Source organism: Polypterus senegalus, chromosome 12 (genome assembly GCF_016835505.1).
Source record: "Polypterus senegalus isolate Bchr_013 chromosome 12, ASM1683550v1, whole genome shotgun sequence".
Lineage (NCBI taxonomy): Eukaryota > Metazoa > Chordata > Cladistia > Polypteriformes > Polypteridae > Polypterus > Polypterus senegalus.
Genome location: NC_053165.1, coordinates 62,685,002 through 62,829,180, shown reverse-complemented (window position 1 = coordinate 62,829,180; position 144,179 = coordinate 62,685,002). Strand labels below are relative to the sequence as shown.

The 144,179-nt window shown below is 39.6% G+C and overlaps 1 protein-coding gene and 2 long non-coding RNA genes across 3 annotated transcripts; all 3 read left to right on the top strand.

The window, feature by feature from the left end:
• Positions 1-3,634: 3,634 nt before the first annotated feature.
• On the top strand, positions 3,635-9,735 carry LOC120540640. Its single transcript, XR_005635833.1, has 4 exons — positions 3,635-3,710; positions 5,922-6,022; positions 9,030-9,130; positions 9,542-9,735. It is a non-coding gene; the product is annotated as an uncharacterized LOC120540640 (long non-coding RNA).
• A 37,425-nt stretch (positions 9,736-47,160) lies between these two features.
• On the top strand, positions 47,161-99,640 carry LOC120541063. The gene is made up of 3 exons (XR_005635940.1): positions 47,161-47,901; positions 66,491-66,557; positions 99,250-99,640. It is a non-coding gene; the product is annotated as an uncharacterized LOC120541063 (long non-coding RNA).
• Positions 99,641-99,713: 73 nt separating this feature from the next.
• wscd2 (WSC domain containing 2) lies at positions 99,714-142,358 on the top strand. Its single transcript, XM_039772336.1, has 8 exons — positions 99,714-100,077; positions 110,800-110,914; positions 119,673-119,857; positions 127,157-127,278; positions 131,529-131,703; positions 134,132-134,296; positions 138,644-138,844; positions 140,808-142,358. Exons 1-8 carry the CDS (start codon positions 99,714-99,716, stop codon positions 141,158-141,160), a joined length of 1,680 nt encoding a protein of 559 aa, XP_039628270.1. The 3' UTR covers positions 141,161-142,358.
• The last annotated feature ends 1,821 nt before the right edge of the window (positions 142,359-144,179 follow it).

Below are 144,179 nucleotides of genomic sequence, written 5' to 3'. Positions count from 1 at the left end.
GCCCTGGTGACACAATCTCACATAAGTGACCTATAAGACACCTGCTCTTAATTTGCCCTACCCAGTTGTATTTTTATTTAAAAGCTTTTTATTTAGGTTTGATTAGATAGTTTATAATCATAAAGGTAGCAGTGGGGTATGGATGAGTGTTGGATAGTCAGTTGCTGTGAGTGCATCTTGGAGAAAACTTTTTCCTGTTATTAGACATTTTTTTCTCTCTTGCAAGCAGGACCCCAGGAGGCATACCTATGTCATCCTGATGATTGGTCCAACCTCGCAACCATCAATATCAAATCCCACTAATACCATTAAAACACTAAATTATAACAGCATTTTTAGGTAAAATCTTAAATGGCTAAAAGTGAGTGTGCAAACCTCAAGCAGAATTAGTCTTACGTTGTATTCTGTAAATCGGTGATCTGCATCACTTTAAAATCAATAACAGCATGCATTCGACTGGGTATATTAAGCACTTTGTTACACTGATGCCCGTTTAAATGGTTATACTTGTTATAAACTTGTTATAAACATGGATTTCAGTATCTATCTTCCTTGCCAGCATTGTGTCAACTCTTTTGATTGTCCAGTGCGGTTTCATTGTAGTCTTAACCTCTAATGGGAGCAGTGTAAGGACGGCAACAACCCACTCTGGATGGAGCACCTGTGAGTCGCAGGTTGTCTACCAAAATATATTTGAACAAACCACACTTGTGACCCGATTTGGCTTAAGCAAGTTTGAAAATTATTCTAGTAAGTTTGCACTTTTGCACTCATGCAAATTACACCAGACCATGCAATTTGAGAAAACCCAATACAAACATAATTTTGTTGTTTACAGTAATTCATATAAAAAATGAATTATAACAAAATGGCATGGGCTCTTTTTATATTTTGTCAACAGTAATCCAGTAAATTTACCAAGAATACAGTATTGTGCCTTAGAAATCCATTCACTGTAAAGAAGATCTGCAGCTGCAGGAGATTTTAATAAGAAAGTTTGAGTATTCTGGGGTTAACCTGATGTCAGTGATATGAAAACAAACAAAACACAGAAAAGACACAAAAACTGGCAAAAATGGAGCCAAAATATGCTACAAACCTGACATTAGAAGCCTATTATTTTGAATTTGAGCTAGTGTAAATATAGCTATGGCAGAATCATGTGTGCTTCAAAGTCTTGGTGCTGACAATACCATGAATATTACATGTATTACACCAGTTACATTCTAATGTTTAAATTTCATTTCTTTACATTATCAGTCAGATATTTTGAATCCATTTTTAGCTGTATTATGAAATATTCAACAGTCCAGCACTATATCTCCTGCTGGATGTTCCATAGCAAATTTTATAGAGCCTTGAGCAGTTAAATTTAATTGGTCTTAAAATAAGTTAAGGTGAAGACTTGTCATAACTTTTAATGGCCAGAGAAGCATTTTCTCGCCTAGCTGCATCACCTGAACTGAGAACTTGCAATGCCTTAGGGGGATGGCAAACATGCCAGAAAACAGCTAATGATTTGTCTGCATTAACTGCTGCTGGCCTATAGGGCCTCAGACACAGTATGTGATAAACATTAACCAACTTGCTTCTAGAGCAAACACTAACATATACAGCAATGCAGTGGGGGGCTTTGCTGACAGGAAAAAAAGCCATTTGACTCAGCATTGAACATGTCAATGTGAATATGTCCTGGGGAAGGATTCCAGTATATATTGCTTTGACACTGGCCATTTCCTAAACTCACAATCACACTGATGCATTGATTGCTTTACATCTGCCTTAGTCCTGGCAGCGTGTAGCAGCATTCCCTTCTCCCATGAAATTTCCTAATGTTGTATTTAATTGATTGAACAATAGTTCTCTCAATTCCACAGCCCAGGAAAGAAGACAAGAAGCAATTGAAAAAAAATAAGATACAGTAAGAAACAAAGCTAATATCCCAGGGAAATTAAAGATCAAAACAGTAAACTGTCACAAGCATGCTTAATTAAAATACAAGTTCCATAGTTATAATATAAATCTGATTTTTTGAAGACTTCATGTCAAAGATGCAATCTTCTTCTATGCCCATTTCTGCAGCTGATGTCTCTATAATGCCTGATGAGCATTAACACAGTGTTTAATACATTAATGAGAATTGATTGATTTATTGAACCAGAATTTTCAATTGCATATTAAAAATATAAAGCTAATGGCCAAGCAGGTAAGTCATGAGATGGCTAGCAGTAGGGAATCTCAGCCACACCAGAGCAGCACAAATTGTTCTTGACTATGCCTCCCACACCTAGAGTCGTATGATATGTCAATTGTTATTATATTTAAGTGGCCTGCACTGTTTCAGCAAAGTTTGTGAATGACTGAAATGAATCATACCCTCTTATACTTTTCTGTCAACAAGAAGGCAAGAGTGAGTGTTTAAGAGTAGGAGAAGGCGAAGATCCACAACATAATGATGCCATTAGGACAAGTATTTTGAGAAATACACTTCTTTAAATACCCCTCAGATGAATAGGAAATGCAAGTTCTTGAGTGAAGGTGAAATCTTGACATTGAGAGATGCCATTGTTTCCGGTTAGCATGACACAATGACTTACACCAGTTCCATTGTTCCCTACTATATAATATGTGCTCACCTCTTATTTTGATTCTCCATCAATGTTGAGCAAGCATTTGGACTTCTGACCTCTGAGTGTTGCAGATTATTCAAGCCTTGACCCTTATCCTTTGATCTTGTTTTACGCTCCTCTGCTGAGCTAGCATTTCTTTTGTCTGTTTGTCTGATTCTTTCTTTTCAGTGTGTTACTTGGGCCTGTGCCCATGATGTATCTCTTCAGTCTCACTAGACTGATTCACTTGTCCTTCTGCACTAAGAGCCTCTAGAGCAGGATTAAAAGCACACTCAAATGTTACAGCACTACAAGGCTGAAACTATATGATGAGAGTCAAACATGCAGTGCATACAAACCCATAATAATTATGTTGTGGCAGTTCATGGAGTACTCATTCCTCTGGGAAGATTCTAAAGATGGGTGAGAGGGAAAAAAAGACTGCAGTATGATGTTTGAATAGGAAAAAGGCAAACCTCTGAGAGTTGGAGATAAAAAAAAGCCAGTGCATACATTATGGATATATTTGCTAAAATAAAAACCGGCAATGCTATTGTGAGACAAAAATAGAGTGCATAATATCTAGTTGTTATTCAATGACCGAAGCCTAAAGCGATTCAGCACCGTAAGTGCTGATTGAGTCTGTGTGAGAAACAAAGCAACTCATGTCAATTGCTCTTGGAACAAATCTGAAAACTAGAATCACAGAGTATGTCACAGTGATTGCTTTTAAAGTTTAAGGATAGGAAGCAGATGTGGCATGGTATTGCAGATTATGCAGGAGTTATCTTGGCTCTTATCTTTATCAGTGATGAAGTTGTATACTTTTCTACTGATGACTGCTTGTTTGTTTATTATCTGGATGTTACCTAGGACTGTGCCCACAATCTGTCTCTTCATTCTTACTATATTGGTGGCTTTATGGCATTGCTGGCTCACACATCCAGCATCATGAGTTTGAAACCTGTGTCCAGTCACTGTCTATGTGAAGTAAGCATATTCCTCTTGTGTGTCTTTTTTCTAGGTACTCTAGATTTTCTCCAAAATGCCAAGAGATGACCAATAAGGTGAATGGGAAACTCTAAACCATCCCCAGTGATGGTGAGTGTTTGTTTGTGTGTGGGTGAGATGAACTGGCACCCTGTCTAAGGTTGTTTCTTGCTTTGCGCCCCATGTTGCTGGGATATGCTCCAGTCCTTTTGAGAATGTAAATGTAATGGAGAGTACATTCACAGTAGTTTAGGTCTAATTCTAACTGGTGATGTGTGGCAATTTTACATTTTTGTAACATTTTTAGATTCACATTGGGGAATTGATACTGCTCTTTGGAAATGCAGCGTGTTTCATGACTCCTTTTAGCTCAGATTAGAGAGAGAATAGTGATTTACATAGTAGAAGTAAAGGTGTCAGGGATGGATGTCTATGTGAATATGAGTAGCTCAATAATTTCTTACAGCTAACCTGTAAATACTGCAGCCAAACAGGAGGATTAAATCATTCTGTAATGTTTTGGGACTGATTTTGTTTTTTAATTCTCATATGAATGACACATGTAAATTATGAACGTAACGGTTGACACCAACCTTTGAAACTGAATAGCTCAAAGTGTAAGGCATATTCACTAGAGTTTGTTGTGGATTTTGTTTCTCAGGATGCTGCACTGAAGACACCTGTTTTTGCCACCAGGACCATTCTCATTTGGGACAAACTGTCATGTTCCAGCTTCTTGGCTGAATTGGTTGTTGGGTAATAGTCTTCCAGTACCAATATGTGACAGATTCTGTTATCAGAGCACTGCATCTGTTTTAATTAGAGATGGCAGCAGGTAAAGTTGAACAGCAGCCTCCTGTCTGTGGTTTATTCAGTCTCAGGTCATAACATAATGGTTGTAAAAGAAGGTCAGTAGTTACAAATGAAAAGAACTGGACGTGATCAAAGCAGAAAGGCCCAGCAGCACAAGACTAAAACCAAAGTGGAACTTCTAGGAGTTAAAGTACTCTGGGGAAGAGCATTAGCTAAAGCTCAGCCATGGCCAAGGGCAGATCACATGTTTAAGTTCATCTTAAAATAGAAAAATGTGGCTGCTAAAGTGCTAATTGATAGAACAACTATTATTTCTTTCATTATTGTTGGCAATCGTCACTGAATTCAATCCAATATTCCCAAAATTGTTTCACGGCCACAGTTTTCTCATGTTTAACTGTACTTATTGGTGTTTCACATTGGTGAAGATCTTATGTCAACTACGCAAAGGACAATAACAATTGGGAAACATATTGTCGAAGTCTGTTTTATGTAGAGGCCTCCCAAAATGCCAGTTTATAATATCTGGTTTAAGAGCTGCAGGGCTAGCCAAGGTAACATTCAGTGACTCACTAATAGTCAAATTCTAACTTAAAAGCAATCATTCAGTCTTAAAACTGTAATGAGCTCTGTGTTGAGGCCAAGTTCCCCGATATAAGAGAAAGACAGCAAAGAACTAGGACATGAAAGGAACAAAAACAGCAGGCTAAACATGAAGTCAATGAAAAAAAAAATCAGGAAAGGCAAGAAATAACCATTTTTTTTTATATATATTTTATTAATTTTATTGCAATCCATACAAATCAATCAAGTTTTTACAAATAGAAAAATTGAGTTAAGGACAAAGAAAGAACAATTGTGAAAACGAGGAATGTGTAGCCAAAATCAAGGCAGAAGAATACATAGCAGAAAATTCTTGCTGAAGATGTTTTATTGGTCTCTAACTACTGCTAACTAATTTTTGTGTTGGGATCCAAAGATAGGATGCTAGAAGCTGCATCATTATCAGAAAACATGGCCATTCAAGGTCTTACACAAAATGGTTTTGACTATACCAAAGCAAAGAAAAAACAAAATAAACCCCGCAGAATAACATAAAAGAAAGTAACATTCAATAAACTGAAAAAAGACAGTAAAGGTCATGACACAAATATCCTCTTGGTCACATTCCAGAAGAAACATTCACTCATTACCTGACTCAATCACTCCACCAATAATATTCTACAAAGAACATCTTGCAAAATACTTTAGCAAAATGTTAAAATCATCCATCCATCCATCATCCAACCCGCTATATCCCAACCACAGGGTCACGGGGGTCCGCCGGAAACAATCCCAGCCAACACAGGGCACAAGGCAGGAAACAAACCCTGGGCAGTGCGGGCGTCAGCCCACCGCAGGTTAAAATCATGTCATTGAGAAATAAAGATATAAAACTATCTGCAATTGACTGAAGAAAATATCTACAAACAATAACTAATGTTTATTATACTTCTTTATTTTTTATAGAAACCAAAATACCCTTTACAATCAAATATCTGCAAAAAATACACACTTGACATTTTTGCAGCTGCTCATATCCCAGTGGTATCTCAAGGTCACAAGTGAAGGTAAATATTCTGCTGAAAACTTCACAAGGTACATTCTTTAGACCTATGACTGTTATTTAATGGCATTAGGAGGGTCATCTGATTTGATAAATCAATTAACCAGTTCAGTTAAATGCTTTAGGAAAAAGTCTAAATGGAAAAAGTTCATGCTCGTCATGGAAAATGTTGAAAGGTCACTAACAGCAATTTAAAACAGAAGCTTAATTTAACCAAAAAAGCCAGAAGCAAAAATAAAAAAAGTAATTGGCTGCAGCGCCAGTAGCTCTGTGTCACTCTTAATTTCCATCAGATTCAGGTCCAGAGTGCCAGAATAAAAATATGGCAAAGTGTTTGTGCTGGTAAATGTGGGAGGGCATTCTTGGATTTTATCTGTGAGGCCCCTTCAGATCTTGTAATCCGTCTCTCATCTTAAAAGTTGATTTTTAGCTAATTTTGTCACTGGTTTGGGTGAAAATTTTGAGGGTTAAACAAAAATTTAAATCATGGGCAAAAGGAGCTGTCAAAAGGTTCTACAAAACACATCTATTCCAAATAGACAGGTAATTTTTTTCCGAACTGTACAGATTTAGGAAACTGCTAATGGACATGCTTGTTTGCCTGTATTAATCAGTACATTTGTTTACTTTAATTTATGGGTTTCAGGTCACTGTGAATTATCCAGCCACATTGAAAATAGGCTTTTGGATTGAATAAGAGAAATGCTAAGTAATTTGATGTTATTAAAAGTCAATTAAACAAAGGGAATTAAACAATATGTGGTCTTGGAACAATAGCACTGTATCAGAGCCTGCATATTTTGGCTTTTTTTTGTATTCAAACCAAAAATACGAAATGGGCTAAACTTGAGTTCCTACACCTTGCATTATCTATGTGAATGTGAGTGTGAGTTTGTATCCGAGATGTTTATGACGGACTTGCTCTGTATCCTTGGTGTTATTGTGCCATCTTTATGCCTACATTAAATATCGGGTGTATTCTTGACATGTTGGGATATATACATTTCAAAAATGAATATTAACAGTATCAAACAATTAAATGTGAAGATTTTGCCATCCTTGTCTTTTCTGTCACTGTCTCTAATGTGTTCAGGTCAGTTCTGCAAAAACTGACCTCTGTGATCAGTTGATTCAGGTGCCTGGCATCCCCTGAGCTGTTGTTACTTCTTCATTAAACCACTGTACACAACAGTACGACAACAACACAAAAAAAATCTACCAGTGCAACAAATGTGCAATCAGGAATGAGCAATAAAACAAATATTAATCATGGTAATGCTGGAATATGTAGGGTAAAGTGGTGATTAGTTACTTTCAGAACAACACTACTTTTAGTTAGTAGAATGTACATAAACATTCATAAAATAGAACTGGATGGGGATCAGAGCAAAGGGAGAAGCCAGTGGCAAGAGTGGCATGAAAAAAAACATGGAATGTTGATGGTGACTCAGTGTCAGACGGGGAGATCTACATTACAAATCAGCGAAAGAGAAATATATATAGTACATTCATGAGATACAGAAGAGAAAATAATGGGACCTCAAGGAAACTGACAGGGAGAAATAGGCCTGGAGAACTACTGATGACTGAAAGCATGAGAGAATAATTTAGAGGTAACAACAGTTAATTACAAGAATTGGTTTTAGAAAACTACTGAGATGGTCAAGTAAACAAGGGATGTACAAGAAGAAAGTTGACATAATACACAAAATTTACCAGGAAATGACTAAGAGGTCCTGTAAGCAAGATTGGACAGTTGTCACATACATAGAAATTTCAAGGATAATAGCTAAACCAAAAAATATAGGAAGAATAAGAATATGATAAAACAGACTTTTACAGTATTTTATGCAAGTCATTTGGACGTAAACCAATGAACCAATCAAAGAAAAATGTATGAAGCATTGGACTTTCATAAGAGCAATGGAAAGTTATTATTTGAAAGTACGCTACAGAGAAATTGATCCTTACAAGCAGCATTTAGATGGAACTTTATAGACAATTAAGAATAGAGATGCAGTCATAATGGAACCTCTTTTTCCTCATCTCTTCTCTACAGTATTTATTTGACAATGCTAGGAAACTAAATTAGAGAAGAGATGGGTGGAATCTCAAGAATAAATGATGTAGAGATTGTCTTCATGGGCAAAATTGTGAGCCATCATCTGCTGCATGTTCAGCAGTGCTAACTGCAAACTTCTTAACCAATTTGTACTTTTGCCTGAACCTTCCTAACAAATCACTCACAGGCGTGCAATTCTTGCCCCTTACTGAGGTCATTTGCAAGAATTATTGAGAGACTAGATATTGATTAGCCAAGGCTGGAATAAACAGAGCATGTTAGAAAAGGAAAGCAAAAAGTTAGGGGTCAGAAGTATGGTTTTCCTGACAAAAACAAATGGAAACCCTGGAGGCCTCCAGATGACATGCTATTAATCAACTGTTGATCAATAGATGCTCTATGTAATTTTCAGCTGAAAGCTATGAGTGTTGTTTGAAGGCAAACTACCCTGTGGACTGTGGTAATTTGCCTTTGCTTAGATATAGGCTACTGCAGGAGGAATACTGCACTGCCTGAGCTATAATTGGGCCAAAGCATCTTACTTGTTACAGAGTTGCTACATACATCTCAATGTCAAACAAGTGCTTTACATCTTTAAACTAAAAACTGTGAGTTCTCTCATCAGCCACATCGTTTACTATTTTTGTTGACATACAGCCTTGAAAAAGTAATGGAAACAGAATGAAGAAATCTCTCTTTCCAGATTGCCATACTTCCAAATTTATGTTCAGTAAGACTACAGATGACAAAAAATACAACCCTGTAACTATGCTTCAAGTTCTTGTCTATGCATGCCATTTGCAGTATAAATGTTCCGTGAAGTTTTGGTATGGGGATCTCTCTGAACGATTTTGTCTCTTGTCCCTGACAAGTCTCATATACTGCCTCAGTTGTTTTGTCAAGGTTATAAGTTGCAAAAAAAAAAAACAATTCCTTCATTTCTCCTTAGACACATGGAGCTGATGCAATCACTTTTATCTTTTAAAGTGAAAGAAGTTTTCATTGGTCAATTTAATTCTTGCATTTATCAAAGTTCCTGATGAGCAGATGGTACGTTCCTAAGATTCTGAATTTCCTGCATGTCATTTAAATCTTATCTCTCTCTGTCTCACACATTATTTTTTGTCTCTTATCTTGGCATCTCTTTCTCCCTGCTAACAACACTTTACATAATGACTTTTAATAATGCCAAATCTCTAGAGATATTATCAGAATGTAAGTCACAATAGCCTGTGAAGGTAGTATATTAGAAAATATTAATAATATTATGACGTTTGATTTTATCATATATTAATGATAAATTACAGCCATCTTATGATGGCATCCTACCGACTATACAATTAGTGACCAGTGATAGCCTAAGAAAAACAATTGATTTCATAGAGTAAAAGTTTTTCATAATTTTGTGGTCTCTTTCTTTTATTAAAAAATAAACAATGTTGGCCTTATATTCACTTGCAGGATGTGGCCATGCCCTTTTGTTTTCAGAAGACATCTGGTGAAGCTCAACAACTCTTATTTTTGTGTTTTACTCTCTGACTGAGCGGTTTCCTTTTCACACTTGCTTTGTGATATAAGGCCAATATGGGCTGTGGTGGACGGCTGGGGATCCTGCCCAGCCGGGACGCCTGCAAGGACCAGGAGAGGGACAATACCTCTCCTGGACCACAAGAGGGCAGCCGCCCTGGTCTGCATCGGGGCCACTGCCAGGGGGTGCCCAGAGGATTATGGAGCCCTGGACTGCAGCAGATCATTGCGAAGCACCTGGAGCACATTTGTGGTGTTATAAAAGGGGCCGCCTCACTTCGTTAATCGAGCCGGAGCCGAGAGGAAGAAGACAGAGCTTGTGAGAGGAGGAGTGAGGGCAACAGAAAAGAAGAAGAAAGAGAAAGAAAGGGACTGAGTGTTTGTCTAGAAGGGCATTGCTAGGTGCTATATACACTTCAAAAATATTAAATGTGTGTGTTTCTTGGACATCTGGTGTTTGTCTGTCTGTGTTTGGGGCCAGGAGGAAAACCAAAGTATCCGGAGAAATACTGAAGAGATAAATGACAAATTGTAGACTCAGGACAAAGAGGGAGTGAGTTGCGATGTGAGTTCTTTTTAATGTAGATGTAAAACAGCAGTGCAAACCACTGAGCCACTAGTGCAAATTAATTAACACATTATTTAGTACAAGTAAACGGACAGAGTATATTTACTCTGATGGTGTTGTTATTCCTTGCATCCAAAATTTGGTATTTTAGGTTTAGACACTGTTTTGTAAATTAAAATAAATACAGTCCAGTTTAAATATTAATGATTTCCCCTATTTTTGGACAATTTTCATGCAAGCAATATTAGATAAAGGGCACTTATGTAAATACATAGTTTGTGTTTTGTTTCCCTATTTAATTTATTTACTACAAGATTCATGGCATTTCACTGTCTAATGATTAAAACCTTAAAAATGTATAATATCAGCTAATTCTTAGCAGTTTTAAATCATGATTGACTTTCGGCTTGGAGTTTTGGGTATTTATGCAAAAATGTTGCCCAAGAAAATCAGCCATGGCATTGAATTTAAATGAGTAACAATGTGAATGCACAGTCCTTGTAATTTTCTCACCACTGGATGAAAACAATGGTGCCAAATTAGTCCCCACCCCGGAATATTATTTTAGATAAGCCACATTTGCACTTTGTAAACACAGGTGCAGCACAGGCCTAATAAAAGCTGAAATGGAACAAATTGGAAGCACTTGCCTTGTGTTCTCATGTGCACTTCTCATTAACTCTGCTTAAACCAGCCGGTGAACCTGATGAGCATACAAAGTTTTCTTAATTAGGCTGATTGATTTCTATTTTTTTTTTACTTTACCTGAAGTTAATGTTGGACACTTGCAGCAGAGCAAGAGAGAGAGAGCTGTGCAGATTGACTTCCCATCACATTAAGGCTTCAATAGGGAGCTGCAAGTTGACTACCAAACACTTGAATGCTCTTACTGCTTCATAGGCATTAGTCTTTTTTTCCAAATTCAATTTAAGTACAGGCACAAGCAAGAACATGCAGCATGAGGCTCGGTGCATTTATGACAGCAGGGAACCTTAAGTCATGTTGGAGACCCTCCTGGACATTGTGGAGAGACTTTGGGGTATTAAGGACATCCCCTACTGTTTATAATAGACACTGGAAATAATTTCTATTTGGATTGATTCTGAAAATGGAAAGAGAAGCAGTGCTTCTCTGCTGCTAATTTGAGATACCAAGGATCAGCAATTCTGCCACTTTATTTAACATGCATACTGTGACTCCTCAGCCAGGTGACTCATTTATTATAATCAGTGGATGAAAATGGATAACCTTCATCCATGTAGTACTGTTCTTAAAGTGGTTACTAACAACAGCAACAACATGTATTTCTGTAGCACATTTCCATACATGGGATGTAGCTTGAAGTGCTTTAGAAAATGTCAAAGAAATCATTAAAAACCAAGAAAAGCAGATGAAAATAATGATGAAAATAATGATGAAAATAATAATGAATAAATAAAATACAAGGGTATCTCTCTATTATAAAAAAATCCTGGGAGGGGGAGTAGGGAGACATGACGTGACCTTTTCGGAAGACAATTTGATGTCTCGCAAGAGACAGTTTAACGTCAAGCAAGACAAAGCAGTGAGACAACATTTAAAACAAGTTCACGGACAGCCCTTCTGTTACTTATTTGATAAAGGCCTATCAATCCAAGCAATCAGTCCACTACTCCATCACCTAATAAACCCACCTGTGAGTCCATCACGCCGCTGGTGAAGAAAACCATCACCCATTCCACTGTTCCCTGATTCAGTCTATGAGCTCACCAGAGAATTTCTGTAGTAGCTTTCATGCAAATAAAAAGTAATTTAAATTACTGTGCAAAAATTTCAGGCTAACTGAATGTGGCTGTTTAAATATATCATCATATAAAAAAGGAAAAATCTCATACTGAAGGTCTGATAACACGCTAGCTAATATCTCCATAGCATAGCCCAGTGTCTAAAAGGAATAGTGTGCAAAGGACTCATTATATAATATCACCAGTTAAAAAATCTTGATTGGTTGTATAGATTCAAATTAAATATAACAGTTTAAGTTTGGGTGTTAGCACTACTACTACTACTACTACTACTACCTTGAGGCTAATCTCTGTAGTAAACTCTGTAAAGTATATTTCAATGGGGTTATTAATTTTAAGTGGCATAGTTGATTGCATTGTTTTATCCTGGCCCATTTAACAGCTGACCCATGAGATGAACACCCCTGCCTAAGGCTGGTGGTGAAGAGGCACCCTTCCCATACTTTAAAAATGTCTAGTATGTAAGTAGTAAGATCTAGTAGTCTAGTAAGATCCCCAGTAATTAAAATGTTGCACTGTAACACTCATGGGTGTTGGTTCAAGCTCTGCCACTGGCCCGGTTTGTGAGCCTGAGTGAATCACATTATCTTTAAAGCACCTCAAGATGGTACTAACTATGGAAAAGTGCTATATACAGTGAAACGTTCTTTCTTTCTATGTCTTTCTATTTCTTTCTATGGTCAATTAAGATTACTGGTTCAATCCATACCACCAGCACCTGATGTCGGACCTTGAGCAAGGCATTTAAGCCATCGCTTAGTTCTTTTTACTTGTTATTTTCACCTCGTCACCTTGGATGAAAGAGTCATCTAAATAAGTAAGTGTAATAAGATTAGGTAAAGATGGGATATGTGAGTGTGTAATAGGTATTAGCTAATGTGGAAGGAAAAAACATAGAAAATGATATCTACTGATCCATCTGCTGGGAAAAAAAACCTAAATAATGCCATCATATTGCCCTTTGGATTTTATTTGTCATTTTCTTCTTAGTAGTTTATCTCTGAACTGATTGTGCCTGCCTGAAAGCAGGGGGTGCATTAAGCGATGATGACTTTGGAATTACAATATCTGTTTTTCATTTCATTCTTATAAATGAGAATGTGCCTCTCCCATCAAACCTTTTGCCTTTTAGAATCCATTAGGAAATTGTACCTTGAATATCCCTGGCACCAGAGAGCAGCATTGTAAATAATCCCTGTCACTTTAATACCGCTGATAGCCAAGAGTGTGCGGATAGAAATCTCTTGCAGAGGAATGATGGAACGTTTTCATTAGAGGGAAACAGCTCGTATTAAATGAAAACATAACCTAAAAGCTAAAATGCCCAGACTGCTTGTTTTTTTTCATCTTTTCTTTCTTTGTTTCTTTATTTTTGCACTATGCTCACCTTTTTATTATTAAATTATTTGTTCATGTAAATTGACAAGGCGATGCAAAACAGAGGTCAGAATCTCAAACTATCAATGTTTAATTTATGAGAGGTCTGGGGAATTCACAATGGAGGCAAAAATAGGCTGTGTTCCAGAAGAAGGAAGTGAAGATGCAAGGATGCGACAGAAAGGCAGCAGTAACACAGGGTTTTAAGCAGCAGGATGTGCGGCTGAACTTACCAAAACATATCACTGCAGTTATTTTATTTTACAATCTTTTATATTTCCATTCCTGTTGGTGTTGGTACATGTGCTATTAATGTGCTTTTCTTCTTGCTTCATCAATTCAGGGTCTGAGGAATCCAGGACCTATCTTGACTGTCAGGATACCTCTTAAAATGTAACGGTGGTCCATCAGGGAGTTTGAGAATAAATAAGGAGGGAACCCCTGTGCAGTATCTGAATTGCCCCTTGGACTGATATCCCACTCAATCATGCACCCGGTGCCTTGCACTGACAGGGAAAGGCTCCTAGGCAAAACATACATTAAAGCTTGTTTTTATGAACAGTTTACATTTTTTGTTTTATATTCGAAATATCCAATTTTGCCTCATTTTAAATATAACAAATTACACACTTAATCCAAGTAAGGAATGTGTGAACCTAACCCAGCAGCACTGAATACATACCTGGAGAGAGTGCTAGTCCACCTCAGAACCCCCTGATGCACACCCTCATACTTACACTGGAGCCAATTGACCTAATCAACATGAACGTAAAACCAGAGTACCCAACTCTACATGGTCAGCAATAGATACCTGCAAAATGGTAAGCTTTGAAATTTTCTTTTTTTATCATTGTATATCGTACAACAGTTCATGCTGTAGCTCTCTTCGCAATTAGTCACTCACCCCACAAAAGACTGCTAGGTCCTCTGTAGGTTTGGAGGTTGGCTATTTCTTAACTATTTTTTCATCATCATCATTTTTGTTCTGCTATTCCTAGTTAGTGTCATGGTATCAGCACACCAAGGCAGAGGTGGACTGACCAGCCCTCCCTGTCCATAGGAACTTCTTTCAGCCCTGCTTGAAGAACACCTCAACTCCTTGTACACCTGAGTTAGGCATCCCGAGAGGATCCCGAGCACAAGCCAGAAAACACCTTGACTATCTCACCTTGATCCACAGCAGCAGCAGTTTGATGCAGAGGTCCTCCAATACTAACAATTTGCACATGCACTTATGAAGCCTATGAACTTGGCAAATTTTATTCACAATCACATTTCTTCAGACATTACCCAGAACACAGATGAGGACAGGGAAGTGGGCTTAGCTTTGACTGCATTAACCACGGTCTGTTCCAAAATTCATAAAATTGCTCCTGCTGCACTGATTCATTGGTCAGTCTCACGGTCACCTCTACCCTGACTCCTGAATAAGACCCTGAGTTACTTCAACTCCTTCACTTGGGTCAACTGCTCACTCCTGCAAGGAACAAGTTACTCTGTTCTGGGACAGCACCAAGGCCTCAGTTTCAGAGATTCTAATTCTGAACACAGCTGCATCACATTTCCATTCCAGTGTACACCCATGATCACAGTTCAATAAGATGAGGCAAACAGGATGACATCATTTCAAAATAGCAGAGATGCAGTCCTTGGGCTCTTAAAATTGATACCATTCAAGCATTGACTGAGCCTTTCTATTTAATACATAACAATCATGAACAGGATAGGAGACAAGGCATACTCTTATGGAGAACAGTATAATCATTGAATGCTCTCAACGTAACACCAAATAAGTGAACTCTTACGCCACAAATTGGGTTATAGGGGGTGCACTGTCCTGTCTATGGAGTACAGTGAAATTCTTACTTGCATGTACCAATCCATACACAATGCGTAGCCACTCTCTGGCATCATGATCAGTGTGTGAAGCTAACTTACCTCAAAACTTCTGTCTTCATTACCTGAAAAATCTCAGATTGCTTGGAAGGTTTGTCAGCTGTTTATTAGGAGGAATTAAGGACAGTAAAGTTAATTTCCCAAAGTGTCACCTTAGGTCAACAGGACGCTGACTTTAAGTTAAAATATTGGGAAATGTACAGCTAAAACAGGAAGTATTTACAACATCTATCATTTGGAGCATCCAGCTTTGTCGTTATCAGAAATAGATATTCCTCAGTATTCCCTGAATTAAATGCATACTTCCTTATGCAGGCCACAGTGTTGCCACCTCATAGGCTTTGGGCTCTAGATTAGGTTACTGGCTGGCAGTGACCTTCCTGAATTCATGTGTGTTGATGTATAAGTGAGCCATGTTTATTATAGGGTCATTATTGTTAGTTTTACAGAGTACAGTGACATTTTTACTTGCATGAGTTAATCAACATGCAACAAGCTGCCACTCTCCAGCACCCTAAAAAGCATGATTATTACCTCACCTCAACGCTTACTGCATGAGTTCCTGGTCCATCCCTCAAGAGAAGTTGCAATCCATGTCACAGCGCCACTTTCCATTTCTTTGGTCTAGTAAGTCTGGTTCTGTCTCACTCTTTTATTACGCTTAATTTTCACCCTTCAGCTTATGAATTGTAAGCCCACATCACCTGCTCCATACAGTTTTTAGGGGCTGAACCTAACTGGGCTATGTGGACCACCTGGCCAACAGATGCTTGTTTGGTAAACACATCTCCCAAACCTGGCTCCAGGAGACAGCCCCACCACCCCTGCTCCAATGAGGGTCTTTTTGATTCTAATGGATTGTTCTTTTGTCTTCCCTCTCCCCTTAGACCTTTTGCCATGGATAACTATAAGATGCTCACATAAGACTAAGGATCTTCAAGGCACACATCCACCACGCCAATGTCTTTGGCACCTGATATAGTTGGTTACTGTTCTGTGCCCAGTGGTACAGGAACAGATCCCAGCCTTCCCTAGACCTAAAATGGATTGTGTGTTAAGAATATTGATGATGTTGTAAACGAGTAATACAAAATAACAGCAAGTTGCCTAACCTGTAAAAATATATGTAAAGAGATGTACTGTGGATCTATACTTATAAAAGGTCCCATGGGGTAGTGTTTGTTATGTAAAGGTGCTCTATAAAACAAACAAACACTAGTTAATTAGAAACCTACTTAAAATTATGTCAGAATAATAGAATATTCTCAATTAAATAACAATAGAAAATGAACGGCAGCATAAATAATACTGTAAAATAAAACTAGTTAAATAAATAAGTGTCACAAAATAAAATCCCTCCACTGAACCTGCTTTTCAGGTGCTAAATCAAGTTGCAGAGGCCATATAATAATTATTAATTAATTAACATATTAATTATAATAACTATTCATGGTGGCTGTAAAATCTGTACTAACCTCTACTCTCTCTTCTGTTTCCTTTTCCGGTGTCCTTTTGGTGGTGGCTTGTGCCACCACCATCTACTCAAAGCACTGTGATGTTCCAACAATGATGGATACATTAAAAGCCAGAAGTCTGTATAACCATCAACATCAAGTGAGTCAGTGAGAACCCTAACTACAAAGAGGACTATTTTATCTATGTTAGGTAGAATACCCAGAGGGGACTGGGGAGTCTCGTGGCCTGGAATCCCTGCAGATTTTATTTTTTTCTCCAGCCGTCAGGAGTTTTTTTTTTTCTGTTTTTTCTGTCCACCCTGGCCATCGGACCTTACTCCTTTTCTATGTTAACTAATGTTGTCTTATTTTAATTTCTTATTTTGTATTTTATTTTTCTTTTCTTCATTATGTAAAGCACTTTGAGCTACTTTTTGTATGAAAATGTGCTATATAAATAAATGTTGTTGTTGTTGATATCTGGATGGGGTGTCAGTGACACATCTACTATCTCTGGGCTGATTTGGGTCAGCCATCAACCTCCCCTGCAAGTCTTTGGGTTGAACATGTAAATAACACACAGGCGATGACCAGTCAGGATCTGACCCAATGCAGCCCCATAACCTCATAATAAATAAATGAACTAATAAATATTGTGGCCATCAGAGGGTGTTCCAGCTTCCCAAACCCACCACAGACAGACACATGCACAAGTCCAGCACAATACACGGCTTTTATTTGAGAAACTCCAGTCTGTAAGAGTTTCCCACAGTACAAACACAATTACAAATAATCACAGTTAGGACAATAAAGCAATCTGCCACTCTCTGTCTTCTTCTCTCTAAGCCCCTCCCTCCCTCTCTCTCTGCCTTCTATACTCCTTCCAGCAAGCTTTGTACTCCTCCTCCCGACTAGCTGAGGCAGCTAGTCCCTTTTATACAGCACCTGGGAGTACTTCTAGTATCCCGTAAGCATGGCTCGGAAGCACTTCCAGGTGAGATTAGAGCCTGATGAAGTGGGGCTCAGCCTTCCCTGCAGTACCCCCTGGCGACACCCACGGAACCCAGCAGGGCTGAGTTGGCAAACTCCAAGTTCCATGATGCCCTGTGCGAATCGGGGCCACTGCTGCAAACCCAGGGGAGATACTGCCCTGTGCATGCTCTCTCCCCCGGACTTTCCAGTATGAAGGCAACTCATCTGAGTAAAGGTCCTGGCAGTCCACCACAATATGTTAATTCTTATAACCTTTTTATTCTAATTTAGGGTCATGGGGACTGATAAGGAAACATGTGAATGCAAGAATAAATGTGGAAAATACTCAAAAGTACATTGTAAAAAAAGCTAACACATGCACAACAATTTAAAACTATAGGGATAAATATAGGCATGCATATGCAAATTTCTGAGTTATGAGTAAAGGAGAAATTGAAGAAAATATAACTGAATAGTTCAATAAATTTATGCAAAAATATGTAAATAAACTTATATAAATGCAAGTGGAAATACATAAATTAGTGAATGCCAAAGCAAAGTTGTTTTGTCATAAAACAGTAATTGTGGGTCTGTAAAAAATGGAACTGTATAAAGTATGCAGAAATGAACAAAGGCAGAACTCAAATAAATAGTGGCATAAATCCATAAATAAATGCTTGTGGACTAAATGCATAAATGACGGCAGACATAAAACAGTAGTTATGCAAATATATGCTATAGAAGCTCCCCGAATGACAGCAAAGACGGCAGTGTAAGTGGAAAGGAGGGAATCCCTGTCTCCCACCACTGGGACACGGGAGCATTTATTGTTGGAAGACAAGAAACATATTCTCTGTGCCGAGCTGCCATCCATCATGCCGACAGAATGGGCTGTTTGTCGAGACTCAGTGCGCCTGTGTTTTCTTCATTATAAAGTGATGGATTGAAAAGTCGAGGGGGTGGCCCAGCTAAATAACCTGCTACCTTTAGAACTGACCTTAATAAAGCAACTTGAGCAACAAAAAGGGGTTGTCTTGCTGCTTAATATAGTAAAAAAATCTATTGCCAACCATTCCAAAGTCATTTGGCACAAAAAATATAAGGCAAACATGTCTGAAGTAATGTAACATACAGTACATTAGCTTGTTATTTTTTACTTGGAATTATAAACCTTTTGGAGTGACCCATTGGTTATTATCATATTATCATTATAATCATCTATCTATCATCTATGAAGAGTCTTTATGTTCTAGATGTGCCTGCATTGCTTGCCCTCCAGGTACTCCAGTTTTCCTCCCACATGCCTAGAGATCTGTAAGTTGTTAATTGACACTTGCCGATTGCCTTGTGTGAGTTTATATACTGATTGAAAAATGAAAAGCAACATTTTCTGGAATGGAAAAACTATAGTTACAGCTGGGAAGCTTTTACAAAATAGTGTCAATTTGTTTTAGTCCTGTGACCAGAAATGTAACTTGTGCAGTGATGCATTTTAACCACTGTACTCTTATACATGATAACACAATTACTACAACCAGCCAAGAAGTACCAGGTGGAACAATGACTGATCAGGTCACCTTTAAAGAGACCTTCATTCTAAGCTCCGACCAAGCAGCACAAAAGACACCTACCTGTGATTTCCATAATGGCTCAAATGTCACCAGAAGCATTGGTATTCTGTAGGCAGGCTTGTCAAGTGCCAATATTGCCAGACACATATGGATTCAGCCAGTCCACTGGATCCCAACTGCAGGTTGCTTCCAGCAGAGTGGCAGGACTTATCACTGTCCAAGATCTGATTGCTGTTGTTTGATTGCACCATAGCAGGTCCAACACATCATATCTGGTCTGTCTGTGAGATCTGCCACCTATACAGTTGCTGACACAGCATGCAGACATAATACCCACATCAGTGAGATCTTATTGTTATTGTTATTATATGGTAGAAGCATTATAGGGATGAGGTTGGGCAGCAAATCTTCATTTTGTACATTAGGCAACATGCCCTAACCTTACAGCAGGACAATGCAGGCCATACACAGCTGCTGTGGTCACAACTGTCCTTAAGAATACTGGTGTGCATGTGCAGCCTTATCTCCTGACCTTCACACATAAAGCACTCTTGGTATGCCCAATGAAGATGAAACCCTTTGCCTGCCAGTGACCAGCACTAGTCAAGTAAATCTAAAGGCATATTTAACTTTGGTTGCCAGGTGATACAAGACCTAAAGGTTGTTGCCATTGATAATTTGACTGAATTTTGACTTGTTAAACATATTATTTGTTGTTATAAATGTAAATTTTTTTATATTTTCATTGGTGACATTATTGCAGTGGCATTTTGAGTTCACTTTTGGGAGATGTATATTTTGTTATTCACAATGGCATTTGTTACAGGTCAGCTGCTAGATGGCAATGTGTTGTCTTGACTTGCAGAGACTATTAAAGATGGCATCACAGTATCGCAGGTACTCACATTTTAAGATTCATTGTAAAACCTTACATATATCTAGCAAAGTTGGGATATTTTCATGTTTTTTTTCTGGACTTGATTTTTGGTTTGTATTTCAGAACTTTGGTGCTGTCCTGGACCCTTTTGAAAACTCTTTGTGTCCAATTCCATGGCCCTGTGCCTTTTGATGTTTACACTTTTCAGTCCACTTTGAACTTTGTACTTGTCAGACAGCAGACTGCTATAGGAACCTGAATAAAGTGGCCAGTAGAGGGTGCCATGCAGTGCAGCTCAGAGCTGACTGAGATATCACACAAAGCAGTGCCTTGCTTCAAATGAGTGGAGGGCTAGGTCTGTTTTCTTACTTATACTTAAAATCAAGGACATAAACAACAGCAGGAAGAGCTGATGATAGGGAATGATGTGAGTGCTTGCCTGGGAATGGTACTGTGGAGAGCGGGCCTACTCGAGCTTAAACGTGACGTCAGGGTGACTGGAATATGCCCGTGGGCATAAATGTAGCCATGAATAAGCACTGCTCCTATTTAGAAGAGGTTAATGATCAATTTATTGTTTGTGTCATTTGGAGTTTAATTACATAATTTACATATCTCTAGTAGTTCTATCTACCACAGTTGGCTGCAATATTATGAATTTATGGAGGAATTGTTAATGATATTGGTAATTAAATTAGCATAGCACCAACATGTTAAAAATAAGCGCTGACAAATGCAAAGGAAACAATGAAAGTAATCCTGGTAATATAACAAATGAGCAAACAGATAGCATACCATAAATAAAATATTATATTGTAGACTGCCCGAATTTAATCAATTCTGGCTTTGCAAATTACAAGTCCATTATTCCAGGGCAGATTAAATCTTTATTAATGTGCTGACTCTTTGACAGGCAATCTGAGTGATTCCTAGATTAACATTTCTGACTTATTTGCATAGGTTGGGGAGGGCAGGGCCTTTAGGGAAAGTGCCAATCATAAATCTTTGGACCCCAGAGCATTGCATTTATTCATTAATTTGTAATTAATTACTTAAACCAACAAATAGGAAGAATGACAAACATCAGGCAAGCAACGCTCCAGACTGCAGCTACCCCAGACAACAATGTCAAAAACGTTCAGCGTTTATTTCAGTAGCAAGAGCGATTAGGAGAACAGATGATGGATCATTTGGAAGTTTTGTCAGCCTGTCATTAAGAGGAATGAGAGACCGTAAAGTTAATTACCCAAAGTGTCAGCTTGGTTCAAAAGGAAACTGTCTTTAAGTTCATTCGTTGGACAATTTACAGCTAAAACATGGCTATAGTTTCAAAATCCATCATTGTGAGCAGCCAGCTTTCTAGATATCACAAATATTTTTTCCTCAATACTTAATGAATGAAATGCATGTTACCTTTATGCTGAATGTGGTGTTGCCACCACCCAGGATTTGGGCTCTGGTTTAATTCATTGGCATGGAGTTTAGCTGGTCTATCCAATATTCATGTGTTTTGTGCCCAGAGACTCCAGTTCAGTCCCACTATCTGAATACAGTCCTTGGTGAAATGAAAGTCACTGTGATGTACTGGTGTTCTGCCCGGGGCCTGCTGACACCCGCTCCCCAAAATCACTTACTGGAGGAAGCATTCTCAGAAAATGCAATGATGGCTTGAATTATGAAGTTATATGTTTGCTAGATGTTTTTATTTTATATAACTTAACAAATCACAGATGCCTGAATCATGTTTATTGGGTCATTATTGCTACATGTACAGAGTACAGTGAAATTTCTACTTGTATGTGTTAGTCAGCATGCTGCCTTTTTGTATTACGGAAGAGTATAATTACTATAAGATCAATATCGTAGCACAAGTATTCAATCAGTTACCATAGCTTCACTTTAATAAAACCAGGGGTAAAGTATATAGTCCTCTAAATCCTCCTGTCTACCTAATTTCTGACCGACCTTTGCTCATTATACAGCTTGATGATGGGCGCTGCCTATCTGAGCAGGGACCAATGTGGACAGGAGACGAGCCAATTATGGAGCATATACAGTATAGTCATTACAGTTCATACAGAGTGGCCAAGTCTTAGATGAGAGTGGAAAGTGAAGCCTCCTGAAACAGGGACTCAGCATTTTTAGCCAATAATACCAAGGTGCCTCCTGCATGTTAGGGAAGCTATTGTCACTGCCACTCAGATCGGTGGGTATTCACTTGCCATTTTTCACTATATTTGAAAGAGTGGTTAACAAGAAGAGAAAGATCAGAAGAAAAAGTAACAATATAAGGAAAGCTATGTGAATCAAAAAATACAGAAGCATAGTGCTGTTGTGTGGGCACAATGAAAAAATGTCAATCTCTTAAAATGCATTTACAGCACTAGATACTGTGTGAATTTTTTTTGAGTTTTTTTTGAGTTATCATACCTAATGACTTACATGCTGATGCACAGACTCTGACGTGTAATCAATGGAAAAGTAAGTTGAAATTATTGTCCTCACACTTTACTTTTCATGTATTTATACATTAGTGTGCAGTGTCTCCAGCATACTCTGTAGAGCAAAATCTACTGCTCTGAAGAAGCCAGGTTCTAGCATTTTATAATGCTAACATCCTTATAAATTTTCATTTAGATTGAGCTTTTCAAGTACACTGATTCTTGTCCTTACTTGCACACACATCCAGATATCATTCTGAAAGTTAAATCTTCTTCAGGGATTCCTAAAATGTGTAAATCTACTGTAAATGTAAAGTTGATATTTGACTCTTTCATATATATACGATTGAACACTACTGCACTGTATGTAGGAAAAGTAAAAAAAAAATAAACCATTGAAGATGGATTCGGAGAAGAAATCTGAGCTAAGTTTGAATCTGGATTTCGATTTGGAAGTGAAATTTAAATGGGTGTTGCTGCTAAATTTGTTGTGGAGCTTAATTTAAATTCGTACATGGTAATTAAGTTGTCATTGATTCACTGTTTTATGCAATTGTAGATGCATATGGATTTGGAAATGGTTATGGAGATTAAGTTGCAGTTGACATTAATTTCCTTGGCTAAATTTGATTTAAATGTTTTGCCTGTGCCTACAACACAAGGGTAAAATTGCATTTTGAAAGCAGAAATGAAATTGAGGTTGGATGGCAACAGAATTTGTATGAAACATTTATCAGGCAGTGAGGATGAAAGCAGAGAGTGTTTATTTCCAGGGCAGCTTCAGTCTAGTAGTGGAGTGTGTAATGATATACAAAAAGGAAGAAGAGGAAATATATACTGTCTTGGGGACCAAATCCAGCACCTATCCTGAGTAACAAACATAAAGCCGCCATGCATGCCAAATTATTATAGAGAAAACTTGTGGTGTCCCGCTCCACTGAAACCACTCACAGATAAGATATCCCCAAAAAACCGATTTTTAACACCCAATCATTTCTCAAACTGCTTATTAGAATTTTACAGGGTACAGACACTATCCCAGTAGCATAGAGTACAAGTTGGGAAATATATCAACCTAATCTACATGACTTTGGGATGTAGGAAGAATCCTGATTGCCCAGAAAAAAAGCCACACAGATATAGGGAGAACATGTAAACTGCAATTAGGTAGTGATTGGGCAGTGAAGCTATTGTTCTGGAGTATCCTGGAGCTGACATAGTGTTTCTTACCATGATGCCATCTATCTGTTCCATCAGCTTTATTCAAATTAATGTCAACATGATGTTACAATAATAGGTGGCACAGTAGGTAGCATTCCCAGATCCAGCATCCAAGATTTGAATTTATGTGTTCTTCTTGTGTCAGTCAAGAGACATAATGTCACCATAAATAAATATAATCATAACATACAGTTGCAAATTTGTGTGAAGTGTTTGTGTACTTTGACTTATGGTATGTGACATGTTGTGGAATATAAATATTGGTTGAGACCAATGTATAATGTGCTTATATGATGTGTAAATTAGGAATTAATTACCAGTTATATAAATAAGGCAGTGAATATGTTGAAAATTTAAAAAAATATATTGACCATCCATTAGCCATCAGTCATACTCTCTGGTGTTCTTAATGAAATGATAAAAAAACGTATTTGTACAAGCTGACTTCAGTGACTGATGTCTATCCGTCTGTGCAGAATCTGTGCTCTACTGCAGGTTTTCAGGCAGGTGCCTTTTGAATGAATAACCCCCTTTTTCTTTTCCATTTTTATTAAGTTTTGGCAAATAAAAAATGGTTATTGCTTTCAGACAAAAATATCTTCTGATGTATGGAACATATTGTCAACAAATTCTGCAGTTACTCAGTGTGACGGTCTACGGTGCTATCATTCCATCTTTGCCTTGTGTACTTGCCTTGTCCAATTTGTCTTACAGTCTTGTCCACATAAGTCTGCATGAGCTGAAAAATGCAACATAGAGACCATAGGCGGTAAGGGGGAAAATATGTCAAGGAGTGCTCACAGTCTAAACTGAAAAAATGCCAGCTATGCTGCTAAATGTCTCCTGTCATCTCTACGGTCTGACGGCTTTGATAAAGATGCCCTGGTGTCAGTAAAAGAAAGCAAACTTCTTTAGACTCCTTCTTCTGTGAACTGCTACTACTTGATTGAGAGTAACATATCTTCTGGAAATCATGACAGAACTGAAGGCAAATCGTTGGTTCCAAATAACCTTTATACTGTATAAAAGTGTGCATGTGTATGTATATGTACTTGTAGTATTTGTGTATATAACTAACATATATACTGTATGTGTGTTGATAAATATATATTGATAAATATATATTTAAATGGGCAAATTACCAAACTAGGCAGACAGAATTTCAATACCTATAAACTCAGGGCCGGACTGTGTTATCCTGTTATGACCCACTCGTGCCATGATGAACAAGAACAGATGAAAATACATGACTTCATGGTATTTAGTGTTAGTTTCTGTTCTGGTTACTTCTTTTTTATTTTGTGTTCTGCCTGTGTTAAACCCTCTCTTTCCATATTACCTATTGCAAGTGTCATTTATGCTCAGCATTTTTGGCATTGTTTTGAGTATGGAGTGTTGTCATGAGAGCTCGTTCTTATTCCAAAACATGGTATGAAAGTGCATATACAAATATAAAAAAAATTTTTCACAAAACGAAACATAATTAAAAAGTTTATGTATATTATCTCCTCATACTTGCACATTTATACTGATTTGAAATCTGTACTGTAGCTTTATTGGGAACACTGCAATGCAGCATAAGTAGCTTTTTCTTGTGCATGGAGGGAGTATTCTTACAGATTCCCACACGAGGCATTGTCACAGATCTTTTAGTAGGTGGGTTCATGCACGTGTACTCTGCAGAATAAGTCACACATTCCATCTGCCTTGGCTTTTACCAGTGCTACTTAATATCTGGTGTGAACAGTACAATTTTGCACAGTACAAAACTAAATTAGTCTTGACTCTCCTAGCTTCTTGATTGTTATTGCATCTTGATTAAAAAAAAGAAACTCTCCAGAAAAATCCTTGCTTGTTTCCTCCTTACTCAGAGCCAACTCATCTTTTGCTGGTATAATCTTTTTAAGTTTAAGTACAGGAGCTACCTGACAGCACAGCAAGGATCAGTCATCTTTTACTTCACTCTTAATCAAATGATCACATTTAAAGGAAGAAGTTGTTTCAGTTCAGGTAGTTCCCCATTAAATGAATACTAGACAAGAATGTTTTTTGTAAACGAATGATAAGAGGTAGATTGCCTTTTCAGAAAGCTCTTAATTCATTCTGTATGAACACTTCATAATGCCACATAAATATGAAAATGATTAGAAGTTTAATTACAACTATATCAGCAACAGGAGTTGAATTTTCCTGCTTTCTAGATTTGCTGTGAAAAAGTGCTTAAATGGAGAGACAAGTGATCACATTTAGTTAATCTGCACAGTATTCACAGTAAGAAATGTCACTGCTTTATGAGGTCACAGTGGACAGATCATAACTTCTACCCTGACTGTACAAACGCAGCTATGCTAAGTTGTACCACTTGGCTATCAAATCTATTAGACGGAAGCCTATAATTGCTGCCTGAAGGAGTAACTAAGCTTATGATATGATTACAGTAATTATAAGGTGTACCTGTATATGGAAAACATCTGCCTGAGAATCGCAGGGGACATATCACTGATTTGAATCGCCCTTCACTGGTTACTGTACCGTCCTTTCAAACACCAGGTAGACGACTGCATTCTCACTTTCTACAGCAAAATGCTGGCATAGCCTTCATCAATAGATATGTCACTTGGAATTGACATATTTCCCATGTCACATTTAAGAAGTCACACTAGGAATTTCAGATATATCTAATTTTTTTTTTGTATTGCTTTATAAAGTTATATGCCTTCGTTCTGTGCAATTTTGTATTTTTTTTCCTGTTAACTGCAGGCATTACAGTCAAGCAGTTAAGTAGTTTGGCTGCAGAACCCTAATTGCCAGTGCCTATTAAAATATAATATAAAAGAGTCAATTTTTAACTTGTCATTTGAAACACACTTTCAGTAAATATCTCTGTAATGCAGTGGTTCTCAACCTGTGGGGCGGGCCCCGCTAGGGGGGTGCGAAGTAACAAAAAGGGGGGCGCGAAGATGTGAAAAAAAGAAAACAAGAATCAAAAATATGAAAAAAAAACATCTGTTGAAACCAAAACAAATGAACTTAAACTACATCCATCCATCCATCCATCCATCCATTTTCTAACCCGCTGAATCCGAATAGGGTCACGGGGGTCTGCTGGAGCCAATCCCAGCCAACACAGGGCACAAGGCAGGAACCAATCCTGGGCAGGGTGCCAACCCACCGCAGGACACACACAAACACACCCACACACCAAGCACACACTAGGGCCAATTTAGAATCGCCAATCCACCTAACCTGCATGTCTTTGGATTGTGGGAGGAAACCGGAGTGCCCGGAGGAAACCCACGCAGACACGGGAGAACATGCAAACTCCACGCAGGGAGGACCCGGGAAGCGAACCCGGGTCTCCTAACTGCGAGGCAGCAGCGCTACCACTGCGCCACCGTGCCGCCCCCTTAAACTACATTCTGATACTAAAACAATAAATACAGAGTTAGATAAATATCGATAAAAGTTAAGTAGGTATAATAAAATATGCATCTACATTTCAAAAAAAATGTTAGGGGGGTGCGATTAAAACTGTTATGGAAACTCGGGTTGCAAATACTTAAAGGTTGAGAAACGCTGGTGTAATGTTTTAGATGTTGATGAGAATTCAAAAGCCAAACTACTGAACGAGATGGCAGTTTGTTCAAGGTGGTACAAGAGCAAGAGCTCCATTAAAAACATATAAGGGTATGCATTACCATGTTTATTTCACATGAAACTGTATTCTACCTGACCTTCACAGGGACGAGGAGATGATACTTCAACACACAGCCGTGAAAAGATCTATCTTTCAAATGTCAGCTTGATGATCCTGATTTATTTCCTCAGAGTGGAATTTAGTTTTGTTCACAATTCAAAATACTCATTACTGAATTACATTGGCTCCAGCAGACCCCTGTGACCCTGTGGTTAGGATATAGTGGGTTGGATAATGGATGGATGGATGAATTACATAAAAACATAATCTACCATATTAAACATATACATTAGAGTAAGAATAAAATGCAGAGAAATGTGGTGGTAAAAGAGATTTTACCAAATCAGCTTATAATTTACCAGTTGTAGAATTATGGAAGCCATAGTTCTATACCTCTCATTTTTTGTTTTGTTTTGCTTTACTTAACATTAAAAAATATTAGTACAGATGATCAAAATAATCAAGCTTTGATGTGCTACAAATAATATCAGCTGGTATAAATTGCCCCAGGACAAGAGAAAGTGTACCTTGCCATAGATTGGAGTCCTGATTGGTTTCTAATGTGCTCCCAAGATAGCACTCTGTTACCCTGAAATGGATAAGCAGGTTAAAAATTGACATAGAATTATCAGGATGTCAACCCCTTCAAACATGTACTTGAGGGTGACATATGTTATGAAAAATCCCTCGTACAAATATATATTATTCACCAATAGACCAGTACATTTTGAATATTGTGTTACTAGAAAAAACATTCAGAGTGACTCTTATCTCATTAACTCTAAGAGTGTTTCCGCAATAAAATAATATACTAGGTGTTCCACAAATTTACATGCCAGCTGCAAGAAAGATTCATTTATATGATAACCATTGTCTAGTAGCTTTATCTTTCCATATTTTGTGATGAAGCACTCCACAAAGTTCAATTTAAATAAAACCAAGAATACATTTTATGTGCAGATGCTAATTCCCATTACTATTTACGCCCCATGCCAGCATCCCTGCATCCTACAAAAGGCTGACAACTCACAGCTTTAAGGGCCGCTTTAGGATTCCAACATCCTCGAATCAATAAGAAGATGGTTAGACCTTGTCCGGTGCTTTATCTGTGGATTATTCATTAACTCCTCTATAGAGTTGTGACAGGCAATGGGACATTTCCATTTTCCTTAAATATCCTGTTTCCTTTTTATTAAGACATTGGAAAGCAGCTGGGAGAACAAGAGAAAAGTTATCACTTGCTAAAATGCCTATGGAAATGGATTCATTTAGAGCCGAGCGATTAATGGAGACATCTAATTGTATTCCTATGATTAAAAATATTGTCAAGTGGGTGATTGAAACCGAGAAAGACAAAACCCTGCATTAGGGAAAGACTGCATATTAGTTCATTAAAGAAGCAATTAAACATACAGCTGGCACATTTTCAGGGAAAAAAAAATCTCTAAACAAAAGGAAGAGATTATTCATTTTGCCAAAGACACTCATTTCAATAAGTTTCTCTTTATCACTAGTGAGCTGAACGCAGTCAAGCTTTGTGTATGTGTGTTTTTTTTAGTAAAAGGCCACCTCTTTTAATGGCACCTGCCAAATCATCTCATATCTCAAACCCTAAAGACATAGTACTGTCCACGTCAATCAGAATTGTAAGAAGAATAGAATGTATCAGCTAAAGGTTAAAAAGGTCATAGTTACACAAACAAAATTACACAATGGCTTCCCTCAGTACACATGTCCAAAATACATGGAGCTTTATCAGCCTGATATAACCACACACATCTTCTGGGCATAATCAATAACTGATTGCTACAGACCTTTACACAATAAAGATCAGCATTTTAAACAGTTTTACACAGCTGCCCTAATAGACAGAATCACTTTAACATCTGCAAATGTACTATTGTAGACAAAACTAAAAAAGTGTTACAACAGGAGGATGTCAGCACCATCTATGCTCAGATTTAACCTGCATAGTACAGCAAAAGAATGATTTATCGGAATTACCAAATACATGTATACACCAGGAATGTATTCTGACATATTGATCTAAAGGTCTTGGTACTTGCATTTCTCAAGAGCATGGATAGGTTATAAATACAATGCAAGACAAGCCCAGACATTGTTTAGCATTTAGTGTAAAAATGCTAAACATATAATGCACAGAAGAGGTGTTTCTAATCAAAGGACAATGTTGGGATCACACTAGATTGCACTAGTGTTTTTGTCCTATTTTCATTATGCATTACAGGAGGCAGCTGTAAGGGGCACACAGGTTCTAAGAAAAAGCTGAGGAAGTGCCACGTGGTTTTGGTTTTGAAGGGCTGTAGTTATTCCTACATGAAAGTTTAAAAAGACATTGACCAGGGCAGGTGGGATCAACAATTTTTTTTTTATTCGCTTCTTTGATCTGGAGATGTGAGGACTTCCAAAGTACGTAAGATGACAGCTGGCCACATTCTCTGATGACAAATTAAAGCTGAGCGAGTGATTGCTAGGCCAAACCAGATAGATTGTCAACTACTGTATGTCTGGAAAGATGTAAGGTCCAAATGTACAAGAGTACATAACAAAGTGAGATAAATGTCTTATTAATTTAGGGAAATCCCAAAAGGGTGCTTAAGAACAAGCTAAAGGTCAAAACATGGAGATCAAGAGTGCCAAGTCCTTTGTTTATGAAATCTGCAATAAGAATCCAGCTCATTAAGGAGGCATAGGTCAGCAGTTTCATGAGGGGATTTCTTTTGTAGTGCATGATTATTTTCAAGTGTCTCCCAACAACAGATGATCCATTGTTTGTCAAAGCCTTCCCCCTGTTTTGAAAGCCTACTTGTAGTAGAACACTCAGCACTTAGGTGAACCACAGTTTGACATTGTATTTGAAAATAGTTTTCCTGAAAATGCAAACCTCTTTACAGAACTTGATGAAAGATGCCAGTGTTGTTACAAAGAGTCACAAACATGGGGAGAAGGTGTGTATGAAGCCTCCAAAAGACCCATCAAGAAGTCCAGGACCTTCACTGGTCTGCTCAGAAGAGTCTCACCACAAGTCAGGCAACCCTCCAACTGCTACTTGCAGGCCTTGGCCTACACAGACTCAAAATGGAGAATTGCTTTTAAAAGTTCATAAATACACTTGAAGTCAAAATGTCTTAGAAGAGAGACAGAGAAACTTCGGCTTGAAAAGACAATCCAACATGAGGAATCTTTATAAAAGAAAGATTTACAGTATTAGCAAAAATAGAAAAACAGGGGAGAGGGGCAAAAAACAAGGGAAAAAGGATTTCCATTAAAGGAAATTCAAAAAGAACAAATCCCAATACACAGTCCACATAGCAGAATTTAAGAACACACGCAAAAATCCAAAAAAACATAAAATATATAAAAAAACAAAAAAAATATTCAGTGCTCCACTTCTGAAGAAGATATAAAGCCAGAAGGAGAATTCAACAGCAGTGAGATCTGGAGGACACCATCTCCTAGGGCTCCATCCTCAAAGTATAGAAAATGGCCATACATTTAGAGACAAAATATAAACAAATCTAACAGAAATAACACAAAAACATTACACAGTAAAAGTTCAAAATTAGCAAAAACAAAATATACACAAGCCACGAAAAAAAAAAACCCTGGGTTTAGCAAACCAGTGTGTGTTGCCAGTGCTCCCAGCAATGGCATCAATGCACACAATGGACCAATGCATGGTTGACAAGGTCCAAGTCCAATTTTTTATTTGAAAAGGTTTATGTTTTTTTTGTATTGAGTTACTAAATGTATCATTGTGCGATCCAATTTGCCCAGCGCTGCCTTGGGATATTATGACAGGCATCTCTGTACTCCTGGGGTCTTTGTTTTCCTAGTTGGGCAGTTTGCCTACTACATGTAAATGGGGAGCTCTGCTCTTCCCATTAATCTCTCCCATTGATAACTGGGATGCTGAAGACCTGGTCAGCCAAGAGTTTGTGTGGATTCAACTATGGAGCCAGAATGATGAATGAGAATTCTCTGGATGAGTGAAAGGGTTTATTTAAAGTTTGTAGACAGAGTTGCCAGTACCAGAGAACAGTTTTTTGAGAGGACTGTAACACCATTACACCAAGTATTACTGTATTTAGAAAAAAAATGCTTTATCTGAAGTGTCCATCCATCCATTTTCTGAACTTCCTTTTCTTCTGTACAAGGTTGTAAAGAAACTACAGCCATTTGAAAATTAGTTGCCATTTGTTATCAATAAATCCTATCTAGGATGTCAGATTACTGGAGTGCACTCACAGCCATAGTAGCTAAAACCTGAACTTTGAAGCCCCCCACAGTTCAAAGACATGCAGTTCTGCCAGTTAGCATTTGACTTTGTGAGGAATAATGTGCCGGTCAATGACATTTGAACTGTACATGCAGTTTAAAACAAGTACTGAACATTACGAGTCAATCAAGCATACAGACAAATCACTGCCAAATAAAGGTAAGCAATCATAATTCATATATGCAGCAAGCAATGAGGCTTAGAAGGATGTGATTTTAAAAAGGTGTAGGCTTCAATCCGCGTACTGACACAGAGAATCACTTAATCAAGGGTTTTCAAATTATAGCCACATCTGGTCCACAGCCTGGTCACAAAACTATTCACCTAATTACAAGGTGAAGATCCAGTGGTACAGCAGATTTTCAGAAACCATGGCAGCATAAACCTGCCCACAATGTGCCCTGCAATAGTCAAAGATGTTACCTTATTTACTCTCTCAAAAATTTCAAATGGCTCCCCATCTCTGACCTATTATTTACAGAAATTGCATACGAATCAGAAGAGTAATTTTAAGAGATTTGGATATGGACTTCTTTAAAGTGTTTGTTAGCTGCTGTCTTAACATATTTTTAGCCCTACAGAAATTCTCTTTAAAATGTCCTTTGCTTTTGGAATGTTTAACTGTAAAATTTACTAAATAAATTTACATATGATAGCTGTAACACTAATAGCCACCCCCCACATCCTGCATTCTTTTAATCTTTTGCTGCCAGGCAACCTTTATAAACCACTGTGACAAATTATGACAGACAATGAAGTGTAAGGCCATTTAAAACAACAGATACAGTACATGTAATATTATATTTTCTGCAGGAGAATGTCTTTGGCACAGCAGTGCTTCTACAAATCATTGATTTTTAGTTTTTTTTTTGCCACCATTTTTTTCTCCATGTAAATGCTCATCTTCCAAGACAACAGGAAATTGGGAAACCATTTCAGGGGTACACATGCAGTCTAACTCTGTAAGCTGCCTGGGTCTTTATAGTGTGTTTGGTGTTCAGGAACAATATAGCCCATCAAAGGGTGTGTCCATCTGGAACAAATCTAATGTACTGATTCCAGAACGTTTCTGGAAGTGATTCCAAGGAAGATGTTAATAGCAGGATTGTGCCCAGGCAACAGTTGAGTTTAGATCTGGAATGAGATTTGTGGACAAGGGCCCAAATTATAGAAGGAAGGAAGGCTACCCATTCATCTGCCATAACCACCCTCTTTATAGTAATTGCCTTTCCTACCAATTAGCATTAACACCTCTATAACCCTTTCCCCAGCTTCTCTCCCAGAATCCTGGTGATCCTAGTGAAATCAATTAAACTTATAAAAAAGACTTGTCCATTTATATTTCTTTCTGTTGTGTCATGTTGTTCCATTCTCATTAATAATATTAGCATCTTGCCTAGAAACTGTGCCCACAAAAATGAATTCATGCAGTTTTGGTCATTAGATGGCAATACAGAGAGCCTTTTGAAAGAACAGAAGGAGTATACAGTAAAAACCCCTGACCTCTCATTTCACCTAAATGGGGCACTTTCCTCAGTGGACAATGCTGTTTCATTATCACAGAAAATAAAATTTTCAGATTTTTGCATGCTTATTCTAAAAACTCAAGCTGAACATTTTAAAGAGTAAGTTAGTGTATGAATGGAGTGCTTATTGACCCCACAGCAGTGAGCCAGAATCTACCCCAATAGGCTGGTGAATACAAATGAAGACTTGTTATCCAATGGAGAACTCCTCTTGGCTCTTTTACAAGGCCTAAAATGTGGAATTCATCACCACACAATAATGAATAAACTTTCTTGAATTGTGGATTAACGATGTGATGAGGAAAGGCACAGTAACACAGTTAAAGATTAAAGGAGCAGACTTTGTGTGATGTGATCTAAACAACCTTGATCTCAAAGTCAGTTGCTCCATGTTATTGAAGTCTTCATCATGTTCTTCACTGCTAAATATGACAGCTTTAATAGACCTGCCATTGATGTTTGCCATTTCTAAATACTGTGACCAAAATGCATGCAATGTATACTTTAATCACGTCTGAATTGTTTGATTTGTAATTTTAAACTGTGGAGCAGAGGGGAGAAATGAAGGAAAAATGTGTCTTTGTCCCAGATATTACAGAGGGCACTGTAACATAGGAGAATGTGCTCAAAAGAGATCGATATAAGAGGCACTCTATGAGACATACAGATCATTGCTTGTTCTTAAAATGCACTGCATTTTAAGGCATAAATATTATAATGAAGTAGTTGAATTCTCACATGTACAGTACATAGGACAATGAAATGCTTGCATGTCCAAACGACGTGTAACACGTCACGAATCTGATAAAGTATTAATATACATTATTTCATTTTATTTGATAGAAGACACAAATCTGACTAACTGATGCTATCCTTTGTTCAGTTTCTATGCTTCTCATTGCCTGCAATCCTGTGGAGGAAAGTCAGAGAAGAAATCCAGTATATGAATGTCATTTGAAGAAACCAGCAAATTTTGCAAATAATTAATAATGTAGTAGAAACACTGCAAGCTGGAGATGCTGGGAATTTGGAGTCAGGTATGAAGCTTGACAGATTTCTTCATGGCTTTGTGAGATAAGGTTATCAGACCCTCTCCCACCTCAGTGCCCATTAGGAGTTGGACGGGGAAAATACAGATGACAGATGAAGGCACACTAGTTTAAACTGAGGCTGAGTGATTAGCAAATTGTCCTTCTTAATGAAACACTCGTGAATATTTAAAGGGGCATTAAAATTCATTTTTAAAGCTATTTAACTGGTTATTGCTATAAATGAGAGCATAGTGGCATAGTGTTTAGGCCTGTTGCCTCACGACACATGGAACCAAGTCTGACTGCCAGTCTGGACATTGGCCTCTAAACAACAGAGTGCTGCTTTCCCCTTCATTTGTCACTAGTTTGCACATTCTCTTCGTGTGTTGGGTAAACTTGAAATGCTATATTAGCCTGTTGTGAAAAAAATAAATTATTAATTAATATAATTTTTTTCATTGAAGAAATATAAAATATTTCTGTCATTGAATTTTGACTGGAGACCTGTCTGTATAAGCCTCCCTGAGCTTATACTTAGTGTTTGACCAAAATAAACTGAATTGTGTTCAGTGTGGGTGTGTGTGAGGACACACCAAAATAAGCTGTCACTTCCACAGGATTTCTTCGGCCCTGTTTCTGATGATGCTGCAGTAGATGGCATATCTGCAAAGCTTTGCAGTTGGAATCATTGAGTCCAGAAATATCATGGGTAATGCAGATAAAAGGGAAATTAGTTTATAGTCTAGAAATGAAAAATAAAGCGGCAAGACCAGTAATATGTGGTAGTATCAGATCCACCCCCAAACAAATTCATTGGCTACTGCCTATGCCATTATCAGCCCCTGTCCCTTTCAATACACACAAGCTCCACCCTCTTTTACCTCTACAATCGGCTTACAGATGTCTAAAGTAACACCGGCCAGAGAGCCGCACTCATTGTCTGTTTTTGAGGTGGACTGGGTGAGATCTAAGTCATGACATGAACTGTAAATGCAAGAATGTCTCCAAGTTCTCTTTTGACATACAGTAGATAAATAAGGTCAAGGATATCCACCAGTTGATCTTCTTCTGTTTATTGATCATGCTGATTTTTCACTGATATTACAATCTCTGTAGGGAAGTCTCAGTGACTTTGGGTATCTTCTTGTTCTTAATGCGTTAAGAGTGTGACTTGAATTGGCCTTGTTGGACATAACTTCACCATTAGAAGACATGGTTTTAGCTATTTTTTGGTATCTTGTTTTCTTGTTGTTTCCAAACATAGATTCACATTCTTTCTTTTACAGGAAAACACTCCTGCAGACCGGCTACACACCCCAAAATAACATCAATGGGGACAAAAGTTACAAGAAGAGTGTCCTTTATGAATGGATGGGTCCAACAACTGTCTGTATGTATGTCTGTCTAATTTTCACGAGAAAATTAAAGGATTTAGATCAGGTTTTTTTATCTATAACTTGCTTGAACTTTCCAGTTGATTTTGTGACCTCTCTTATCACACTAAGTAACATAGTTCACTACTGATTTATTTGTGCTAATCCGAGAGAGAGAGAGCGAGAGAGATGCAGCGGGCAATAGGAGGGGGCTGGGGCCCTCTTCACTCACACACCAGCCTCAGGGCGTATCTTATATCCGCTTAGCTAGTGAATGAGAGAACAACTTAACGGATTTAAATCGAGTTTTTTTCTATAATTTACTTGAACATTCTGGTTGATTTTGTGACTTCTCTCATTGCGCTAAGAATCATAGTTCGCTTGCAGGAGCAATATATTTGTGCTAATCCAAGACAGAGGCTACGGGCCAAGTGGAAGGGGAAGCGTGACGTCAGGAGTGGGAGGCTGGGCAGGGCCTCTTACTTACCACCACTCAATTGCCTGTTTCACAGTTCTACAAATCTTTACTCCTTTCAACTTGTGTCTTTCTTTCACTGTTTTAGTTCTGGTCTCTCTACTTCCCACCAGTGTCTTTTCCCAACTCGTCTTCCTTTCTCACTTCCAGCCAAGCCCACTACTCACTTCTCAAGTCAAAGATGGCCCTCCTTCTGCTAAAGAGGCACCAGACTAGAATCCTCTCCTTGTGTACCTGCGCCACTGAGCTTTCAGCAGCATAACAGAACCACACTTACATAGCAGATCATCTGCCTTCTGTTGTGACTAACACTCATGTCTCTTTATGAAGAAATGTGTGCCTTTAGGTTTCTTTTTTAGTGTTGAATAGCAGAGACTTGAGACACTTGCAGAAACCAGAACCAATAAAACAAGCAAAGGTCAACTGATCACACAAACTTTGTTAAGAGGGAAGATGAGAAGTTGTAAACGAGCTAAATAAAAATTCATAGGAAAAAAAAACCATTTGTTTCATGAGCAAATTCAAGTAACCTCCTTTAAATAAATCCAGAGTTCAGTCAGGAATGCATTCACAACCCTTCACACTTAAATAAGATGGCTGCTGCACATTGCCAGTTAGCACGCGTTTTGCACTATAACCACAGCAATTTGTTTATGTGTGTTCACCCTGCAATGACCTGGCATCCCATCCAGGGATTATTCCTGCTTTGAACCTGATGCTTGTTGAGACAGGCTCTAGTTTCCCCATGACTCTGCTCTAGATAAGCAAGTTTAGAAATTGGCTGGATGTGTAAATGGAAAGGATCCATGGAAATCAGCATGATGCAAACACAGATGACACTGTGAAGGATACCACAAAAATGACATAAAGCTTTAGCAAAAAATATTCAGACTTAAGGGTCAGTAGGCTTCTATAACATTTCAGGAATTATTGACTGCTCTTATTCTAATCTTTCTGATCATAAAATAGGTCATTACAGCAGCAATTGATGAGAAGAGTTCATAATTAATTGCAGAATTACGGTATTTGAGGGTTTCTCTAGAGTGCCTCTTTCTCTTACACAATTTGGCTCAAAAACTAATCAACACATCTTCATCTCATAACAGGCTTAAGTTCTGAGTTTGGTATTTTTCCGTGGAGTCGTTTTAGCTCCAGATTGTCCTCAAGAAACTGGGACACATAGACACACATTGAGACATCGATGTTTTCAGGATCAGGGGACCCTAAAACTTTGAGATCCATTGAAAACCAGAGATTGAAATTTTTTATGAATCCACAGTAAAGCTTTCTCTCCTCCCACACAGATGACAGGTTATGGTGGGTGAGGGGGCGCAAAGCAATAAATTATGGGGAATATAAACATGAAAATAAATCCCAGTCTGCAAGGATGTCCTTGACACATGACCTCTTACATGGTTGTCTCCATGCCATCTCTAAGCTATGACATGTTTCCAGTTCTCCATGGCCCCATTCTCTTTATACACGGCAGGTCAGGCCACACTGGCACCTGCTAGGTTGGCTGGTCAATATTTGCAGGCTGCTTCAATGGTGATCCGGTCTAAAAGTCTTCAGCAGCATGGCATTTGTCATGCCATTCCAAAACGGTCCTACACAGTTCTGACAAAACATGTATGTGGTTCTGGAGTGGACAGTGGATATTTATGCTCATTGAAACTTAAGATAACTTGTGCTGCATTATTTTTTATTTTAAATAATTTCTCTGAAACATAAAAGATTGTTAAGTGTTTGTAAAAATGGCAGACGCCAGGGGAGTTCACAAAGAAAATGGACTTGTTATAATGTCTGACAAATCCAGAAAAGTGTGAAGATAAGAGATTTTTTTAAGTTGAATATTTTGGCATCTAAATAGTGAAAATTTCACAGTGTAGTCCTACTAGAAAATAAGGAATATTGTGTTCAGCTCAGGAAGAACAGCATGACACACATGACTGACAGAAAACACTGTAAACTCCAAATTGCCCTTTAAAGCAGGTCACAAAGTCCATTCTTCACTAAAAGCTGAGCATCGGCACTCTCTGCCATTATACTTCCTAGAAAACAGCAACATAGGATGCCGGCTCCTGTCATGGACACATCTGGACAGGGAACACTTCAACCAAACTAGTCAACAGTCAAAAGATTGCACTGAGACAGACATTCGGCCCTTTTTTAGAAACATAAACCTGAAGGATTGTCTAATAACTTCTAGATTCCAGGCCCTCGAGAGCTCATGGCTTTGCATGAGTCATGAATAGTAGATTACAACAATCTCATCTTTGTTTTATGGAAAAATCAAGTCTTTCTGCAAACAAGGGGGCCCATTCTGTTCTAGCAGAAATATATATTACTGAATTACAGAGCGTGGAAATAAGAGATAATAGAAATAGTAACATGTGGATCGCAGAGGACGCCAAAGTACGTGCCATCATTAAAGTGGATGAAAATTCAGAACAGCAATAAGTGGGGGGTGTGGTAAGAAAAACATCCAAAGGAAGAAATAAACCACAGGCTGGAAGAATGGCTGAAAACAGAATAGTAGAAGACAGAAAGAATAATGTGAAAGAATGATACATAGCACTCTTTGGGCTGAACGAGAAGAAATGGCAACAAGAGGAAGTCATTAGCGCAAAAGCTGTAACATTAAGTTTAATTTTTCTTTTCTATAAATATTTTAATTTTAAGTATTTTGATTTAATTAATATTTCTTATCAGAATTAAATAAAGAAATTTCTAAACGTAAGAACAATATTACAAATTGAAAATAGAGGTAAAATAATGGGGTAGGTAATAGAAACCTGCTCTGTACCTCTGCTGTGTACATAACTGTACTGAGTAGATGAAATACAATACTGCATAGAACAACACCAAACAGACAACCTATCAAATGTCTGCACTCCAGTATGGAGCCTCGACTGGGCCGCTCCATCACACACAACTAATGCTGTTCATGCCAATCTACTTATTAGTGCAACTGACTGCTGCTGCTAGCAGTTTACTGTTAATCCCTAGTTAAAAGAAATCCCATGAGAAATCCAATATGAATATCCTATAGGGATTTGGAATGATTATAACAAGAATCACTTGATCCTTAGTGCCAAATCTTTAGTATTTTAGTGGTTCCAGATGTACCAGTAAAGCCTCTCCTAATGAGATAACCAATCATTAGTCACTTCTTATCTGACTAGCTACATCATTTAATACAGTGCCCTCCATGTCTCTCACACTATTAGTAAATCTATCTATCTCTCTGTCTATCTACCCATCAGTTGGACTGTCTGTCCTGTTTTACTCTTCACAGGAAGCAAACGCTTATGGCGAGGTCAGAATTAGGTTTTGTTAAAAGCGGTGTTCCTCAGGTATCAGTGCTGGGGCCACAACACTTCTTAATATACACAAATGATCTTGACAAGAATATGATCACTAAACTGGTTACATTTTCAGATGATGCCCAACTAGGTGGAAGGGCAAATCATGTAGTTTATAATCAGCAGAATTGTCACAGAGGAACTTGAACAGAAGACAGGCTTGGGCAGATTTGTGGCAGATGGAATTTAATGTCAATAAATGTAAAGTGTTAAATGTAGGAAGTAAAAATGTTACATTTGAACACACAATAGGAGGTCTGAAAATCAAAAGTACACCTTATGAGAAGGACCTACTTTAGTGGACTGGCCACTGTTTACATCCAGACACTGTACAGTTGTGGTTATGAAAGCTCATAGGGTGCTGCATTATGTAGCAGGATGTGTCGGGTACAAGTCAATACAGCTTAAGTTATATAACACACTAGTGAGGCCTCTTCTGGAGTACTGTGTTCAGGAGGTAGCAGCACTAGAGGACGTCCAGAGCAGAGTAACTAGGCTGATTCTGGGACTGACAGGGATGAGCTGTGAGGAGAGATTGAAGAAGCTGAAGCTTTTTAGTTTAAGCAAATAGAGATCAAGAGGCGATCGATGGGTTTAATTTGATGAAGAAAACTAATACACTATATTCCAGTTGTTACTCTAAAATAAATTCTGCAATAAGAACACAGGCACACGGCTGGAAACTTGATAAAGGCAGATTCTGCACAAATGTCAGAAAGTTTTTCTTCATGCAAAGAACCACAGAAACACGGGATTAATTACCAAGTAGTGTGGTGAAGAGTAAGACTTCAGGGACCTTCAAATCTTGACTTGATATTTACTGGACAATCTAGGTGAATAGGATAGATGAGCTTGTTGGGCTGAATGGCTGTTCTTGGCTCGATTTTCTACTGTTCTAATGTTCCATTCTTAGACTTTAAGACTCAGAAGAAGAAATGTAAACTTGTTCCAAACTGCAAATCTAACGCCATGTTACCTAGTCTCAGGGCTTAAGGATTACACCCCAAAACATCACAGTGTCATTTGTGGACAAATTGAAAAGTCAGGCACATCAGTTTGAACAGAAACAGAATTTGACGATTCCAAGGCAAACTAAAAAAGATTTCTCCTTGGCAGCCCTTGTCTTTATTTCTAGTATACACTATCCATCAATCATAAAATGCCTTTCACGTCCATCTATCTATGATATAGTGACTTATCCATCTGTCTGTCTGTCTGTCTGTCTTCCTGGTTATTTACCTGACATTGAGAAGAAACTACACATAAGCAGACTATTGCATGAACTTAAAAACAAAACATTTACATACAAACCAGATGGCAGCATGTCCATTTGCTTGCTGAACAGACATGCTCCCTAGTAACAATGGTTGACAAATAAGTCCTAGATGTGTCTCAGCAATGTCAACATTCCACAGTTCTGTTGGGTCGCAAACGGCTAAAAGATCATGTGGGTAAAGATGAAGTACGCTGAACATCTTTTAAGTCACAGGCACAACAGCGCTAGAACAAGTACTTAGTGGCAGTCACATTCAAAACTAAATACTTTCTGTGCCATGTCCTGGTTTGCTCATTGTGAAGCGGTACTTTATAGTGTCTTTTTGTGTTCTGTGATTAGTTTTCTGTGTCTTGTGTTGATGGGATAGGCTCCAGTCACCCAAGATTATTAGGAGAGCTCAGGGACTTAATGGATAGACCAAGCTGAATACTGTACTACTAAGCCAAAATCCTCCACCTGTTAACATTTCAAAGCCCAGTAAATCAACTCAGAGGGCCCATCAGTGTCACCTAGCATTCCACTGATGAAATTAATGACTTGGTGAAGGGTTTGTGATAAATGACACTGTTCCTTTTGCATGTTTGCTGGTGGTGCACATGGATGTCCTTTCAGTTCTCAGCTGGGTGGCTGTCCTCATACTCAGTTTTATCCCTATCAGCCTGTGCTTAGATTAGTTTGTGAGAGCCGCTGATTTTGTGATCAGATTACACTTCAGTTCCCTATGATGCTGAATTGGCGCCAACAGTTAAAATAGTAAGATCACATTTTTAAATTTTACATTTTACTTTCCAGGAAATCATTTAATTCCTTATTGAGATATATTTGAAAAGATGAACCTTTCAAGTGAAGCACTAATAATACTTTAAAGCTGATAAATTAAAAAGCAGATAATGAACAATAGTAAATTTACCCTCAAGGATGCAAGGCTTGTGATCCCATATTTTCCAGCACATTTGACATTCACAATTCCAGCTTTTTCTTGTAATTCTCTGAGGATGTTCATGAACAAAGTATCCCTGTGTTTTGCATCTAAAAATCAGATAATAATCTACTGAGAAAGAGTGTCCCCAAGAGCAAAAAAATGTACTTGGACATGAGTACCAAGTGTATTGAATTGTGAGCTATGAAAAATAAATGTTTTTTAATTTTATCGAATTTTATGGAGCTCATTAAAGCCAATGGGATAGCTGTAGTCATTGTTTAGTGAACATTGGCTTTGAACACAATCATGAGCAATCACTCTTTGACTGAGGCAATTACTAATAAAGTGCTATGATATTTTTATTAAACTACATGATGCTTTTCTGGTCTTAACTGCAACTGGTGCCACAGCTCTGGGCAAACACGGCATCTTAGCTGCTCATTCTTTCCGAGACAGCAGGTACACCAGGACTCAAATTTGGGTCCTTAGACATGAAGAGCAGCTTGGAGGCTCCAAGCAGAGCAGAACAGCTGAGCCATGTGTGCTTTGGATGCGTCATTCTCCTTAATGGACGTTATCATCACTTCCAATCGATTGGCTGCTCCTGAGTCTACCAGATGTTTATCAGGGTTTTAATGAGTGAAAAGAATGATAAACCAATTGATGTGATATCCACCATGTGCAACTTCATTTAATACACAAGTGTAATAGATGCTTTAGTAAAAAAATCAAAAGCTAAAATGCACTATTCCCTAGGAATACATTGCTTCTTAAATATACTGCCTTTTCAAGGGTAGGTACGGTTACTGCACTTACTTTTCAAACTCCAAGAGGAATAATGGAATTGCAGAGAATGGGTAAAAAGGCTCATCCAGGTGATGACGAGGACAGACAGCTTTAGGTGCGGCTCATTTTTAAGGCCCACATCTTTGCCAGCCTAGTCAGCTGGCAACACCACTAGGGGTCTTACAACCAGCCTAGATGAAGACATTTGTGGCTGCCAGTCAGTGGGTAATCCAAGATGCCAGTGTCTTTCCTACACAGGTGATGAGGAGGCCTCCTGAAATCACAATGAAAAAGCCACAGTCAAGCAGAATGAAGTCTAATAGGTCTGGAAAAATGAAAACTGTCTTAATTATTTTAACCAAACTTTCATTATGTGTCTTTGAAAAGATGAATCTTGGCTTTTCTCCAAGATTAATAGCATATTTTTTTAATCACAGAGAGGACAATAAGCCTCCAGTAACTAAATCACTAGAGTCCAGGACTTAATCTGACAGGCTACAATCCTTCTTAAAAACAGAAGATCCGGAAAAATGGAGATGAAAGCAAAAACTCTGGGCCTGTAGGTTCTGATCTCTCAAAGGAGCATAAACAGGACCTTACAACACGGACTAGTTCATTCTGGTGATCCAGAAAATGTGCTATATACTATGGGAAATGCCTGCAAAGATAAAGTGGCCTCACAGCTGTGGGAGCCTGGGTTCTACTCCCCGCCTGGACACATTTTACATGCAGTTTACATTTTCTGCCTATGGCCACTTGTACTTCCTCTAGGTTTCTTTCCACAATCTGAAGATATGCAGGTCAGTTTAACTCTACCTTGGCACCGTGTCAGTGTGCTCCATAGTGGAGGGGTACCCCATCCAAAGTTGGTTGCCAAATTGTGCTAATGCTGTGGCTTCTGAGGGTCTTCTAATGCAAATAGAAGCTTGGAAAATAATCAGCTAGTCACGTGCAATAAACGTTAATACCTGGCACCATGTCCAGGGTTGTTTCCTGCCTTGCACACAATGCTATTGGCATGGGCTCAAGCTCCTTGAGATTCTGAATTAGATTAAACAGGTTTGGTGATATCATTGTTTGTCACATTAAAAATTACTAGTACTGTCACATGTACCAAGTACAGCGAAATTGTAATTTGCACTTCTTAACAGCATGTGACTGCACTCTCCAGTGCCATGATAAACAAGACTGCATTACAATAAAAAACTACATTTTATTTATATTAGCTGAAACTTCTAGAGAGATCACTGCACAGCCTCAGTAGAAGTAGCATTGTAATCAACACAGTGTTTTACTGAGCTGCTGAAGAACCCTTTCAACAAGTAGAAGGGAGGCTTGTAGCATTCACATGTTTGTAGCATCCTTACTGTGCAATTTTCATGTGCTAATCACCATGCAGCACATTGCCACTCTCCAGGGTGACATATTCATATGAAAAACCAAGTTGGCATCTTATCAAAGACTGGATCCTAGCTTGCACTTTGATGCTACCTGGAGAGGCTCCAGCTGCTTGGGACACTCCAATGGTATAAACAGTTTAAGAAAATTGCTGGATGGGTAAAGCTGGAGTACAAATTGTTTAATCAAACTTACATAAACCTGAAATCCTAACCTGTGAAAGTCGGGTGAGACAACAAAGTAGGGGAAGCATGGATTGGATGGTACTGGCATTCTACTGACATTAAATTTCTGCCCTAAAAGATGAGGTCACATCTATTTGACTTTTCAGCAAGGTTTGTCCATTTCCAAAAAAGGCTAATAAATCTATGAGATTTACTAAATAAGCGGCAAACGTGTCATATAATGGGATGGTACGCCAACTCATCTAGGGCCAGTTCTTTCTTATACCTCCTTAAACCTTCAATAAGAACACAGGGACATGGTAAAAGGCTTGTTAAAGGCAGATTTTACACAAATATTAGACTTTTTTTCGTTCAAAAAATAATAGACACTTTGAATAAATTACCAAGTAATGTTGTAGACATTATGACTTTAGAGACCATCATATCTCGACTAAGTCATTTTGGAGAATTGGGGAGAATAGACTGGATGAGCTTGTTGGGCTGAATGGCCTGTTCTCATCACAAATGTTTGAATAGTTTAGCATTCTAATAAGGAAGAGGTAAAGTGGCTGGGGTAAACCAGAAGAACACATCAGAACTTCCTACTTTGCACACACTGAGGCCTCCTAGTGGCCAACAGGCATGCCTGTTACAACAAGCTACATGAATGAGAAGGCAGGTATAGTCAAAAGAACCCAAATGATGAGCCCTCTGTTTGTTTGCTCACTTAACTTGACCTTTTATGGTACAAAGTATTCTCCTGGGCACAATGTCCTCTATGTAGACCATATACTGTACAGAAAATAGAATAAGGATCTATATTTTCAACACAGTTCTTCAAGAAATCCCAGGGCTTCACATGGAATTTTGTTAAGAGGAGATCTGGCAAAAAAAAAAAAAAAACAAGTTTTTTTTCTTGAAATGAAGAACCACAGACATATAGAAAAAATTATCAGTGTATAAGAAAGTAGTATTCTGATATGTGATTTCTTCTTAGGTTCACATCTCTCTGCTCACAAATGCCAAATGTTATATGTACTGGACTGACTGTTCTCATCTAATTGATAAAATCATCCAGAAAACATTTGGCAGTTTATTCAAATGTAAAAAATTATTTAAGACATTTCTCAAAGTAGTATTTATAAGTCTTTGATAGTTACAACGGCAAACATCAGAACCCAATTTGATAACAAATACAACGGTGAGATGGGCTGCAAGTACAGGAAAATCAAAACTTTAGCTGACAAGATGAAGGGACAAAAAATCTCAAGGGGTTAAAGGTCAAGAAAACAAAACAGCCAGCCCCCTCCCTATAATAAATCGAAGATTTGATTGAGCCTGTCTCATCAGCTGTTGTAGCACACACAGGCACACTTCATTTCAAGACATGATGAATGGTGTGGCCAGTGCAGTTTATATCCATAGGTGTAGTTCTGTGTCCACATAGACACTTAGCTTGAGCACATGTTGAGATTGAGATCATAGTCTTCTGCCCTGGTCACAAGATAAGAAGTCCATATCCACAGCTTTCCTCACAATGGCCTCTGGGCCAAATGGACTCAAGGTTCCTGCCAAACCACTTAAAACAGTTGCCAAAAACTTTTTTTAGATGGCTTTACATTAGTTGTATTTACTTAAAAGAAAACATCCAGATACTAATTTCTCTCATGGCCAATACATCCTCAAACATGGACTGAAAACTATTGTTGGAGCCACCATAATAACTTTACCTTTGAACCAATGTGCCTGTCTGGGCAAAATGAAACTAAATTAGTGACATGTCAATCCACCCGAGGATAAGCATGTCTGGTCTAAACCAGTACTTGTGTTGGAGACCAACCAGGAAAGCTTGGGTGCTGCTGAAAGAGGTGTTGGCAAGGCCAGCTGGGGGAACTTACTCTGGGGTCTGTGTGTGAATCCCAATGCCACAGTGCAGTGATGGGGACAGGGCGCTTTAAGAATTGGTGTAAATCCTTCATGTCAGACATAAAACCGAGGTCCTAACTCTCTATGGTTATAAAAGAGCCCTGGGCATCTTTCTTAAACATTAGGGTATCCCCCTAGTGTCCTGGCTAAATTGCCTTCTACAGCCTAGTCATTCTGGCACCCAGTCATCTTCAGTCCCTTATTGGTTAACTACATCTCTCACCCCTTCACCACAAAGCAAATAATGTGTGGTGAAGTTACTGGCGCAAAATGACTGCTTTTGCATCACCCAATTGGATGCCACACATTGCTGGTGGTTGAAGTTGCTCCCCAATGCTATATACATACAATTAATTATTTATTCTTATGTTAAAATTCTATTGAACATGAATGATGTACTCTGAAAATGTCTGAACACCCAGACACATACAGTCTAGTCATGGGGTGACCCCAGGCACTCACAGATAGGTTGAACACATGATGACCTACCATATTACAGTATACGCCTACACACGCACACAATAAGATAGTATGGGCACTGTGCTCAGAACCTATAAGTAAAGTGCAGTATCTACACACACACTTCGGTTTAGATATCCATTGCAAAACTAGTCTATAACCATTTTATTAAAAATGATATTAATATTTATAAATTATCATTTAAATATTAAGACTGTTGAATATGTTACTGTCACTTTGCATTGTTTGATATCATCCCTATAATGTGTTTTATAATTTGCAGATTGTTACACGGCATGTTTTCGCTTTAGGTAGACTTAGACTGAGCGTTCTGCCCTGAAAGCAATTAAGCCTCAGAACTGTCATCTACTTCAACTTCAGATGGACACATGACGGCCAGTGTGAACAGACTAACACGTCTCAATCCAAACACGCACACACACACGTAGACTGCGCACGTGATGAGCCGTGTGGCCAGTGCTGTATCCATGGATAACGGAGGATGCGCGTGCCCGCACTTCCACTTCTGCGACAGGCGCTTTCAGCACAGCTGTGTACCCAAGCTTGAGTACACGCCATGCTCCTTTAAAAGCTGTAGGCAGCTTGTTCTTCATATAGACATGCCCGCCCCCCACCCTCCCCAGCACACCCTCGGCTGAGCGCATGCTGTGTCCCTTTAAATACTGTAGGCAGTGCTGTAGGCTCGTGTGCGACGAGTCCCGATCCGCCGCCGTACGGAGAGCTCGCTGCGGGTCCATCAGTCAGCCGCGCTGAGACGGAGCAAGCGAGTGAGCCGCAGCTTTTTTTGGGCTCAGACACCGCACATCAGCGGGCTGCACGAGCTGCCACATCTGACCACTGGGTGATTTTTTTTCGTACACTCAGCACCTGCTGGGACAGATGAGAGAATAAAAAGGACATTTTGTACTCCACGGATTTTCCCACATATTCTGTTCTTTTCCCTTTGCTTCTTCTTATTGATTGGGAGCCTCTCTGCAATCCCCTGCAGCTTAAATCTTCAAATACAGTGGATCGTGTCATAAAGAAGACATGGTCATCTTTGTAGTTTTTTTTTCCTCTTCCTTCTTTTCTGTCTCATTTTAAAAACTGAAGAAGACGAATGGAAGAGGAGCAACATTTAACGTGGAAAGGATGGGAATGGGGAACCGAGGAAGGAATAACCACTCCAACTGGCGAATCTTCGTTTCGTGAAGGAGACTTCCAGATTGGACCCAAATAAAGCAAGTCGATCACTAGACAGAAGAGAAGAATGCCGGCTGCCAAAGAAAAGATCTCTGCGTTGCCCTCCTTCTCCCGCAGCTTAGCACGCGACGAAATGCACACCGGCGCGTGAGGTGGGAGGCAGCCCCTCGGCATCTGTCTGGGGGCTCCAAGCTGGGGAGCACCTGCGCTTGTCACCACCCCCACCTCTCAGGTGAGCACAATGGAACTTGAGGCTGAGTGTAAGTGTGTCGCGATGAGTCGGGCGAGTGACCAATGTGTCTCCATACTTCTGTCCCCCCAGCCTGCGGGGCGTGTGGTGCAAGTGCTGGTCCATGCAAGTGCACACAAAAAAAGCATTGGGGGAGTCATCACTATACCGCAGTGGTTAAACCCGCCTAAGTGTGGCCAGATCGACTGGCGGGTCCGTGCAGGGACACCGCCGTCGTCACTTGGGCTAGCAGCGCCAGTGTAGCAGACACGTGGACACCGGGATCGCGAAACAGCAGCAGTGGAAATGTCACGGGCATCATCCTTACCATCTTCATTTCATTCATATCAGAAACCTCGGTACTGAGATGTAGTTGAAGTCAAAGTACTGTACTATATCTAGATATGGAGTAACTAACATCTCTGTCGACCTATTATATAGTGCCACTCTAACTATATAACTAATATATTTTTCCAAGCTATCTTTCTCTCCATTAGAGACATCAACAGGGATTTATAGGTGCAAACCAAAAATAGAAAAATTCAGCTTATTTTTACTGTTGGCGGCAGTGCTTCTGTATGACGAGGATAGTGAATGTCGGTATCTTTAGTATGAAGTCTGGCAAAATAGAATTATAAAACATTCGTGACATTATTGCTTTCTTATCCGACCGACAAGAGGCGGCTTTCTGACAGATGGACCGCGACACGTGCACGCCGTTGCCTCGCTTCCCCTGGATCAATATTATTATAATCATTAAAAGCGCTGGAGACTTCATTGCGCTCTGCAGTGTAAAGGGCACAGAAGCACTTGGCGTGTCATCATCATCATCATTATCATCATCAGAAGCAGCACCAGTCATTTAGAATCGAGGAAATATTTGGCTTCTCCATGGCGGCCGCGTTCCTGCCCACCCAATCCTGTGTGATTCGTAGGTGTCGGTGGAGGTCCTTCTTCTGAGGCCCCATCTAATGAGTGCATGTGTTCCACCGAGTGAGAGAGACGCAATGGCTGTTGAAGACGAGCTTGTTAATTTCCACCGACTGTCTGTTCACACTCTGTCTGCCCGACACTTTAGGTGATAAAAGGATATTTCATCAGGCTCTGACAAATTAAAAACCCTGGCACATAAATAAAGCACCTCTCTGATTTAATTAACCTGTACTCACGGTGACACGCTAATTGTCAAAGGAACGAACGCAGTCCCCACTTTTTACCGAAATGCTACTCTTTTCTGCTGATTCAGTTATTCCCTTTCCTCCCACATTTTAAAGACTTCTGCCTTCCATAAAGTGGCTGCTTTAAATTGCCCCGGTACAACTGTGAGAAGTACAAGTCTTGTGATGAAGGAATTATTGAGGGATTATGCATGAATGATTGACCAGAGGCACACAAATGAGCAATTTTTAAACTAGTTAAGTTGTGCGCTGTATAACAAAGATTTGGCAGAAGCTGTGAACCCAAGGTGGTCGAGTCTTAATGTCCTGCCAACAGTAAAGTGCATATTTTGTTTCCGTTTCCCCCGTATTCTCCCAAATATTACTTTATTTAACCCTGAACAAAATAAAAAATGTACAGTAAACTGACGCCATTTATAAATTAAAAATAAGAAAATGGCACAAGTGTAATTATGTAAGAGCTGTATATTATAGACTGCATACTAATAAGTATGTTAATGGTATAATAAAATTGACAACCGATGAACACCAGCCCACGCCCCGACACACCCCGTCAGAATCCCCATTTGGACTGACGCAGACACGGGAACACTGTGCAAACCCACTTCGGCAACAGCCGGCCGCTGGATGGCGGATCCAAAAGTCAGCAGCACTAACCACTGTGCCTCCGTGCGCTTAAATCGACCATCAGACGGACCTGAATTTCAACGGCGCCTCCTGCAGGACCGCGTCCAGACATTTCCCCCAAAACTTACACAATGCATAAATGAATGGACGGAAAGAATGTTGTGTTGCTGTTTTCAGCAAAATCGGAGAATTCTTGATTTTAACCATCATTGCGTGTTCATATATTTCAGTAACATCTATAAATCTAATAAATAATTGTGTACTGAAGACAGAAATTAATTCTTATTGTCTTCTTTAAACGGCATCTTTCAATATTTTGAACTCTATCACAAAGAGACTTCCAGCACTGCCCCGAAATGCGATGGTATGAACCTTCTGCACTGAATTTGACTATAGGTTGAGAGTTAGATAGCTGGAATAAGTTAATCAATTCAGTGTATATATCGCCTTTTACAGTCAGCGCTATCATTCCAAGTAAACAAATAGGAAAGGAGCGCAGAGGAACTTGAAATTAGTGGCAATCATCTTTAAAACTCAAACGTAATTAGTCTTAACATTATATAATGTATGTTATGGTGCGTCATTAAACCTAAAACTTTGAATCTGAACCTGTGATATATGATTTGAGAAGTAATCGAGAAAAATAAAGTAATTAAAGTTTCACCTGCATTCCGTTTTCTGCGACTAGCCGTATTCATAGCAGGCACTACGTGGCCAAGCACTACAGAACGGAAAGTCCAGACGAAAATTAATTTAGAAAATGGATCTCCGGTCATTTTTTTCCCACTTGGCTTTGTACTTAATGTTTGCTTTTTATAATCAGAATCAACGGAATGAATTCGAAATAACGAGATACATCAAAAATTGAGCAGCTGGAACTGACAAAACGTCGACGCTGTTATTTCCAGTTGTTTTAGAAGTCGGTTAGCCGTTGAAATTAACCCCGCACACTGGGCTTCCAGGCTCTGTGCTGAGGAGAAAAATCATTGATTTGAAACAAGAAAACTGCTTCACTGACCCGCGCCTGATCCATGTGCGTGTACTCTACATGTTCTCCCCGGCATCAGCGGTCTTTCCTTCCACGTCACCAGTGACGTGTTGTTAAGGTTGACTGGCAATTCTAAACTGTTCGTGTTGCTAGTGTGGTCACTATAATGGACCTGCGGCCTCTTCAGGGCGGCACACATTTAAGCCCCCATGCGAAGCTAAACTCAGTTTAAGCCGGTTTGAATAGATATGTATTAAATAACAAAGTTTAATGAATTAACGAAATGTAAGGTCTTTTGGGTATGCGAAGGACAACTCTACCTTATAAATACTTCATGGAATATTAGTGTTTCTTAATAGAATCTGATTTCGATTTTCAAGCGGCAACGAGACAACTACTTAGATTTCGGGGTCTGATGCGATCGCGTGTACAGTTTGAGAGCGCGTGAGTGCGAAGTTAGCCTCTACGTGAAGATGGAGATGCCTGGGGAGATGGAGCCCATCCAAGAGGACGATGGCGTACCTTGTGACCACAAGCGGATCACACTAACAGGACACGTCTGTCCCTGAACATGTTTTGAACAAACGCCTCGTATGTTTGGCGCTAACCCATGCACGTTAGCTCCGTGCAGTAGCTATGTTCTCGCACTTCAATTACTTTACTTACGGCATCATACTTGTTTGACTTGCATGCTGTAAGGTTATTATTGTCAACGAATTACTGTTATGTATTTAGAAAAAAAATGTTGCTGGGCAACACAGAATGTAAATTGAGATTGCTACCAGCAGGCCAGAAGTGTACTGTTCAAGGACGTGTGGCCTCATTTTCTAAACACTCGGTCCTTCATATACCTTTGGAGTCTTTTCTTCAGTATAGCATTTTGACTGCAGAATAAAAACAACACTAATGTAGTAGTTATTTCAATAATCGGGGTCAGCGGAGGATTTAGGTTTGTATTAATTAAAGTTGTAATCCTTCATCCATTACCTAACTGGTTTAAATCACTTTGGGTTCAGGGTGACTGGACCTGCGGACACAGAATAGCTTCATCTTCCACGACTGCCATACATGCTGAATTACGATTTAAAGACATTCAGTCGTAGACCCACCAATGACTGAAAGGCTATCAGTTTGTCAGTAATACTGGCCATGCAGACTATTGGTCCATTAAGGGATGAACTCATCAGCGCATCTCTGATCAGAGCAGGTTGGTACTCTGTGGGCAGAGCTGTATAGTTGGCTTGGGGTCTTCCTTTCACGAATGCATTGCTCATCAATTGTTCTTGTGGTGTATAGAAATAAAGCGTCAATCAATCTGATTTTTGACTGGAGTTACTAGTTGTACCCGTGAAGAAATTACTTTGGACCTTTCTGTAAGAACTGTGTCCTGTTTGTGAAAGTCTAGTCTGATCAATTACTCCATGAGCCTGAGTGCGCTTAACGTCTCTCAGGTCGTTCATATTTCGTTTATTAAGGGGGTCCAGGAAGCAGTTGACCAGTTTTACGGAGCCGGGATGTGGGGGTGTCAGCAAGGCCAACTGACAGATCTCAACACAGGAAAAGCCGACTGGTGTCGTTGACAGCTACTTCACACAGTGACGACGATTGCATGACTTGGACGAGCAAGTTAGCTTGGTGGCAGCGGGAGCTAGTGTATTGTGACAGTAAAGTGCACATTAATGATCAAACTGGTCGTGATCCACAGGATGCTAACATGGATGGTGATTGGTCAAATGACTGTAAATTCTCTAGTGACGGGATTTCCAGTCTACAAATCTACAAAATAATTGAGATATGAAATAATAAAGTTCGTTGGATCAAAAAATGGGCTGTGCTTTTGAGTCTCGTTTAGTTCAATTCAGCGGGTTTGAGAAAGATATTTTAAAACGCAACTGTGTCAAATTCGAAAGGCTTACCAACTTCTTTAATTCAGTTACATCGAATGTTTGCGTGTTTAATTAACCAGCCAAATCGTCAATGTAACAATTCATTGTGGTCCAGCATTACAAAATAAATATTTGTGTTTTAGACTGCAGCTGGCTGTGAGGCACTGTTCAGAACTTAGGGCTTACACGATTTACATGAGGTCTTTTCAAAGTTTCATGCAGCAGTTGGAAAGTAAGTGCATTTAAATGCAGAGTTTGTTGCTGCTTAACAAAGAACAAGACCAGGACGTACCTTGAGATCAAAACAATTTTGCATTTTTTTTTTTTACAGCTGTAGACATTTCTAGCAGCCAAAGTTCTAAAAACCAAACAAGCGCACTGAATTTTTTGGTCTCCTTGGATTATTCAGCAGCACATCTTGTTCACTAAAGGCTGACACATTCAATCGATTAGCGCTTTCATCCTTTCCTTTTGTATCTCTGTTCACAGTCTTGTCATTGTGTAACTGCACTTGTGGTACTCAGTGGATTGTAGTATATGCCCAGTGCAGCACTGGCATCTTTTTCTGTGTACGTGCCATCTCCCCAGTGATACTGCCTGTATTTTTATATTTTACTAGGCATTTTACCAAACACATTGCTGGACATCACTGCATGGTCACCATGTCACACCATTCAAGCAGCATAGTCGTATTTTAAAATCTGGGATCACCCATAGCTCTGGAGTCTCTTTGACACAAAGTGATCATTCTTTAAGTCTATTAGCTTACCCAAAATACCAAGCCTTAATTCAAAATTTGCACTTTGGCCAATAAGCAATTCACTGTTGGCTGATTGTCAGGGTCTATAGTCTCTGAACATGAGTAAGTGTTTCCTTAGCAACTGAAAAATGTTGACCAGCATATTCGAAATGTGCTCCTATGACCTCAACAAAAAAAAATGAAATGAAATTATTGATTAAAGAGGAGCCATAGACATGGACAGCTAATCAAATATGGTTTAATCATTCCCTCTGATGTACTCAGAATGAAACATTGCACTCTGCAAGGCCCCGATGAATTGTCCTAAGGTGAACTCTGGAGTAGCTGGGTTGGCGAGTTGGGCCTCCTCAGCTTGATGGGACATTTTATGCTAAGAGATCAATGGCAGTAATTTGATCTAGCAGCTTTTTCATCCCACATCACAAGGAGACCAATCTGCTGCAGTGTGTTTTGGAAGACAGAGCTGAGAAGCAATAGAGTTGAAAAGCCAAGACAAGAGAAAATGTAGACGTTTCCATTGCTGGCTAATGAGAGTTTGGGTGGCTGATTTTTTTAAATGTGCAGTGCTCACTAGAGGCTAGCCCCACTGTAGGATTATCTTTGGTGACAAAATCTCCTGGCCTTGACACCTCTGGGCAACGGGTTACTGAAAAACAGGTTTAGAAGCATTTGGGCCACACTGAATTTTAATCAACAGAAATGTGGAAATGCCTTACTCTACAAAAATTTGGGGAAACCAGAACCTGTTCGCAGCCGAGCGCATTGTATAATAAGGAGTTCATAGGTTTCATAAATGTTTTTTTAAAAGCTTTTTAAAGGAGTAGACAGGTATATTCTGCTTGTACCCAATAATTGTTTTAATTGCTAGAATCATTCCAAGCATTTGTTCACTGGTATCTCATGCTTGCACCTGTTGCTTCTGGTTCTAATAGGCTCTGATTGGCCAGAAGCCCACATTGGAATACATGTTTTCAGATAAGGAATGAATAACTGAACCGACTTACTGTATGTCATAAGCTAACATATCGTGAGTGTGCGGTGGCAGCTTCTGCCTAGCAACAACTTAGGACAATTGCTGAACAGGGTCTGGGCCTTCTTGGTTGAGGGCAGAAATCTGTTCAGTCGAGCTGTAAGTTAGGTAGTTGAGGCCACCAAGTGGAAACCAAGGAAAAGTGCAGGAAAAAACAAATAAGCCAACAGAGTTCTGCTCTGAACAAGGAGAGAATTAAAACTGCACAAATGCAATGACATTTAGTGGGCTTTGTATTGTGCATCATTTGTATGCCAAGTCATTTGCATCCTTCTCAACGCGCCCATTTCAAGGTTCACCTTGCACTTCATTCTTATAAAAGACACTTGCACTGCTGTTAAGATCAGGGTTACTGATTCAAACCTCTGATGTTTAAATCATGTGACATAAACATGAAACTGGATTTGCTTTCCAGCGGAGCTCCTGAATTGCAGAGCTCCAGAGGTCTACAGTTAGACCCTTCTTGAGAAAGCCCTTCTTTATTCAAAAGATCCTGAGAATCTTCAGCTGCCAGGACATGGAGTTGAGCCTGAAAGCTTGGCTACTTTTAAACACCCCTGGAGGAGGTATTTGAACAACTGGCTGTCAAATAAAGAGAGGAGCTTCAAGGACTGATTTGGAGGGGTTCACATGAACCATTTTTATTTTCCTGTCACATCATTTTGACTGTTTAGGACATTATTTACAATTTTCACAACACCATTTTGGATTAGTCCCGGCACATTCATTTTGTGATATTTTTACAAAGATGATACTATATAGTTTATCTTTGTAACATGAGGATGCCAGCAACATGATTCTCTTCATTGTGGCATCTGAAGCCACAGCAACATCAGTTTGAAAAATCATGGCATGCTATAATTAGTGTCTACGTTTCTGTATGTAAATAAAATAACAAATGCCAAAGTACACAATTAGAATATTTAGGGAAGTAGCTTGTAGCTAGGGTTAAGGTTAGCAGTTTAGTATTTTTGACCTAGATTACAAATATACATAAATTTTTTGAGCATGCTTTCTTCTGAATGCCTTAACTCTTTCCTTCTCCTGGTCCTTTTACTCCTTTGTCCTTTTATGCATGAGCCTATGTCCTCCTTGGCCACAACACAAGTGGATATGTTAAGATGGCTCTTAAAAGTTCTTGAAGTGTACATTTCAACCACTGCCATGAATTGCCGCAATGTTTTAAATGAAGACTGCTGCCCAATGTCTGTCTAAGATGCACTTCCACTCTGTCCTAACTAGGAGTCCCCACCTTTAGTTCTACTGGATGGTCGGCTTCACTGAGATGGGTCTAGCTGCAGACCTCTGGAGCTTTGTGATTTAGGAGTTCAGCTGAACAGCAATTGGAGTTCAGGTTTATGTTACATGGTTTACTCAACAGTCATCATTACTTGAGTCCCTTCCCCCAACCTTAACCATAGCATAACTGGGCATATCCTATAACATCAATGGTGTATAAAGAAAAGTGACAACTCCCTCAAAAAAGTGGAGCTCTGGAGCTACGCACTGAGACTCTATTGGATTCACCTCTCTTTACAGTTGTGTGGCAAAGTCAGGCAGTGGCTGAAGTCTTGAACTGCATAGTAGGAGGATTTACAGCTGAAGGCTAAGCAGAGGTGTATGAATAAGTCATGTTATTACTTGTAAAGGTTCTATATGCAATTAAAAGTTACATGTGCCGATACACTTATCTTGGCACTTAGAGACATGATAGTGTCAGTGGCGTACTGCATTAATCTGTCTGAGCAGCTCCAGCTGTATAAACTTCTGCAATGCATCACTGACGGATAAGCAGCAAACTCCGCCAAGTTTCCACCACCCAGCTCTCTGGGGCCACAGGAACAGCTTGAAAAATTAAACAAACCCAAGTGAATGACAAATGTTCTTCATGAGCATTTAATGGTCTCCTCTCAGGCTTGATGGCTCGAGTTATTCCTGAGCTCTGTAATTAAAAGCATTACATATTCAGGTCGGGTTTACTATTAATTTCAAGTCTTCAATGGAAAAATGTAGTTTAAGAGGTGGACAGAAGCAGAGGGCAATGCTGAGCAGACTACACAGCCACATGGTTAATCACTTGTTGGCATGGTGGACAGAAAAGCCTCAAAAAATACAAATAAATGGCTAACTGATCAACATGGTGAGTATCTGACTGGGAATTTGGACAACAATGAAAGTATGGCGAACAGTGTAAAGAAAAAATGGTTGAGGGCAACCGACAACAACTATTACTAATTTGATGAAGAGCAGTCACCTCCCAGAAAGAAACTGTGCACAAACTTCAACATCAACCAACCTAAGCCAACATTTTCTGTGTATTTACTGAACTTACTGAATTTTTACTAACTTATTTAATATATTTTAATTACACAATTACACTTGATTCCTCTAGAGAGTAGCACAATGCCTCCTTCATGCACCCACTCACTTGTATTTTTCATTTTAATGAAATAATTACACTTTATTCTTCTAGAACAGGGGTGTCGAACTCTGGGCCTGGAGGGCCACAGTGGCTGCAGGTTTCCATTCTAACCCTTTTCCTAATCAGTGACCAGTTTTTACTGCTAATTAACTCCTTTCCCCTTCATTGTAATAATCCTGTTTTTAAGGATTCAGTCCTCTGAATTTATTCCTATCTTCGTTTAATGGCAGCCAAACAGAAATGAGATGTGAAATGAGCCAACAGATGACCAGCTAAACTAGGATTTTAAACTCTAACCAATTTCACTTCAACAAATCTCTTAATGAGAGGCCAATTCTTGCTGTTAATTTAACCCATTATTTAATTCCATGGCTTGTTGCTGCTCTCATTCTGCCACAGCAAACATTTCCAAAACTGTTGATATTTCTGTTTATTTCTAAGAAGACTGTCAAAATGTTTTAGTGACCTGAGAGACCCTTACCCTTACCAAGACCCTCACCTTTCTTTATTTTCAGATACTGTGTGATGGACACAAGTGAGCTGGTCATGTGGTGGCTTGATTTGTCTCTCATTATTGTTGGGCTGCTAATTAAGGAAAAAGAGACAACTAAGGGGCCTGAGTCAAGTTCATTAAAACTAAGGCAAAAGTTAATTAGTAGCAAAAACTTGTCACTAATGAAGAAGATGGTTAGAATGAAAACCTGCAGCCACTGTGGTCCTTCAGAACTGGAGTTTGACACCCGTGTTTTAGACAGTAAGGTAGTCCAACCTTCATTCATTAATTCATTCATGATGCATGAATCCATTTATTCTTTTACTCACTGATTTCATTACAACTTTAACTACACGGATTTCTCTACAGAAAAGTGATGTGCTGCCTTCACTCACTCACTCACTCACTCACTCTAATCATATTTTATTCATCTAGAGAGTATTGAAATGCCACATTCATTAATTCATTCACACTTTCACCCACTTATTCTATTTAATTGTTATTTTTATATGGTTTGTTTATTTACAGATGACACAGTGGCACATTAGGTAGTGTTGCCCTCTCATGGCTCCACCATTTTGCCCAGCTCATGTATATAATGTCTCTATAGGTTTTCGTTTGGGTACTGTACTCACCCAAAACCTCACAGACATGTAGGTTAGGGGTTTAACTAGCTTGTGTCAGTGTGCCCAGTGATGGACTTGCACCCTTTTCAGGGCTTCTTCCTGCTTTGCCATCAGTACTGTCAGGTGGGCTCTAACAAAACCATACATTAAAATAAGTAGGTTGGATGGATTCATGTCATTACATTTATATATTTTTTTCAGGTTTGCAGATTAGGTTCCAATGTTGCACGCAGTACTACAAGAATAATCTCCAACAAGTTGCAAGTTTGAAAAATGGATGAACAGGTGATTTGCATGCTGCTTCAGATGACACGTAACTGCAGAGATGTCCTTTAAAATGACCAACCACCAGACTCTCATTTTTGCTTTAAGACATTTAGCAAGCAGCTACTGTAATAAGAAAATATGTTTTACCAAAGTCAGCCCATCTGTTTCCACTTGAATTTCTCTTTAAATTTAAGTTTTCATAAAGCCTTAATGGAAACCCAGAAGATGGACACTAATATGACTGCCTAGTTGTTCATTTCCATTTGGTAACACAAGTAAAACAAATGGCACACTCCTCCTCCTTGAGACATTCAGTGGACAGGTGGGCACCTTGCCCATTCCCGCTAGGGGCGATTGCCTCTTTCTAGTCTTCAGACAGATAAGCAGATCTGGTGGATTATGTGTAATGAATCGGTCACATTCAGGTGGCCTCTTTTAAGATACTTGAGAGGCTTAACGTTGCGTCAGTCACTAGTTAGCCAAGAGCATTACAGGGCAGTTGGGAGGCACTTAGAATTTCAGTCTGGACAAGGTTATAATGTTCTTCAGATTCTCAGTTCTGCAAGAAGTATGTCAGTGAATGATGTGGGTGGGCACATCTGGCTTAGAACAATCAAATTGAGAAATTACTGATGCTAACAAAGGTTTGAGGCAGACTTCTGAAGATGGCCTGAGGCTAACACCTTTAATGAAGATTAAGCTATCAGAGGAAAAAGATTAGCAGGGACCTGCTTAGAATAGCAAGTTGACCGAGGAAAGACCTCAGCTCGTGCCAATCTGATGAAGGGCAGGGAAAAAGATGAGTGTTGGCAGTCAAAAAACAAAAGTAGTGTGACATTTGTGAACCGGGACTGTCCACTAAGCTAATTTCCTCATCCTGAGGATTAGTAAGGGTGGACTGTCCAGCAGATTTTTTTTAAACACCATTTATGGCAGAAGATGCAGTCCAACACCACAAGGATCTCCCCATTTCACAGCAATAGAATGACCTAGGAATATAATTGATTGTCTTGACCATAGTTTCCCACCCATCCTTCTTTCAACTGTCTAAACCCAATTCATGTTTGTGAGAGCTGGAACTTTTCTGGCCACTAGAAATACAAGGCAGGAACCACAGACTCCTTGGTGAGGCAACCTTCTTCTAGTTGTTTCAAATATAACATGCCAGCTAAACAATTAGGCTTAAAACCAAAGCAGATGCAGCTATAAATCCTTTGATCTGGTGAAGAAATCAGTAAAATGTATTGGCCCCCCCCCCACCTTAGTAATGTATCCCATAAAAGGCATCCTGTTCATTATCACTATTGCAGCAGCACCCTTCACTGTTCTTGTTTTATCTTGTTTCTCTTCAGTGAAGTTTTTTGCCATCCTACTGCACTCTCGTTATATCCTTCTAGAAGGTTCAATCCTTTTCATTCCTTATTTCTCTTGTCTTGAGGGTCTGTTGATTTTTTTCCTCATCAATACTGATACACTGACTTTGATTTGCTTGTCCCTTCTACTTTTGTCCTCTACTGTTTTTTTTTTTTTTGTCAAACGTAGCTGCTGGCCATGGCTTTACATCACTAGAGGTGAAATTTTGTAAGGTTTTTTAGTTTCATTGTGTTCATATTATAAAGGAGATTTGGCTCAACATTAGTCCCTAGTCTAGGACCTAACACCAGACTGAAGTTTCCTAAATAGACTATTCTGATCGAGGGCGAGAAAAGGACCAGGAGGTGAAACGTGGTCAGTGCCTTGAGCATGACAAAGGCACTATATCAATAAAATGTATTATTATTATTAAAGCCAGAAATGAGAGGAGAGAAGTCAGAGAGAAACAGTAAGATTGGAAGACAGAAATTGGATAAGGAAATACACTCTAACTTTGACAGCAGTTTTATCCATTATCACAGATAAGGAGTGAATGTTTGTGCCAAATTTCAAGTGACATGTTGATAACGCAAGGTGCGTTGACGTCCGAAACAGTGTTCTATGGAAACCAGAAGCAGTGTGTCAGTAATGGGAATTATTTGGTAACATCCAAAAGCAAAACAATATCAACATTACAGCACCATAAATGAATAAATTATTATATTCAGGAAATATTATAAGGCAAGGAAAACACACAGAAAAGTTTTAGAGAAAAAGTAACCCATATTCCCATGTATAGTTTTGTTCTAAAAATATATCTTAAGAGGAAAAAAAACCTCAAAGTGAACAAATAATAACACAGAAGAGGGGAGTCTACTGGGCCGGTTCTAGACAGGCATATATGAGGGGGCAGACAGAAATGTGAAGGGGGCACATGGTGGTGACGGAGGCAGGAAAGGGGTGGGGTGGTTGTGGTGTTGGTGCTCTGGATAACTGTTTTTGTCATGTAATTGGATTGCTCTTTGTCAGACCTCTACCCTAAGACCTGTCCAACTTGAGTGTCCCACCTGAAGGCTAAGCTTCTGCTAGTGTAGCTCTTAGGGTCACTGAGGCACGCAAGCCCCCCGACCATGATAAGGTGGCAGTCCCTCAGGGGGCAAACTGAAAAATAAAACTACAAAAAATAAAATAAAATATTCCTCATCAAATTATAACAACTAAAAACATGATATTTATCTTAACTGGATGGCCTACAGTATATCAAATATATTCGAATCCAACAATAACACTTCTCACTATTGCCAATTATAACAAAACTAAAAAGGGTAGGCCAAGTTATTAAAAAAAATCAATTCACCAAGTCTTGATAAATAAAACTGAAAAATAGAATAAAAAAATAAAATAAAATAAAGAATAAAATAAAATATCCCTCCAGACCTTTAAACCAACAACATAAAATTTATTGTAATTGGATTGCCTAATTCTCTAAATAAATTTGCAAAATAAAGTAAGAATAAAATAAGACCTCTCAATATACCCAATATTTACAAAACTAAAAAGGGTTGGCATAGTAATTAAAAAAAAACAAAACAATTCACCACATATTTTCCAACAATTCTCAAACTAATTTGTAGAACACAACAGATTTAGAACAGAACATTTGAACTTTTTTCTTCTTTTTTTGTCTTGTTTTAAGCTTGTTTGTTTTGTAAGCAACTGAACAACTCCACTCTCCTTTCTCCTCAATCCACTCTACAACAACAGTCTCATGTCTTCCAAATTCATCCATATCCAAGTTATTTGTTATGGACTTCTCAGGGGCCAAGATCACCAAATTCCTCTTACTTTTATGTAACATGGTGCGACAATAGGGGGTTAGGACCCGTGACAAAGTGACAAAGTGGAGAAGGAACTCTCACACGATGCTGAAGACACACCAATGACCAGGGCTGTTACACACAATTTATGCAACTCAGGAAAGGCTTCTTTGTACTCCTGCAGGAGTTTACACACAGTGGACAGGTCTGTTTCCTTTGAACATTTTTTGAGCAGCATCTGTTTTGCCACAAGAACTTCATTTTTCAGACTTACAATATCTGCTACAGTGCCAGACATCACAGCCAGACAACAGGGTGGAATCCAGAAATGCGCTAGATTTGGATGCAAGACTAGATTTGGCTCTCATCAGGTCAATATTCTTGTGTGAAAATCTAGTTTCCATTTCTGAAATGGCCCTGTCAAGGATGTTGAGCAGGGATCTTTTCAGAGACTGATGGGGGGAAATGGTAGGGTCATCAGAGTCTGTATGGCCCAACACTGAGAGCACAACACTTTGAACCAGGTGTTTGGTCATTGTTCTCCTTCTCTTTGTTGGATGTGACTCATCCTCAGCAGGAGATGACACTCCCCAACAGTCATCCTCACGGATATTTTTTAAGGAGTCCAGGGCTGCACTAACAACCTCAGAAGCACTGCACAGATCAACTGACTGAGACTGTAGAATAGCATTTGCTGGTTTCAAGACACCAAGCACCCACACTAGGAACTTTCCAATCTCAAAGAAGTGATGCCTCTTAATTTGGCATAGCAGGCCTGATGCCTCGGTGCACAGGTCAACTGCAGCATCATCATCCTCTGTCATCTCAGATAGGATACTAAGGATTTGTTCTTGATTGTCCACAGTGCACCTTGTCACCTCATAGTGGCTTGTCCATCTGATCTCAAGCAGCCTTTTTAGACAAGGTGCATCATGTTTATTGAGCACATAGTGGTGGTGAAAAAAGTTGTGGAGTGAACTAGGTAGGATAAAAAATCTTTTTGCACACGGCTCACTCTGCATGGCATGCACAACCACTAAGTGCAGTTGGTGGTTGTAGGATGTATGGGACATATCTGTCAAGCTTCTTTTGGAGCAGAGCTTGTACCCCACCTCTAACCCCACTCATCACAGAAGCCCCTGGCTAAGTATATACTGTCAGCACTGTAGCCAGCATCACAAAGGTGTAACAGGATCTCAGAGGTGATGTACTCTGCATCAAGTTGTTGCAAGTCAAGCAACCCAATAAGAAGCTCCTCTGGCATGGAATTTCTGGCAAACCGTATTATCACAGACAAATTTTCCACATTGCACCTATCCTGGTCCCATCACTTTTGAGGCAAAACCCTGCAGAATCAGCACTTTCATATTTTTTCCTGACCTCTCCAAGCACCATAATTTCATTTTGGAGATCCTTAGATGTGTATTTTGCATTTTTTGGAATACCCTTAGCAATGCTTGCTAGCTTCTCATCCTTCTCTAAGGTATATTCCATCAGTTTTAGAAAAATACCTGAAGCAATGTCATCATCATTACCCGCTGCATCATGTCTCAAGGTTTCTGCAGTCCCACGAAGCACCAACTCATTTACACAGAGAAACCTTATAGCACTACCGACACTCTTGACATTGTAATGTTTTTTTCAAGTTGTGTTTTACCAACCAACATTGAATCCACAGTCCCCCCGTGGCCTCTCTGCTTTTATGCTCAGTCCAGATGGTTGAAGCATGCACATGGTTGTGGCTGGACACATGGCTCTGTAGCCCCTTGTATCGATCAAGTGCTGCTTTCCAGTTGTTAAAACCAGTTAAGGTAAAAACTACATCCCTCTCATTAACAGTGCTGCCATATTTCCGCAGGGAAACAGAAGCATGCATCCCACAACAGAGTACTCCAGCCATGGTCGGTATGCGGTACCAGGCAGGATTGAATGACTTTAATGTTGTACCACCAAATACACATTTGGGAAAGCTACCCAGTATTCGCTGGGATGGTACATTGCTATTTAAGTCACTGGGTAGCTGAGCGGGTTGTTTTGGTGCAGCAATTGTTGGCAGAGGTACAGGAGAAGCAGTGCCTGTTGATGCCAGAGGAGTAGACATGCCAGCTGCTGTCTCTGATGTACCAGCAGCAGCATTATTGCTACTGCTATTGTTACAGGCAGGAGCAGCGCCACACTTTTTAAAAGCTTGGTAAAAAGGATGCATCTCACAGCATTAACTTTCCCTTTGTGAGCTGCTGGAAGCTGGGGTGGGAAGTGAATAAGCTTTACTAAAATCGCTGTGATTACATCAGTATATGAAACGAGAAAACTGTTGAGTGCAGAGTTGAAAGCTGGAGCGGGGCTTTGTGTCGTGATCTGACAGACAGACAGACACAGGTCCTCTAGTTGGCTCTATGCAGTAGACAGGCTCACAGTGGTGCTTGTGGGATTGAGAAAGAAACACTTCTCTACCAGACTGAAACTGTGAGAAGAGCAATGGACTAGACCCCCATTGACTGTACAAATATAGATGTATTTTTTAGTTGTTGTTAATTATCTCACGAGTCGCTATGATTTTGACGACAGAGATTTGCTGCTTTCTCAAAGCCTCCCGCTGTTGCGCAGCCCTGCCTACTGAGAAACCTGACACCGGGTCATTTGCATACTGACAGTGATTGGGTGTTTAGCTGGGGGGCAGGTGAGTGGGGGATCTCTGCGGTGCTGTGTGTGCTGCGCACAAACAGATCATGGAGGTAAAGAGCGAACAAGAGGTGAAACCTATCATCTCATTTGTGCCTTTTCCAGTGGATTTTTCAGCTACTGTAGTAAATCTTGTCCATATTCAGTTTGTGGGTAATCTATTATTTTCTTTCTCAACTTCTAAAAGTTTGATTTAAGGGGGCATTGCCCCCTCTTGCCCCAGCTTAGAGCCGGCCCCGGGAGTCTATATCTTTGGTGTTACTGTCATCTTCATCACAACATAAAAGACTTGCACATTTAACAATGTTACATTCTTTGCCACTTACTCTTGTGAGAAGCATCCCATTTCTTGTACCATGTTTTAGAAGCTACTAGTCACTGTTTTGTGCCACACTCCTAGAATTAAATCATAACCCTCAGAACTGTAGCCCTGCCATAAATTATCTAAGCAGTCAAGCCTGAGTATCCTTTGCAGGAGCCACACCATTACTGCAGCTAATACTTTCCACTTCTAACACCACAGTGCTTCTACAATTCAATCATAGGCCTTACAGGATTTGTAGAGCAAACTTAGCAATTTGAGCAGAAGGGAACGTTCAGTAACCCAAGAGTATGATTATCATCAGCATGCTTTGAATCTTAATTTCACATCTTTTGGGTTGGGTTTTGCAGGTTATATATTATCTAGAACAAATAACTGACATGGTTTTTATTTTTTTTTGTATTTAATTTGTGATGTAATCCTAGTGTCATTGTCAGTTCTGTCTTACATTCACGGTTGCATTCTTGATGGTAATGATGCTCATTGCCAATCATGTGTTTGCTGATGGCATCCATATTTTCTGGATATTTTCAAAACAAGTAATCCAATCATTTCTAGTTGTTTAGTTAACAAATCTTTAGGCAGACAGAGTTGGACTTTGTCTTTCTAAGCTGTCATTTCTGCTCTCCCACTTTTACGCTCTGACAATTGGTTTTCAACTCCCTCCCTAAGCCTACTTCTTAAAAAAAAAATTCTCTCCTTTTTGGCACCTTCAGTTCCCTTTGTAACTTTATATATGAGGGCAGCACAGTGGTAGGGCTGCTGCCTTGCAGTAAGGAGACCTGGGTTCATGTGGAGTTTGCATGTTCTCTGTATGTCTGCATGGGTTTCCTCCCATGGTCCAAAGACGTGTGTGTGTGTGTGTGTGTGTGTTTGCCCTACAATGTACTGGCACCATGTCCAGTGGAGTACTCCTGGCTTGGGCCCTATGCTAGCTGGGACAGGCTTCAGTACAGGTTAGAAAATGAGTGAGTGACTGCCTGGCTTTATATATGACTGTAAATTATATGCTGCTACACTCCGTCCAACTGACTGTGCAAAAAGGATACCAAGTCTAACACCATAGTAACTTAGATTATATTCACTGTTACCAATCAATATGGTGTGTCCCCTCATCCTAGAATTAAATCATTGTCTTCTGCCATAAGTAACCTACCTAGTGAGTTAAAGCATCAGTGGCCTGACAGCATGAGTGTCATTGGCAGGAGGGCTGCCATCACTGCATCATAGCAGACACAATATCATACTATCCCTGCTAATATTTTCCGTTCAGTGAAGAATATCCCACTTTTACGACCATTAGCAGTACCTGTAGAGGTAGACCTCTTGCCTGGGATTGAACCCAAGCCTTGGTGGTTTATTAAATAATTAAAAAAGCCACACAGAGAAAAGCTTCAGTTGTCTTGTATCTGAAGGAGAGGTCCCATTAGTGCACCACAGCAGGCTTAGATGTTCACATGTGTTTCACTCAAAGCTCACAGGTTCAGCCTGTTACTATTTAATTATTTTAGTCAATTAGCCAATAGTCATCCAGCCATCCATTCTTTTAAAGTCTGTTACTTGCTTTCCAGGATACAGAGGATTATGTATTATGCAGGCACCAGACATTGATCGGAGGCCAGTCTGTTACATGTCACATTGATAAACACACCCACATCCTTACCAGCACACAGTTGTTTTGGATATGGGAAGAAAACAGGAGAAGAAAACGTCACAGAGGCACGAGGAAAACATGCAAACTCCATATAGACAGTGACAGTTACACATGAATGGTAGCTCTTATTCCTGTCACACAAATGAAAAGTATTTGTCTACGTAAGGAGAGCAGACTGTCTGCCTGGCCATGTTTAGTAGGTTCAATGAGAAAAAGTGCATCATTCATGTGAGGGGTGGGGGTCATGCTAGTATCGGTTGCTAGTGTTAAGTCGTGACTACTGAGCAATGGTGACATTTAAGTGTCCCCCTCCCCACTCAGCCAGTTTAGAATTGCATTTATTGTGCACATGATGGTAAAATTTGATCAAATTATTAATGACACTGGGGTAGCCATACTGAGCCTGCCCCTTCACAGAGGGCATATTGGTGCTTCTGAAGGCTTCCAACTGATCATTTCTATCCTGTTTTTGCATTTGTATTTGCAGGGGCTATTGAAGGAGCCATAATTGTGAAGCCTGTTAGCTGCTGAACGACTGCTGTGTTACAACGAACGTGAGTGTTTCAAATTGTTGTTATGGCTTGATGGAGAACGTATTGCTGTAAATTATATTGTGGATCAAAACGGTGAAGGGCATTGATTTATTTCTGAGGAAATCAATAAACACAGCAGACTGACAGCTCTGCACTCCAGCTTCGGCATGCAGCCAATGAGCCATGAGCTCGGGATGCAGATCTGCTAACTGAATCCACCATCCCTCTCGCTCACTGTCTTCCCAGCTGACCCCAATTGAAAAGCTGTAATACGTGTTTAATAAATGATCTTGAATTACATGAAGAAAATGTTAAGATGAATACTCCACCACACTGCACATGTACTTTTGTAATGAAAAGAGTTGGTAGAGCCAACTCACCAAGGACTTACCAGAAGGGCCTTTTGTAGGCATAGGTAAGCCAACCCACACACAGAAAAAGGGTGAAATTGGGTGGGGGCCCACAATAGAAATATTGCTAAGGGGCCCAAAAAGGCTAGAAACGGCCCTGCTTACCAGGCATATCCACCAAAGGAGAAATAGATAGAGAGCCCCACTAGTTATAGTCCACACATTTATGTCACCAACAATGTAACTAAGGATGTCAGGGCACAACGAGGTCTTTAAGTCACTTCATCACAATAGGGGCACAGCTGAACTGCAGAGCTGCTTTGGTTTGTCTCCAGCAGTAAGCGATGAAGCTTTAGGTTAGACTGAGCAAATGTGGTATTAAGATCAGGGAGCTGGCTGGCATCCCTTATGATTCATTTTGTAGTTTTATACTTGCAAGCTTAAGACTTTATATATATTTTGGAATCTCCCATTCATTTGTATTAAGTCCTTAATTACTATAACTATATTTTTATTTTTTAGATTAATTTAAGTTAATTCTCACATTTTGTGTGCTTTTGCTTGGCCATTGCGAAGTTACCATTCACATGGTATGTGTTCAGGCGACATATAATGTCATCTCTCCCCATCTACTATGTATATACTGTATATAAGATGGTGGTTCATTACTCTTTGCATCTAGGATCCTGGGTATTGTGGAAATCTAGTAAAAAAAAATCTTTCTAGAGAGTCCAGACTCTGCGTGTTCAATGAGTTTGATTTTCATGAGTGTATTAGAATATTTTTGGTACTCTTTAATCTTTTTTGGTATTGACTTCTGTCTACTTTCTGCTACATTTCTTTGCCTTGCCCTTCATTTGTGTAGCTTTTAAATGTATTTCTCAAGTTGCTTGTAAAATTTGCTGTTATTCTACAACCAACATTGTGTGTTTTGCTGGATGGGGGCTGTCAGCTTTTTTGGGTGTCTCTGCAGGGCTGTTATGCCTATTGCTGGTTGTCATGATTTTGTTACGGGCATATGGCTTTAAAAATAATTCAGAAACACTTGTACAAGCTTCAGAACTGGGCAAACCCTTGGAAAATGCAGTTTAATGTAGAAAAGTGCAAAGTGCCCTCCTTTGGGCAAAAAGGAATGCCAATTATAAATACAAAATGGGAGACAATGTCCAGCAGGAATAATATCTGAAAAGCATTTCATGGTTTATGTTGACACAATATTTTCATCATCTATGCAATGTGCAGAAGCTAAAAAGAAGGTAAATAAAATGTTAGGTTATATTATAAAAATGGTTGAATATCAATTGAGGGATTTTCTTAGGCCAAATCTGGAGTGTTGTGTGCAAAAACAACATAGCAGCACTTGAAGCTGTGCTGAGGAAAGCAATCAAGTGCTTCCCAGGACTTAAGGAAATGTCATACTTTGACTGACAGATTCAGAGTTTTAAATCTGTTTAGTCTTTAACAGGAGAGACTGTATGGGGACCTAATCTAGTTGTTCAAAATCCTCAAACGTGTTGATAAAGTAGATCAACCAGAATTCTTTCAACTTAATGGGGAATCATGTACTTGAGGATTGCAGTGGAAGAATAACAGGGAAGTGTATTTACGACTGAAGCCAGGAAGCACTTCTCTACTCTAAATAAACGTCCGAGACATGAGGTTTCAGCAGAAACCTTGACAAGCTTCAAGACACATCTGGATGAGATATTGGGACATCTTAGCTATTAATTTAAAAACAAAGAAGCATGATGGACTAAATGGTTTCCTTTCGTTTGTCAAACGAGGGTTTGCCCTGTCATTATTCAATCATTTTTTATATTATTCTTTGATTTATCACAAGGTTTATTTATTCTATCACTATGATGAGATTATGAGTTGAGATTTTAACATAAGATTAGCCAGTTCATGCTAGATTTTAAGTGGGTACATTCAACTTTTCATACATTAAATCAACGAGCTTCCTTGGTTCTGCAACTTTCTGAGAACTAATAAGGAGATTTGTTTTACCTGAAATGAGCTACCATCTCTTAGATAACTTGCCATCTCTCTGCTTAATTATTAGTTAGCACTACAAATCATTCAAGCTTTTCACATAACCAATTATTAAGTTAATAAATCAACTGGTAGCCTACAATTTAATAAATCAAAACCCACTATTGATTGCACTTGCTTGCTCTCACTTTTCAGGGCACTTGCACTTTATGGTCTAAAATTACTTCAGACTGTTACTATTGTTTCAGGGTTAAAAAAATAGAATAAAGAACAATGAGAAATTCTGATATCTCAGATAAGCAGCGTCCTCTAGTGTTTATAGAGCTGGAGCAGCTCTGCTATTGAGATAGTCTTCATGTTGATTCTGAGTCAGTATTTGTAAACATTGTTGATGTAAAGCATTTTGGGAATTGACTCAAAATGAGCAGCATTGTCACACAAGCATGTAACAGACAGGAAGGCAAATTAAAACAGTGACTGATTTAACAGTTATAGACAGGATTCGTTAAATTATTTTTTCTGCTATATTGTTTTGTTTTTATACATTTTTTTTGTAACTTTCCCCTGCTGACATACTTGGTTTCTGTTTACCGATCTGGAGGACCTGACCCTCTGCCTGAAAGATGATTGTCTTGGTGGCCCCGCCCTCTGAAAGTCTATGTAAAGGGGACATAACTAAACACACTAAAATGAACAAAATACATGAAGAAATTCGAAATAAACAGGATAATATTCAAAACACAACAATAACATATTATGTTATTTAAAGAGTAGCAAAAAGATTACAACACATGACACTACATTTAAGCCAGGGCTGGGACCCTTAAACATGACATATGCATTGAAAAAATTAACAAAACCTAAAGCTTGACTGCAAGTCTGAATGAAGGCCAAGCAATTTAACATCTCAATTGTTACAAGTGTATGTTTGGTTTGGTGTTGGGCATCCCAAAATTTTGAGTTATTAGTTTTCATGGTTTGTATTTTGTTATCATGAGATTTATTTAATACTATGTTTGTTAAGTCAACATTTTCTTGTTTTGATTGTGTTTTTTAAATGGGTTGTGTTCTAATTCCTTGCTGCGCCATATTGTTAGTTATTAAATACAATGTTGGTCAGTGGATATGGTATGTGGGCTCATCAAGCAGCCATTCTAAACACTTTGGACTATTTAATGAAATTATGAATTCAAGGGTGTAGGGAGGGAAAGGATTGTAGTTTAATGTTAGGACCCTTTGGTTGTATTTTTTGAATTTGAAGTTTGGTTTTCCTTTGAACTTTTATGCTTGATTTGACTCATTTAAGTTGCGCTCTGTCCCCTACCTGACTACTATCACTTATTTTGTTTCTCACTGTCCTTCACTGTCTTGTCTTTTCAATTACGTACAATTAGCTAGTACTGTATGTCAAGTCTAACCTTTGAATTAAATACCAATTCAAAGGTTATGTAAGATGCATCAATATCCTCTTTTGATGTAAAACCAGTAAAACATACAACATTTAATACATTTTGTAAAAAATAAAAAAAAATGAAAACCAAAGTTATGTGGGTAACTACTATTAATAAAATGAATGTTTGTATATGCCACACATTCAACTATTGACTGCTAAATCAGATATCTTTTGGCTAACTGATAAGGCAGGTACAATGACAGTTCCTCAGTAGAGAAATATTTTGTTTTCAGCAGGCTATTATGCAAATCAAAACTTCTGAAAGCTAGATTCATCCTATTTAACATACTGTACATGAAAACTGTTTAAACTATTATAGCAGCCTCTTCTGACAAGAAGTAGAATTGCATACTGCTGGATGGTGAAAATCTGTTGAGCCTCCAGTCAGGAATTATAGGGAAGCACCCTAAAATATGTGAAAAATGCAAGTATAGTAGGTAGCCTGACTCAAGTTTTACTTTGCTTCCAAAGAAGAATAAGGACAATAGAGGTCAAAGACAAAACTGTATATTATGGATGCCTCACAGACAGACAGACAGACAAAGTACTCAGGTGTGTCTGTTTATGATTGACATTACTTACGTGGTTTCATAGCTTAATTGATCATGTGCAGCCCTTTGCTTGGATTAAGCAGATTAAAAAAAATAATGGATGGGACAGTCTTGCATTTACCTCATTACAATCGTTTTGGGGGGATTTTAGGCCCAAACAATTGACCATTTGGGGACACTATAGCATTAACAACCAAACCTGTTAGTAACTGGAGCTGAAAACAGCTGATACAAACACCTACTAAATAAACACAGAAAACTACAGTAACAGGCACATCGGAAGAAAAATGGAAGGCTCACACACCTTTTAATCTTCAATCCATCCTCTTTGTCTGCCCCAGGATTTGAAAGCATGTTGTAAGCTGAACCAGCTTGCTAATGACTTATTCATATCATGCTTTTTTTAGTTGCCTTTTCACACACACTCCTTTTTTCATCTTTTTGCCAACAACTGAATTCATCGAGCTTGACTGTTTTCCTATCACCAAAAAGCTCTTTCTGATTTCTCTATGGGTCATCCCTAGTGGTCTTTGCCAGAAAGGCTCTCTTCTATATGGTCCTTCTTGTGATATACCATGGGTGAGCAGCTGTATTGTGTCAATTTACCTGGAAAAGATACAGAGAAAAGAGGACATCTGACTAGGGGATATGCTGTAAAGAGATACAGAATGAACAAAATGCTAATCAGGACCCCAAACAAATGCATAAAAAAAGCAAAACACCAGCATTGATTGGTCATTTTCTCATGAAAATGCAATTTATAAATTTCAACTTGTTCAACTGAGATTGTGTGTTTGTTGTGCTGTTGGTAGAAAGCTGGCAATGTCACGGTTTAGAGAGTCAGATGAAGTCAGGATTCATACACACAATACTTGCATAAGCTAAACATAAAAACAAAGCAACCATTGTGCTGCTCTTGCCCATCCATTATTTTGTACTGGTCACTGTAGGAGTTGGAATCTGGTTAATGTGGGGTTGACCTGGCACAACACTTGTCTTTATGTTTGAGTCACATCAGGGATTCCTTCTGTGTGGTACTTGCAAGTCACGTCTCTCCACATGAAATCCAAAAATGTACAAATTAGGTTGATGTGTGTGTATAAATGTGGCATTATGACCAGTGTTGGCTGCACCAGAAGCTAAATAGACTCTGACTGCCCCATAGTCTTGTAGTGGAAATAGCAGATACACAAAATGAAAGAATACAGGAATGAATGCGTATCAGAGGGGCCTGAAACGGATTGGTGTCCCACCCAGCATTGGGATTCGGCCATGCAACCAATGATAATGAAATATGAGTTCCAACATTACCCTTTATTGAAATAAGCACGATCACAGACTAACTGAATGAATGAATGCAAGTGTGAGAGTTTTGAATGAAATGGGTTGGCTTCCTATCCAGGGTTGGCTTTCACCTTACACCCAAAACTGCTGTGTCTCTGGGTGGGATGAAACATGTTCAAAAATGAATTGATGAATGCAGGAGAGGAGCATTCTCTGGGAGCGTTCTTGTTTAATGGAAGTCAGCGGTATTTTCAATTTAAAACCACTCTGGCACAAATAGAGCAGAGTGGAATTTTACACTTGTCTGCAGAATAAAAAAGCTGATCTACAGAGCGGTGAGCTGCACTGCCTGCCCTGGAAATGAGTTTTAAGACTCTGGTTGACAGACGTCAAAGTGAACTATTAGGAAATTGCTCCCCTCAGCAGTTGTGTCAGCTATAATTACCAAATCACTCAATTGAGAGATCACAAGCAAAGACTTGGGAGGTCACATGGACCGGCCTGGACGTGTCCTGGCCAATGCAACACCAACTGGACTTGGAGTCAGTGAGTGAATGAGGTATCCTCTGTGTTGTACAGTGTCTTAAAAAAGGAGAAAAAACGTCCTGCAATCAGAAGCAGTCGTTAGAATGCAGAATGCCTGTGTGCATCAAGCCAATAGCTAATTGTTACTGCATATAGCGCCTTTCAGAATGAGCACATTCTTGCATACTATATGTATATGTATCTTTAATCAAAACACTGGTCAGTAAAGCAGCTAATTTAGGGTCACACATTGTCCATCAGTCAACAGGGGGATATGAGCCTATGACTTTGTGATTTACAGGCCAATCCCATCACCTCTAGGAATCCATACTGTCTACATTTGACTAAACAGAAACAAAAATGTATAAGTGTATGGATAGACACTTTACACATTGAGAGCAGGCAACAAAATCAAAGTTTTTTTTTAATATTTTGTGTCACTGTTTTAAAGATAGATATTGCATTTTGGACTATGAGTTTATCAATAGATATATAAACATCCAAGACACAGATAGATAGACACACAGACAGACAGACTTAAAAGGCACCATAAAATATAGTTTAATATAGGAGAAATGGTAGGCTCAGTCAGGGCACTGAAAAATAATTCCCTGACTTAACTGGTTGATTTATTGTTAAATTTCACAGAGTGCTCTTTTATTTGAATGTGCAAAAACTCTCAACTTTTATGCTCGGATATAAGACTGCTTCCACTGGGATTTTTCATAGTCTGATAGTCTAGATGGTGGTATTCCAAGAGATACCATCTGTTCAGCATAAAAAAGCTCTCCTGTTCTACTAGGACCCACTATAGTGCATCTGGCAGTCAGTCACTGCCATGTTTCGCGTTAATAAGACATAAAAAGAATGACTAAAAAATTGTCTAGCTCTATTTGTCACTCACTGCTATATACTGCAAAGAAAAAGACAGAGAGAGATGAACATTGGCTCAGCATGTTCTTCTGGACTGGTACGAGAGTTACCTCATTTAATACTTAAGTGCTATTGTAGATGATGAGAAAGGTGCTGAGGAACACAGTCCCATATAAACAAGGAGCCTTGCTCTTATTGGCCATTACAGATGAGATCTGACCACTGCAGAAATCCTTGTTGTAGTAGTAGTAGTATTTTATTTATGTAGCACCCTTCACAGACAAGGGTCACAGAGCACTAAACAGCAATACAATACAAAGCATAACAAATAGAACAAAACATAAACATTACTAATAAGATAACAAAGAGGAACTACTCAGCACAGTAACGTAACATGTGGCAGGAGTGGCAGTAACTGGAGTGGTGGGCAGAGTCAGTTAATTCTAAACCGTTAAGGATTGAGACATACAGGTCACAGTGCTAGGCTCTGCCAAAATCCTCACCTAGGATCCCTTAGATGTAGTCCCGGTGGGATCATTAGAATAATTGTGTCCTCAGCAATTTCAACACCTTAAAAAAGACTGTTTGGTCACACCTATGGCAACAATTTAGATTACATATATTAATCATTTACAGCTACATAGCAAGACATTAAGACATGTACGTAATGTTTGGACTTGTAAAACAAACACCAATAGCAGCACTTTAAAATAGGGGCTCCCTTGGAGTACATATAGAGGTCAGTTACACCTTCGTAATAACGCATTAACAATACGATTTGCTTTTGTTACAAAAGACTAAGTCATTAGCAGATGTACTACCCAATATCTTCATACCACACTTCTAAAAAAAAACTGAAAACACCAAGTACAATCCCGTTTTTATTGTTCTTAGTGAAGAAAGTAGAGTTTCAAAAACACTAATTAACACCAAAGACAATGCGAATCCGAAAATGACAGTTCAAGCAGATCTGACTCTGGTCACACCTGACCAATAGCCAGGACTCTGAGAACTCTGACAGTGAGAATCAGGAGGAAAAAAATTTATGGGTGATTTGTATCTTCACTGCGGCTACAGCAACAACCCTGCGAGAAGTGCTTCTCAGCATCTGGAGCAAAACAGACCACCACCTATGGAGCGCCACATGATGCTCACATCCAGCTCAGAATAGCATTACATTTTGGGTGATTTCACTTAAGGCAGTTGCTCCAAAATGTAAAAATATATTGAATTTTTAAATACTCGTGTTTACAATGGATATGTATTTGAGAGAATAATATAGAAAGGAGGTGGTAAGACATGGTGATACAGTGACTAGCAGCTAGAGTGAGCAGTCTCCCTATGGGTATTGCACATTTCCTTCGAGTATCCCAAATATTAGGCTGATCAGTGACCCTAAACTGGCTTGGCAATAGTTTGGTAACAGCCTGATGCCCCATTTTCAGTTGGTGCCTGATGCTGTTGGAATGACTCCCTGTGATTCCATTGAGAGATAAATGGATTAAGAAATCAATAGGTGGATGGAGAAATAAAGAAATTAAGGAGTATGGTGATCAGATATGTCTACTCATTGCTGGTTAAATGAAACTTGCTGGTTAAATGAAACGCAGAGCCTACGCAAGCAGCAGCCTTTCCCAATACGCAATGCTCAGATCCATCTTAACTCTGGCAGGTTAAGTGACTCATGCAGTGGGGTGAAACTGTAAGTCAGAGGAGAGGATTTAAATTGTGACCTCCCCACTAATGATGTTTGATCAAGCGGACACTATTGGCAATTCAGCCCTTCACGTACCCCCCCACCATGCCGTCTGTATGTGCCCACCCCCACTCTCTTAGCTCAAGTTCCATAAACTCTGTGTGCTTTTCGCTAATATAGAGGTGCGTGTATCATCATTTCTATTATAAAATGTCCGCCTACAGGGCTTCGCTTTCTGCACAGTTACGTTACATTTGGGTAGTGTATTTATATCTATAGACATATACTGTATATATATATAGAATTTAACGTCTCAGCTGAAACACTGGTTGCTAGGCAACCGACACTTAGACAATATAATTTCTCACTTCGTGTTTGAAGGAAGTAGCCAGTAAAAGAAAAAGAAAAAACCTAAAGGGACAAAAAAGTTGAAGGATTTTTCTCTGGTGGGCTGTCTCATCTAGTTTTTTTTTCCTTCCATTATGAATTGTTTATTACCACATCTTTTTTCAGGAAACTGGCTTACTTTTCTGTGCTTTGTTTGCTCTGTAGTGGTGTATATAAAAATTGTTAAGAAAGGGGGAGCACAGCCTCACGGCTCCTGATCTTACCTGTGTGGTGCTTATGTGTTCTTAAACATGTGGAGGTGGGTTTGTACTTGATTCTTTCCCCCCAGTTCTTCCCACATCCTTAAAGTGTTAGGCTAATTGGCTCCTCTAAATTAAAGGATTGTGCCCTGTGGTAGATGGACACCCTAATCCAGGGTTGTTTCACAATACTGTCCAATTTCTATTAGGAGAAGCAAGAAATGAACAATGGGTGGATGGACGGATAAATTGTTCCATTTTATTTTCTATGTACTCTGATTTCACATCATCAATGCTGAAGTGTTTAATGCCTATGTGAAGAAATTAGTGGTATTTTTCAGCCTCTTGAGGCCTGGCTGTGATTTAGAAGGGTAAGAGTTCAGCAATGTATTCAGCTTTACCGATACCACATCATTAAAAAAGGTCCAGACTAAGAGGGAGGCAGGCAGTCTACTGCAGTGCGTCATGAGCTGCTTCCCTTGCTCCACCAACAGCCAATGCTATGGTGGTCTGGAGTTTCCTTCTGATGAAATGAGGGTCTCTTCATGTGAGATATGCATTAAACACTCAGACTTGCGTCTAGGAAGTTGCTGAAAATGGCAAAAGCAGGCTGCACATCAACACAGTGTAAGCAAAGTGATATTAGCCAGACATTTGATGCCGTGCCAGAGCATTTACTAATCCCCAGTCATTAGCTGTGGTCTTCACTCTCTAAACAGTTTTAGCACCAGACACACATGCTTTTGCTGCTTAATGAGTTTTTAAATCTTCACCTGTGTCTCACTAGTTACCTGAAAAAAATCAGCATGACAACTTTTTATCTTCTACTATATGGTAATTTTGTCTGATACTGAGGAAAGACCACTGCTGACACCAATTGCATTTCAAGAAACATATTCAATATTCAACCTGTCCTAATTCAAATCACTAACTGAAACATTTTACTTTGTAAATGTCAAGAAATGAAACTTTTCTGATGCTAATAATTCACAACGCTTGCACTCTTATCATTCATAAAGTGTACATCATCACAGTAAAAATGCTTTAGAAAAAATATGAATATTGACATGCAGTATACGGGACATAGTGTGTGTTGTCTAGAATCAAGCTTATTCAATAGTTAAAACAACACTGAAAATGACTTTATTGCCTGTCTTTGGACATAATAATTATCATGAAGCAACCATTAGCAATAATTTTTGCCAAAATGTAATGGTTTGTTTACACCTTGCTTTTATATTGTAATCTTACAGGGTCCTTATTATTATGTGTGCAGAGTGCAGTGAAATTCTAACTATCAACATGCCAGTCTACAGCACCATGATTACTGAATAAAACTACCTTACTCAAAACCTCTGTCTTTCTTACATGAAAAATCTCACAACATATTTGTCATAACCTAGAAGCAACAAATATTAATAAAAAAAGAATTAGACTACATCTGCCTAGTCGTGGAAAGTATTTGCAGCAGAGCGGGCTGCAGAAAAGAGGACTACACAGCACACCAGAGGGGGTACACACATGACAACAACAGGAAAGACTACCAGAAGCAACTATTTGGTAATGTTCTAGACATAATTAAATATTTTGGTTTAAAATCCTAGAAGGCCTAAAAGCAGAATTACCTCACTGATGTTTATTGACAACAAACAGTAAAGGTTTTGAAATGTTATTACTAACACAAATATTAAAGAATGTATGTTTCTTTTACTGCTGGCAATTTAAAATATTATTTTGAATACTAGTGAACTGAGTGCCTTACTTAAATCTGCGTGTCCCATCATCAATATGTCTTCCTGGGGTCCATCAATCAATTTATTTAGGGCCCTTCAATTACACTACACAAGTCGCTTTACAGAGGTAAGGTTCAATTCAGCCTTGCCTCCTGACTAAATCAGCACTAACCAAACACCTTCCTACACCATGTTTGGCATCTTTGAGTAGATAAAATAGCTCTCTGTAATGACCTGTTCATTTTCTTTACTTCTCCAGACAACACAACTTGTTTTTCCAAATATGGCAGGCTTTACTGACAGCCCCTTATTTATTTATTTATTTATTTATTCCTTCATTCATTCATTCCGCAGACCCTAAAATTGCCAAATTATCATCCCTTGTACAGAGTGAAATTAGCACTTCAGAAACATATAGAAAGAGTCGATAACACTGATAAGTAGCAAAATCCCACTGCTTCGGGCAATTGTATTGAACAAGATAAACGGTTTCAGGGGAGATGTTGGCAGCCTTCTTAAAGGATCTTTAAAAACGTCCCTAGTGTTTCTTTAAGAAGTTCTCTGGTAGCTTCATCGCTACAGGGTTACTTACCATGGTATCTAGATAAATTATGCGCTAATGAATTATGTATTTGGAAAGCCGAGGTCCTTTACATAAGAAAGCACAGCTTTTCACATTTCTAAAGAGAGCATAAAACACCCTGTAACTCACATAGCCATTAGTAACGGTGCTGTAAATCTGTTGTTACACTTCTCCTTGGTCAGCAGTGGCCTAGAAGCATTTTTCATGGAGAATATGAAACCTCTCTATAAAGAAAAAAATAACAACTATAAAAGAAATACAAAACATGCTGGTGCCATATCATCATATGGAAATACAGAGAGTTGGTTGAACAAAAAAAAAAAAAAAAAACTAGCTCGGAAGCACAGAAGATGATCTCCATAAATAAATAAAGGCAATAAGCCAGATGCCTTTTTTAGCACATTTGTGTGACCCAGCCGAGCCAGCAAGCCAAGGTTAATTTAAGGATTTGTCAAGCTGTCTCTGGATTCATGAAACCTTTACCTTCGGTGGTCTTACTTGTTCTCATTTCAGGCTAACATGGTGACAACCGTGTACATTCTGCCCAAACGTAAATGTTGTGCTGGGGGATTTCTTATTATTAAAGTAATCAAAACCTATGCAACCTAACATTTTTAGTTTCACTGGGGGCCCATAGCCTACTCCAACAACCCTCTCACATCAGGCAAATTCAGAATGACATAAAACAGATCCTTTTAAAAAGACAGAAGACCTTGTGCCACATAATGGCCAGCTGGCCGTCATCTTGGTTTTTATGTAGTTTCAGTATTTGCATCAGAGTGTTGGACTCTCACTTTGTACCTTTTGTATAAATGTAATTTGTTTTTGCATTTTTAATTACTACAGTATTATTCTGGCAACACCATTTTGTGTTCTGTTTTTGGATAGTCAACACCACTTTGAGATAGGTAAATGGTATCTCCTGATTGACCATCTTGGTGTCTCCCAACTGACAAATTTTTACCTATCACTGGCCATCATTTCAATGGTATCTTCTGATTAACCAATTCTGCACCCACCAATTGACCACCAATTTCCAGTGTGATTTAGAATGACTTAGTCCTTTCATCTATTCCCCATTGTCTGGGCTGTGGATGGCATGATGCTCCATAGTCCTGGGTTTGAATTCTAGTGTGACACTGAATTCTTCTCAGGAAATTTTGATTTTCGGCCACTTTCCAAAAATCAGCAGTAATTCTATATGGGCGAGACTGCCATGACTGTGCCATCCACTGCTGCTTTCACCTTGGGGTATGCTCAGGCTCCACAAACTCCTGAATTATATAAGTGGGTTTAGAAAATGGACAGATGTTTGAAATTTGGCATAGCATAATCATTCCTCCTGTTTATCTAAGTAACCTTTGCCTAAGGTGAACTATGAATGAAGTCATCATTGAAATGTTCTTGCAGTTCTTAACTTTGTGACAATAAGAACATTTGCTCAGTCAAAGCTATTCCAAAAAAGACAAAGAGCATTTTTAATCAATCTCTTGAAAATTGTTGCATCTTTCTCATCTTGAACAGATGGCAGAAAAGCTAGCGTGACTTGAAAAGGCTTAAAAGAGAGTTGACGTAAGTATGCACTGTGTATTTCAGACTTGGGACTTTAACGCCTGGCTGATTTGCAGCATCCTGCAGTCAACAGCCTCCCCTTGGGTACTGAATTCTGGTGCATTCTGAATGAGCTTCTTGTCCAATATGAAGAACATTTTATTTAGAATAAACTCAGGGTGCAGACTGGACTGAAAAGAAATTATTTAGTGACTGAAGCCCACAGGCATTTAAATTCACCATGAAAATGAAGGTGACATTTTATAAATAGCTGCTAGAATTAAATGCCCTCAGTATGGAAAAATAATGGAGAGTTTGAATCCTTCACCGAAAAAAAGAGGTTAACTGATCAGATACAAGTCTTAATATAAATTATATCCTAATTAATGATACGACTAGATGAAAGAAACTAGGCTATATTAAGAAACTTTAAAAACATATAATCCTGAAATTCAAAAATGGGGGCAGTGCAGACCTCCAGAAAGATATGGGTGCTATTTTTACACTATATGATGACAATGTAGAAACTAAGAACATTTTAAACTTCTGCTTATTTACTTTCTGAATGTCAGATCACATTTTTGAATATTAAATATTTTTATAAAAATGAGGAATATTAAATATAACAGTGATAACAGAAAGCAACCTGTGTTAGTAGAGCAACTTACAATGTGTTCACTTTCACAGACAGGAGATTCCAATTCAAGTGATGTAAAAATGGCATTAATTGTAATCTATGTTATTTAAACACACCATGTTTTGAAAGAACATCATTATGGAGAGTTAAAATCTTTGTTGAAGTCTGACTGTGAATGACCAGCTGAAATGATGCTGAGCTCCTGGCCACACAAGTGTCTCTTCTGGGGTTTCGATAACTTGTACAGGGGATTTGTTTTGCAATCAAGCAGCTATCTGAAGTGTAAAAGAGAAAAACTATGCAAACTAAAAGAACATCTTGCAAGGTAAATTTGAAAGGGTAAATAAAATCAGTAATTGAGTCAGCGCAGACTTTTTCACTGTTTTAAGGTAGGCCATGTCGAAAATTCACCAGTGTTCCTCAGTTCAAATTTTTTCAGTTCTAGTAAATCTATACAGCCTGTCTACCAGAACTTTCTTAAATTACTTTGAAGAATGTTTTTATGAATTCGGATCACTGCCCTCCCATTTGTTTCATGTGGACAGACAAACAGGATGGCAACAATAGGTGCTTTTGCATTATATGTGAACACACCACCAAAAAAAAACACCTTTTGAAAGTTGCTCCTTTCTATTTGGAAAAAAATGCTTTCTGCTAAACTTCATCTGTTACAAGATGAAGTCACTTTGTGATTCACATTCATATTGTTAGTAGGCATCGTCTCCAGCCTCCAAATGACAACTGGCCTGTAATTTAATAATGCTAGCTTAAGAAAAGCTGGAATCAATACAGAGTATGGCGATTAATATTGATGAACAGCTCACGGGCGCAGGCCAAAAATCAATTTGAGATATGCTTAAGTGTCTAACCTAAGACTGCACAGTCTTAGGGCTCTTGATGAACTTGCTGTCTAAATTTTTGCAACAAATGTGCTCAAATCTTGCAGTAATGGAAAAGTAACAAAGCCTTTGTGATGGACTATAACTGGGAACACATAACTGGGACAGAATGATATGCTGTCAGTAACGGATCTCCTTAATATTTTATCACAATGATTTAGAAATTTATTATTTATTTATTAATTTATTAAATAATTTAGAAATTATTTGCAGCATAAATTGGACTTTTTACATCATTTTTTTTTAGACTAATGACTTGTCAAAGACTCAGAATGGACTGCAAGAAGGTTCCTTAGCAAAACACTTAACATCTCTTTAGTTCAGAGCTCAATGATGTACTAGTTGTAGCACTGTCACATGTACAGTAGGGAAATTCCAACATAATTAATTCATCTGTTTTCCTCCTGGCCCTCTTTGTTGAAAATTACAGCACAAACTCCTTTCTTGTTCCACCAAATTCTCAACAGTCTGTAAGTCAAAGCCCCTTCCACATCAGCATAGCTGCATAAATGGTAAGTGTGGCCTAGTAGTTAAGATGTTTGACTTTCCACCTTCAGGTTGTCAGTTCAGTGCCCCCCAGTGGCTCAATGTGTGGATCTGAGGGAGTAATTTAAGTGTTGTATGGCGTATTTTATAATTCGGCCCTGGGATGGTGCCACACTACAAACTGAAATGTAGGTGTGTTTCTTCAGTTGAAAGTGTCTTATTCCAGCAGTCACTTACATAGTTGTGGCACAGTTTCAGGCAATTCCAAGTTAAGAATGAGCATTTGTTAAACCCCATAAACCCTCTTAATTAATTACCGCACATTTGGAGCTATTTGCAGTTTGTCAAGAATAAAGACGTGAAAGCTCTGCCCACTAATCCAGCTTTTTAATTAGAATTAGTTAAGTTAGCATTGCCCTGGTCACATTAACTCATCATCTCTGCAGGATGCAGCATGTGCATGTTGTAGTGACGCCACATATTCATTTCTTATTTAATTGTTAGTGCTGGGTGAAGCAAGTATTGGTGGGTGAAAAACCATGCATTTCCGAAGGGATTTTGAATATAGTTTTGTTAAAGTGTTGTGAAACCCAAAAGCAACCATGCCTGTGTAGAGAAAGAAGCCAAGGCTCTTTCCACAAGGACTTTGTAAGATGCAATATCTTGAGCAGCAAGCATATAAAACCAAGCAATTGAATTAGCACAGTGTCTTGTCGCTGGCCGGATGTCAGATAGTGACAGCATAAGCCCTTTGAGTTATTGTTTCATCATAGGTTTTGAAAAAGTTCAAGCAAAAGCCAAGCATAGTGTATGAAAGGCATCAACTGTCCATCCATTTACTCTACCTAATTCTTGGGTCACAGTGGGGCTGGTGCCAATATCAGCCTCTTCGAGCAAGGCAGGACCAACCCTGCATCGGGTTTCAGTCATCACAAGACAATAGCCAGTGCTTTGTCTATTCAAAAATTGTTGGGTGAAAAGCTGGCCAGGGGCCCCTCTGGGCTCTTTGGTGGCTAAAGAAAGAGTGGCTGGAATTTGTGATATGCTGCAGGGACGGGACTGTTAAAATGGTGAAGCTTATAGTTAAACCTGTACCCTGCCACACAAAAGCATTGTAAATGCCCACTGACAATGTGAATTCAAATTAAAAATCCATCACTGCCCACTTCTTGTTATTGTCATTCCTTTAACTGTGACCTTACACCACAAATCACACACCTTCATGTTTTTTTGTGTGACTAATTGAGGTTGCTGCTCATTTTTACAATGTCAACAGGCTTTTTTTATTACTGGATCTACTGTATGTATGTTGTGCCATTGCCTTCTTGACTCTTTGCATGGTGCTGGTCCTGCTGGGATACCCTTGAAGTTGCTTGCTGGGATACCCTTGAAGTTGCTTCCTGGTAAATTTCTGCATTGTCATAGTATTCCAGGATATTTATTGTTTACTTTTTCTTTCTTCCTTATTCATTAATGTTATTTTTTTTTACAGTATTTCCAATTACCATTTTTTCTATTATTTGTGATATTTTGTTTATGGTTGTGGCCATTATTATCATAATCAAAGTTTTCTATTTGCATAATGAGTTTTCATAAATATTTGGTGAGTTAATGGAAATACTGTAGATGTTCAACTACTGTATATATTTGTTTTTGTGGTATATTGAAAGCATATAAACATAAAATTATAGTTAACAGATTATTATTCTGAGCTGCTGCAGTTGGTGAGGAGCTATATACAAACATCCATTTCTCTTTCAACCTATTTAATTTAATCCAAGATTTCTGGGACACAAAAAGGTATGGACCAGCCCCGGGCATGGTATGAGTCCATTGCAGGGCTCAAACAGGACCAGTGAACCAATCTGGAGCTGCCAAAATGCATGTCCTTGAGATGTGAGAGGAAATCCAGGGGACTCACAATGGCACAGAGTGTGACTAGACATGGAATTTGATCCCAGGGCTTTAGTATCCCAAATCTGTTTTATACAAAAACATATTGACATTAGTTAAAAATAAAATGCAAAAAAGGACATTTGAGGCTAATGATAAACTAGTCATGTGGAATTTGTTAAGAGGACACTAGCAGCACATTTATGTTGAGGTTCCCCTTTTGCCAGTTTTATATCCAAATATAGCAAAGAGAAGCTGTGCGTGCCAAAATGACTGAAGCATCCCAACTGGCTCTTGGAAGGCAGTCATCTAAATGTTTTCCTCTCTATGGAAATAAGCATTCTCACTGCATTTAGGGAGCAACGTAATAACTCATCCCTTTGTGCCTGTTTCAACACACTGTTGTTTAAATACTGATAAGTCCTGTTTAATTTACACAGGAGCAGTGTAAATAGACTCAACTGTACCATGAGGGAGGTGAGGAGAGGAGCCGAGGGTACAGAAGAAGACAGAAAAAAGAGGGAGGCAGAAGGCAAACTGGTGATTTATGCTTTTAGCAGCATCTTCACAACACAGGAGGGGCTGAGGAGGAGAAGCTGCTGTTGGGTTACAGTAGCACTTATTTGAGAACACTCATAAATGGATTAATGAATATATGTGCCCAGTTTGGTACATGGAATGAGCCACTCACACATACACATATGCAGCATAGCCCCTTTTTATTATTTCTGTTGGTGCTGAGAACCAATAGGACTCTGAAATCAATATTTAATGAGATCTGAATGCAAACTAAATATTTCTGGTTTAGCCTTGGCCGAGATTTTAGTGCTCTGAAATATTTATCATATCAGCCCTTTAAAGTGTGTCTATTTCTGTTATGTTACAAACAGGGACAATTTATCCCTCAAAAGCTAAAGATGGTTTTTTAACCTGTGATGAAAAGATGACTGGCTGCCTCAGCAGAAGCCTGGTACTGCTTTCACATTTTGCAAATTAAAAGTGAGTGAAAAAATGGAAAGAAAGCAGACTGTGTGGTAAAACTAGGAGAGGTAGCAGGGACAGCATGGGCTCTATTAGGAGAAAATCCACACTCTAACAACCAGGTGGCAGAGCTTATATTCAAACATAAAATAGTGAATCCCAGCATGCCTGGCGAGATAACTTAAACACTTGAAATGTTTAAACAAGAACAGCCCTATTCACCAAACTAACACATTATTAAAGTTCCTAAAGTACCACTTTCTACCAAGCTTGTGTATGTGAGATACATGTGAGATATATTTCGTACACTATAATACTGCCTCACATGTGAGCAATTTCTGCACAAAGCCTGGGTGGTGGTGACAATTCTTTTTATATGTGTGTGTATGTATATATATATATTATACATACACACACACAGTTGTGCTTGAAAGTTTGTGAACCCTTTAGAATTTTCTATATTTCTGCATAAATATGACCTAAAACATCATCAGATTTTCACTCAGATCCTTAAAGTAGATAAAGAGAAACCAGTTAAACAAATGAGACAAAAATATTATACTTGGTCATTTATTTATTACGGAAAATTATCAAATATTATATATTTGTGAGTGGCAAAAGTATGTGAACCTTTGCTTTCAGTATCTGGTGTGACACACACCCCTTGGCAGCAATAACTGCAACTAAACGTTTCTGGTAACTTTTGCTCATTCCTGCACACCGGCTTGGAGGAATTTTAGCCCATTCCTCTGTACAGAACAGCCTCAACTCTGGGATGTTGGTGGGTCTCCTCACATGAACTGCTCGCTTCAGGTCCTTCCAGAACATTTCGATTGGATTAAGGTCAGGACTTTGACTTGGCCATTCCAAAACATTAACTTTATTCTTCTTTAACCATTCTTTGGTAGAACGACTTGTGTGCTTAGGATCGTTGTCTTGCTGCATGACCCACCTTCTCTTGAGATTCAGTTCATGGACAGATGTCCTGACATTTTCCTTTAGAATTCTCTGAATTAATTCAGAATTCATTGTTTCATCAATAAAGGCGAGCTGTCCTGGCCCAGATGCAGCAAAACAGGACCAAACCATGATACTACCACCACCATGTTTCACAGATGAGATAAGGTTCTTATGCTGGAATGCAGGCTTTTCCTTTTTCCAAACATGACACTTTTCATTTAAACCAAAAAGTTCTATTTTGGTCTCATCCGTCCACAAAACATTCTTCCAATAGCCTTCTGGGTTGTCCACGTGATCTTTAGCAAACTGCAGACGAGCAGCAATGTTTTTTGGAGAGCAGTGGCTTTCTCCTTGCAACCCTGCCATACACACCATTGTTGTTCAGTGTTCTCCTGATGGTGGACTCATGAACATGAACATCAGCCAATGTGAGAGAGGCCTTCAGTTGCTTAGAAGTTACCCTGGGGTCCTTTATGACCTCGCCGACTATTACACGCCTTGCTGTTGGAGTGATCTTTGTTGGTCAACCACTCCGGAGGAGGGTAACAATGGTCTTGAATTTCTTCCATTTGTACACAATCTGTCTGACTGTGGATTGGTGGAGTCCAAACTCTTTAGTGATGGTTTTGTAACCTTTTCCAGCCTGATGAGCATCAACAACTCTTTTTGTGAGATTCTCAGAAATCTCCTTTGTTTGTGCCATGATACACTTCCACAAACATGTGTTGTGAAGAGCAGACTTTGATAGATCCCTGTTCTTTAAATAACACAGGGTGCCAATCACACCTGATTGTCATCCCATTGATTGAAAACACCGGACACCTGACACCTCACATTCAAACTAATCCTAGAGGTTCACATACTTTTGCCACTCACAAATATGTAATATTCGATCATTTTCCTCAATAAATAAATGACCAAGTATAATATTTTTGTCTCATTTGTTTAACTGGTTTCTCTTGAATTACTTTTAGGACTTGAGTGAAAATCTGATGATGTTTTAGGTCATATTTATGCAGAAACATAAAAAATTCTAAACGGTTCACAAACTTTCAAGCACCACTGTATGCATGTATATATATATACTGTATACTGTATATTTTTGGCACTACTGGTCGTAACTACTCATTAAAAAAATAATTTCTTCAAAGTAAAGTTTCTATTGCTTGTGTGTTTTGTGAGTGTGTGTAAATCTGTGCTATGCAAACATTAGTCTTGTAATAAGGGCCAGGTCTGTGGGACCTGCCCGCGGCCCCAAAGCTGCCACATCCATAGTAAAACAACGTTAGCGGTGTACAGGAGACAGCTGCGATATAAGGTTTGTAAATATTTAATAATAAGTCACACTTGAAGACCTCTCGGCAAAAGATAATCCAAAAAAGGAAACCATTAATACAAATTGTGTGCCTCCAGTGCAGTGATGATGTGCGTGCAGACCTTAGTACTGCGTTCTTATAATAAACTCTTTAGCCGCAAGCCCACCTCTCTCCCCCCTTATGACTCGTCTCTCTCTTTGAGCTCTTAATAGACCCATTTGATGTACAACTAGAAATTGTATCCAGAGGGCCATTGTGCAGGCAAAGGAAAACGATAGCCTTTTGTCTAAGACTGGTCATCGCTCTGTCTTATTGTTATTATAAACAGTGGGTAGTCAGGGAAAAGGAAGGAATTGATAAAATAACCTTGTGCATTGTCTGCAACGGCAACACAGTTCAAATAGAACAGAAGGCCAGCTTTGTGAAACTGATGCACTGTCCCTGTTGTTCATCTTAATCTCGGAAGACATTGTGGAACAAACAAGTTAATTTATACAGATCTACACGGAAGAAGCATATGATGGCTCACCATTGGCAGGTTAAAGAGACAAACTAGGTGATGATTTTACTTTCCCTGAAACAAGGCAACATGAATAAAAATTGCCAAATCTGTTGCTCATGTTTAAAAAGAATTAAAATAAAAGGAGCTGTAAGACCTGTGGACATGGAGTTATTTCTTGCGGTTTTCTGAATCTGATGCCTCTTGACTCAGTCTGAAAATTAATTAATGTCAATTAATTTATACAGTGCTCTTCACTGACTACAGGCTCAGCTTGCTATAGCAAACTATGACTATCATGTAAATTAACTCATTTATAATACATATTTCAATCCAGGAAATAAATAGGCAATCCATAGAAGTTTTGGCTTTACCCCAAATGGGAAGGCCAACACCAAAATATCATTTAATTTATTAATCAAATATATTTTTCCATTGTTCAAAGTGATAAGAATAACTAAAGGCAAACAAAAATGTCTCATAACTACAATAAAAAGAATTGAGATTAACATAAAACTGTAAATAAAATGAACCACTGAAGCAACGTCAGTGATCCTGAAAACAATTCAAAAACCAGAAAAGAACCCAAATGTGCTGAGTGAAGGCTCCCACTGCCATCGAGGGTCTGGCAGTGAAACTAGGACCAGGCTCAGAGTGGCACCCCGTGGAAAGTCGAGGGATTGGCAACAGGGACATAGGCCAGGATTAAGGGTTGCCTGTGCCTGCTGGAGAGGAATTACTGTTACTTGGTTTTTGTTTTAAGAACATGGTTTTACTACTCAGGATTTTAACCTTATCTATCCATCCATCCTCTTCCGCTTATCCAAGGTCGGGTCACAGGAACAGCAGCTTGAGCAGAGATGTCCAGACTTCCCTCTCCCCAGCCACTTCTTCTAGCCCTTCCGGGGGAATCCCGAGGCGTCCCCAGGCTAGCCGAGAGACATAGTCCCTCCAGTGTGTCCTGGGTCTTCCCCTGGACCTCCTCCCAACTGGACGTGCCCGGAACTCCTCGCCAGGGAGGCATCCTGATCAGATGCCCGAGCCACCTCATCTGACTCCTCTCAATGCGGAGGAGTGGCGGCTCTACTCTGAGCTCCTCCTGGATGACTGAGCTTCTCACCTTATCTTTAAGGGAAAGCCCAGACACCCTGCGGAGGAAACTCATTTCAGCCACTTGTATTCGCGATCTCGTTCTTTCGGTCACTACCCATAGCTCATGACCATAGGTGAGGGTAGGAACGTAGATCAACTGGTAAATTGTGAGCTTTACCTTACAGCTCAGCTCCTTTTTCACCACGACAGACAGATGCAGAACCCACATCACTGCAAACGCCACACCGATCCGCCCGTCGATTTCACGCTCCATTCTTCCCTCACTTGTGAACAAGACACCGAGATACTTGAACTACTCCACTTGGGACAGGATCTCTCCCCCAACCCTGAGAGGGCACTCCACCCTTTTCCGGCTATGGACCATGGTCTCGAATTTGGAGGTGCTGATTCCCATCCCAGCCGCTTCACACTCAGCTGTGAACCGTTCCAGAGAGAGCTGAAGATCACGGCCTGATGAAGCAAACAGGACATCATCTTCTGCAAAAAGCAGTGACCCAATCCAGAGCCCACCAAGCTGGACCCCCTCAACACCCTGGCTGCGCCTAGAAATTCTGTCCATAAAAGTTATGAACAGAATCGGTGACAAAGGGCAGCCCTGGTGGAGTCCAACTCTCACTGGAAATGGGCTCGACTTACTGCCGGCAATGCGGACCAGGCTCTGACACCGGTTGTACAGGGAATGAACGGTCCTTATCAGGGGGTCCAGTACCCCATACTACCAGAGCACCCCCCACAGGATTTCCTGAGGGACATGGTCGAACGCCTTTTCCAAGTCCACAAAACACATGTAGACTGGCTGGGCAAACTCCCATGCACCCTCCAGGACCTTGTTAAGTGTGTAGAGCTGGTCCACTGTTCCGCAACCAGGACGAAAACTACACTGTTCCTCCTGAATCCAAGGTTCGACTATCTGACAGACCCTCCTCTCCAGTACCCTCGAATAGACTTTTCCAGGGAGGCTGAGGAGTATGATCCCTCTGTAGTTGGAACACACCCTCCGGTCCCCCTTTTTAAAGAGGGGGACCACCACCCCAGTTTGCCAATCCAGAGGCACTGTCCCCGATGTCCATGCGATGTTGCAGAGACGTGTCAACAAAGACAGTCCTACAACATCCAGAGCCTTGAGGAGCTCCGGGCGTATCTCATCCACCCCCGGAGCCATGCCATCAAGGAGTTTTTTGACCACCTCAGTGACCTCAGTCCCAGAGATAGGGGAGCCCACCTCCGAGTCCTCAGGCTCTGCTTCCTCATTGGAAGGCATGTTAATGGGATTGAGGAGGTCTTCGAAGTGCACCCCCCTACCGACCCACAACGTCCCAAGTCGAGGTCAGCAGCGCACCATCCCCACCATATACTGTGTTGACACTGCACTGCTTCCCCCTCCCGAGACTCCGGACGGTGGACCAAAATCTGCTCAAAGCTGTCTGAAAGTCATTCTCCATGGCCTCCCCAAACTCCTCCCCTGCCCGAGTTTTTGCCTCAGCAACCAACGAAGCCGCATTCCAGTTGGCCTGCCGGTACCTATCAGCTGCCTCCAGAGACCTACAGGACAAAAAGTTCCTATAGGACTCCTTCTTCAGCTTGACGGCGTCCCTAACCGCCGGTGTCCACCAACGGGTTCAGGGATTGCTGCCACGACAGGTACCGAACACCTTACGGCCACAGCTCTGGTCAGCCACCTCAACAATAGAGGCGCGGAACATGGCCCATTCGGACTCAATGTCCCCCACCTCCCTCGGGACGTGGTCGAAGATCTGCCAGAGGTGTGAGTTGAAGCTACTTCTGACAGGGGACTCTGCCAGACGTTCCCAGTAGACCCTCACAATACGTTTGGGCCTACCAGGCCTGACCAGCATCCTCCCCCACCATCGAAGCCAACTCACCACCAGGTGGTAATCAGTTGACAGCTCCGCCCCTCTCTTCACCTGAGTGTCCAAGACATGTGGCCGCAAGTCCGGCAACAAGACCACAAAGTCAATCATCGAACTGAGGCCTAGGGTGTCTTGGTGCCAAGTGCACATATGAACACCCCTATGCTTGAACATGATGTTCGTTATGGACAATCCGTGACAAGCACAGAAGTCCAATAACAAAACACCGCTCGGGTTCAGATCGGGGGGGGGGCATTCCTCCCAATCCAGGTCTCACTGTCATTGCCCACTTGAGCATTGAAGTCTCCCAGCATTACGAGGGAGTCCCCAGAAGGTATGCCCTCTAGCACTCCCTTCAGTGACTCCAAAAAGGGTGGGTACTCCAAACTGCTGTTCGGCGCATACGCACAAACAACAGTTAGGACCCGTCCCCCCACCCGAAGGCAGAGGGAGGCTACCCTCTCGTTCACCGGGGTAAACCCCAATGAACAGACTCCAAGTCAGGGGGCAATAAGTATGCCCACAACCACTCGGCACCTCTCACCGGGAGCAACTCCAGAGTGGTGGACAGTCCAGCCCCTCTCAATGAGATTGGTTCCAGAGTCCAAGCTGTGCATCGAGGTGAGACTGACTATATCTAGCTGGAACCTCTCGACCTCGCGCACTAGCTCAGGCTCCTTCTTCTTCAGAGAGGTGACAATCCACCTCTCAAAAGCCAGCTTCTGTAGCCGAGGATCGGACCGCCAAGGTCCCCACCTTCGGCCACCACCCAACTCACACTGCACCCGACCTCCTTGGCCCCTCCTACAGGTGGTGTGCCCATGGGAAGGGAGACCCACGTTGCCTCTTTGGGCTGGGCCCGGCCGAGCCCCATGGGTGCAGGCCTGGCCACCAGGCGCTTGCCATCGAGTCCCAACTCCAGGTCTGGCTCCAGAGGGGGGCCCCAGTGACCCACATCCAGGCGATGGAAAATGTCATCCAAGGTTTTTGTTCTTCATAGGAGGTTTGGTTGAACCGCTCTTTGTCTCATCCCTTACCTAGGACCAGTTTGCCTTGGGTGACCCTACCAGGGGCATAAAGCCCTGGAAACAGAGCTCCTAGGATCATTGGGACACACAAACCCCTCCACCACGATAAGGTGGTGGTTCAAGGAGGAGATTTTAACCTCATTTTAAACCATTAATTATTGAATATTTTAAGCTCTACATTCACTAACTTTATACATTATTTATTTAAAGGATGGAGCACTTCACTGTTGACACTTTGTTTTTGGTTTGATTTTAACAAAAGCACAGACTCCTTTTGCACCAACCCCTTCCTGAATGTGTGTGTTCTCAATTGCCTGGCTCATCTTGCTTCATGAACATCAATGGTTTCAGGTTCAAGAGGCTTAAGAATGCAATAAAGGAGAATGGAGCTGACCCGGGCCATCACAGGCCCTAGTAACCACAGCACCTGAGCTCTGTAATTTAAGTAAAGGCTATGTCCCTGTCTTGCCAAGATAAAAATTAGATGAAGTATCTGATAAGGGAACTTGGAGAATAAAGTTTGTAAGAAACTAGCAGGGTCAAAAGCTGTTAAACTTAATCAGTCCAAACAGAAACACTCATTGTTAACAGGAATAATTTGTTACCCATATCAATCATTTCACAAAACTCTTTGGAGTTATCTACAATCTTCAACAAGATCACACTAGTGATGTCACTTTTCGTAACTATTTGGACACAAAAACCTAGTAACCTTAGCCTCCTGCCCAAAATCAAAATATCGGTACATACTGTAATAACCAAAATAAAAGGATAACATATATTATATCAGGGATAATGAAAAAATTAAAAATGTTAATAAAATATTCTACAACAATTCACATATCATAACAATCCAGGTAATCCAGGAAAGCAACAAAGGGAAAGGTACTGGCAAAAAATAAAATGTAAAAAGAACAAGGACAAGGAAGGGAGGAGAAATGACAGACACCAAGAAAAGTAAAAATAGGGGTGAGGCAGTATGTTAGTCCTATTATGAATATCTCTGAAAGTCTACATGGACAAATGGCTGAGGGAGAATCATCTAGCCAGATGAACTCTAAAATAAAAGCCAGCAAGTTAACAGCTTCACAGCGCTATGTTTCAAATCAGACCCATTCACTTTCCTTGCAGAAGCTGCATGTTCTCCCGGTGTCTCTATGTTTTATTATTATTATTTTTTTCTGATACTCTGGTCTCCTCCCACTTCCCAAAGATAAGTAGTTTAATTTGATTTGTGGCCCCTGAACTGCCCTAGTCTGCCTGAATGTGTGAATGTGTTTCCTCTGAAGGCCTAGTGGCCTGTCCAGGTTTGGTGCTTGCATTTTTGATCACATGGTGCTGGAATAGACTGTGGGTGTTGGAGGTAGTCATGGAAAAGCATGCTTCGCACATTAGATTGATTATTGGGATGAATTGTGCTCTTTACCTGTTGTTTGTAAGCAGTTGCGAAAAATAAGGTTGACATTGAAAATTTGCTTGAAAGACCAGTGTCACACTACATGGCTTTGAATCAGATAGTATGTCAAAATTAAAAACAGCAATTACTGGATCTCATTGCTTTGTTGATGTCAGAATGCACGACTAGTGTTTGCAGTGGATTATGTATTACACAGCTCTCATCACAGTTTCAATCTATTTATAGCACCCGTAAAAGTCGACAGATCTGGCAGCAAATCAATGTGGAACTTCCTTTTTCTCGACAAGGATGAAATGTTGCATTGGCTCCTCAAGACTATCCTCACTAAGGTTCAGAATACCCATTTTCATTAATTTTTTGCTCTTCTTCTTGTTCTTGTATATTTTATCGGGCTCTTCTATATTTGAATATATATTATGCATTGTACTTCCAACTGAGTACATATGGGCTGTCAACTCACACACAAAAACACACAAGGAGCCCAAACCTATAACTTTTAATTTGTTGTGGCTAGTTGTAGAGCATGGTGACTGGAATGGAATTCAGGAGCATGTGCTGCAACTGTTCATGACTTGCTTAGTGTATCTACATGAAGGCTACAACTGGAAAATTTGTGTTGAGTGACAGTGAATTGTGGGAGCCCTTCTTAAGATTGGTTTAGCCCAAAACAGGTGATATAGTATAAAAATTACCCAGACTTATTTAAAGCAAAGTTAAAAAGATGGAGAGCTTTTTCTATTGGGTATTCCTGGCAGTGTCACTGTAGTAGGTGGTGATGGGGGAGGCAGTGCTTTGGGACATCAGAACAGTTGTCTGTTTGAAGGCACATTAAGGCCAAAATGGAAAAATAAACCATAATGATAGCGAAGAGCCTTTAATTGGGGTGGAATGGGGGGTGGGTGGCTAATGGTTGCCGGACTACACCAACATCTTGAAAACCCCTCAATATTTTTATTTACTTGACCTCATAATCATTTTTATTTGCACAAGGCCTCTAGCTCATGGTCATATGTGTCACGATGCCCTTCAGGCCTGCTATGCAGCCTGTAAATCTTTCTGTCTGTCTCAGCATCAGCCTGTCACAATGCACTTGCTAACCCAATTAGCATGGATCTCTTGCCTTCCTTCTTTCTTTCTTTAAAGCAGACACATGAGAAGGCTGCTGTTAGCGAAATTAGAAATCCTGCATAATGCCACTCACTTCTAAAACAGTGTAAGACAAGCCGGCCAAGAGAGTCCGATTAAGTATTTATAAGCGCTGAGCTGTCTGCTACGCTCTCACACTCTGTCTCTCGTCCTTCCCTTACTCGCCTTTTAGGATACTGAAAAATAGCTGACAAGAGAAAGCCTTCACTCAGTGAGGCCCCTACCTTCATACACCCACTCAAAACTGCACATTATTACAGGCCTTATCCAGGGGTTGTCCCTGCTGGAACAGGTGGCCTTAAAAAGGAAAAAGTGGCATCAAAGTACTGTAAACATCATCCACTTCACATACATATCAGTTGTTGTGAGAGGGGTGAGTGTAGCCAGGCTGAAATGAAAACTGTCCTCTTGGCAAAGTGGGCATTCTCATTGACAGAAGAGTGGATAACTATGCCAATGTTTTTTTCCTACTTTACTGTTTGAGATTTTCACAGATAAGATACCCAGGAGTGGCTTTTGGACCTAATGGTGGCACCTCTGCTGTTCGCCCAAGGTTTGGGCGATAGCTGCTCTTTGTGGAAGCTGTTGTCCTCTTGCACTCACGTTAAGTGCAGAGTGGTTTGCAGTTGTGCGTAAAGCAGGTCAGCATCTCAAAATCAGAAGCTGTGGTTTCCTCTCCTTAAAAAGATTGTCTTCCTCTCTGAACTTTGGGTAGGAGAGCAGCCACCCCAAGTGGAGAGTTCAGGCACCTCATTCTACCAATCAGACCTTGCTGCCGTGAATAAAAGGAAAGCTATCAATGTTTGGCACAAAATGCTGAATCTGAGGGTCTCACTTCACAAGGCAGAAATGGGCCCGAAAGTATTTATGAGGACCAAGTGGCACTTGGGGCCATAAAGCACTATAAAGATGAATTTATGGAGCCCGTCATTTTACAGAAGGGTTCCAGGAGTGGAATAATGTGTGTGTGATGATTAATTCTGACATTTTCTCCTGAATTCCATTCTGATTAAATATTTGCTGGATCATTAAATATGAATCAGAATTAATGACCTGTTGTGCTTTTTTTTTAATTCTGCAGCTGTGCTGACTGATAGCTCTATCATCACTGGGCTGATAATTTCAGCTCACATACACACAAACACACAAACAAACATCACACACACACAATTTTTGTATCTCCCCAGCAACAACAGACTGCACTGAGGCAATCAGATTTGTGAAGCAGTTAACGCTCATCCCTTTTGGGCGTCTCCATCACAAGCCTCAGCTGACTCACTCTTCACTCAGACCCCCTGGAGGCAGGCTGTCACATAGATATTGTTAGCACCTTTTTATTTTATGAACAAAAATGAGCATTACAAGTTAAAAAAAACAATTTCCCATCCGGTGCAGTAAGCAACATCCTCTATCAGAATATTAAGTATTAATGGAGAAAGTGAATTAAGGGACATATTGGTATTTTGAGCAATTCAAGTTCAAGTTTACTGTTCTGTGTACACAGCATAATATAATTTTTGTCTTAACAGGTCAGTGACAATAATAATAAAATAACATCAGGCACAGACACAACACTATAAATGGCATGCAACATATACTATATATGCAATTACACAATACATACAAATTTGCAGGTATTCATTTATATATATTTAAAACCTGTTTGCTAACAGGAAACTAATGGAAGAATCACAAAGACAAGAGTGAAATGTGACAACATCACTAAAAAACATTACTATGGCATTATAATCTTTTGTTCATGTTTACCATGAAAGCTATACTCGGACAATAAAGTTTTAATACTGAATCGTGCTTCACTTTAACTTATTGAAATCAGTGCACAGATATGAACAGATGACAAGAACTATGTACAATGTCCACTCTATTCTGGGCATGGGTGACCCGTTAACTGAGCTATGCTAGCATTTAAACTGACAAAGGGACAATATTGCTTCTGGCTTATTTTGGACCAGAGGACACCACTTCCTCTTTTACATCTCTCTCTGTTTGTGGCAAAGCAAAACCTGTACTTGTGCTTTATAGCACACTTGCTAACCACATCTTCCTAGAGCTACACTGAGCGTTCCTCCTTCTACTTCACAGCTCACTCTCCATGCCACATATTATCCTGTCTCTTTTACCTGTCCAGGACACCTCCCCTTCTTAATCTGTCAATCCACCCTATTGGTCAGTGCTGCTCTTCGTGTATCCCACTTATTGCTTCTGGTTGCCTTCATTTGCATAAGCCAGAAAGCCCTAAACACATGGATGGCACCGTTTCTCTCCACAGTGATAAGCCGAAATAAGGACATAGTGCTTTAGCATAGCTTACTCACTATATAAAAAGAATAATACTGTAATGTTACCAAATTTCAATCAAATCAGTAAAAGCATATTTTAGATTTTGGGGTAATTAGTATTTCTATTGAGGGGGGTTACCCATAAATACTGAAATATCAGAATGTCTTGTTTTAACAGGTACACACTGCTCTAGATGTATAATCCTGCCAATTTCATTTTTTAACTAAACTGGAAACAGTATTTTTGCCAGTGACTGAGTAAACAACTTTGCATTTTATACATTTTAATTGATATTATGTGATAGTGCCCCCAAAACTGCAGATGAACTTCCCCCAGTCTTATACAGGCCTGTGAAAACCTCAGTGCTAACGTCCACACTTTGAGTGCACTCGTGTTTGTTTGGCACTACTTCAGATTTTCAACTTTTTTTTTATTTTCTAGTTTTTGGACTTTAGCTCAATGTTTGGTTTCTGATTTTGGACTAATTCTGTTTGCCTATAGGGTTGTCTTTTAAGCATTCCCTTTTGATTCTTTTTTGCTTCTACTTTGTTCTTGTGTTTGAAATTTTGGTTAATAAAATCTTTAAAGACTGAGGAATTATGTTTCTGTCAGTTGCAACAAGTGGTTTTACAGTTTACCTCTCTCTCTTTCAACCTTGGCTTGTGCAGGCCATATAGCTTGCTTCTCAAGTTTGGGGCAGGCTGATTTTGACTTTAGGTCTCATAATAAGCCTTGAGGCATAGACTTTTAAGTATTTAATTTAGAGAGCTGCCAAACTGCTACGGTGGGTTGGCACCCTGCCCGGGATTGGTTCCTGCCTTGTTCCCTGTGTTGGCTGGGATTGGCTCCAGCAGACCCCCGTGACCCTGTGTTTGGATTTAGCGGGTTAGAAAATGGATGGATGGATGGAGCTGCCAAACTGTAACAAACACTATGTGCCCCCCATGCCATTTCATTAGACTACTACAGTTTCATGAACATACAAGAAATTAAATCTGATATAGAGTAGGTTATATACTCATTTCCTGGCATAAATGTACTCAGCTTCATGAACCACGTTGGAACCCCAAAACAGGTATACCACTTAGGGTCCCAAAAAGGTTATATGTTTGCTAAAGTATTGGACTCGCCCTTCCTGACAGAGATCAGGCCAAAGGGGGATATAATGTTACCAACCCACTCACTGAGCCAGGCAGGTGAATTAGGACAAATAGTCACCTGGTAGGAAAGAGATGATGGGATCTAAAGAGAAGAGCCTAAGATGTGAGGAGTGTTATTTAGTGCGGCATTTGGGGAGTGATAAGGGACTAAGCCACCAAGCTAAAAGGCACCAGCACAGCTGCTTTTAAGGTTACTCTGTTCGTCAGAGGCAGAAGCGTATTCTCCTTCCTATAGCAGAGTTGTAGTGTTACAGAAAAAATCTAAAAATAAAAAAAATAATTAAAAGATGTACGCATATACTCTGTATTACTCTGTAGATATTGTATGCCAAATATATATCTCAATGTGTTTGCATTTATGTGCGCACTTGGGCTTAAATATGTATGTATTAGAACTCCTTTGTGATTCCTTGGTGGTTATTGGTGCTTACTGAACATTGTTTTATTAGTCTGATGGTCTATGATCCGTATCAAATGATGGTTAGAAATGCTACTGCCATCTGCCACCAAATGAATGCTGTGAAAGAGCACCCTCATGGTTTATTTTCCTACTTTTACATAGCAATATGTCCCTGTGGGGCAGATCCAAATACCATCTGTCCTTCCCAGCCAGGGTATTTAAAAAAAAACATGTTTTCAAATCCTTTGTTGCTTGGAAAATGGAAAACTCATTCATCCTTGCAAACTGCGACAATGGCCTTGGTCATAATTCACAAAAATTACTTAACATTCTTCATTCTTTCCAAATAGATAGATGTCTAACAATTATTTTACAGAAAGCTACTGAATGTCTACTGACAGATGGTTCAGGCAGGAGTGGTGGGCAGTGAACAGTCATAGTTTTGATTTCTTGCTATGTTTGTCCAGGCCTATGTGGCCTCATTCAAAATGTACAAGTGATGGATATGCTGCCTGTAGAAGTCAATGTGCACCTTGCTAAGTTTAGTTTAGCATTCCTATCACAACGTAACTGTGTATTACTCAGTCACTTCTCAGTGCAGGCCGAGTTGTGAGTTCAAACTGTGTAATGCATGTGTGAGACTGCGGGCATTTACTTTATTTGTTCTTCGGATCATCCATTACTTTAGATGTGCAACTGGGCACTTCCTCAGACCCCCCAATATGGCCTGCTCATCTCTTAATGCCAGTCAGAGAGATTATGGACACTCAAAGTACTTAAAATCCAATTCAATGTTGTTTTACCAGATGTACTACCAAAGCATTAAAAACACATAAAGCTCATCATATGCTCATACAAATAAATTACAGGAAGTAATGGTCAGTAAGAAGCAATAAGAGGGATTGTGTTCACTTCTTAAAAGATAAGTACAGCTTGGTTTGCCACCTAATGGTGCAGCAGTTTGACCCTGGCTGCAGCAACTGCTGTGTGCCATCAGTGTGGTGTTCTGGTTCAAATGGGGAATCTAATTAAGTGGATCAGGGTCTCCAAATCATGCTCGCTGTAAGTATGGATGTGTCGGTGTATGTGTTTATATGTGTGGTCTGTGATGGTCTGCTCTTGGTGTTGGCCTGGCTGGTTGGAAAACAGTATTAAAATGTTACCTGTTATTTTAATATAACAATAACATGCTAACTGTAGAATTACCATTATGTTTATATAATTTAAGTGACTAATTTACTTGTGTTCTGTTTGATAATAATTACTGCATAACTCAAATTTGACACTTCTACAGTAATAATTACTATATTATAATAGTAAAGTGTTTAATAGTAGGTGAGGCTGAAAAGGTCACAGATATAAAAAAAGTCAAATACAGGATTTTACTTATTATTTCCTAATTAACTGTTCTTTTTTTCCCCCCCAAAGGCACTGAACTCCCCTGCTACAAAACAAAAGGATGAGAGACGACAGGCCATTCTCGGCAAAGGGTAAACAAAGCCATTGGCACTAGAGAAGCGATCAGGCTGTGTGCTGCTGGAATCCAAATGATTGTCTTTCAATATACCGCAGATCGTTCCATTTTTGAGATATGAATCCTCCATCAGCAGGATCCCTTGGGAGCACTGGAAGGACTTAAACAGTGAGAGTTGGACACACGAGCTGACACTGGACACCATCACCTGATCGCTGCACCATGCCAAGAACCAGGAAAGTGAAAGCAAGACAGTGTGCTGCATCCCCATATCCAGTGGGCACAGTGCCCGTCACTTTCTTGTTTCTTGGGAGTTTGCTTTGAGACTTGAGGTGACATCTCAGAAAGCGGCCTTATTTATGCTGAGTGGACACATCCAGAGCATAATCCAACCTGGGCTCAGTAAGACAGGTGGAGAATGGCTAGGCTATTGCTGAAATTGCAGCGCTATTTCCGCAGGAAGCCTGTACGGTTCTTTTCTTTTATAATCCTCTATCTAACAGCTGGGAGTCTGGTGTTCCTGCATTCTGGGTTTGCTGGGGAGACTACAGAAACTGTAAAAGAGCCTCTGGCCAGTGAGACGATTAACGGGGACCTGGATGTCCAGAACCTGGGCCTAATTGGAAGGGTTTTCAAGGAGGCTCAGAGGCCCTCCAAACGCTATGGCCCCCCTTGGTTGAAAACAGGTTCTCAAGACCCACCTGAGAAAGGCAGAGATTACGCTAGTAGCTGGAGCCGGGCACTGAAAGGGAAGGGCAGCAGGGATCAGGAGGAAAGTCGAGGTGAGTCACAGAAAGATAAAATCTCACTTGAATACCACATGGCCAAGGTTCTGGTCAATAGGTGCTCAGTGTATATGTTGCACTACAGAAGGAAGATTCTCACCTGACACTCACTTTTCAGTTATTCCATATACTGTATCCTATAGTATCTCTCAAAATACTAAAAATAAACAGTCCTGATGAGGCCAACAGCCTATTCTGTCTCAACATACTATAGCTACTAGGAGAAGGTATTTGAGAGGCGATATCAAGGGGCCAGCCAGTGTATACAGAGCCTTTTATTCTGAGAAGTGTGACGGAAATTATCAAGCACACAGAATTAAATATAGTGCATTTAAAAGCAAAGACAGTGGTGATGTCAGCCAAGTGCCAAGGCGTTTGTGCATTCTTGGTATCTTCTATGTAGCTGACACTTTTAAAAACTACTAACCCACACTACAGCCAACCAATCAGAGTTTCTTTTAAGTAGTGTCCTCCACAAGGTTTACTATCACAATGCAGATCTTTATGATAGCAGTAGACAATCTTTCATTACAAATGCAATTATACATTTTATAAGAACCCTGACTTCTCAAACCTGGAAACTGTACACCTACAGAAAGTCTACATCCAGTGTTTTAACATTTTTTATTACCAACCACAAAACATTATAATTACCACTTTCTCTGGACCAGAATGGATCCTTTTAATAGGAACATGGGGTCCATTTATTAACTGTAGTCTACTTCCGTTTTTTTGTAATTCTATTAAAACTCATTGCATATCTAAAATCAGAGGTGAATAGAACCAGTGTGCATGGTGTCTTCCTACTAGCAGCCTTGACCCCAGCTTAAACCAGAATTCACTCAGCATTTTATTTGACGCTCTGATAGTCCTAAACATGGCTTGATCATGCTCACCCAAGCCAAAAACAGTGCTAGCAACTGCCAACTGCTTATGCACTGCTGGCTTAAAGCCGGAGAGTGAAGTGATTCCCAGCTATGTATTGCTAAATGTACGAAACAAATATTATGTGTGGGATTGACTGAGCCTACAGGTAATTGTGGTGACAGTGGCTGTCAGGGTCTTATCTAGAACTAGCCAAAGTTCCTGCAGTTGCCTAGGTATAAATAAATGAGAGGAAAAACTGTATTTTTGGAAATTCAACATAGTTAATCACAACCCATCATGAGAAAACATGCTCATAAACAAAAATTGTAATCCTGTGAGACAATGAAAAAGTAACTTAGAAGAAAATAGTGTACATACATTTGGTGATTCTGCTTTGGCCATTATACTTTGTGAATGCTGATGATGATATCCTTGTTCCAGCATACTCATACTGCCTGATGGAAATTGCAGTCCCACGCCAAAGCTGTTTTATGAGTTGCCTCCCTCCCATTATAATTCCTCTTCCCAGAACAACATATAGCACATATTTTAAGTTGGACCTACCTAGGCACATACAATATTTCATAAAAATCACTTCAGTTGTTTTTGCATGATTAGTGAACAAACAAACAGAAATGGCTTATGATTGTATCTATATAAATTACTAGCTGAAGTACCTGCCATTGCCCAGGTATTTTTGTAGATTGGGTTAAGAAAAAAAAAGCAAAAGTTTATGTGTTTTTAAATGGTGACCCGGTTATTACTGCTGGCTTTCCCATATGTCATCCACACTGCCCCTCTTTTAATGTCTCGGTTCTCATGTGTCAACTTTTTGTGTCTGATTGGATTCCAGAATTGCAGTAACTTCTAGATTCTAAATTCATAACATATTTTGCGCAACACAGAGGAAACATTTAAGTTTTATTGTTTTAGAGAGCTCTAGCCATTTTGGTGAACTGTTACATGATTCCTGTTGTCAAAAAACACTTTTCGAATTTTTAGAATAGATTTTGCATTATTCGAATATCATTTTGCTTCAAAGCTATTTTGTTTGATATTCTGTTAGCACAGCCATGTTGTTGATGGATGCTATGCAAGTTGCCATCATGTGACTGACATAAGAGCCAAATGAAAGTAAATACACTAAGTATAGAAATCATAATAAAATGATAAAAACATCAAATTTCTAAGTCTTGTTAGGGAATCTTTCTTAGCAGGGTTCTTACCCCAGCAGCACCGGATGCTTTACTTTGAACTAAATTGTTTATATAAAAATTTGCTGTAGAAATAAATGTTTGTTGATGTTATTGTGGATGTGGCAGGGCACACCATCACAAACACTCACATTCACTCTCCCTTATCAGGGCAGTAAATATGCATTTAACCTAACATTACTATCATCAGGACATGGGTGGAATACTGGACTACTCAAAGATGACCTCCATGTAGATACAAGGACAACATTAAAACCCTACAAAGGCAGTTATCTAAAATATTTCCATGTAATGTGTATCTCACGAATAAGAAACCTTATTAAATTCCCACCTATCACTGGTCACCTGTTTAGTCACACTTAAGCCAAGGGAACAGGAACTATTCATTATGAGACTGCAGAGAAGGTGAACGTAGAATCTTGCCACTTCTAGTTTTGCATGGCTAAACATAAGGAAAGAGAAAAAAAGTAGAAGAAGGTAAAAGGTAAAGTTACATTTAGAAAACCATCACTCAGCACTCATTACAGCAATCTGAAGTGACTTTTGAAAAATTCCTGACAGATGGTTCCTAAGCTCAAATCTCCAGTTGCTATTAAACTGCACAGCATTCCTTTCTCCTGGCCATATGTAACATGTCAATTGCAATTAACCTATGACGGAAGAGGCTCATCTTCCAAGTGAAGCAAATTGGTGTTGCTCCCACAAAGATTACCTGGACATTAGTGCCAATGAATTGTTACCTGATGATTACATTTATAGGGGAGTTCAATAAACTGTATGCTGTTAAACTTGAGCACCGAAAAAAAATCAACATTCAAAATAAGGTAACAGCTTCACTTTCTTTTATGTTTTTGGAGCAGCTTGATGTTATGAGACCTTGCTATACTCTGGTGGGCCGTTTTCAGCCCCACAGCTTCATGCATCTTGGAACACAATAATCACATTTTGCTTACCCATTATTCGTTTTCCTCAACTGTTCAGTCTGGTTTACCTGCCCTAAATAATTAAAATTGAAATACATTTAATATATAATAATTCAAATAGAGGTGAGACATAGCTGTCTTGGAATGCCAGGATTCCATTATGATTCATAGCTCAGGTGCCCAGCGTGTGGAGCTAGGTCATTTTCATGCATTCTTGGGCCTCCAATAAAAAAGAAACCCTAGTGACCTGTAAAGATCAAATGTCCTACCTCATCCAGGGGGATTCTTGCCCGTTGTGAGCCACTTACAAATAAAATAATTAACCAGTAGTACAGAGAATAAAAACATGTATAATTAGGGTGAGCAGTAGAATAGAAACAAGAAAACTAATAAGGGGCAATTTAAAATTGACAATCTTGAAACTGTCTGAATTTTACCTTACTTTGTAATTTAGCCATTCTAAGCAGACCTAAACATCTGTAGGTCCTGTAGATCCTTATTTGTCAGTTCGAACTTGCGTCTTATTCAGCCCAACTCCTCTTAGGTGATAGTGGTGGACTGCTGGCCTGCCTATGTTTTTCTTACTGATAACTTCAAGGTGGTTCATCCGCTCAGTTCAATTCATTTTAAAGCTTTACAGCAGATTTGATGGCTCCAATAGTGCCAAAGGTGGACCCCTAGGTGCTCTGCAGACTGCTTTTCACCTAATTTTCGACATTTGACATTAAAATATCCAAAACCACTTAATTAATTTCAAGGACACAAAGAGCTGCCCAAAATGTACCCGGCAATTAGCCCTGGACTGGTAGCCAATCTAACATAGGGCACACACATTTGACCAATTTGGAATTGCCAGTTAACTTAGCCAGCATGTTTTTGTGGACATGGGAAGGAAAACCTGGAGATATCTTGATAAGATACAGAGGCAATGTGGCTATTACCCAATCAGAAGAACTTGACTGACTGTGCGGTTTCCTCTTGTTTGTCAGGAAAACATGCACACTGCACACATACAACAACCAGGGGCAGGCCTCATCCTGGACAATGAACTTATAAGACAGCAATGCTAACCATCAACACCCCTGAGACGATTTAAAAAGACAACAATACTCTTTAATATATCCACAACTCCACCATCCACCAAGTCCCCATGGTTAGACTTTGTGAGCTAGAAACAAATAAATACAAAGTTCAAGGAAATTAAATCAGACCTCCTCAGACAGCTGTTATCACTCCAACTGAGACTTGCTTTTTTCCCCTCCTTTCTTTTTTACGTGAAATCAAATTTTAAGCTCTAGTAATCAAGTTAACAACAAAACAGATAAGGTATATTAGGGGAGAAGATGAAAATAGCTGTGTCACTCTATTCTTTACAGTCTGTTGCCTGTTTGCAGAATCCTGTGACATTTCATTAGCCAAGTGTGCTAATTCTAAAGGAATGAACAAGGGACAGCAGCGTTTGTTTCATTTTGTATCTCTTCATCCTGCCAGAATTAATTTGTTTGGATTAATGACACATTAAAATAACCAAAATGTTAATTGCCTCATCATTAGTGGGTCACCCAATGACAATAAAAGACAAAACTTGGTCTGCCTGCTGGGAAGCTTTCCTCCTTCATATGTTGACTCTAACTACTACCACTAGAGGGCAGCACCACATTTGCAAGCAGCTTCAAACATCAAATTAAGGAGAAGGCTGGGGATTAAAACCATTTTCTGTCATTTATTGTTGGAGGCTTTCCTCAGCTGAGATTTTAAAAATACAGTATTTCCTTATAGCCATTTAGCACCAACACTAGCCTCTAGACTGCAGCTATAAAGGCGACTGGAGAGGGCTGGGAATTGAATCCATTTGGTATCATTTAAGGAATAACCAGCATGTCCACACTTCTGTTCATCATAGTTGCATGATCTGAATTGAGAAGGCTGCATGGGGACCTAATCCAGGTTTGCAAAATACTGGGTGGTACAACTGATAGTGAAGCTGCATTGCAGAGTGAGCCTCCCGAGTTCAAATCCAATAGCTAGATATTGTTGGTGTGGAGTTTGTATCTTTTTAATGTGTCTGGGTTTTCTTCCCACATTCCCATACACATACAGGTTGAGTTAACTGGTGATTCCCAATTAAACAGTGGATTATTGGGTCCCATGATGAACAGACACTCTGTCCAGGCTGCTCCTTGGTTTGTGCCCAGTACTGCTAGGATAGTCTCCAGTCCCCCACACCCTTAAGTTGGTGTAAGTGGGTTTTATCCTGTTGTTAATATTGTATATCTGTCAAGCACCTTTATCCAAAACATGGGTGGAGAACAGCTGGTACACTGACAAGCTCCGTGAGCTGTTGAGGACCACACACTGACAGCTCGAATGGAGTCAAACCAGCAGCTTAAAGTCCAGTGCTTTAGCCACTACACCAACATGGTAGCAGCTTCCTTACACAAAGAGGTAGAGAAATGCAGAATCAACCACCAAGCTCTGTATTATTATCATTCATCTTTATTTAATAATTTGATTTCTAAAAATCAGCTAGATCAGATATTAGGGGAACTCGGCTATTAGCCAAAAAACTCAATAGACTCAGTGGCCTCTTCTGATCTCCTTAATGTCCTGTCTTATAATATCGCACCTTTATGTGGCCTCCACTGATTTATTGTGTGACAGCAGTGCCAGGAACACAGAGTATCAAAGGCCAGTACATCACTGGGCACAGTCACTTACTTCCTTAAGGCTAATTAAGTCAACACATCTGGCTCTGCCAGTATAAACAACTTTATTAACCACCTCCTTAATGCCCCAGTCGGCTGTAAACTGCGGAAAATTAACCCTAACCCAAGGGCATTTATCTACCAACAGTTTATTTATGTGTGTATGCATTTGTTTTTTAGTTTTTGTTTATAACCCAAGCTCTATGTAGTTTGCATAATCCCATCAAATGTACAGTGCACTGGTTTTGTGCAGTAATTGATGGATCCTCTTTATTTCTTTTTTCAACTGTAAATTAGCAGTGCTAACTTATTTTCACTCTAAGGGATAAATAAAATATACAAGTACCACATTATATCATACAACATGTCACCCTATATGCTTTTTTGTTTTTGTGTCAAAACTGTAGCCTCTTTTTAATAAATGGCGTGAAGCACACACTTGTCCTCCTGATTACCACGCTGTGTGCCCCACAATTACAATCATGCTAACGAGTGCCACTTCCACAATCATTAAAGGCACATTACTTTACAAAAAGACAGGCAGGTTTGGAAATGGTAGGACTCATAAATTATAATTCATATGACATCAGCTCAACAGCAGTTATGGCTTTATCTGCCAGTCCTATACGGACTGAATAGAAACATGGTGGAGGGTCCACAATAGGGAATCTTTGGGTTTCCAGAAATAAAGATGTGCGCATGAGGCTGATTTCTGATGCTAAACTAATCCACTGACAGAATATGGCCTATGATAGACAGGCAACCCATCCAGTGTTGGCATTTGCTTTACTCATGTTACTGCTAGGAATGGAAAAAGGGTGTTCAGAATGAGCTGGTGAATAGGCTCTGTAAATACACTCTCTTATTTCTTATCCCTTGCAGATAGAGTATTACTGATTATTTTTAGCTCTGGTATCATGATCAGGCACACCTCTGGTTATTGAGCTTGAATTAAATGGAATTGGTTCCTTTGTTTACGTGGTTATCGTTAGGCAGCAGCATAGCACAGCTGTTCACAGATTCAGTGTTCTGGGCTGCTGTCCATGTGGAGCCCATGTGGATCTCCCCACGTTTGTATGGGTCTTTTTCCTGCATCGCTCAAAAAAGTGCAGGTTCGGGTTAATTTGTAACTCAAAATGCAACATGGCCTGAATGTGTTAGCACCAATGGACTGGCACCCTGTCTGTGGTATTTCAAGAAAGGGAGAAAGGCTGTTCTGAGAAATATGCTGTCTTTTGTGTGCCATGCTAGAGCCTCCTTTGCTGATTCATTTGCTCTCTTATACTGCCATTTCCTCATTGTTTAAATTTGCGTGTTTACTCCTGCCCATGCTCGGCTGTCTCTCGACACGTTTCTGACTTGCATCTCTATTGTACTCATATCCATCTTAAACCACGGAGGAGGTCCCTACTGTCAGGACCTTTTCAGGTTAAATTGCTATCCCTTGGCTGGGATTCAAATTCTTGTTTAATGTAATTTTTGAGTATTTGATTTATGTTATTTTTGTTTATTATTTGCTTTATTCCTAAAGCTAGTATTATGTTCTTTCTGTTTTGTGGGTGGCTCCCCAAGAGGTGGGGTCACCTGTCCATCACTACATGGGACACCTTCAGCCCTATAAAGGCAGGGCAAGCCACAGTTCCTAGCGGTTCATTTCAAGTTGTGGCGATGAGTGTTTTTGTGAAGAATAAATCGTTTTATTTATTTAAAAAAAAAATCTGTGTTGCCTTGTCACTAATCTGTTTTGACAGTTTTCTCCCCTAGTGGAACTTATGTGCCTTGGGACTTTCAAGGTGATAACATAAATGTGTTTTGGTGCAATCTTCTTTTCCACTTTTCTTTATCTGTCATGCCTTGATGACATCACACTGCGTTATAAGATAAAGGATATGTTCATGCTGTATCACACATGATGACATAACAGAAGTAGCCTGGTTAAGGGCAGGGATGCACCACAGATGTGGCCTGTGCACCATCTAAATGATGAATTATACATGGCTAATGTTTATTTTTCTTCCTGCTACTCATACCTGATGTCTTTGTTTTTCTACTTGCGCTACGCCTCTGCCACCAGTACAAGCACTCTGAAGCCACCTTTGACTCTATAGAATATTGAAGGATGCCCCTGCCAAGATGACACTTGATCATATGTAGACATTAATGCATAGCTTTTCCACATTCAAGTACTGTACTGTAGAATACCAGGGGATGTGGGGTAGTTTTTGGTTTTTGATGTTTATGTTCTTCAACATCGCATCGCCTGCATTTTTTCCCTCTCTTTCCAGGCCATCTAACCACAGACTATGTTACCAAATTGGACCCTGTCTTTGTTATGCCTGAACGTCAAATGGGGAAAACCAACACCACCCAAAAACCTTTTAATATTTAACTGAATTTATGAAATAAAGAAATTGTAACAAAAAAAAACAATAATTCAAAATTACAAAAAAAGAATTAAATGAAATATAGCTAAAATAAATACAGGAAGAGAAACCATAGCATTAAAAATGAGCAGAAAGAAAAAAATCAAGCCCTAATCAAGTAAACTAAGAAAGAAATGTGACAAAGGATCCAAACAAACTGCTACAGTCTCACGTCTACATATGACTGGCTGAGTGAGGGGGTGTGGGTTGTTGGCTACTACTCATTTCCAGCCCCTAAATCCCCCCCAAGAAAATCACTTAACCTGTCTGTGTGTCATTTAAAAAAAATGCAAAAACAATTCTAGAGTCCACTGCCAAAGAAGCAATAACAACAATTTGCGACCCGGAAACAAGTTGGCTCAGGGCCTTCCATTTTAATATATCTCATTAAATATGAAACAGCACTACATTTATTTGTAACATTTCATTTAACAAGTCATCTGACGTCACAAAACTTTTTTCCATTAAAATCAATTTGGTTCAAAACAAAAAGAAGGACTACAAAAATAACCAATTTGAGGTATAAGATAGGTTATTATTGACCAACAGAAAAGAAATTGGGAAATAAACTGAGAGGTCTGCTTTATGGTGACAAGCTCACAGGATATTGATTGTTAGTTCTTTGCTAGATATATTGTTCCAAACTATGCATAATGTATTAATAATTTAGTTATATGTAAATAGCTTTATGTTAAGGGCAAAATGTTGTAATATTCCACCATTCAGAGTAAAATATTTTCTGAATATATGATGAGCAGCAAAGTGTTTTATTCAATCCAAGATTTTTATCTGCAGTCCCAATGTAATTTGCTATTCAGTATCAAACAGCAATGAGACTCCTGACTGAAGACAAAGCAACCACATTGTGCTCTACAGCAGTCTTTAAGAGTCAGAGTTGTCAAAGTGAGCAATCGCATTGCAGTTTGAGAGTGTCGCACAGACGGCAGCTAATGGTTTGTCTTGTGACACTTAATGTAAGTGCTTAACAGATCTGCACTTCAGTAACATGACCTGGGTGGCCGAGTCCCATCAGTTACATGCTGGTACCACACATGATACACAACGGAAGGGCTCTATCTGATTCAATGTGTGACATCTCAGATTGACATGGCCTTCCTCCGATATGCCGATAGTTGGGCCCATCTTAAAGGTTGACAGCCATTGATACAGTAATCATTCAGACATGAGCTATTGTAGAAGTTGGCATACAGCACTTAAGAAACTTTAATCAAGGATCTGACAAGGACAAAGCCTTCATGCCATTACTTTATGACCATCCATACAGATATTGTGCTAAAACTTTAGTCATTTATGAAGGTACCCAGAAGAATTACACAGGCCATGCTTGGTTGACTTAATTCCTTCAGTGTTGTGTTTTCAGGTGGTTAATTGTTTGAGAGTAATCTGCCTGTATATAGTGTGTGAGTGATTGCTTCAGTGTGTTACCAAGCTCACCCAACATTACTTACAGTATTTTCACTATAGGCCATTAATTCTTGGCTTGTCTCAATTGTTTCACCCGTGTCTTTTCCATTAGAACACCTGCCTACCTCCCTGCTCTGCGCTACAATTTCAGAGTAACCTAAAGCATTTTTCAATCTGAGGTAGGGATAATTACTGTATACATAGCACTGTAAATGCATCATAACAGTGCACAATGTCAAAGACACTAACTACATCAAGTGTGACGCCTTTGCAGACATTGACCTGACTTGCATTTAGTAATCAAACAATGCACAGAGAGTATTAGTTAGTGACTTCCACCAGTTTTAATGAAGTGGTGAGATTCAAGAAGATAACGCGCACTGCAATTAACTGTTTATGTAGGTTGCAAGGCAAAAAGTGTGTAAGTAACGCCATTAGAAAAGCAGAGGGGTACTTCAAATCCCTCTCTCAATAATACTCATAGTAGCAATATGTACTAAATCCAGGGAATTTCTGACATATCGCATATCCAAGCAACACATAATATGTACCACTCTCCAGCAACATGATAAAACAAGCATGTACTTAATAATAGAACATCTTTTTAATGACAATACTACTGAGGCAAAGCATGTCAGTCAAGCACTGGATTAATTTGGGGCACTGCTTTTTAATCACATTATTTCAAGTGGCAGGTTGGGGCTCAAAATGCATACTTTCCCATTCAACACAAAGAAATAATGAAGAAATGACATAACAAGCAATATCTGGGTTGAAATGAATTGGCAGTGTTTGGGTTTAAACCTGATGTGAGTGCCATTCTGATTTCTCTGTTGTACTGTATTAAATGATAATTCCAAATTAGCACTGTATGTATTTAGGTATGGTTCTATGTGTGTGTTGGACTGGGGCCCCTTTTAGGGTTGGTTTCTACCTTGTGCCCAATGCCACTGGGATAGGCCCCTCATTATAAACTGGATCAAACTGGTCTGGCAATAATATGTGGTGTGAGGAGTATCAATAAGTACAAGACACTTAATTCCATGTCAGATTTAACAGAGGGTTTCTTTATGGATTTATGGGCCAAACTGCCAATTTCAGAGGCAATTTGAAAAAGTTTAAAACTGATTATTCACCCCCACCCCCATTTCTCTTTTTCCAGCTAAATACATTGGCTGCTATACTGACAACACACAGCAGAGAGCACTGAGGGGGACCTCATTTTTCGACTACAGGAAGATGACTGTTTTCCGTTGCCAGGATAACTGTGCAGAAAGGTAAGCAAAAATATTATATACATGATGTTATTATGTTATTTTTTTCACACAATACCATGTAAAAATTGAGAAGGGAGAGCCTGGGAACCCTCGTTCCTCTTACATAGTCAGGAGCGCCTGGCAATCAAAGGTATAGTGTAATGTTAGCTACCACTGTCCATAGAGAAACCACAGGAGCACTGCCATCTCTCAAATGCAGAAGGCTGGATTCATCTTGAAGCTTATGTGAAATCTGCATGTTCCTCTCATGTATATGTGGATTTTTTTCGTTGGGATTTATTTCCATTTCTCAAGAACATGCGAGCTAGGTAGCACCCACTAAAAGGCAGGAACCAGTACTGGATAGGGTGTCAGTAAAGCACAGGGTCACTCACACACATACACACAGTTACACAAGAGCAGTTTACAGCTGCTAAATAAATTAACTCTTTTAAATTAACTATTTGGGATAATGAGAGAAATGCACACAGTAATGAGAAGACCACATAAAGCACTAACCACTGTGCTGTTCCAATCATTCATTCCCACCACTTATACCAAGCAGGGTCACAGAGGCACAATATAATATAAATATTCTCAAATCCACTAATTCATAGCTGCAGGTGGTCTAAGTCATTCTCAGCAACACTGATCACAAGATAGGAAGCAACCCTAGATATGGTGCCAATCCAAAGCAAGGCCCACTAACTCACACACACACGCATGAACGCACACACACACACTCATTTGGGTCTGTTTGGCATCACCATTTGAACAAACCAGAACATCTTTGAGGATATCAAAGGAAAAATGTAGAACCTGGAGGAAGTATACAGACACTGGGAATATATACTCTTAAGTTTCTTCTCCCACTCAGCAGACATGCAAGTTACTATATACATTAAGTATTTGCATTTACTTATTTGGCTGACACCTTTATCCAAGGTGACTTACAACATTTATGATACAATTGGTTAAGTTTCTTTTTGGTTTTCCATTTAGAGCACAAGCAGGTCATGTGATTTGCCCATGGTCACACAGTGTCAGTAGCAGGATTTGAACCCACGACCTCAGGGTTTGTGGGTTCAAAGCCATGTCCATTACACTACTCTGCCTTCCTTTACCCATTTGTTTATCATGGAATCAGAGAGTGTAGACAGGTTGCACGCTGGCTAGACATGCAAGTAAGAATTTCACTGTTCTCCATACACATGTCAATACTGTTATTACCGCTACAATGCCCACAGATTTGTTATACTTTAATGTTTCTTCTTGAATTAGGGCAATGGTGCGCTTGTTTATCTTTACAGACGTAGGTATTTGAGTCATCTTGGGTGTCCTATCTAGGCTTTATCCTTCCTTCAGCACATTCTTGCCTATGACTTGTCCTTGAGCAATGTGTATTAATTCTGTTAAGAGCTTTACATAAAATGACATAAAGACAGATTGATCTTCCTGTTTCAGAAATGTATAGATAAATGAACAGCGGAAAGCATATATTAAAGTACTGAGGCCTGTTGTTAGTCATCAGGTGTGACCAGAGAGGTCACACAGTGCAATAGATAGCTCCATTGTTGTCAGACTGCTTACACTTTAATCACAAATAAATCAATTTATATACCCAAGGTAAGCAAGTAGAGCACCGTAAGGCTTGGTATGATGTGAGCCCTCAAAAGTCAGATGACTTGCTGTGCATCATAAAGAAACTCAATAGAGTGCAATAAACTGGGAACCTTGTCAGTATTACTAGGACATGCCGTCCACCATTAAATATGTATTATTTTATATAATTCTTTTCCATTGTAAGAAATCCACTCTTTTGATTGTAGGAGTTTGGTGCCAGAAAAAGTATCCAGCTATGAAAACTTCTGCTCCAAAATCCCAAAATTTGGGAGGCATCCTGGACGAACCCAGAAATTGATTGTTAAACCAGCAGAGAGAGAGACAGTATAGGATAGTATAGTATGGTGAAGACAGCTGCATATATAAAGAGCCTGGTTTCACAGTTTCACTGGTGCAGTATAATTCTCAACAGTGGATAGAATATCATAGCAGATTGTGGTCAGCAGGAAGAGATTTTATTCTAATCGGTCATCAGCAAGATTTAGTAGTGAAGTGATGCTCTTTCTCTCACTAAGGCTTACGAAACAAAAGCACTAAACCCATTACTGAAGGTAAAAGCTTACATTGGCCGTCTTGCTGAGAAGGATGCCAGACATTTGTATAAAAACACTTAGGTGAATGCATTTACATATGCAGAAGCGTCTTAGCTTGTCTGCATTAAGCGGCTTTCTAAGCGATTGTTCGCTCACAGATCTAAGTGTTTATGCTGCCTGGTCATATCAGTGATTAAACCGCTGCCGTCAGTTGGCCACATGCCTTTTTCCCTTATGAGTAGAACTCTCTCTAGACTCAGCTCAGTGGTTTGCATTTTGAATCAATGTTTCAGCTGAAGACTGACCCTTTTTTTTTTTTTTTTAAAAATAGTGTATGTGTTGCTGAAGCACCAAGCAGGCGGCTGATTAAAGCTTGTTGATCTGTCAATAAGTCCAATTGCAGTGACTGATGCTGCATTTCCATAAACAGTAGGCGAGCCAAAGTAAAAAGTGCATGCAACTGAAGTAAAAGTCTAATAGGGTCTCAATTTTAAGTAGCATAAATACATCCATCCATCCATCCATTATCCAACCCGCTATATCCTAACTACAGGGTCACAGAGGTCTGCTGGAGCCAATCCCTGCCAACACAGGGTGCAAGGTAGGACACAAACCCCAGGCAGGATGCCAGCCCACCGCAGGCATAAAAACAGTATAACATAAAAAATAAAACAAAGTACTTCCCAAAGTCATCAGTCACCCTTGTGTTTGGGATGATACTTTCAGTTTACATAATGTTCTCATTCTGATTAATCCAACAGAAGATCATGGGAACAGGCCTATACCAGCAGCACCCAGGTAACGGAAAAGAAAATTTTGAATATGCACGCTATGGTTTGCAGACCAAGATGGTAGTCTCACAATATCATCGCCATTATGAAGGGTGCATCAAAAACTACTAAACTGTAATACGTGATGGTTCAAAGTCAATTCTCATTGTAGAATAAATCATCTGCCATGGCATCAGCCAGATGAATACAATGTGATGAATTTGCTAAGTTTGAGAGCACTCCTTAGTGATGTGGCCTCAAAATTTAAGAAAAGTACAAAACTCTTGAAAAATGCATACATTACCAGTCTTGGTGTGGACCAATTATTAGCCTGTCATCAAGGAGTCAGCTTCCACACCATAGCTGGGACTGATTTACTGTATGTACTGTGATCATCGGTTCCCCTGATCACACATGAAATGACTGAATGTTCTAACCAGTTCTAGTGGCCAAGTGGACACATTGTCACACTCACCAAACTTCAACATCCCAGACATCCTTTACCACATGTTAAGGAGGTCTTCTGCTCCAAAGGGAAAGGGACATAAATGTTACATGCTCCTCTGTCCTCATCCATAGCCTTCATGAGACATTGTCAGGCTTCGTTAAACCCTTCATTGAAAACTAGGCCAAGGGTCACATAGGTTTAAATGACATTTTTTTTTAATTATTGTTTATTATGTTTGTCCTACATTTTTTACAGTTAGCTCAACATTGCAATTTGGCCCCTTAAACATTCATTTATTCAATTTCTTGCTGACAGATTAATGAATGGAGGTCACTTTTGTATGCTGTTTTTTAGGCCATAAAATTCCAAATTGACAAATTTCTTTACAATTACTATCAGTATAACCATCAAGTATTTATGAGGATTTATGTATACTATGGGATAGGCAATAAAGATGTTTAAAAATGAAAGAAAATACCAAGAATAGAATTATAGGGCATCTCAGTGACTACACTGTGTGTAGTCAGAAGGCTGAATCTAAAGCACAAAAGATGCTATATAATATGGTCTGACAAAATACCTTTACAGTAAATTATTTGTAAGCAGTTGCTGTCAGTTTGGAGCTTGCATATTCATCCTGAGTCTTTGATGGTTATTTAGTGACCTTGCACCATGATTATAACATGGAACACCATTGGAATTAAACATGGTTAGAAAGCTTCAACTTTGGCCTGCTTATATTTTATTGATCTGACACTGTTGTGACAAAGGATGCATGGCACTGATTCCATATTTCATCAGTGTGAACGTTGGTAGGGTAAGAAATTCCTTCATAGCTTAAAGTTCCACTAGTAACCTCATCCAGAGCTTTAGCCACTAGAGGGCACCACGGCCTACCAATGAAGTTTACAAATCACAACTGCATCCATTTATGAGCCTTGATGGACTAAGCGACTCTCTCTAGGCCACAAAGTGACATACACTGAACTGGTTCAAATCACAGACTGATGCCATGTGTGTTGAGTCTCCACGTTCTTCCTGTGTCTGTGTGTTTTCCTTTTCTACAGGTACGCTGGTTTGTTTCACATACAATATCATTCCCTTCTCACTTAACTGGTTACTTAATTGGCCCTATGTGCGTGACTGCAGGCCAATGCAGGATGCTTCTGATGTTACTGGGGAGTTTTGTCATATATAGTGCTAGGTGACACTATTTTTCCCTTTTATAGTTTTCATTATGTAGACTTTAATGGAATGTTTAAAATCCCAAACTCTTACCACACTGCCAGGTATTGTAGCTCAGCACTTCCTCCTCTCCTACCCTTTTACAACTAAAACCTCATGCAAAGAGTACATAAACAGGGAGGAATTAAGTTACACATTTAATTATGTACCATTGATATTGTGCCAAAACTATAAGCAAGCACAACCTAATAATGCTAGATGTGTAGTTTCAGGTGGAACATGAACTTGTAGTTGCTCACTTGCATGTGATCAAACTGGTATTCAAATAAATCTGAAACTCTTGTGATTTCCTAAGGCTCCTTTCATTGTGGATATCTTATCAAACTGCCTTACAAAGCAGGAATGAGCAATATGAGCACTGAAAGGTGAAGTGACTCACTCAGGGTCACAGAGGGAATCAGAAACAGAGGCTGATCTAGCATCCCAGTCGCTCCTGGTCCACTCTTACTCATATATCCTTTTTTGTATACTATTTATGCATTACTATCCAATTTTAATTATCTTTGCATGTACAGTAACTACTTCTTTGACAACTTATCATTTGTATGAAAATATGGTATAGGAATAAATGTTGTTGTTGCTATTTATTGCATAAAGAAAGTCAGTGGCTTCACTCCCATACTGTTCACTGAGCAGTGGATGCCATCCCAAGCCAATGCAGTACAATTGCATGGTGGGAGCACTGCCAGATGTCTGCCCATCGTATGTTCTGCTTTTATATAGCACCATACATGGTACAGGCCATCAAGAAGATATCTTACAATGGAGTAGGACTTTTTTTTTCCCAAATTCATACAGTGTGAACACTAGCAAGAAAAGTAATTCAATCACAGTCAAGCTTGGAGTCGGAGCTGACTTTAAAACTGTGTCATTGTATAAAGTACCTTTCATGAAGAGGATCATCCTAAGTCACCCTGTACAACATTAGCACTGTGAATTGCCTGCGATCACACCGAGTTAGAGATGAACTAAAAACTTTTATTTTCATATAGCACCTTCCATGATGGATTGCATCCTGACCTGCCTTACAAAGCAGCAGTTCAGTACAGTGACTCATGTAAGGGCACAGAGGGCATTGGAAGAGGGGGTGGTACCAGCATCCCAGTGGATCCCAGCCCAATGTCATAACTATTAGGTTCTTAGCAGTATAGAGTGTAATTTCCATTGTAAATACATGGAGGGCTTTCTTCACTCACACATCACACACACTCTTGGTACACTAAGGTACCTGTAGTTACACATTTTTGCACTTTATTTATGAAACACAAAACAATAACATGAAATATCCAAAAGAGGACACATGAAGTCATTGAGACGAATGATTACTTCACCTAAATGACCTTTCTGCCATGGTGTGTCTTGAACTCTCATCACATTGAAGAATTTCCTATACATTTTAAGCATTTGCCAAATTTACAATGTGATTAGCCATGGACACTAGGTGGCGCTTCAGTCATGCTTACCAGTGGGCCTACACCTCCTTAAACAAATCAGAGACCCAGGTAAAGAGAGCACTTGTGAACTGTAATACTATCACAATTATCAACACAACACTTGCATGTCCCTGTTAGTCATTTTGAAATAAAACCAGAGAGGCTCTGTGATATGCCTGGATAATTTTATTCTTTTTGTGTTTTTTAAAAGTAAAATAAATAAATAAACCAAGTGCCAAGCTACTCCCCCCAGTGACTGTGCCTGCTGATTTCAGCAGCTCTAAGCCTGAGGCTCACTCACTGGCTTCTCAGTGAATAACAATGTGAGCTGGATGGCCAGCTGCTATGAACAAAAGGTGGCGAATTTTTAATGCTTTTAATGGACGAAAGCCACAGCACGACCACTTCAAACTAGTGGAAAAGTGGAGCCAGAGCTAATCTCTAATGAGGGTTCTGATGGGTTTAGTTCTGAGATAATCAGGAATCATAAAATCATTTGCGTCTGTTCTCTGCAGATGCCGCCAGTCATTCTATAATGGCAGCTCTGTTTACTGGTTTCTACCTTTATTCACCATACTATGCTCTTGTTGTCATGAGGCATCTGGTGGTTAGGTGGGGTGCCATCTTGGTGGGTGTCTTTAAGGCAGGTGCTGGATATCAAAAGACCATTGGTTTGATGAGGGAGTGCCCCTGGTGGCTAGCGCATGAATGACAGCTCTGTGGCCACCACCAAGCCTGAGAAGCTACTGAAGTTTACTATGGAAATATGGGACATATTCTCTTTTGTTTTGCATGTGCACTTTAATCAAAGCATTATCTAGTCAATATAAGGCAATATGCGTTATCAGCTGGATGGATTGTGGGCACTGACCAAGTAAATAACTGCAGCACTGTATAGCACCTAATGTGTGCATTATTTGAACTGCTCCATCGTTACATTGGTGTGATTAGTCAGATACAAAGGATATTGGTGGAAATGATGGACTTGAAAAATCCTACATTGTTGTGTAAAGATTCCAAGTTTCAACATAAGAAGTCATGTGTAACTGAGTTGTCTACACTCAGAGATGCTTACTGTGCATGTTTTCCCCCACTGGGCTTCTGGGACATAAACTCAGGTCCACACCACACAAATATCTTTGCTAGTCATGGCAAAGGAAAATTAACAGTACAAGTGACCAATCCTCCTTCTCAACATGAGGGTGCCTCTCCTTTGTTGTGTAATTGTAATCAAAAAATAAAAATGTAATCTTGATAGGAGAAATCTGTAAATAGGCCCACCATGTCACTATGTGCACTCTTCCTTTAAAATGAAGTTTGTAATGGGAGGATGCTAATGGTTTAGGTGTTGGACTATAAAGCACAAATTTACCCATCCAGTCTGCAACACGCCTATAAAGGATGCACTGGGGATGGTGTGCACAATGGAAAGGCCACCTATCCATTCTGTTATCCTCTTTGGGGTTGGGTGTAAGGAGGGAGCACCAGAGTCTAACCAGGCAGCACTGGACTCAAGGCAGGAACAATTGCTGTGCTAGGCTGCTGCACTGCAGACTCATGAATACTCCCACTCTTACTCATACAGTGCCAATTGACCTAACACACAAGTCTTTGGGACATGGAAAATGAAAGTGTTCAAAAGAAAACCCCTCGCAGAAAGAAAGTGCAGGGCTTTGGTATACTGAAACTGTAAGTCTAATCACTGCACCATAATGCCTGCCACACAATGAAAAGGCACTACATACAGTAATACTAACACAATAGTGGGCATCATTGCCTAGCAACAATGGACTGACAAGGATACCAGTTTAAGCCCCACCATTGATTCACGTGTGACCCAGATTGAATCACTTGACTTGCCAGGGTTCATATCATACAAGGCCTTCTTTGCTCCACATGCTTACTGTACCTTAGGATGGTGCACACTATATTAAGATGTTATATAAAACAGAGGAATTGCATTCAAAGTTTATAAGAATCTGACAACAATGAGCTGTTACATTATTCAGATAAACTTTTTACATTTTACAAGACAGGTACTGTAAATGTGAAATGCACTATATAATAGAATGATAGATAGGAAAGGCACTATATATTAGACTGGAAGACAGACGGGCACACAAATATAGAAAATTAAGTACACCCCATGACATACATTTTTTTTGTCTTTTTAGTGTATGATTGGTGATTTATAACTGGCTCCAGTGTGAGTGTCGGTTTGTGCATGAGAGGTGCCTGTGATGCACCGATACTCTGTGTCCCTCCAGTTCAGGCTCTGCTCCCCTCTTAACCTTGATTGGTTTCGGTACGTTTGAGAATGCTGTGCTGCTTATGTCTATTATGACAAATGTTATAAGCAGTAAAGTCAGACTGACTTTAATAAAGTCATCCACTGCAGGAAGTAAACATAGTGTTCACACACAAACTATCCTAACTGACAGGCAGTGCTCATCACATCTCATCACAGTCCTGATTCCTGCTTTTGGGCCACATTGCTGGAATAGGTGCTCTGTAATGGAAAAGGCAGGTTCAGAAAATGAATGAAAAAATGGACACTTGGGTGGAAAGAATTGACAGAATGACTGATGAATATGTGAAAGGCACTATATACAAGAATAATTACCAATGGTTTATCTTATGAAATGACTTGTGTGTTTATTGTGACAAGAACAGGCCAGTTTGAAGGAAGTTGCTAAAATTCCCAGCTTCTTCTTTCTTTTGTCATAGGGGCTACATGTATGCGGGACTGGAGTTCGGAGCCGAGTGCTACTGTGGACACAAAATCCAAACCCCCAATGCCAGTGAGTCGGAATGCAACATGGAGTGCAAGGGGGAAAAGAACAACATCTGCGGGGGTGCCAACCGCCTCTCCATCTACCGCCTTGAGCTCAGCCAAGAATCAGCTAGGAGATGTAAGTAGACTAGTACTGCAGTGTCAAAATAGGAGAAGCGTCCATAAAAAAACAACCGGTCAGGGTCATGACCATGGGTGAGCAGGGAATGGGTGGTGCAGACCTAAAAGGCTCATCTGCCAACTAAAAAATAAATCAGTAAAAATAAAATTTTAGGTTATTTACCCTCTCTACATATCTGATTGTCCACCCCAGAATGATGTACTAATAATGCCTCTGCCCCTAGAGTGGCCCACTGTCAAGGTATTCTTGTATGAATTTGTGGGAAGAAATCAGCAGGCAGGTCTTTATTTGAATAATAGATAACACGGACCCCACCACCCACCCTCCTCCAGCTCCGTTTTTACTTTGCCAGTGAACAGGCCCCTGGGGTATAAACACACAACTTGTCTGAGCCATCTTGTACATTTCTAGAGAGCTCATTATTTATTCATTTATTGGATGTTGTTTTGCTTCTCCATGAGCTGCATTTCACATAAAATGTCAGCAGCAAGACAAAATGTTAGCTTCGAGCTAGTGGGACCCATGCCAGTGCTGGAATGATGACTTTATGATTCACCTGAATCCCCCCTCCCACTGCCACACCTAAATCATCTAGTCCACTAAAGAGCAAATAAATGCCATCCTGATCCTGGTTCAAACGCATGTGGTGAGGGCCAGTGCTGTACCAGGGTTCCAGCCCTCCAGTCCTGATGTACTGTTCCCACATTCACTAAACATTTTTAGGCTGGCAGTGCTCCACATAACAAACTTTTCATAATAAGCGGGGGCTATAAAAAAGTTTATTATCTAAGAAATGCCAGCCTCCTTCCACCACATCACGGCCCTCCATCCAAGACGGTCTCACCATCGATTTGGAAGCAGCTCCTCAATGCAGTCAATTCACATTTAAAATCCAGGCGGCTCAAGAGGATCCAGCCTGGTATACTTCCAGCCACTCATCCCAACTGTAAGATTGTCTGAGTTTCAGCTCATCCTAGTAACGAATCACTGGTGGTGATGGCAGTGCATCCTCATGCTAGACCACTTCAGCAGGGACAACATGTCAAACATTATTAAATCTACTGACATAAAAATATATTAAATAGAAAATAACATGAAGACATACTTACAGTATGTCAGTACAGAGGACCAGCAGGTAGCACTGCTTCCCCGTACGTATTGAGCCTTGGCTCAACAGCTGGCTGAAGTGCCTTTCATGCAGGCACTGGCTGCTCTTCAATCCATCGCTGACCAGGACGGTCTCTACAAGCCTAACCAGAAAAAAATGGTGCAGAGAAAAATGGAAAACTGCAATTTTTTCCAGTGCCCTTTAATTTGTTGGGTACTAAAGCAAGATGACACACAAATAAGCAGATAAATAAATAAATGTAAACTACGGCCTTCAGAGGAGAGCATGCCACTTGATATTTATGGCAGTTTTGACCCACATTCCTAGAAAATTAATTGTATGTGCAATTGCCTGCTGTGAATATTAGGCAGCCCTTCTGTCTGTGAGAGATTCAGGCAAAAGGCTTCTGCTAATTGCACTTTTCGTTGTCCTTGCCAGAACGAGAAGGCACAGAGCCCATTACTGGCTAATAATGTCTGAGCTCAGGGTCCAATCACTCATTGTCACCGCAAAGACAAAGTCAGAAGGATTCTTGACTAGAATAACACTGTCAGAGTCAATCTTTTTGTTCCTAACGTCTTATTCACATCAAACAAAGCTGTAATCGTGCTTTTATTAGGTCTTCCCATAGAAGAGCAAGACAGAAACAATGCAGTCTGACGGCGATTACATCCTAATTGGTTTTAATCGAAGATGGGTTTGGGAAACATTGAACAGAGGGAGCTTTTTTAAAGTAAAACACAGTTTCACAGCTTCCGTTATAGCTTTCTCTGACACTGCAACTTAATAATTCAAATATTCAAAAAAAAACTTTTTATTATAATATAGTAAGTGTTATCTATCTATAACAGCTATACAGGAATGAGGTTTATCTGTGTGTGTGTGTGTGCGCAGCATGAAAAGTGACAGATAGGGGGCGCACAATCAATTTTTGGTCCTCTAATTCCTTCATATACTGTATCTTACAACTCTTAATTTCTAAATGCTTCATTTATAACTGAAAAAGCAACAGTCTACACCTGATTCCAGGCTTCAGGCTTGGAATCTTCATGCTCTGAGTATCTGGTTCAGCCACACTAGCAGACGTCCACCTCCTTAATGCCTCTTAATTTTAACTGCTTTCTTGGCTATAGCCAGGGTGCTCTCTTTGGTTTGGGATCCAAGCTCTATTAACTGGTAACTCAAGCAAGCATTTTGCCATTATGAGCACCTGGCGCTGAGGCTGGAGAGAAACAAACATAGGCATGTGGAGATCTGAGACTGTCCCCTTCTGTTGTTATATCAGCCCAGAGCTCTCTGGACAGCCTCAACAGGGTCACCTGTCACAACACTTCAGTTTAAATATTTATTTATTTATAATTAATACCCTGTCCTTCATTATGTGTGTGTATAAATAATATATACACGCACACAAATATATACATACACACACACATATTTTATATATATTGTAGCCACTAGGGGGCACTCTGCCACCACAACCCAGACACAGACAGGTGGGAGACAAGTTTGCCACACACCACGCATTTATTTATAGCATCTACCTACACAACGCAAGGCACCCCACCAACACCATTCAGTGCCTTCTTGCTAGTCCTTCTCCCTGCACTCCTGTTCAGGCTTTGTCCTCTCCTCCTGACTCTGGCCCTCATGGAGCAAGGCTGCTCCTTTTTATAAGGCACCTGGATAGACACCAGGTGTCTAACGAGCTTCTTTAGTCTGGGTGTGGTGGAAGCGTGACCAAATAAGGCCCTGGAAAGTTCCATGTGTCCTCTGGTGGTGGCCATGGGTTCCAACAGGGTAGAGCCTCCATACTCATAACCCATGGCCCCGCTAAAAACCAAGATGGCTGCCCTCTATCGGCCCGGGCAAGAAACTGTCCCGGCAATCCTTTTTCCCCGGATCCTTCCATAGTTTAGGTGTTCTGGCCAGACAAGGGTCCTGGCCATCCACCACTATATAACCAGTTATAATACTTTATTTGGCTAGCTACTACTGTATAAAGCAACTTGCATATTTATATTTCTGCTATATAGTAACTTTCATGGCTATCTATTATAATTATTGAAACCCAAAAGTAATGCACTTAAAATATTCCTCGCATCAAAAACCATAAATTATATATTCCTAACACCGGTGACGCCAAAGAGCCACTCAATCTCACTGCATTCAAATCTCAGCATCAGTTCCACTAGTGATGACTAAACCTGTCAATTTTCCAATCACTTAAGATGGCTGTTGTTTTAATTACATCTCCAACAAGCACATAGCAAGAAGAAAAATGCTGAGGCTAATTATCCTCTCATAGGTCACAGTTACCTTAGTAACCCACTTATATTAAATATGAAAGGACAGCTCAACAATTGTCAAATGCAATATACACACATTAACAATGTAAAATGTTCTATAATGATTTGTACAAATCCCTTTCAAGGCGACAGTCATACAGTAAATGTCTTCTCTTGTATATTTTATAGCTGCCTTTTCTGATATTGATTAGCTTCCCTGTCTGGATATACAGTAAGGAGCTTGTTTCAGGGAGTTCAAGCCATAGGTCGTAAAAGTAGTTAGTCGATTTCCAGTGCACAGGCATCGTCTTATTTTAACAAGCTTAGAGAAGGAGCTATAAAACAGATTTCCTTAGTTTTGAAATTTAATAATGAAAACAAGATGGTAATTAAAGTGAAACATGCAAACACTGAACTGTTTTGACATTGATGAGCAAAGACTTATGATATCGAGGTTGTGGAACTGTAGCTAGGTGTAAGGGTCTGATTACAGTCTTGTTATTGTTAGAAACAGACTTGAGAAAGCCTGTAACTGATGTGGAATTGATCAGGAGAATGAAAAGGGTTATTTTTTTGGGAAAGGCAACTCCTCAGGAAACTAACAAAGGGCAGCAAACAAAACAAAACCTAATATGTAAAGAAGTGAGAGTTGGAAAAAAATGCTTCCATAATATCAAGAAAATATGTAGTACAGCAAGAAAAAATGAGCATCTGTCCACATTCCACAGCAGTAGCAGCAGCACAAGCACATGCCCTTCTGGAACGCCAAGATGAGTGTATGGTGTACAACACACAAGAGAAACACACATCCTAAGGCCACAGTTACAGTGAACAACACTTAGGAAGTGTCATTTAATATTGGATTAGCAATGGTGAGTCCAATTAGCCATCCTCACTTACAGCAGATAGACTATATTTTACATTGCCTGGAATACCAGGCCCTATCATGTTGTTGTTCAAAGCTTAGGCCAGGAGTGATTACATACTCATGGCCAGAGTAAAACGGTGCAGCAACATATGAAACGGAAGTCTTCTAAAATGGTAGCATGCAAGGAAGCACTTAAGTTGCGCACCCAGATTATATACAGCAGGTATAATTCACAGTCCAAAAGAACGTGGGGGAGGTTACAGAGTCAGATGATTTCATATCAGCGCAAGCATTAACATGCACAACACCAATTGTTCCTGCTTAAAAAAAAAGATGTCAACATGAGAATCTGTGGTGATCTACAGATGTACGGTTAATGCAGCTGTAAAGTCCTGATGTTTATCCATGACCCACAGTCACAAAACTGTTTGCCAGACTGGCAGGGGGTGCCATCTTTAGTAAATTGGATTTGAAACAAGCCTACTACTTGGATAGCTCTCAGCCGAGCTGCTCACAATAAACACACAACAGGGGTCATACCACATCTAGCAGCTGCTGTTTGGCGTTTCCACAGTTGTTGCCATCATCCAGAGCTTTACGTGCACATAGCTAACTAGTGTTCAGGATGTGCCCTGGCTGTTAGACGGCTGGATAAGAGATGTTTGGAGCACTAACCTCATGTTCCTCATCAAATAATGTCAGATGTTATCATCTAATGATAATGATAAAGTGCCGGTTGTGGTACTTGTATACATGCCTAAACTGTTTTATGAATCTCATACTGGAACTGTTCACATGAAACGTCTTGCCAGCAGATGTGTGTGGCGGCCTGCACTGGATATACAAACCAAAGACACAGTAAAAATATAATTCTCTATTCAACCATAATGCCCTTAAACCACCAAAACTCAAGTCCCAAGTTTGTGTTCCCTCACAATGACATAGATTATGCATGAGACAGTTGCCCTCGACTGCTGCCTCAAGTGAATGAGCAGAAGATGTTGTACAAGACTGATTGGCATATTTTGCACAACTCATCACACCCAACTGTACAATCAGAGCCCTGCAGAGATGTTCAGAAATGAACAACCAAACAACGCTCTTGATCACCTTGACACAAATTTCGAAAATCTCATGCACCTTAAGCAAGGGCAGCTTGTTCAGCCTATGGACACGATGAACGTTCATGACTAATTGGAGAGCTACATTGGGTGCTGGCACTGGAGAAGCAGGCAGAAGGGGCCGTGTCTGTACACGAAATGGAAACACAGCCACACCAACCAGCTAAGAGATGGATGCCACAGTCTGTTACTGCTGTTGCCATACAACATGCTGGTATCCAAAGGAAACTGGGCACTATGGATCACCAAATGTCAATGGCAATGCTGTGCCACAAACTCCAAAACTAGCAAACCTTAGAACTTTCAAGCTCCCCAGCCCCATAGTTTTAGAAAGGTTGCCAAGCTATGGGTAGACTCTGGGATATAAAATGAACTAGACAGTGGTAATGCTTTTATTTTAAAAAATTGTTAGGATATTCTGTGGGATTAACTTTTTATACAAAAATGTTTTTAATTGGCCAATTGTTTTTTCAAACTTTTATTGACCAAATAATTCTATGTTACAAGTTGTGTTTTGTGACTAAGCCTGCTGCTGTGTTGCTGCTGCACCTGTATTAACGGATTACTTGCTAGATACCATCTTATTTAACTGTTAAAGGCCAAGGCATACAGTAAAAAATAAATAAATAAGCTTAAAAACCGATTCCCTCCATCACTAACTAAGCATGTCCATTTCCACCTCGGAGCTAAATCTTAAACCATTCACCATAATAAAACTGAAAATTTACCAAAGCAATGCCAACTTTGCTATAGCTTTTTTCAAATCTGTCGTTTTGTACTGTATATGCCTTTCCTGCATTACAAATGAATGTTGTAAGGAAGGAATATACAGGAGGACTTGTTAACATATATACGAATATTCTGAAAAAGGAAAAGGTGCTTTGGAAGGATATTCATTTAAAAATACTGTATGAGTTCTCCCAGCTAATTTGAGATAAACAGATGACCATCTTTTAACATCCTATTTGATGATTTCCATCAGATTGAAAAGCCGGTGTTTGATTTGTTTCTAATTTCAGTATATACTTTATATTAAAATTGGCTGAATAGAGGGAATATACAAATTAATAAAAATTAATTTTACCAAATTAGTATTATTTTTATGCTGTACTGAACGTGTATTACATATCAAAATTGGTAAAATTCAGATTGCTTAATAAACAATCTACTTTCTGCTAAGTTGAAGGTGCAGGTTACAAGATGAAAAGAGTGCTGTGGCAAAGAAAGCCGAGAAACCACTGCACTAGACAACCGGATTTCATACACACAGCCTTTAAAAGATCGAGACAAAGATAAGCCTTATTAGCTCAAGATCAATGCTTTATTAGTCCTGATTTCTTGGTCTGACAATAAGAATTAGCAAGCTTCACATGCAGCACAGGCTAAACACCTTTCTTGTATTTGGTGATTCTCCTGGCTGGATGACCTTCAACAGCCATCCTTTTCTGTTAGTTGTCAGGTTTCCCCTGCCTAATAATCTACTAAAAATGCCCTTTTTTGATCTAAAAAATGCAGAAGACCTGAGACATGTTTCGTGTACCTGAACCTTAAAATGTTGTTTGAGAGGAGAATGTGTGGTGACCGGGGCAGCAGAATTCTCCTCCAACATGATAATTCAAAATGGATGCTTTTGGTGGTGCTGGCAGAGAATTTTGTGTACATTGTGAACTCCCTAAGAACAAAAGCATCAGTAGCAAGAATATTAAATTTAAGCTGTTTGTGGGAACTCCAATAACTAGGCACTGGCCACATAGCTATTGTAAAATTATTCCCAGAATATGATTGTACAAATTAAGAAATTTCTCCCATCTTTCAAAAAGTATGTTTGGGCTAGAAAGGTTACTGTGAACAAATGTAAGAGGAAGCATTTGCCACTTCCACAAATGATGTTTGCCATTATTTCATTTCCAGATGGAAGTGCAATTTTTAAAGGATGCTTCCACAAACCGGACAACATGTCACTTGCACTTCCTGTTGGTGTCATAATGACAAATATGTCTGTCGACAAGTGTGTGGACTTCTGCACGGAAAAGGTAGGCAACTTAACTGGATGAAGGCGAATACAAATCTTGTCTGGGGAGCCAAAGACAAAAATCTGTGATGTTTAAGACTAGAGATATGTCAGTGGTGCATGTTTAACGTATTACTTCAATATTTGCAGCTACGGCTACAGGTGTGGGACTGGCGTTGATGAAGATTTTTCTGTATTCTATTGAAAGTGTCATTTAATAGGGCACCTGCAACATACTCATTAGCACAACCACACTCACATGACACAATGCCTGATGAAGCTTATTCATGACTTGGGTGGCCTGGATTGCTAGTTTGACATTGCTCTCATTGTTTTAAAGAGGACCAAAATTTCAGTCTATTGCAATGCAGTCTGATTAACACCAAGGCTGTCCAATGGATGCTTAGTTTTGCACTTGGGGGCGGGCTCTTTACATACTGAGGGCTTGAAGTGTGTTTAACAATAAGAATTGTAAATTGTAATTGTAAGGGGAACAAATCAGAGACACTGGCATACACAGAGTATACCCACAGGTTCCTCATATTTGCACAGCACACCTCCCTGCCTTACATGGCTGAACCCTGGCCTACCTTGCAGCCACACCCCCTGGAGGCCTATATTTATCTCATTTAAGAACCTCTGTTCTGTTTCAGTATCAGTCATGGCAATTTGCTCTCATTTCAGCAGATTTCCACAGCAGTTAGCAGCGACTTTTAAAACATCTTGAATAAATGAATTTCCACCAGATTAGCCCTCCAGGGGCTAATTTTAGGGCGACCAGTCATCCGTTTCTCAATTGGTTGATGTTAGCTAAGACTTTTCCCAGCGTAAAAGCCAGCCAGCTGTAGAAGGATATTTAGTGTATAATGAATATTTTCAGACAAACTCCTGCACATTAGATAATAAACACAGTGATTGGCTGCCTAGGAAATAATCAAGTAGCTTTATCTCCTTAGGCAGAAATGTTTTCAAATGAGCAGATTATCTGCAAGTCTTTTTTGTATCATGCAAAAGATCCTGCTAAATAAAGAAACCCCAGGCACCTGAAATAAATTCTCTAAGTTTTAATTGCCAGTTCCAGTCTATCTGCCTTTTAGATTTGTGGAGAAAAGTTTGGAAAATGCATTTTTTTCGTTTGTGTGCAAATTGACCCACTGCAGTACTCATGTATCAGAATTGAATACCAGGCCCTGTGAAGGTCAGTGTGTCAGTCTGGATTTACTCCAAATCTGTCTGTGTGTGTGCATTTGTATGCATGTAAGTGATTAAGTGGGATGCTAAATGTTTACATTGATTTATTTGGCTGACACCTTTATCTAAGGTGACTTACAACATCTATGATACCACAGGCTGGTCGAGAGACTTGTTTGTGGTGTGTAGTATGTTTACGCACATGCTTATTAATAAATGTCGGTGAGGTAATATGTATGTATATCATTAAGGGCATTGCATGAACTTGAATTGTAATAAGCAGGTTTGAAAATGGTGTGTTGTGTTACAGACAAACAGGCAGGCAGGCAGGCAGGCAGGCAGGACAGGGCACTATATAATAGAAAAATTTAAATGGCTTTATATAGGTAGGTAGATAGATAGAGAGATACAGGAGAAAGTAGGGTGAAATGACACCTTTTATTGGCTAACTAAATAGATTACAAATGCAAGCTTTCGAGGCAGCTAAGGCCCCTTGAAGCAAGCATGAGCAAATACAATAATTCCACAAAAAAACCCACATGGACACCAAAACCCAGAAGAAACCCCACTCTGGACAGATACATAGACAGCTTCCGACAGAGGGTCAAAACTGGGATCCTGGACCAAGAGCTTAACCAGGTATACAATATCAGTTTACAAGAAAAGCAAGCCATACATTTACTAAGGGAAAACACAGAGATCATTGTCAAACCAGCTGATAAAGGGGGTGTCTTAGTAATCATGAACACATCTGATTATATAAAATACCACTTATTACTGCAAACTACAGGAGGACCCCACTGATGTTTACATGAAAGAACTGAAGAAATTGTTAAGCAACTTACCTGTTAACATCAAGGACCACATCAGTAGTCGAATCCCTGAGGATCCAGAAGTGTGATACTTCTACATGCTCCCCAAACTCCATAAAGATGGGAACCCAGGAAGGCCAATAATCTCAGGAATTGGCATACTGATGGAAAAAATTTCAGAATAGGTTGAAAGCATTCTCAAACCCCTTGCTAGAAACACACCCAGCTATGTACAGGACACCACCCACCTCCTTAAAAAACTTATTACCCTAGACACCATTTCTAAGGGAGCCGTACCTGCAACAACATGGCTTACAAACAGAACCAGTGATACAATTGATAAAATTCATACTAACTCACAATGTGTTTTCTTTTGGTCAGGATATTTACTTACAACTAATGGGAACTGTAATAGAATGTCGTTTCGCACCCCATTACGCAAACTTATTCATGGCAGTTACACCTTGCCAGATGAAGGGGCCTTAGCTGCCTCAAAAGCTTGCATTTGTAATCTATTTAGTTAGCCAATAAAAGGTGTCATTTCACCCTACTTTCTCCTGTATCAATCTATGGTTAACACGGTACAACACTCTACTGCTATACATAGAGAGATAGATAGAGAGAGAGAGAGAGAGAGAGAGATACATGGATAGTACTGTATGTGAGTAAGTATACCTTATGCTTTAGTGGCAGGATTGTGTGTGCCTGAGAGCATCCACCCCTGTATAATAAATAAATGTGTGTGCTTTTACACCCTTAATGTTTTGTTGTCCATTTTTCTGTCTGAGTGTGTGCATTTTGTAATGTGGACCAGAATTACAGCTTCTCGGGAGACAAAACATGCATTAGATAACATACAAGCACAAAGGACAATGGTCATAATTCAGTAGAGCTTCCAGTGTTATAAGCCAATACACAAATAATACATTAAGTTAAGTGTTCTAGGGATGACAGAATTTTAGAAGATCTGTTACACTTAACTCCCTGCTACATACAGTAGATTCCTGGTGGTCATTATTTCTGATTCTTACTTCAATTAACCATTTTGTTTTCACTGTAGCTATTATAGTTTTGTGTACCTTCTTATAGACGCAGTTATCTTTTTGTCTGATTGCTAGGCTGGTTACATCACATGACTTGTTACTATATAATGTTATGTCCCTCCACTGTAAAAGACTCCATCATGCAGTCTTGGGCATTCATGTTCTGCGATTACTTTAAAAAACATTCAAAATAAAGCAGCTTGTAATTTAGTTCTAGTTAGGGACATTTCCACGTTCACTTGGTTTAGGACTCTTTTTCTTTATATTTTTGAATTTTGATTTGTGCTTTGATTACTTTTTTTCCGGACATTTTGGTATTGACTTTTTGCCATTGAGATGACTATGACCACTTTAAAAACACCATCTTACTACCTTTTTTGTCCTTTTCCCACCTACCGTTTTTAGTGTAAGTTAGGGTTCAGGTTCAGATTCAAGTGACATCTGAGGAATTCTCGGAGAATGATCAGGCTGATAAAGGGCATTCATGACCATAAAAGTAGTTCCAAAATAAAAGGTCCTTGTGGTCACTCTAGCAGTGCTCATGGAGTGGAGAGTGGCGCGAGAGGCAAGAGCTCAGCTGACAGGTGGAATAGAGGCCAGAGTGGTTCATCATATTAGAGAAATAAGTGTCTATTTGAGGGAAACTGAAACAGGCACACCACATGGCCTCCAGGCAGGCCCAGAGAGGCTTCAAGGTTTTCTATTATTATAACTCCACCTGCACTGCTTAACCTTGTGAGTCTATTTCAAGTCCTTGCTGATTAACCTAGACAGCCTTGGTGTTCATTCTGGGTTTGGGGATGTATATTGAGGTCCCCCACTGGCCATGGTGTACATGCTTTTCGGACTGAATGTGTTTGCATGCATTTTTTATACAGGTATGTGTTGGGGAGATTTCAGAGTATTCACATGTGACAGTTTAATTGTTTGCTTAATTGTTTGCTTTGTATGTGGGGAAACATATGTGAACATAAGAAAGTATTTTTATTGCTTTGGTGTGCGTGCATGTTTAATTCCTATAGGGCTATGTGTATTTTATGTGGATATGAGTTAGTTAGGTGGTTGTGCAATCATGGATGGGACAATAAGAGTACGCTTGAGAACTCACTTATGTTTAAGGTGTATTTTTAAGGGGTCTTTATGGATATGAGAGCAATTGTACCAAGTCTGTTGTCAACTTTTCATGCCCAGGTTAACCATATCCTTTTTTCTGCACTCTAATTTAGGAATACTCACTGGCAGTTCTTGCAGGTCAGAACTGCAACTGTGGTTTCCCATCCGTACATTTCACTCTCCATGAGCGGGAGGATGAACAGCTTTGCATGCACCGCTGCAGTGGAGAAGAGTTTGAGAGCTGTGGGAATGAGGACTATTTTGTGGTCTACCAGACTCAGGTACAAGGTATGGTCTGTCATCTCAAATTACACCTTACACCAGGCTGCCGGTGCTCTGGCTGTACAAAACTACATGGATATGTGCATGAAGGACTGGGCTAGAGTGACCAGTACTAAATGGATAGCAGGGGGCTCCCAACTGTTGCACGGTATGGTATTGGACCAGACCAATTACCCTCTGTGGAAGGATAAAGGATGGACAAAGTCATATGTGGGGGGGCTCAAATATTTGACCCTTACCATATACCATGGTTTTATGTGTATGGCTTACATCTTTTGACTATTTCATTTTTTCATTATACATACTTTTTATTATTTACTATTATTTTTGTGCATTACTTAAATGACTAATTATTTTATTGGCTTACATGGTTAAGGGTGTGATATCTTAAGCCACTGATAATTTGGTGTGGCATAAGTAATGCTTGATTGTTTCCTTTATTATTTATTTATACTAATTTTTTGTCTTTTGCCATATTAACAGCATTAGAACTCACTCCTTTCTCTTTTCTCCACATTATAATTGATCACAGATGCAGTAACTCCACAGACATACGTTGAGAAAGTCACACAGGCTACATTATTAGACTGTAAGGCACTTCACTAGTGACTGATTTACAAATGTGCAATTGTAAAATGCTCTTTCTTAACTGGAGATGCTGGGCCAGTATGTCCAACAGTCATGTGGTCGCTCACTGAGCACACACCCTACAATGGAGAGTTGTCTTCTCGTTGCAGATACCCTACTGCAATTACACAGTCCTCCAATTGGTCCAATCTTATATCTGGTTTTAATGGAACTAACGTAAATGGGGGTTAGACTTCAGAACCTCCAGTCTGCTGCAAACGAGTATCAGTGCACGGTGCAACGTCTAAAGATTCCCTTTGAGTTTAATGTGGGCTTCTAAATTGTTCTGATTTACGGGACTTGAACTAGAGTGGTACTGAGGTGTCACCCCATTGCACGGCTGCTAATGTGAGACCCTGAGGTGGTTCGTTGTATGGTGGGTGCTGCAACAAACTGTATCAGCACATGCCCCTAACCTTTCCTCCTCCTCAAGCTAAAACTGGGACGTCCACTCATCCGGGCAATGTAAAAATTTCGCAATTCCAGTGGGTGCCGCCAGGGGTCGCCACACCGTCGAGATAATATGAATGTGTCAAGCTTGATTTGTGACTCTGATAGTGAAAGCGGCTCAGGTTTTCAGCAAATGTGATTAGCTTTTGCATTGCATTAGATTGCCCTCTGTTTCTGGTATTGACACACAACGGCATTGTTTCTAATTTTAGTCCTTTCTTCATTTCCAGCCTATACTCTGATGTGATTATTTCTTCTTCTCCACTTATGGTTTGAGAAACATGACACCCCATTAGCGATATTAAAAAAAAAAAAGAAAATAAAAAAGAGGCGGTCGGCTAGAACAGGAATCAAGAAAGACGTCAGGAGTCTTGACAACATTTTAAAGAGCTAGCATGAAAAATGGTTTAAAATAAGGTAGCATATACTGTAAGTTTTCATGCTAACAGTTTTTTTTTTCAGATTTTCAAAAATTAAGTCAGATTCTGTACACTTGGGCATCCCAAAGTAAACTGTCTTCTCTACACATCATAATGGACCTCTGCAATTCTGAAGCCATTCTCTGTGGCTAATAACCAGGTGGCAATACTGCCGAGCTTAGAGAGTAAGTTGTGATGTCACTGTGGCAGGGACAACTGGGCAAAAGACAGGAACCATCTCCGGACGAAGCACCAGCTCATAACACAGCCTGGACCAGTTTGTGGTCAGCTGTTCAGATGTGGGTGTACATGGGGAGAGCATGCAGGTTCTACAAGGACCGTAAGACAGCTGGAAACTGAACTCAGTCTTTGGCATTACAAACTGGAAGAGCCAATCACCCAACCTGAACATGGAAATGAGGATTTCACTTTAGTTAACCACAGCTTTAGAACTGCTAAAATTTAAGTGAGAGATGGAGAGTGACCCAAGACCATCTTACTCATAAAGCCCTGCTCATCAAGTTCACAGTCAGTGTACTACTTAACATGGCTGGCATTAAAGGGTTAAGCTGGTCAGCCCAGACTGTCATCCAAGGTCTAGAAATGTGACATTAATATTTGCATTAATGCTGCTTTAGACTGCCGACTGTAGTATGTAATGGTATCCCGTTCAAGGCTGGTTGCTGTGTGCAACCAAATGATTAAATGACTGCTGAAACCACTGTAAAAGACAGTCTTACTGTATATGTGTGTATGTTTTAAGGTACTTTCAGGTTTTGAGCATGTATTTATGGGAAAACTCCTTGTGGTTTATAACTTAAAATGGATGACTCTACTTGGGTGAGCCTGACCCATTTTGGAAGAAGCGGCAGCTTGTTAAATGGGTTCACAGAAACACCCAGTTCTTACATTGTACCCATTTTCCTTTCTGTCCACAGATAACCGCTGCATGGACCGACGATTCCTACCCACTCGATCCAAGCAGCTCATTGCACTGGCCAGCTTTCCTGGGGCAGGGAACACCTGGGCACGTCACCTCATTGAGCTGGCCACAGGCTACTATACAGGCAGCTACTACTTTGACGGATCTCTGTACAACAAAGGTGAGAAGATGAATCGTGTTGACGCAATGAAAGATGCTATAGAGTGCCAACTGAGTATTTGATAAAACTGTATCAGATTGATTTTGTGATACTGTAACATTATCAAAAAACAAGATTATGGGTAGGACCACATAGTCATGGAAGATAATCTAATAAGCAACTGAATTAAGCAAAACACAGTTTTACAGCTATGTTGCCTCTCAGTTCCCAGGGATCTGGGTTCCAGCACCATCTGCATGGTATTTGCGCATTTCCTCCCTTGTCCCTACAGGTTTAGTTGAGTGATTCTGGTTGCCCATCCACAGAGTGCTGACTGGCAATTGTAAACTGGATGTGTGTGACTATGCCACTCACTGAACTAACACTTGCCCCTCTGTTAATGTATTCATGGGAGGGTCCATCTGCTTAGCTCAAAGCATTGACTCTCATAATCTGCTGCTTTCCCAGTCATGGCCAGTGCCCGCCTCCTCAAGCTGCTCACAAATTGAATGGACAGCACTTTCATGTTCATTGGATGATTTGCATTGTTACTCAGCATTAAAGGGTACAAACATCATGTCAGGGTTATGCAGGTGGGAATTTTGATTTATCCAATTGGCACTTTAATTCTATCCAAGCATTTCTTTTGCACTCTGGAAGGCTGTTGCCATCTGCTACAAGGAACATGGGGCATCACCAAAACTAATTAAAGTAATACAGCAGAGGGTGAAGTAGCCTGTGCAGGTAAGCTGCTGTGTGCAGGAAGCTACACCGAAGGACACAGGGCAGATGGAGCTTATTAACCTGTCAGCTAAAGGGGGTAAGGCAGGAGCCTGGCTAGTCATCTCAGGGCTTTCTCATGTAAACAGTTGAGGTGTTTTTGCCATTAGTTTGTAACTGCATGAGGCAGCCTGTGACTGGGGGGATCTGACAAATGTAGTCCCTTTTTTCTAATGCTTCCATTTGGACTAGAAGGATACACCATAATGCCACACGACCTTTGTGTGATTCTTTCTGCCACAACAAGCTGATGCACTGTTGGGAAACAACTTACATTCTAGATACTTTGCATCATTTTAAGTGGAACTCCAAAAAATTACACAGATTTGATGCCCACTGTGTGTTAACTTTATCCGTGTATTGAATTTCAAAGGCTCTAATAGAATAGTCTCTAACATCTCATTTTACGGGGTCACGGTTACACAGTCCTCCCCAGGGATGGTAGTTGCACTTACGTTAGTCTGCGCATGCTGGTAAATCTTGTTAAAGCTGCTGCCTGCCACCTTCTATCAGACCTTGAAATGTTTCTCAGTGGAACAGTACACTCATTTCATCTGCAGTTTAAGCCTTTTCAAAGTGCTTTCATCTACAGACCATTGCTGGGTATCATTTAAATATTGGGGATGGATGTGCTGTCTGTTTTGGAGCAGAACTCTGCTAATTAACAGGGTATAGTAAATCACTTGATTAGATCTTCAGTCTCACTGTGTTTTTGAAGAGCTTGCATCAATATAAAACATTCTGTAGCTGAAGTGCCTAGGGGGAACTAGTAGATATACTAACTGTCCATTTCACAATTAAAAATTATATTCATCCATCTTCAAACCTGCTTAATCCATTTCAAGGTTATGGTGTGCCAGTAGCCTATTCTGGAACTATTGTACATAGAGTGCCAGTCCATTTATACTGGGTTAATAGAGTCATCAGTTAGCCTGTTCTGTGTTTCTGTTGGATTTGGGAGGAAAACTGGAGTGCCACAAGATAATCCACACAGACACAGAGACAACATGCAAACTTTACACTGATGATTGAAATGCAGAACTTCAGGAGCTATAAGACATCAGCATCAAGTGCTGTCAAAAGTGTTGCTCTGTAACTACTCAAAGCACAGAACATTACTCAGTCAGCACAGCTTTACAATAATCTAGTGTTCTGTTCAGGGTTGGTCCCTGCCTTGATTTCAGTGCTGCCTGAATGGGCCCTAAATTGTGACCTTGAAAACTGCATTAAGCTGTTGTGCACGGATAGATATTTGGACGTGAATATAATGTGTATCTCAGTCTTCACACTTCCAAAGGACAGCTGAAGCAGTTGTCAGACTCCTCCATTAAAAATATGTCATATCAACACATATTTTCACATTGTATATAGCCTAATATAGTAGAACATAACACAGTGAAAACTGCTTAATCTAGCTCATGTTGTTAGAGGTCTGAGAGTATCCTGGCAGTACTGTGCACAAGGCAAGAACCAAACCTGGATGAGGCGCCAAACAATTGCAGGACATACTCATGCACAGGGATCAATCTGGAATAAACAAACAATCTAACCTGCACATGTCTGTGGATATAGAAGGAAAACCAAAATACCTAGATGAACATTTACACAGACACCAGGCGAAAACAGACATAACCATATGACAGATTCAAACCCAGGATGCTGGATCAATGAGGCGTCCATTCTAACCAATGTACCACCCTAATATTCTATAACTAAACAATATATCTATTTAATTTTGTGCTATTTATACACAACACAAAATGCACTGCAGTAAAAGTTCATTACTATGAAGTCAAAAAAAGTAATACATTTAAACCAAAAGAATGAATCAAGTCAGGAGTTTGAGAGCAAAGATTTGTCAACCAGTGAAGCTAATAATGAAATTGCACCAAAAATCTTTGATTTGTAACCATAATCTTAGATAACCTCTGAAGCAACAGCATTGAAACAGATAACTGTCAGTAGGAAAAATAGCAGCACCCATGAAGAAAAAAAAAATCTGCAAGCAGAAAACAATGTTGAAACAGAGATTGAATGAAATAAATGGATTCTGCATTCTTAAAAACAGTAAAGGGACAAAACAAGTTCCTCAGGGAGCAAAGGGAAAGGCAGAAAAAACATTTTAAACAATCATATCATAACACTGTATAGGGTGGTCCAGATCTAATTATGCAATTTTCATTACGTTATAACTTATTAAGTTTACTATATAGAAAATCACCCGAAAAATCCTGGACCATCGAGAAGTGTGTGAAGAATCGTCTTTGTGCCGAACTGGAATCATCCCTGCATAAATCAAAGTCATCCAGACGATCTGGATCTGTATAATTAGATCTGGACCACCCTGTATGTGAGTGGGCCTTCTGATGGACAGGTCACCTGGATTTAGTTTTTAACTTCTTTGTGCCTAAAGCCAAACTCTAGCCCTTCACAACCCTAAATCGGTTTAAATGAGCTTAACAAAGTTATGTTTCATTTTTTAATCACCATGAGGGGTTCTGTAGGCATTATAGCTTGATTGCGTTCCTTTCGGGATAACGTCCACCTTTTCATCATACAGACCAGAATAACTGAGGTAAATGAAACAGATGGAGGACAGTTAGACAGAATTATGTTAAAATAAACCGTTATGTTACAGCACACATACCAGGCCTTTGGGCTGGATATAAGGTACACAGAAATGGATACAGACTGTCAGTAAGTATACTGCATCACAGAGTAACTAATGCATCTGCATTCTGATTTTTATTTCTATTAATGCCAGTGCTCAGGGTAACTTTGGAGCATATGATTTGTGTATCATCTATTTAGTAGGCAATTCATAAGAGATACCGTGCTATGTATAGAATCTGTATCAGCATCAGAACACAGGCTGTCAGGTATAGAGCATGTGTAGTGCAGCTCTACACCATCGTGCTATTTAGGATTATCTGCTGTACATGCTGTGTTCAGTGTCTGCTATTCTACTGTTTCCAGTCTCTGGGAAATGTGCCAGTAAGATTCTCAATATATGATGTACTGTAGATATGACAAACTTGAACTTGAGTATAAATTCTATTATACAGGTATAGTAGCTACTCTATACAGTTTTTTGGGTTTTATTTTCATGTCACATAAGTGGTGTGGTATCACCTCTAGTGCTGGTTCCTGCCTTATGCCTTTGGCTGCCAGCATGGGCCCTGTGCCTTTCAATTTGCATAACTGGTAGATGCAGATCTTTCTTTGTGCAGTTACTCAACAATACATACAAAAGAGGGTTTGGCAGCCTAGCCATGGTGACTATATGGCTCTTTTGCTTTGTTACCTTTTTTGGTGATGGTGATGTAAGATTGTCCACCATTCCCTACTGCAGCTTGAAATACGAGATTGTCTTTTTGGAATCATGTAGGTTGTAATGTAGTAGTCTTAGCATTGTCAAGAGTACAGACTACAGTGAAAGTCTTACTTGAATGTTTTCTTTTGGTTCTTCTACTGTAAGTTTAGAATATAAAAAAGACGGGTGTGGTGTGTTGCATGGAGCTGACTGAGACCATACTATGTGATCTTCTTGTCTAATACAGCAAACATCTTTTTTTTCTCTCTTTGCAGGCTTTAAAGGTGAGAGAGAACACTGGCGGAGTGGAAGGACAATCTGCATCAAGACCCATGAAAGTGGCAAGAAGGAGATCGAAACTTTTGATGCTGCCATCCTCATGATTCGCAACCCATACAAGGCTCTGATGGCAGAATTCAATCGCAAATACGGTGGGCATATAGGATTTGCTTCTCAGGCGCACTGGAAAGGAAAAGGTAAATATGGATCCTCCTCTCCTAACTGAATCTTTTCCGACAGACACAGCATCATAAACACATACTGCAGCCCATTAGACCTTAAAGCTCTGCAGATTCACTTCATTGACTACCTTAGCAGTGCATCCAGTGTGCAGAAATCAGTTGAGTTTGGTGACCCCAATACAAGCAAACACTCAGGACCCTCCACGTGTATGTAGATTTACACAGACAGTTTCAATTGTGAGTGGGAAATTTACTTTTTTAAATAGTCCAGTAACCTTGTGCAACTGCCCTAGTGTCATTAAGCAGCACGTCCATGCTCCACTGCTGTCCCTGTTCAAAGATTACAGTTCCCCACTTACTGCTTTCAGTCACTATAAGTGGCAGCCCATTGCTACAAGCTCTTCTGTTTTTGCCAGTCTATTTTTAAAACTTCATTTCACTTCCATTGCTTTATTTTTAGTTCCATTGCCACCAATTAGTATTCATTTCAGTTCTAATCCTTATTTCCTTCCTCCGAAACTCTATAGAATACTTGACAGTCACCAGGGTGTTAGGTGCCCATACATTTTTATTGGTACGTTTCAGAGTGCTAAGTATATAAGGGGTAGTGCGTCACATGCATTTAATGATTGCTCCTCTTGACAGCAGCCATGTCCTGTAGTAGGTTATCACTAGGTACTGTGTCTCATGTGTGTTGTGTTCTTTAGGCAGTATCGCCTTCTCCCTGTTGGCGATTCCCCTTTAGAAAAAAATTACATTTACCAATGAATTGATCCAGAGGGAATGTAAAAACCTAAACAGCTAAGTGGTGCAGGTGATTGACTTTATTCAATACAGTATGTTAATGCAACTGGAACAAATCTCAGTGAATTTTAACATGTTAGAGTACCAATCCAATTTATGGAACAGTTCATTTTGAATGAGCCTTTTTATTTGCTCACTACATTTCTTAAAAAACTTCAGTACGCCAGAAAACCTAAATAACCTAAGTAACAAAAAAAATTAAGCATTAACAAGGATTAATAAAACAATCAGGAGTCAAATCAAATAAATAGCCTTGTTTTGGCCCACTACATAGCCACCTCAATACAAAAAAAAAAAAAGCAAAATCAGGCTCACTTGAGTTAAATGGGCTGTACCTGAATCTGATGTTATTTTAAGTATTTTTTGAAAAGAAAATGAGCATAACAACCATTTCTGGTTATATTAACAGAAAGACTAGCTCGAGTCAGGAAGTAGGGGAGTAGATGAGTGCAAGCTAGAGAGATTGTTTTAAAGGAAGGCATGTGACTAGGCCTCTTGGTCCAGGCAATTAGGGGATAACCCACTGCCAACAATAATCTGCCTATGTATACTATACAGAAAAAGTAAAAATGAATGCCTTTAATTTTAACATTCTAATGTCAGATGTGTAAAAAATACTAACTGGAAATGATAAAATAGGCAAGCATTGATTGATCATGTGTAGAGCCTTCATGACTTCATGGGGCTTGAAAAGAAATGAAGTCAAAGAAGAGCTGAGTAAGTCGGTAAACTGAACTTGACAAGATATTAATCATTCTTTTGCAAAAAGCAAAACTTTAAACAGATTAAAATCCCCCAAACTCTTCAATAAGATGGCAAATGCAAAGTCAAAAATGGGTGTTCTTATAGTGCCATCTCTGCAACTCACCTTGTAAACAAGCATGGTCAAGAAGTAAATGACATCATAAACATACAACTAAACATTAATTTTAACAGTATGTGGAAAAAATTCTGATTATTCAAAAATGTTTTCAGAAGTCAATACCACAGGGGTAGGTAGGCTTTATTTTTACTTTGTGCATTTTGTTCTCTTTTTGATCATCCCTTTTGTGTTTATTTGATTAGTAAATTATTTGATTAGCAGCAGGAGATCTATTCCTGATGGTTTTCATTGTGTAAGACATTATATTATTAACTTACTGACTAGTGATGACCTTTAAATTTTATTTTGCAGAATGGCCCGAGTTTGTCAAAAACTACGCACCATGGTGGGCTTCTCATACCTTGGACTGGCTCAAATATGGGAAAAATGTCCATGTCATTCACTTTGAAAGCTTAAAGCAACAGCTATTCCATCAGCTGAAAAAAATGGTGAAATTCCTGGGTCTTGTCGTCTCTGAAGACCGCTTGCTGTGTGTGGAAGGACAGAAAGACGGCAACTTCAAGCGATCTGGCTTGCGAAAGCTTGAGTATGATCCTTACACACCAGAAATGAGAAAGGCAATCAATGGGTTTATCAAGACAGTTGACCTAGCTTTGAAAAGAAGGAATCTCACCGGTGTCCCAGATGACTATGCCCCGAGATGATAGAGGACATCTGGGAACTCCTTGCCTACTGAATTCTTTTTTAATAAAAGAAAATTCAAGTGATTATGGCTGACTTCATTTCAGCCAAATGCTTAGTTTTTTTTTTTTTCCTCCACATTTTTTTTTGGAGATAAAGACTGAAAATAAAACGGAGATTTTACTGTGCTGCTACTCATTCGGATCAAACTGAACAGTATCACCAATCAACCCCATGGAATACAAAATGTGAGTGAAAGGAAGTTGGGAAGAAAGCAGGGAGCAAATTGTATGTTTCTTATTATTTTATGATAATCTTCAGAACAAAAATTTACTTCTGCCACACATGCATTCATTAGAGCAAAGGAAAGACTGTCCATTGAAACTAGTCATAAAAACAACACCGGCAGTTTATTAGAGCTACCTAATAGAGCTTAATGTTGCCATTACTCAGAATCACTGATTTAACCACTTTCATCCTGGCCAGTCTTCTTAATTTCCACAAGTAATGGTTTTTCCCCACTGCTATTTCCCTCAAACAACATAAAAATACTCCTAATAGATGTATTTATAAAAAACAAAGAGCAATTATGATGTATATTTTTTTTAACGAAGAGGAAAATCATTAAAAGTATTTTGTTTAAGAAATCCTGCACAAGGCATTTTAAGGGGAAAAACTACTTCTGAATTTAGGGCTGAAACACGTAATTGATGTCATCAATATTCAGTGATAAAAACAGTTGCCAACAAATTATTTAGTTACTTGATTATATATTAAGTAAAACAATTCAAAGTCCAAGACCTAGTCCACACTAACACATTTGAAAATACATCATTTTTTAATTCATTTTGGCCTTGCATCAACACTGAAATGGTGTTTTCAACCACAATGACAAGTCTTTTTGAAAATACTCTATAATGTGTATAGATTTGAACACCTGATCTTGTGAAGCAGAGCAGATATGATTGTCATGTAACTAAGCACTATGTTTAGAATTCCCTTTGTGATCTCCCCTTCCTTTGTTTTCAAAAAAGTTTTGTGTTAATGTGGACTACACAGAAAAGTAATGTTAATCACATTTTGAAATATGGCAGAGGTAGAGATGTAAATACAGTGGAGGATCAAAGACCAAAGAAATCATTTCAGCGTCACATCTGGTAAGAAACTCACGTCGGGCAAAAAGTATAAGCTGAGCTCCTTTTGCATGGGAGCATAGCAATGATTTGGGAGAACCAGAAAAGAAAACATGTTAGAGAAATTAATGGCTCTCTCTATCTATCTCACACTTGGAGATTATCTATCAACTCTTCCAATGCCTCTTTCTTATTTTTATTCTGGCAGTTCAAATGATTATCTCAGAGTAAAGAAACTAAGTCAACAAGAATAAGTGAAGCCTTTTCAGCAGAGTACTTCTTTTAATGACTGTGATGGCCAGCATTTCATGTCATGCTGTAAAGAAAATGAGGTTTGAATTGTATGTGATTCAGTCCTTTCCTGTCATATAGTGGACAAAATCTAACACCACACTGTAGGCAACATTTTTCCAGATTAATAATGGTGTCAACCTTCTACCCTTTCATATTGTCTTCTGCCAACAAGAGCCCTGAAACTGTTAGACCTTACAGCTATTAACAAGACTCATTTTGTACATTTTTTAAATCCCTTAATTAATCAGCTACTGAAAGTATTAATCAACAAACTAATCGATTAGCAAAATACTCATTAGTTGCACTCATAGCTGTAAATCATTAAAGTGATAGAAATTTGGGAAATTCTTCTAGTGGCAGTATTATTACTAACACTCATGAGGCTATTATTATTAAGAAATTACATTAGCACCAGTTGTGTTAATATTAACAGTAATAAGAAAGTGGTGGACCAGAAAGCCAGCGAGTGAGACAGCTGCTTCCAGCTGTACAGCAAGTGTGTGCGGCAAGAAGTGCTTGTGGATTTACTTTGCTCAGGGCAGAATTTTCATTTCTCATCAGCAGTACGCAGAAATACAGAGAAGATCTGTTTTGTGCCCTTTGCCATTAACTCCAGCATATTCCGCTCTAGTTTTGAGTACTTGTGTATATAAACTATTAAGCAATGGAAATAACTTACAATTGAGATGGACGCCTCTTGGCTGTGAAGTAGTGTGATTGTGGAAAATGGTACCATGTGTGCCTTCCACAACTGCAGGGTCTACTACCAAACCCTCATAGTTAATGGCACCCAAATATGAACAAATTAGGTGGCCATCCACCCAAAGGGCACACCAAAACTCATTCATAAAGATGTCTCAATGATAATTCTGGGGCTCGTTGAGCGTGATAACACTACCACACTTGCTGATGGAGAGTGGTCAATAAGACGTGCCTTAACTAATGAACAAAAAACTGACTGTAGCTTCCCAGTCTACAAAGCTGTTTGAATAATTCAGCAGGCTATGTGCTTATTGTTTATGCTTTGTGAATTGGATGATTCTCTCAAGATCACAGATTCAAGTTAACCTATGGAAGACACATGGTAAACTTTCTGCTTTGTTAGGGAGCACACTGTCACACTGATGCTGCTCTGTGTGTCAGACTTCAGTGCTAGGCTCAAACTCCAGATGGATTCCCTTATAGCATACCCGAGTGTTCTAGTTGGAGTGTTGTGAAATGAACCGATGGAGCTACATCTCCATAAGTGATCAATGATGAGTTCCTTAGTCACACACATTGCTATAAGAATGGTCTGTCTTTCAAACCTGTGGCAGCAAACAAATTTATGATAATATTTAGAATTAAGAATAATAATCTTTCAATAGTTTTATTTATAGATTTTAACATTTTCTCCTGCATTATTATGCCGGATCATAAGTTAGACTTTGCTGACACTTTCAAACCAAAGCAGCTCACAAATCATAGTGGTTTCAATATTTGCACAGTGACAGCCCAGGCAGGTTAAATGACTTGGTCAGGCTTTTGCAGTGTGTCAGTGATGGGGACTGAATGAACTCGCAACCTTGTGCTTCATGGTCTAGCTTCTAGGCCTTTAGGATACACAATACACAAG

Bases quoted from the DNA above. Each gene is read 5' to 3' on its own strand.
- wscd2 (XM_039772336.1), top strand. From the start codon at position 99,714: ATGGCTAGGCTATTGCTGAAATTGCAGCGCTATTTCCGCAGGAAGCCT. The intron at 100,078-110,799 runs GTGAGTCACAGA...CTCTTTTTCCAG, and splicing joins GGATCAGGAGGAAAGTCGAG to CTAAATACATTGGCTGCTAT. The intron at 127,279-131,528 runs GTAGGCAACTTA...ACTCTAATTTAG, and splicing joins TGGACTTCTGCACGGAAAAG to GAATACTCACTGGCAGTTCT.